The 144179-nt window shown below is 32.5% G+C and overlaps 9 protein-coding genes across 14 annotated transcripts; 4 read left to right on the forward strand and 5 right to left on the reverse strand.

The window, feature by feature from the left end:
• Window positions 1-12835: 12835 nt before the first annotated feature.
• Window positions 12836-17130, reverse strand: LOC133674741 (putative pectinesterase/pectinesterase inhibitor 45). Its single transcript, XM_062095950.1, has 3 exons — window positions 14324-17130; window positions 13998-14158; window positions 12836-13720 (listed from the first exon to the last, which is right to left on the reverse strand). The coding sequence occupies exons 1-3, from the start codon at window positions 15253-15255 to the stop codon at window positions 13032-13034; spliced, it is 1782 nt and encodes a 593-aa protein (XP_061951934.1). The 5' UTR covers window positions 15256-17130; the 3' UTR covers window positions 12836-13031.
• A 46-nt stretch (window positions 17131-17176) lies between these two features.
• LOC133674742 (trimethyltridecatetraene synthase-like) lies at window positions 17177-19479 on the reverse strand. Its single transcript, XM_062095952.1, has 2 exons — window positions 18467-19479; window positions 17177-17952 (listed from the first exon to the last, which is right to left on the reverse strand). Exons 1-2 carry the CDS (start codon window positions 19370-19372, stop codon window positions 17326-17328), a joined length of 1533 nt encoding a protein of 510 aa, XP_061951936.1. The 5' UTR covers window positions 19373-19479; the 3' UTR covers window positions 17177-17325.
• A 26931-nt stretch (window positions 19480-46410) lies between these two features.
• Window positions 46411-57763, forward strand: LOC133674260 (pectinesterase-like). The gene is made up of 3 exons (XM_062095289.1): window positions 46411-47067; window positions 47156-47612; window positions 56918-57763. Exons 1-3 carry the CDS (start codon window positions 46495-46497, stop codon window positions 57607-57609), a joined length of 1722 nt encoding a protein of 573 aa, XP_061951273.1. The 5' UTR covers window positions 46411-46494; the 3' UTR covers window positions 57610-57763.
• Window positions 57764-65616: 7853 nt separating this feature from the next.
• On the reverse strand, window positions 65617-70031 carry LOC133673738 (uncharacterized). The gene is made up of 9 exons (XM_062094614.1): window positions 69820-70031; window positions 69380-69606; window positions 69132-69216; window positions 68950-68991; window positions 68045-68213; window positions 67110-67162; window positions 66768-66989; window positions 66485-66531; window positions 65617-66265 (listed from the first exon to the last, which is right to left on the reverse strand). The coding sequence occupies exons 1-9, from the start codon at window positions 69820-69822 to the stop codon at window positions 66211-66213; spliced, it is 903 nt and encodes a 300-aa protein (XP_061950598.1). The 5' UTR covers window positions 69823-70031; the 3' UTR covers window positions 65617-66210.
• A 7919-nt stretch (window positions 70032-77950) lies between these two features.
• On the forward strand, window positions 77951-80441 carry LOC133674737 (transcription termination factor MTERF15, mitochondrial). Of its 3 annotated transcripts, none has more exons than XM_062095944.1 (3): window positions 77951-79814; window positions 79904-80014; window positions 80128-80441. In XM_062095944.1, the coding sequence occupies exon 1, from the start codon at window positions 78108-78110 to the stop codon at window positions 79431-79433; it is 1326 nt and encodes a 441-aa protein (XP_061951928.1). In that variant the 5' UTR covers window positions 77951-78107; the 3' UTR covers window positions 79434-79814; window positions 79904-80014; window positions 80128-80441. The 3 variants fall into 3 exon arrangements, with proteins under 3 accessions (XP_061951928.1, XP_061951929.1, XP_061951927.1); XM_062095945.1 differs by having other exon boundaries at window positions 77951-79748; window positions 79886-80014; XM_062095943.1 differs by having other exon boundaries at window positions 77951-80014.
• A 370-nt stretch (window positions 80442-80811) lies between these two features.
• Window positions 80812-85858, reverse strand: LOC133674736 (ABC transporter B family member 25-like). Its single transcript, XM_062095942.1, has 16 exons — window positions 85664-85858; window positions 85146-85217; window positions 85016-85050; window positions 84851-84926; window positions 84614-84738; window positions 84200-84300; window positions 83894-84064; window positions 83675-83793; window positions 83146-83290; window positions 82872-83002; window positions 82296-82364; window positions 82141-82206; window positions 81866-81973; window positions 81564-81671; window positions 81282-81479; window positions 80812-81166 (listed from the first exon to the last, which is right to left on the reverse strand). Exons 1-15 carry the CDS (start codon window positions 85736-85738, stop codon window positions 81381-81383), a joined length of 1500 nt encoding a protein of 499 aa, XP_061951926.1. The 5' UTR covers window positions 85739-85858; the 3' UTR covers window positions 80812-81166; window positions 81282-81380.
• A 14640-nt stretch (window positions 85859-100498) lies between these two features.
• LOC133674600 (flocculation protein FLO11-like) lies at window positions 100499-106535 on the forward strand. 4 transcript variants are annotated; one of them, XR_009835260.1, is made up of 6 exons: window positions 100500-100719; window positions 101050-102039; window positions 102750-102980; window positions 103202-104406; window positions 105271-105566; window positions 106259-106535. XR_009835260.1 is itself a non-coding variant. In XM_062095804.1 (5 exons), the coding sequence occupies exons 2-5, from the start codon at window positions 101079-101081 to the stop codon at window positions 105298-105300; spliced, it is 2427 nt and encodes an 808-aa protein (XP_061951788.1). In that variant the 5' UTR covers window positions 100499-100719; window positions 101033-101078; the 3' UTR covers window positions 105301-105769. The 4 variants fall into 4 exon arrangements, 3 of the variants coding, with proteins under 3 accessions (XP_061951788.1, XP_061951787.1, XP_061951789.1); XM_062095804.1 differs by lacking the exon at window positions 106259-106535 and having other exon boundaries at window positions 100499-100719; window positions 101033-102039; window positions 105271-105769; XM_062095803.1 differs by lacking the exon at window positions 106259-106535 and having other exon boundaries at window positions 105271-105769.
• Window positions 106536-108856: 2321 nt separating this feature from the next.
• LOC133674680 (uncharacterized mitochondrial protein AtMg00810-like) lies at window positions 108857-109330 on the reverse strand. Its single transcript, XM_062095892.1, has one exon. It carries the CDS (start codon window positions 109328-109330, stop codon window positions 108857-108859), a length of 474 nt encoding a protein of 157 aa, XP_061951876.1.
• Window positions 109331-132220: 22890 nt separating this feature from the next.
• On the forward strand, window positions 132221-135548 carry LOC133674312 (protein indeterminate-domain 7-like). Its single transcript, XM_062095358.1, has 3 exons — window positions 132221-133334; window positions 133467-133863; window positions 134323-135548. The coding sequence occupies exons 1-3, from the start codon at window positions 133178-133180 to the stop codon at window positions 135326-135328; spliced, it is 1560 nt and encodes a 519-aa protein (XP_061951342.1). The 5' UTR covers window positions 132221-133177; the 3' UTR covers window positions 135329-135548.
• The last annotated feature ends 8631 nt before the right edge of the window (window positions 135549-144179 follow it).

Raw genomic sequence — 144179 nt, forward strand, 5'->3', positions numbered from 1 at the left:
TTTCCATTAATAAAAGACAAGAATTCCTTGTCTCTCCAATATTTGCCACATTATACAATTATGAAAGTGGATGTTTTTCGCCGCAATGCCGCACACGTGCAACAATATGGCTGAAAAACCCGATTCATCACATCCATGAAAAGTGTTGGGGCATTTGTCAACCCAAACAATAACACCAAAAATTTATAATGTCTGTATCAAGTTCTAAAAGTAGTTTTTAGCACATCCTATTTTTTAATCTTTATCTAGTAATACCCTGACCTTAGATCAATATTCGAGAACACCTTGGCCCCCTTTAGTTGATTGAATAAGTTATCTATCTGCGACAATGAATACTTATTTTTCATTACATTAATTAGTTGGCGATACTCTATACAAAACCTAAAAGTATCATTTTTATTTTTCACAAACAGAACCAGTGCTTCCCATGGTGAACTGTTGAGTTGTATAAATCCCTTATCCAATAACTTTTGTAGCTAGATTTTTAATTCATTCAGTTCTACCAAAGCCATTTTATATGGTGGTTGTGCTACCTTGGGCACTTCTAGGAAGATATTGATGGAAACTTTGACTTCTCGGTTCGGAGGTAGCCTATATAGTTCTTCAGGTAGCCCAAATAACTTTATTTCATCATTATTGGAATTTAACACATACACAAGGTATCCCATACATCCCTTCCTTAATAACTTTCTGGCAGGCACAACTGAAATCAGGTTGGTCGAGATAGTAGTCTTTTCTCCCCTAAATATCATTCTTTTATTCTCTAATTCTTGAAAGATTATAATTTTTGTGTAACAATCTATTGAAGCTCTGTGTTTACTCAGCGAACCCATGCCTAAGATTACATCAAAGTCATTTAATTCTAAGAGTATCAAATCTACTTATGACTCATATTCGTCTAGGCCAATATTTACATCCACATAAATACCATTAGTTTCTACCACATCACCTAAATGTGTCCTAATTATAAACCCATTTTCTAATCTTTTTGCTTCTTTCCCTGGGTTAGCTTTAATTTTACTAGTATAAATGAGTGAGTGGTAACCAGATCAAACAAAACATGTATTTTTAAATTATTTATTTGTAGCATACCTGCCTTTACATCAAATGTTGCTCTAATGTCTTTCTGTGTCATATGGAAGACCCTTCCCTAAGTCCAGTCATTTTGTGTCCTCGACTAGAATTAGCCCCTAATTGTGTGGATCTCACTATGGTTACTGTGATGGATTGTTGATGACTCTGACTTGCTTGCTTCATATTTTGTGCTTACTCGGTGTTCATATGAGGACACTCTCTTTTAAAATGTCCTATTTAACCACAGTAATGACATACAAAACATCGCCCTAAGGAGACTGAACAATCACTAGGGTGTCTCTATTCACAACATACATAAGAAGGGTATATAACATTTTTCCGGTCACTAGATCCCCCCAATAGGTTAGTTCTTGTGTGTGTCTACCCCCCATCACTCTTGCACCTGTTTGTTGGTGGGAACCCACTGATGTCCCCCCTTTCTTCTTAAATTGATTAAATGGTCAACTTTTCTTCTTTCTCAAAAGCAGCAGCCTCTTGGTAGAATAGTCAATATCCCTTCTTTTACCAACTCCACACTAGCTTTAATAGCTTTCCCCAATGCATGCTTCCAATGCTTTTGCTACCTCAATTAACTCCCTCACTGTTTTGAATTATAAGACAATTAATCCTTACCTCAATTCCTGACTGAACCTATCATTAAGTTTTCTATTAAATATTCTTTCGTTGGGACATAATATGGGGCAAATAATGAGAGGTCATGAAATTTCCTTTGACACTCCAACACCTACATCTCTCCCTACTTTAATGCCAAAAATCCTTGTTCCTTCACCTTATGATGATACTTGAGGTAGAATTGGTTTGCAAATTCAAACTTGAAGTCATTTCAGGTCAATTCTTTGGTAACATGTCTTTGTTAGATGGTTTCTCACCATGTCATGGCCCAGTCAGATAATAATTATGTAACATAATTTACCTGTAAGTTTTCGGGTATTTTAATCTGAACCATAGTCTTCTCCACCTTTCTAATCCATCTTCTAGCTATTTCAGCATCCTACTCTCCTATATAGGGTTCACAACCCATTTCTCTCATGCTTTTAACTAGTCGTACTAGGAGCACCACAATATCGATTATTGCAGAAACCCCTACGGTTGCTAGTAGGGCTGGTATTGGTGCTATTGGGGTTGCATAACCTATAATACTTGCCATACCTTCTATCACTGCCTTGCTTATCTGCACTAGAAGCCCTAGGTCTATATAATTTGTGGATATTTCTGCTAGAGTCATCAAAGGGGGTATCTTTGTTCTTCCTTGTTGTTCTAACCATTTCGAATGTATCCTTTCTGTTTGTTTTGGGACATGCTCTTTCTAAACTCCCACTAATTCTCCTTGCTTAGACTGGGATGATGTTATTGGCACATGAGAAGTAGTATCATTCAATGAGTCTTCTTCTTGTCAATTATCAAAATTTTTGCCTTTGCTCCTTCTTTATATGGAGGGTGGTTTAGTGTGCATTCCCTGTCGAGTGTGTACCATCCTAAAATAGATAATGATTATAGTCACTCTTTTCAATTTTTCCAGGACCAAAACTAGGAGCTCTGATATCAACTACAATAACCCATAAAATTCAATAAATTTATGATACACTACTTATTCATGTTACATAAGTGAAGATGGGGTGATTTTTTTTTTCATGTTTCATCGATGCAATGTATGATACCATTTATTGTTTTAATAATTAGACATTATTAAGTGATTCAGTATGTCACACATACATATAATATATGATAGCATCATAAATAAGGATACATATTCATTGCATACATAACATGAAGTGTTGATACACATTATAATTTACAACTATGACTTTAAAAGTCGACATCATAAGTTTTTTACAAAACACAAGTTGTCTATTCGTACTACTACATAGTTTATTACAAAATGCAAGTCGTGTATTCATACTACTACATAGTTTATTACAAAATACTTATTAAGAAATTGCTAATCATCATGGTCATGAGGTGTCCTTATTACAAACCAAACTCACTGTAAGTGTATAAATAATTTTTTATGATATAATTGGGCAATAGGCATATAATTGTAATAATGTTAACATTTAAATAGGTAGATTCTCATTAATAACTTCCTACTGAGTTTATCCATAATATTTGCTTCACATCTTTGTACGACATTTCACTGTGTTATTTTCTTTAAACTATATTTAACATCAATCGATAACATATATTATGGTCTTAAAATCCTTGCGCGTTTGACATCTTTCCATAAATGACTATTCTCTCTTAACTATGGTCAAATTGTCTATAGTTCTTTAAACATTAATCCCAATTGTAATTGACACATTATTATTCTTCACTTTAGTGTATCAACAAATTCTTTCAAATATGAATATTATTTGAAAGGTGAAATCCTGGCTTCGGCTTTACAAGGGTATGACCATCATTAGTAGTGCTGTTTGGGGCCTTAATATCAGGGCGGAAAACGTTGTTGCTAGGATGAAAAGGGTCTCCCTCAGCATTGTTGTGTACTTGATATAGGAAGAAAGGAATCAAAGAGTTTTTGAAAACTCCTGCACACTGGTTGAATATGTTTTTCAGAGATTTCAGGTTTTATTCTACATGATATTGCACTTTCATGAGCGCAATCATCCTCAAATTTCTGTGAGCTGACCATCTTGGTGGTTGTTTTGGATGTTCTCTCTTATGGGATGATGTCTTCTCTTCGGTTTGCAGTCCATATAGTCTCTTCATTTGATCTAATTGTATTGGTTGTTGCTGCTTCTCTTGAAGTTTTGTTGTGCTACATAATGCTCATGTCTGTCACTCCTTGTAATTTATGGTGCCCAAGGCATCTTCTTTGTGTTTCTTATTTCAATTGGTGCCCAAGGCGTCTTCTTGCCTACTTGTCTTGGCTTTTACTTTATGTTAGGTTAGGAACCTTGTAATTTATGGTTCCTCACATAACCATTGTCTGTTAATTTTAGCTTGTTAGCTATGACTTTGATTTATAGTTTTTTTCAGGGAGTCTGTTCCCTGCTTCTGTAAATCACTGTATATGAACTTGCTGGTTCTCCAACACTGTATAATTTTGATCTATTAATATGCTTACATTTTGATAATAAAAAAAACATGAATACTATTATTATCAGCCAAGGTTAATCTCATCATCTATTCCCAGTTATCCAACGTGGATACCATTAGCCAAAGCTAATCTCATCACTGATTCTTAGCTATCCAATATGGATATCATTAACCAAAGTTAATCTCGTCAGTCATTCTTGGTTATTCAACATGAATATCATTAGAAGAAGTTAGTCTCATCATTCTTTCCCAGTTATCAAACATGGATACCATTAGCCGAAAGTAATCTCATTATTCATTGCAAATCATGAATAATTTAACCAATTTAATTTAGGTAGCAACATTACGTAATAATACTTTGAAAATTTAATAAAATCAAATGAAGGTGGGGATCACCTACCTGCTGCTCTTGTAGCATGTTCTTGCCTGATCAAAGATTTGATTCTGGTTACACCTGACCATTACTTAGTAGTATGTTCTAACACATAATGACCATGAATATCTTGTAGTATGTTCTAACACACAATGACCATTACTTAGTATATTGTTATCTAGGCATCGTCAAAGATCATTTTCACACACATCCATACACACACATACATTCATACATATACACACATACATTCATATAAACATCTCTTGTGTTCGTGCATTTGCATAGTGATAATGTTATAATAAGACAATCATTCCTAACTTTAATGAAGTTCATCTACCGAAATTACATTATTATGACATTGCAAATTATCAATGAAAACTGAGTCACTCTGACACTGAAAATCATGAGCGAAAACTAATTCGCTTTGACACTAAAAATTGTCACTGAAAACTAATTCGCTTTGACACTGAAAATTAAATCACTTTGACATTGAAAACATTAATGAAAACTAAGTCATTCTAACCATGAAAATATCATTGAAAACGAAGTCATTCTGACACAAAATCATTATCGAAAACTAAGTCATTTTTATATTGAAAGTTGTCAACAAAAACTATCATCAAAGAAAACTGAGTCACTTTAACACTGAAAATCATCAACGAAAACTGATTCACTTTGATTCTTTTCCCCAAGTTCATGAATATAGTTAATACCAAGTTTTCTTTCTAAAGATTATACTTTAACCTACTTATGGATATAGACCACAACTCAATTCACCTTTAAGAGTTTATGAAGTAAGGGTAACATGTAATGTCTCCATTCCATTATAATCTCACCCATTCATCAAACATTGTTTAGGAGGATCTATTAATCACTATTATCTTCATGAAGGTCTTTCTTTTTTATTTTCTTTTAAGATGGTCAAAGCCTATGACACTTCCATAACAAGCATACTTTGTGTTCTTCATTTAGTATCATCAAATTCTCATCTATTATAGCATGACATAAGGTGTTCTACACATTCTAATTTATAACGTTCTATTAAACATGTTCAAGAGTCATATTCATTTCCATTATCTCATCAAGTTCATAACAATATTGTCAAGTGGTATACAATTAAGTTCAAACCTGTATATTTTCAAGGATGCTCCTATCTAAGTATCCATGGGGCCGAAACATGGGGCATTGACATCAAGTGTTTATTTTTTTATTCTCAATCGTATCATTCCAAATCATAAAACACAAGCTAATAGATATTTTCACATTACACATGTGTTCAATTTCTACCATTTAGTTTGTTTCTCTAAGGATGCTCATCACACAAAGAACTTCCTTCATTGTTCTTCCTCTTAGCCGAAACATAACATTTTCTTCCTTTCTAGTTTACTCATGTAAATTATCATTTCCATTACAAACATGTTTATGTTATCATGCATTAATCATATATCAATTTTGTAAGTTCACAATCAAGTAAGTTCTACAAATCATGATGGAAAACAAAGGTATTAGCATTTGTTAAAATTTTGTTTCAACCTAAGCATTTTCTTAATTGTTTATCAAGGTCACATTTAACATATTGTATCATCCCATTCCATCCTCCTTTCATCCTTTCAATACGTTGGTCTTAGCTAGGGTTTGTTCTTGAACATGCATCAATTTCTTTTGTTATAGAATTTGAAATTGCATCCTTCCTATCCTGATTTTCCAATCTCTTCATTTAATTTTTTGCAATCAAAGGTATAAGTATATCACCTTATTTAGGGTTTTTTTATTATTTTGCTTCAAAATCTCAAAATAACAAATATAAGCGTAGGGTTACCTTTAGCACATGATTTTAGACAAGATTTGAGGGAGGTTTTCTTCTCTTTCCTCTTGGTTTTCTCCCCTTCCTCTCTATCATTCTAGCTGGCCCTTTATTCCCTTTCTCTATTTAATGTTTTCATTTTCTTTTCACTCTTCAGCTCTCCTCTCACTCAAGTATTCAAGGAAGGTGATATACAAGGGTGGTTTGGATGAAAATTTTACAAGGGAGGGGTTGCTGCTAGGGTTGTCCTGCCGGGGTATAAGGAGAGGAAAAGTCACCTCTTTTTTCCTCTCAATGTATTTATACCCCATCTTAAACGAGGGTAGGTTATGTTTGAATGTTGGATACTCTTATCCTAGTATCCTTTTAAGTTATTCTTTGACTAGTTCTCTCATGTTTCCTCTCGGTTAACTAGTTTAATTTTTTTAAATGGGGTTTTACATAATGATTGCCTCCTCTATCCATTGGCACACATTGGTGAGTTCATTCATATTAATCATATGATAAGTGTTGTAAAACCAATTGAGAAACTCACATTCTATTTGCTCCTAACTATCAATTGTGCCAAACTCTAAGTCAATATATCAGTCAAAGCATTGCCTTTTAAGGAATGAATGAGCTATTTTAGTATGAGATCACCATCAATTCTAGTATTGTTTTAAGTCTCCATAAAGTGAGCCACATGTTCATTGGATTCCATTTATAATTGATAGTTTAAAGGCATCCTTAGTAGGTCGATCCTTTAGGTGCATGGCTTCAGATAAGAATATAAAGGTTGAATTGAAATCTTTACTTGATACATGATGTTCTTTTGATGAGCTTTTTTAAATTATATATATTAATTATGGCTTTGGTTGTGGAATCATCAAAAATATACAATTGATCCTTTTGTAAAACCTTGTTAGCTAATGTTTGGCCTTCCTAATCCATGCTCTCAAGTTTGTTTATCATCTTTGTTATCTCGTGATTCTTTGCCTTTAGTGAAGCTAAAAGCCTCTCAATGAGTGTTGTCAAGTTAGCCATTTGATCATTCAAAGAGACTCCACACATCATCACTAATATAATGCCAAAACTTGAAGCCTTATTAGGTGATGTTAGTTGTCATAAAAAAGTCTCCATATTCAAATTGCTGAAGTAATCACCTTAAGTGTCAATGAAAAGTCCATGTGCCCCATTTGACTTTTATGGTGGAGTTACTTGTAGTTTCAACCTTAAAGTAAAGAGTCCATTTGCCCTCTGTGCATTCAATATTGCCATTCACTCGAGAATCAACTTAGTTTGCACATACAAATTGACAATAGATTTTGTTTTTAGTGGTACGGTTAAAGAATCTTCAATGGAGTGTCATCGACTTGACTCAACATTCTTGTTGTTTTCAGGAGCAACAACAATGATCATATTCTTCCTAGTTGTTGTTGAGAGGTTGTTGAAAACTTTTTCTTGAAGTGAAGAGATGAGAGGTAGAGATGTCCATGGTATAGTCGTTAAAAATTTATGGACACAAACTTGAGTACATGAAAAATAAGCAAGCACGCATGTACAAATATTTAATTTTATTAAGATTTATGACCAAGTACAATCAATATTTAAAATATGCTTACAAAAGAATAAATAATCCTCTTATTTTTCATTTGAATTTAATTTATGGTGACATAATTTATTTGTGAAGTAAAGCCAAGATTTGTGCTTTGCAAGAACAAGAATTTAGGCGTGTATTGCAGAATAAGATTTGGTGATTTGATGCTTTGAAGAGTACCTTTGATTCATATTTAATTTATTGTTGAAGAACTATTATAGGATGTTTAGGCTTGATCCAATAGAGTTTCATTCTTTGTAGACTTCAAATATAGATGAAGGAGGCTTAAGAGCTTTTGAGACAACTTTTTTGCCTAAAGAGCTTATCTTGAAAGAAATTTATATCTCCAAGAAGAAGTTTTTTGTAGGTTGAAGCCTTTTATTTATAGAGATTTGTAAAGGCACTCAAGCCTTTTGCCAATGTTACATAACATTATTTTATTGATTAATTTTTTATTTATAGGATCTTGTATCTATAAAGAAAATACCTTAACGATCTTATCCCATGTGTCAACCTTTCATTTACCAAGAAATATATAAAAACACATTTAATTTTTATGTTATTTATTTTAATTTTACTATATTGTTTTATATAAAAATAAAATAAAGATAACACATGCTAAATTTTGAGTGGTAGAAAATTTTTATTTCTACAATCATACTTTGGGAACAACACTTAATCGATATAGTAGATGATGATGTTTTTCTATTCTTGAGTCAGGTGGTATTTGATATTGTGGTAAAAAATGTTTTTTAAAGTGTTTTTTGCTTAGAAATACATTAAAATAGATTTTTTGTAATTTTTGTAATTTATTTTTAACATCAATACATCAAAACGATTCAAAAAACATAAAATTATTAATTTGAAAAAAAATTCAAATTTTTTAAAAAGTGCAACTAAGCCACAAAAATAAACGATGCCTCAAAAGCAGAAGAGTGTTGTCAAAAGAAATTTTCTTGTACATGATTTTAAAAAAAAAATTAACATTTTTTATTTAATTTCTAGAACCCAAAGGATAGTATACTGGAATTAGGATGTCTGGAAGGCTAATATGTCACTCTTTAAAAGAACTAGCTCATTCATAAAGAAGGGCTCTCCGTTTGGACAAATTGGTAAACGACGTAGTTTTCATATTAAGTAGTGAGCAATTTATAGTTTAAATCAAACGGTTTGTTCGAAACCAAACTGAACTGCAAAATCAGTTCTATTTATTTTTGTCAAAAGAAATATAAGAAAGGGAAGAATTTAACTAAATAACCGGTGAACCGTTTAACTAATAAGGGAAGAATATAAGACAGTGCCCATGTCATTCACTCTTCCACAGTCCAACGCTCTCCGCCACCTCCCTCACTCCGATCACCTCCACTCGAGTCTCAATCCCTTCCTTGCTTTGCAGTTGAAAATCACTCATGTGAAAATGGGTATGGCAGTACTGATCTGTTGAGTAGTGGCTGTTCATTGTACGTTGCATTAATTTATGTAAATAACCGGTGAACCGTTTAGACAGTGCCCATGTCATTCAGTCTTTTCTTTGAACTTCACTCGGTGAACCTGTCATTCGGGCAAGTCGATAACTTTAGACAGTGCCAATGTCATTCACTCTTTTTTTAAAGGATCTGTGTAAAAATTTATAATGGATATAATAAAATAAATCATAAAATAAAGTTTAAGAAATAATTTAGATAATTAATGGCATGCATATAATAAATCTAGAAAAAAATACATAGTTAAGGTAATTTTTCTTTGAAAATAATAAAATAAGAATGATGTTTATTTTCACTTAAACATAACCAACCTCTTACTTAGATTTTTATAATCAATGTATATTTTATAATTTTTAATTTATATTAATTACCAGGTTATGATTCTATTTTTTTTATATATTCTATTTTTTTTATCTTAGAGGGACTCATTTATGTCCAAGTGTGACAGGGTTTCACCAAAATACCTTCTTATATAAAACTCTTTAAAAAATGATTTATAAATAACATAATACTAATACTGTTATTATTGTACTAAACGTTAGTAGAGGTTTGAATAAAATTTTTGTTCACATCATGCACCTATCTATTAATTAATACTATATAAATTGAATTCATTTGAATTAACGACCATTTTAGATAAAAGAATCGAATATCACAACCAAAATAATAGTAATTATATAAAATAATAATTTAAAATTTAGTGTTACAGATATAAATAAAAGTGTATAACATCCAATAATTTATGAAAAAAGTTTTTTCCTCAAAGTCCAGACCTTTCGAATTCAGATATCTGCTAAATGTCTATCATCAAAATTAAAATATTAAATTATTAAATTATTTATTATTATATTTATATTTTGATATCTCATTTTTTTTAGAAACTCGGAAACATACTACCAAACTAATTTAATTTCAACTTTAGTTATTGAGGCATTAAAAAAAATAATCCATAAAAGAAATTATATAGGAGTAATATTTATTGTTGTTATAATCATTTAGGATGCGAGAGCAAGATAATGTTAACATATTTATAGTTTAGATTAAATTGAAAATTAAAGAATATTTTTTTGGTTTTATTAATTAAATTAACTTCCCACATTCATTTTAATAAAAAATAGAAATCTTTTCTCTTTTTTTATATAGATTTTATGTATGAAAAAGGGATATGGAACTTTTTTATAATAACAAGATATAAAAAATTATAATTTCAAATTTTTATTATACTTATAAATAATTTAATGGAAATGTTTTAACAAAAATATTGAAACATAATGGATTTTTCTCCAGTTAAATCACTGTAGAAATATGGCATGTGTTGTAAATTTTTAAACTTCTTTGGCTGCTTTCATGTGGCATTTTTTTTTACTTTTCTATTTTATTGGCTTGAAAGTTTTGATTTTTTAATTTTATTTTCAACCTTTTTTTTGTTTCAGAAATTTCTTCCATTTTTCATTTTCTAGCATGTTTATAGTTTTGGATACCATTCCATTGTTTAATGGGCATCAATTTTCCAAATTTGAACTAATATTTTTTGTCGGTCCAGCTTATGATTAGTATAGTAAATTAATGATTTATTAAATTTATAAGATAATACATTAAAAAAAACACATAAGTCCTACTTGATATATAAATTAATAATCTCTTTATACATCGTAATTTTATATATACACACACGACTTAATTAAAAGATATTTGTAAATTATAACTCTAATATTACTTGTTTTAACTTAAAATTAATTGATGTATCATTTAATCTCATCTTTAACATTTCTGAGTGTATTAAGAAGCTTTGATATAGTGTTTTTGTATTACAATAAAAAATTATGCAAAATAATTATTATTTTGAGTGTATCTTTGCCCGAGACAAACTCTAAGTACATAATTATTACCTTTAGCTCATCTTCTATGTTATTTTCCATGATGTTTTCAATTTCTTTACGCTTTTGAGATAAAAAGCTATTGTATTTAGTTTTATCATTAGTGATTCTATATGTTTTTTTTAATTGATCTTACCATGAAGTATATTAATTAAATATAATATAAAACAAATATAATTTTAGTTTGTTATAAAAATGGATAAATCTATGACTGACTTCTATTTAATAAGATTAATTATATTCCTAAACTTATTTTGGTTAAACAAATATGTAAAATAACAATAATAATTCATAATTCAGTAATTAGGTCTACAGTATTTGTATGATTACAAGATATGATACATGTATTAATTTCAATGACTTGGGAAAAAATACATTTATTTTCTTATTAATTAATGTATAATTTATTAATTTATCCATTAAATAATATCTTAATTCATAAATAAATTTTTATGGTTATAGAGATATTAATTTATAAAGGTTCTATCGTATGGGAGGACATGATCAACTTAGGCAAAGAAGGAAGTTTTGTGAGCTCATTAAGCGAAACATGGAGAGCCAACAATAATAACGTTTTAAGTTCTGGGTTTGGATTGATATCATTAGAGGAGGCTTTTAAGAGATGAAGACATGCTTGGAAAGCATGAATCAGAGTACCTTGTCACGTTACACGTGGTTCTGATGGACTGAGCTGAGCTAGTTTTAGATGAGGGATTTTTGTCGTTGTATTGCCACCTTATGTATATTTTAATTAATTTTATGAGTTTTAAAACTAATAATTATTTAAACTTTTAATGATCAGAACTAGAATTCGTAACTATTAAAGAATAAATTTAAAGTTTAACTAATTGAATTACCATGATTTGTCGTTGCATTTATTGTTTATTGTTGCTGAAGTACCTACCAATGCACTGATAATGGTTGCGACCAAAACCACGGCAGAGGCAGCGATGATTATGAGACGTTTCCGGGACTTCCTGCTTGCTCATCTACTTAGCTATAGCTTGTGAAAGAGTTACCTTTATATATATATATATATATATATATATATATATATATATATATATATTCTTTGTAGCTCATGATTTTATTGTGTAAGTCAACCAAATAATGCAAATTTTGGAGCATGTGAATATATATTTTCCATGCATATCCCTTATGGGGTTGGCATTGGGAATTACTGTTCATTTTTTAATGAGAGAGCTAGCAACCAAGTTTTTTTTTATCTTTTTCCCCTCTCCATTTGCTTACTTTGGCTCGGTTACATGGCATGAGTAACGGAGACAAGAAGACCTAGGACTTGGTCCCTAGTTAGATGCAGCGTCCATTTGCCTGAATTTGAAAATTTCAAAGGCAGCTTGATCCAAGTCAACGTACAATCTACACACAATCTTACCATGAATTACTAATGTATGAATATAGTTCCTTTATATTACACACACACACACACACACATCTTGTATTGTAACTTCTGTCGCAGAAGTAGAGTAAGAAGATATCATGAAATTTCTCTAAGATTGTTTATCCTGTTTGAAATTTACAACATCACATTGAGATGGAAAATGCAGTCATCACATAAGTCTGTGCTTGTCGCAAAAGGTTGAGCTCTCCTCTCAAGTTGATTAGAATAGAAATAATGACCTAAGTAATCTCTCTTAAATATGTGTTATATCAAATTCTGTAATATAATTTAAGAGATTGAGGAAATGAGATGACAAAAACAAAATAATGACATAGCAACATTCTTCTCCACATCAAATCTTCAGTTTTGACCACTCCTCAATTAAAACAAGCCAAGGTGAATAGGAGAGCCGGTAGCACTAATCCAATCCCCTTGATAGAAAGGCTCAGCAGTAAATTTCATGGCCTCTTCATTATTAATGATATGATAGCCAGGCCACTTGATCCTTGCAGTTGTCTTTGCACCAGCCCCTTTATTGTTGTACTCTGCATAATACAGAGTTTTGAGTCCAAACTCTCCTTGCCATGGTAGCCATCCATCAGGGTGAATAAAATCACCAATCGTTGATTCCATGATAATAGTTCTTGAAAATTCTTTCCAGGGCCTTCCAAGGTAACTCCTGATCTTGGTCTTTACAGGAACCAAGTCCTTGTCTGGTTCGATGCGACAATTTTGAAGAACAATTCCAGTAGTTTCATGTCCGTCAACCCTACCCTGGGCCGTAATGAGATTTTGTTGGTTTTCCAATGGTTTCCGGACAGTAATAAGGCAGTTCTGGAAGATGGCTGTTGCATCTCCAAAGATGAAATCAACAGTGCCGGTAATGACACAGCTTCTGTAGAATTGGCGGTGTGTTTGTGCATACAAGGTATCTTGGTACCCCTCAAAACGACAGTTCAGGAATATTGCACGATCAGCTTGGACTCTGATAGCCACAGCCTGATGTTTCTCTGGACCTGCTGTGTTTCTGAATCCCATAGCTTTGCACAAAAATCCATCTCCTAACACCGCTGCAGAACGTATATTTCATGTTAAAATCCTGGTATAGGAGAAAGGAACTTGGAATGCAAGTTCTAAGGTTGCAAAATTTAGTTCCAGTTTTTTTTGTCATTTAGGCTGCTGATAAGAAGAATGAATCTAACTAGCAATTTTTTTCTACTTTGATGAGTTCAAATTGTATTTTTAGCCGGATAATCTGATAGCAATGCTATTCAGACATCATTCCGATGAACAAAAGATTTGCATAATGTAGTTGTTAGGATCAGAGTGTCAAAGCGATCAATATACCAAAAGTGGCAGTTCTGAAAGTTTGAACTCCGTCAGCAAAATTTTTGTTCCCTGTCACAATGGTCTTTTGTGATCCATCACCGTAGATAGTGATGTTCGCCATCTTCTTTGTCACTGTCACGGTCTCATCGTAAATTCCCTGTTTAACAAAGATAACATACCTGCATTACCATGAGAAAATATAAGCCATTTTTCACCCAAAATAAATATGTTGGCTAAGAGCATAAAGCATTAACCGAAATGGTCGTTTAAGATATTTTTCAAACGATGAATTATCATCAATTAACGTAATAGTTTCATATACCAATGTCGTAAAAATTGCATACCGTCCTTCATATTTTGCTGGCATGGCCGCCAATGCTTCGGAAATACTTTGGAAGTCACCACTACCATCTTTTGCCACAGTAACATTTGGTTTTGGCTTGTCTTTACTAGCACCCTTCAATATTCTGCGATCCTCATTACTCATCCATCCAGGAAGGTCATCCTTGTTCAATGCGGGTGAATTGTCTTCCTTTGCCAGAAGCCGACGGTTAAGTGTTGCTGGAAAGGGAAAACTTTTCATGAATGAAGTCAATGATGAAACCATCGCAAGGGAATTGCTGGTGAGCTCCTTAGATGCCTTAAATGTCTTTTCCATGTCAGATTTCAATTTTCCCTCAGGGAATCCATCAATGCAAGTTTGTTGGTAAGACATGACCGCACTGAGCCAATTGTTCAAGTCCGGGGCATTTTTAGCAAGCTTTCCCAGATCATCACCAACATGGGCAACAGAGTCTTTCAATTCTTCTTTAGCATTCTCAACGAGTTCTAGACAATCTTCAAATGCAGCTTTCTCCCGTGGGTCGTCGAATTTGAAGGATGAGGCTTTCTTTAAAACCTTTTTCATCTCTTCATCGGCTGCTTTGATTGCTATCTTGAGAATATTTTTGGGTTGAACCAAAGAAGGGTCCTTTTCCACTTCCTTCTCGAGGGTTTTTTGGCATGTCTCCTGGTAAGTGGTTGCATTACATACCGTTTTGATAACCCTGGAGACACGTGATATCGGTTTTGTGGATTCTACAGGCTGAGGCACAGCTGATCCTCCGTTGTTTCCTGGGCTGCTCTTGTGATTAGAGACAAGGGCGAAAACTCCAGCACCAACTATAACAAAGAAAGCAATACCAGAAACTGCAGCAATGGCAACTTTCTTTCTAAGTTTTTGTCGCCTTTCTAATCTTCTTCTCTCGGATAGGAGATCAAAATCTTGGAAAACCATTTTGACAACAATATTTTTGAGGCAGAGATCTCTCTGCCTTAGAATTCAGCTAAGGCAGAGAGAAGAAGAGATGCGAAAGATGGAGAATGTGTTTTCTGCTATTCTTTTTCTTAAGGTCGCAACAATATCGTTGGTTATGAAATTACAGATTATTGTTAAGTAAACGACAGAAGGGATCTGATCAGGAGAGTTTTAAGGTAATCTATTCAAAACTTGGTTAACTAAGGGTTTTACAAAAATAGTTGAAAGAGAATTTGTCCCTTATAACCGCAGTTCCCGCGAATTCTGTGGCCTTCAAATTTGCCAACACTGCCATATTATGTCTGCACTTCCATTTCATGTCTCTGTCTTTCTTGATTTGCAAATTGCAAGGAAATGATAATTTCAGTCTCTAACATAGCATCCAATAGTTTCGAACTCGAACATGCTGTCTCCCTCTCATGCATGGATTAAGGATCATGGAATTTGTCCCTTTCGTTCTTTTTTTTTTTAAATTGAAAATTGGCCACGCTGAGCACTCATTAAATTCCTCAAATTAGGTGCATACAAAGCTTATGTTACTTAAAATAAATGATTGAAGCTAGATTTCATCTCTAAGGAATCGCTAATTAACTCGTTAAGAAAATTATGTTAGTGATGGCCATGGAGATCATGGTGATGGTGTTAGTAATTATATGACTCTAAACATGAACAATCATATTAGATACATAATGATCTTAGAACTTCATATATAATTTTAATATTTAAAATAAATATTTAAAGAAAGTTTTAAAAGAAAGTATACTTGGATCTATAGTAAATCCATTTAGAGATTGAAATATCGGATATGATTTGTTGAACAAAATCGTGTGAATAAATTAAAGTTAAGGGTCGGGTCCTGAGTTTTATGGGTCAATCCGAGTCAACCTAAAAAAATTAAAAAATATATATTAAAGTTTTAATATTTTATATGAAAAAATTAAGAAAAAATTCATATGAATAAATAATAAAGTTTTAAAAAATATTTTAAATTTTTTTATTTCACATTAAAAAATAATATGTTATTTTTTTAATTAAAAAGAAAAAAATTTTAAAAGAAGGGCACATACAACCCTAAATTTTCCATACCTCTACCAAAAATAAAAATTAGTCGCCGCCTCCTTACTTTGGATTTTCTCTCCCAAAACTAGTAAAGCTTCTCTTTTCACTTGGCAAAGCAATTGCCACATAGACCTAGCCACAACTTCTATCATCCCTCTCTTAGTCATTTCCTTGCCCTTTTGGTCAAAACTAGAGAGCCCCTCCTTTCCCGGCTCTTCAATGGTGATTTGTTTGTTTTTGCATTATTTTTATTTTCTAATAGCATTAAAGGTCTGAAAATCAAATAGCATAAATCATTCATTTATGTGTTTTTTTTTTAAGATTGGCCTTGCGCATGACAACAAACTTCTCAACCAATTTGTCTCTATTGAGCCAGTTTTCATGGATGACTAGAGCATTTACAAATAACAGCTCATTATAGAAAAAATAAAGAAATAAAAAGAGAAGCTGAATGACATAAACCACATATGAAGAAGAGCCGGGTCTTGTTCGAGTTCTTCTAGGTCACCAGGATCATCAGGCGACCCATCAAGTTGCCCGAGTTTTACCAGGTTATTGCACCTAATGGTGTTTTAATAAACTGAAACTGGTTTAGTTATCAAGTTGATCGTATCTCATATGAACTCGTAAGGGCAGAGTGGATTTAATAACTATACTTACCAGGACTGCTGCCTGGATGATAGCCCTTCTCAGAAAAAGGACAAGAAAGCAGTATTCTTGGAAATATCCTGTCAAAATATTGATGCGACAAATCGATTGAGGTGGGGCTTTTCTTATCTTTGTGCAACAACAGACCTGCAATTAGCTTGAGAAACGCTTCCCTTCATAATACATTAACAAGTTCCATAACATTGATGAATATTTTATTGAAATAAAGTCTTGCAGCATTACCTCACAAACAGTGCCACATTGATACAGAGTGCATTTGTAGATGAAAAAACTATGGTCGCAGCCCATTACAGGAGCAAAACATGTTTACAGTATTACATGCTAATTATAAAGATGAAGTGGGAGTCGAGGCTTTGCCACTGCAACAGTTGGGTACTTTCTCTGTGTTGCCAATCCAAAAACTTCATCTCGTTTCACATCTTCTGGTTTTATTCCAGGAGGCAATTCCCAAGTAAATCCGTGCAACATGTTAGCTAAGCTGACAAGAATCATCTTTGTCCCAAGGGGATAGCCAGGGCACATTCTTCTCCCAGAACCAAATGGCAACAACTCAAAGTTATGTCCTTTAATATCAACTCCCTTACCGATGAACCTTTCTGGCCTAAAATCCTCAGGATCTTCCCACAGATCAGGGTCTCTACCCATACTCCATGTGTTAATGAAGATTCTAGTTCCTTTAGGAATGTCATAGCCCCCAACTTTACAATCTTGTAGTGCCAAATGGGGTGCAAGCATAACAGCAGATGGATGCATCCTCATCGCCTCTTTCATTATTGCTTCTATGTATGGAAGTTGAGGGATGTCTTTCTCTTCCACCCATCTTTCTCTTCCAACAACTCTGTCCAGCTCGTCGGTTACCCTTTTGAATAACTGGGGCTTTTTCAAGAGTTCAGACATTGACCAATCCCCCATTGTAGCAGCGGTATCCGTTCCTCCAGCAATCAGGTCCTAGTCATCAGAATGAACAACAGTAAATATTTTAAGCCAATGGGGACTGAAAGGGAAGCATGTTTAAGATCCAAATGTAACAACTCTTGAACTTTGAGTAAAATCATGAAACAAAATAGCAAAGGCATCCGTCTCACCCCTCTTCACTGACCAAAACTAGTGATTGACTACGCCTATTTTTACTCGCTTTTTCTTATTATCTTTTACTATTTTTAAATTTACAAAAATCAATTGTATTGAACAATATGAATTAACAAAAATCATTAATAATATATTTTTTCTTTCTAATTTTTGTTTCTCCAAACTCAGAAGCTTACGTACTAATAATGAGACTGAGAGAGTGACATGTATGTATCATCACAATCTATATTCTACTTTGGCTGTTCGGATGACAAAGTGAAGTCCTTTTTGTTTAGGAAAAAATTAAAAAGGGAAACAAAGTGATCTATGAAGGAAAATGGAAAGGAAAAATTAGGAAATAGTTGAAAGAGACAATTAAAAAAAAGGAAATTACCTGTGTCAAACCCTTGATGTTGTCTCTAGTTAACTTAACTTCAAGCTCGGGGTCATCAGCAAGCTGCAAGAGCAGATCCACCATGTCTTTCGGCTGCCAGTTTTTGGTTGTTTTTCTCCTAACGTTGTGTTCATCAATGACATGGTCATGAAACTTATCAAATCTTACCTTGAGCTTTTTCATTCTCTTCACATAACCCTGCAAGTCCAAGAAATCTAGCCACGGGATCCAGTCCCCAATGTTCAACACCCCATTAAGCAAGAACAACTCATCTAGCATTTCCTGAAATTCCTCGAGTGTAACTATTTCTTTTTCGGATTCCGATGCACTGAAGTACTTCTTGCCCAACACAATCCTGCTAATAATGCTAAGAGTGTAATGAGAGAGATAATCTTTAAGCTCAATAGACTTACCACAGTTGCGATATAGTCGTCTTGTAAATTCACGCATCTCCTCCACTCGCATGTACTCATAGGACTCCAGTCTTTTTGCACTAAACAGCTCAGTGAGGTAGATTTTACGACCTTGGCGCCAGTAAGGTCCATAGGGTGCCCAAGCAAGATCGGAATACTCATAAGTTGTGTACTTGCCAGCAGCAGTTTGAGGTCTGCTAGCAAACATGTGATCGTAAGTCTTCAAAATTTGCTTTGCCATGTCCAGTGATGAGGTAACCATAACTGGATAGGACCCAAAATGGAGCTGCATAGTTTTTCCATACTTGAGAGACAATTGGTGAAGAGATTGGTGAGGGAGAGGACCCAGAAGGTTGAAGTTGCCAATAATTGGCCACGGTTTAGGACCTGGTGGAAGTTTCAATGGGCTAAACCAGGATTTAAAAAAATTTGGGAGGTAAAGAAGGGCAAAAAGCCATGCTACTACCAAAACAATCAACGAGAAAGCATCCATTGGGGAGATGAAACTCGTGGTTGCAGTAGGTCGCAGTGTTACTGGAAATTTGGTGTGGGTTTTGCATGGTTTTATAGACAAGTTTTGCACTTACAGGGGGAATGGGGGGTCTTTGCAACTGAGACACGACAACTAATTAATTTATAGTTTTTTTTTTTAAGATGGTTTTAAAAATTGCAAACAATTAAGATCAACAGTATTAAAGTGTGTCTCCAATATTCCAAAAATTGCAAATATTGGAACACACACATGAATAATGTACCTCAAAGCATGGACCATCAGCTGCAACATTTTTGTTCAGCTTTCTTCTTGTTTGTAGCTTCTTATAAGATATCTATTTCTTGGTACATTTTGCCATTTAAAGTGTTTCAGAACAAGAAATAACCCCAATTATTAGTATGATTTCCTTCTTGTTCAAGGTGTTAGAGCATCTTGTACGTACCAGTTAATTTAATTTACAAGATTATTAAATAAGCATGTTCATGTAGCGATGAGAACATTTTATGATATACAATTACTTCTAACTTATGATATGCATTTACTTTTACATAATAAAGAAATTTGGAGTTCAAACTTTATATATATATATACATATATATATATATACATATATACATATATACATATATATATATATACATATATATATATAAACTCACTAAAAACTGCCGAAATTCTGCTCTACGGAACAAAATTGTTATTAGATTTGAGATGAACAGGAAAAACATTCAGGCCGATAATGAGTGGGTGCAAAAAGCTACAAATTCAGATCATCAACTGTGCGTACTTGGGTATATTTTTATTTTTGTTCTGGTAGTGATGCTTGAGTATCTATCGATTTTAATTTGTACTTCGGTTTTCAGTACGGACAAGCCGCTGGGACTAGTTTCAATTTGTTCATAGAAATACATGGGAGTGTGTCTGTGTGTCTGTCTGTATGTACTATGTATGTATGTATCTGACAGTGTCTGTCTGTATGTACTATGTATGTATGTATCTGACAGTGTCTGTCATCTTTTTTGCAGTCGGATTTGATTGAAAAGGGCATCCTAATCTGATTCAACAACCCTACTCGTGTCCGCACTCGCAAGAGTTTTATATGGCTGAAAAATTCATTGTTGTCCTGCTGTAATTTGATAATGTTTTAATGTCTTTTAAAGTATTATTTTAATTAAAAATATATTAAAATAATAAATTTTTATTTTTAAAATTTACTTTATATAACAATTCATTAAAATAATAAAACATTATAAAAAAATTTGATTTGAAGCTAAAACATTTTAAAAACACGACTGAATTACAATACTAATACTAAACGAAGCCTTAGCATGTTTTTATTAATAAAAATATGTTTAAATGTTTTTTTAATTATAATTTTAAAAAATTAAAAATATATGTGTTATGATAAAATTATTGTGGGATAGTTTTTACTTGCAAAACAAATTAAAAGAAGTCTTCCATAATTAAAAAAAATAAGTTATTTTATTTTTTACAAAATTAAAATTTAAAACAAACCAAATTTACTTGGGTAAGTAAACAATTTTTTTTCCTATAATTAAATAAAAACGAAATTTAGATCAGTAAGATATTGTCACAAGGGGCCATGATTTGAGAGCCGAAAGTCCACGACAACCGATAAATCATGACTGTAACAACACATAGATTACATCTCGCATCATATCAATATGCTACAAAAGAAGAAAGAAAGAAGGAAAAAATTCCCAATCATTAAGAGTAACCGAAGGTCGAAGAAGCTCGCGCAGCGACTTGTCTCCACTAGGAAGGCTCAACAAGAAGTCAGCATCAGCCATACTAGTAAAAACAAAATGGACACTCCTGCGCATCTAACCTTCAACATCGTTCAATTTTGACTGGGACATATATGATATATACCTCCCTCCAAGCCTCCATCATTCAATGCTAGAGGCTTAGAGGGAGGTAACAAACAAATAAATTGGATCCTTATCTAATTTTTAGTGGTATTTTGCAAGTAAATTCGAGGGATATAACTCATTTAGTCATGTCTTGATTTTACTATCTAGAGATCAGCGGTTTAAGTGTTACAAGTTTTAGAATTATTGAAAACTTATATGGTCATTAATTTCAGGATCTTAAGGGATTAATCAAAGCACGCGTAAGCTGACCCGAATACCCACAATTAAAAAAATATATTTTGCAAAAGCAAAAGAACTAACCGGGAAAAAAAAAAGATAAACTCCAAAATCAGTGTAATTTAAGCATGTAATTCTTCCGATCCATCTTCTTTTTCGTTGTCTTTTATGCATATTCTTACAAATGTAGTCGTCATAAGAATCTTAATATTTTTATTTGCTTCTTTCTTATGTATGGCCATGTGAAATCTTACCATACTTCATAAACTTAATAGAAATCACGTCTTATACTATAAGATTGCGTTAGAGAGAACTCAACTAGCAGTAAAGAAGGAAAGAAAAACAGGGAGAGAGGTTCAGTCTGACATGTGTGGGTGGGTGGGTGGGCAAGAAAGAAACAGAATTGCTCAAAATGTTCAATCCAATTGCATATTAATTGGTGGAAATTGATTTTCAATGTACCATTGAATTAAAAGATGTAAATTCATTATTTGTTTTAGTATGATTTGTTATAGAGATTTTAAAATCACAAAAAAATATCAAAAAATAATAATTTGATGTTCTTTTAATTGAAAAACACATACATTACAGGACAGTATCAAATGTACACTTCAAATATGATGATGATTCCTGTATGAATATTGTCCTAATAAGATAAACATATATTCTTGGTAGGAAATATTGTCTAAATCTAAACACACTCGTACAGAATCGATCACACTTGTAAATTTATAACATCTTTATAAATGGATATAGATATAACATATTTTTTTTTTTCCAAGAAGACATGGGCTGAAATTGCAGCTGGAGACCTGGACAAATTTCTAGTGCTGTCAGCGTATTTTTTGCTGGAACTGCATCGATTAGATACGCATATCATGACCCTGCATGTTGACGTGAAGGATGAGCCTAGCAGGCGACGACAAGAAATGTAAAGCAAGGCCTTATAATTAACATTACAAAACTCAAATGGACTCACCAACCAACAGTTTGGCTTCTAGTAGGTAATTGGTTTGATTCCTTTCATTCTTTTCGTTAAAGAATAAAGGCACTTGGTACAACTTCTAGAAATTTGAAGGGCTAAAGGTCGGATTTTTTTTAAAAAAAATAATTGGTTAAAAAACATAAATAGAAAAAGTTCAAGTGAAATAATATAGTTTGATTGTTAATTTAATATGTTTATATGTGACATTATTATATTCATGTAAATATATATTTATTATTAACAAAAACTTAATTTATTTTTAATATTTATATAATATTAGATAATGAATCTAATATTTGATTTAAGAATCTAGAGTAAAATAAAGTTCATGGGGCAAAAATGTTTTGCAAATGATATTATAAAATTGTTATAATTATAAGATTCTTATTGCATCAAAGCATTATTCCTAAACCACTCCTAGTCAATGCTCTTTTAAATAGTAGATATTTATTAAAACCGTAGAAGCTGATACATATTATATTATTTCGTTTATGAAAGGAAGCAAGTGTTTTCATAAGCTGAAGTATAAGAGATATTTGGTTCCCGAATATCATACACTCAGCAGAAACTATGAAACAAAATTATTCAAGAGTCCCTATGATCCCATTAGATAGATCTGAAGTTGTTTAGGGATTTACTACACGAAGATCTAATCTTTTTCGGTTTTCAATAATTCCTTAATAGGTTGTCGCAAACCACAAAATGTCTAATTGTCTGACCTCCAACGGTAATTCACATGAACTACCCATGAGAAATCTTCTAAATCTCTATTTTAGAGAGAGAGATTGCTATATCTACAATGCTAGCTCTCTATTCTGTGTGTGATTTACATAGTTTTTCTGTCTAACAAATAATCACATCTCTTAAAAATAAGAGGCATGACTTACTATTTATAGGAAATCTGAAAAACCTTATAAATTGGCAAAATACCAATTTTCCCCTTAATAATATTCATATATTAATTCAAGACAATTTTTAAAATCAACTTAATCAAGTCCTTACTTGATTTTGTTAGTTCTAGAAATATAATCCTTGTATTAATTATATTCTAGTCCTTAATTTCTAAAAGATATTTTAATCAAGTCATACTTCATTAAATCATCTCAATTTAATTTATGATTAATGGTTCTTAATGTGTGTGACCCATTGGGTTCTTAATATGTTGACCAAAATATAAATTATAATTATAATTAAATAAATTAAACAATTTAATTTATTATGAATTCAATAATTAATTAATTTATTATGAAGATCAGGTGCATTGTCTAGCAACATGTCATGATCTCCCAAATAATAGAAAAGTCATAGTGGTTTGACTTAATCTTTTAGTGATTGGTTTCTTAGTGTAATTAATATCTTTTCATCAATAATGTTTTGATTTAACATGAAAACATAGAGTATGTCTGTCATATTAAATCATGTTTATTATCTATATAACATTGATCGTTTAAATAAGATTTGAAATTCTTTTCAAATCTCATTCCATCTTAGCCAATGATTTCTCAATCAATACTATTTGAGAATAAATAAATATTTTCTCTAATTCATGTAGGATGATGAATCCTCTCTCGATCACTCAAGTACCTTCATATAGTTCATGTTATACTCAATGTCTGCCCTTTTATTACCTCAATTAAGATAACATATAACATGATCAAAGCATAAGATTCTTAATAAAAGATGACTTAGATGACATAGGTATTCTCTCCATGTGAAATTTTCATGCAGGTCAGTTTAATGTACATGTTTTATGACAAGCATCTACATATTAGTTATAGGTATCAACTTCAGTTTATGAGAATAATTGCTTCCTTTTATAAAGAAAAAAACATAATATATAGAAGTCTTTACAACTCTAATGAATGTTCATTATTTAATAGAGCATCAACTAGGAACATTTTAGGATCAATGCTTTGATGTAATAGGAATCTCATAATTATAACAACTTTATAATTTCCTTCGCAAAACATTTTTGTCCCTTGGACTTTATCTTTACAATATATTTATTAATCTAATATTATTATATGAATATTAAAGATAAATTAAGCATTTATTAATAATAAATATATATTTACAGGAATATAATAATGTCATGTGTAACTCATCAATTAGCTACAAGGCATATTAAACTAACAATCTCTCACTTGCATTAAAGTTAATCGCTCATGTATCTAATATTATATTGCTTCATGTAGCATTAATGCTTCTACATGGATAGTGACTTAGTAAGAGGGTCTTCTAGATTATTTCTGATGGGTACTCACTTTATCGTTGCATCTTTCATTTTATTGATTTATCAGATCAAATAAAATTTCTTAAGTAATTGTTTGGATTATTGATGAGATATTGGTTCGTTTGCTTATGCAATGACTCCATTGGTATCATTGTACAAGGTAATTGGATTAACAATGCTAGGAATCAACCTAATTCATTAATGAACTTCTCGATCCAAACAATCTCTTTGTTTCCAACATGGAGATGTATTGTTATTTAGTTGTAGAATCAGTTGTTCTCTCTTATTTGGGAATCTTTTAACTTAAAGCACTGTCATTTAGAGTAAAACATATATTGATTGGTGTTTGCTATTTCTCCATCATTTCATTAAAATAAAATCTTAATTCAAATAATTTTAAACTTCTAGTTTATCTTCTCCTTTGATGGATCCTATAGAAAATTGTAGGATACCATTTTCATCATATCTCTCTCAGTTTGTGTCTTAAAACACATGTTTTTGGAGGGAGGTGTTCCATACTAAGCTATTTTAGCATCAAGTCTATATGAATGGATTGAGACGATTTAAGCAAACTTATAGATTTATCTCTATAGATCTTTATATCCAATATATAGGTTGCTTCTCCCAATTTTTTTATGAAGAAATTCTTAGACAACCAAAACTTTATTGATTAAAAAAAAGATATGTCATTTCTAAATATGTCATTCATATAATAATATTTAGGAAAACAACACAATTCCCACTAATCTTTTGTAAACACAAGGTTTATTCATATTTTTTAAGAAATCAAATTTGTTGATTATACCATCAAAAATGGATATTCCTACTCTTTAAAGTTTCCATAGTACATTTTTATATTGCCTTTCATGTTAGTTTTTCTCTTAAAGACTCATTTAGATCCATAGGATTTTATCTGTTCAACTAGATCAACCAAGTTCCAAACTTGGTTCATACATGAAATCCATAGCTTCAAGTCATTTCTTGAAATAAATATCATATATTACTTCCAAGTAATTGGTATGCTCATCAATTATGAGCAATATGTCATTCACAACTTCCATGAAAGGTCTTTATCTCATTAATGCATGACATGTCTTACTAAATTTATAGAGATTTTGTATCTATTAAGGTTAAGGTTAAATATATAATGTTTTAGCCTTGAAAATATATTTCATCTAGATGTAGTGTTCTAAGAGGTGTAGAGAATCTCATTCTCTTTTAGATAATCCTTGAAATATTTGGTAAAATATTAATCACCCTGATTTGTTTGAAATTTCTTAATACTTATTTCAATCTGTATTTCAATTTTATTGCAGTTTATATTGAACTTGGGCATTTTAAATTTGGGTATATACAAACCATTCGTATAATTATCAAATCCATAAAACATTATTATTATAAAAAGGTTCTCAAAAATAAATTTATATCCATTTAATACTAAATAAAATGAAAACAATGTCTAAAATACTAGAACAAAATAACAATAATAAAGTTCTAGTATTGGCCTATTAGGCAAAATAAAATAACTAGTTTTTAAAGCTAATACAACAACTATTGCTTCATTACTGAGTTGTATGTCCACTTTACCTTCAATTAATCTTATACTTTTCTCTAGTTCTTGAAGTAGAAGTTTCATTAAGCTTTTTTGGCTTCATGGTTGCAAGGTATTCCTTGCAATTCCTCCTCCAATATCCTTCCCTGCCACAATGATGACAAGTGTCATTGTCTTTATTGATGCTTCTAGTAGGTTTGTTTACTTTAGAGACAACATCTTTATTCTTCTTATCCTCTAAAACAAAATAACTAGTTCTTACAACTAATACAACAACTATTGCTTCATTACTGAGTTGTAGGTCAACTTTACCTTTAACTAATCTTATACTTTTCTCTAGTTCCTGAAGTAGAAGTTTCATAAAGCTTCTTTGCCTTCATGGTTGCAAGGTATTCCTTGCGATTCCTCCTCCAATATCCTTCCTTGCCACAATGATGACAAGTGTCATTGTCTTTATTGATGCCTTAAGTAGGTTTGTTTACTTTAGAGACAACATCTTTATTCTTCTTATCCTTCTTCTTAGACATTTTAGAAGATTGAAATAGAAGACTTAGGTCTTTTTCTTTCTTAAAGGCCTCTTTAGCAATCTTAAGCACATTAAGCAATTTTAGCAATGTACTATCCAACTTGCTCATGTGATAATTCATAATAAATTGCGAAAAGCTTTGGGGTAATGACTACAAGACCAAGTCATCACTTAACTCTTGGTCAATAACAAAACCCAATTGGCCTAATTTCTTAATATAGCCAATTATTTTCAAAACATGGGTTTTTACTGAAGAATCCTCTATTATCTTACAGCAGAACAATTCCATAGAGGTCTCATACCTTTTTGTCCTACTGGTCTCATCAAACAATTTTTTGAGATGCATAATCATAGTATAGGCATCCATATTCTCTTGTTGCTTTTGAAGCTCAGGTGACATACTGACTAACATCACGCATGCAACTTGTTCATCGTCATCAAAATGATGCTAATGTTTATTTCTATCTTCTTATATAACATCCTCAACAAGGGCATTTGGAATTGGATTTTTAAGAACATACAACATCTTTTCTTACTTGAGAACAATTCACACATTTCGGTGTCAATCTAAAAAATTTGGTCTAGTTATTTTGTTAGCATCAAGTATGTTTTGTAAGGATATGTTACTACACATTTTGATCTATAAACTTATTTATATACAGTTAGAAAGTATTAATTTCATGCATACATAATTAAATTTCAAATTTAGATAAGGTCTTTAATCCTAATTCGGTCTACCACTATTTTCTTGCAAATTAATAGCCCTCCATATTAATTTAGAAAATCTAGCTTAGATTTTCATAGTGGTCTAGGATTCCATTTAATTTATTCGACCTTGCGTGATTTAACAAATTAAAATAAATTAAATTAGGTAGATAATATATTTTATCAATCACATCTCTATGTCATTTCTAGATTAGTTAGGTGACAACTCTTTGTCTAAACATATCATATATATTTTGTCTAACTCACACCTCTAACCTCTTATGATCATGAGTGACTCATCCAAATTATATAGGTTAGTTAAGTAGAACTCAATTTTAAAACATTAAACATATTCGATTAATGGTAAATTTGAGTAACTCAAAAAATTATCCATGAATAAAATTATGGTTTTAAGCATATAAAATTGAAGGCAGTCTCTTCATGTACTTAAAATATTAATCAGGGATTTATTATCAATTAATCTTTAAAATTATGGATGTAAAAAATCAGCTCTACCTTTTTCTCCCACTCTAAATAAGTTTCTGGATCCATCTTACCCTGAAAAGCTAGATTTTTAACTTAATACTAAAATTCCTAACCAAATCATCCACATCATCAAAATTGCCCTTGCTAACAAATTTAGCCCTAGGCTAACTACTCTCCCTCTTTAGCTGAGACTTATAGAGGCCATTCCTATGTGTACAAAACTCACTATTATGGTTCTCGACTTCCTTTTTAGAGTTTCTAGACTCACTTTTATCTGGAGGTGAAACAACCTTTCTTGAATTTTTCCTAACTTCTCTACACCTTTTGCTAAGCCCACTTTCAACCCTAGTTTCCAATTTCTCAAACCTACTCATCTTCTCCTAAAACATAAATTATATTTATTGGTGCATTTCAGAAATTCTCTTATCGTAAGTTTTAGTCTTTTTCTATTATACACTATTTGAAGATATTTTTTTTTATCTTGCATGAAAATATTAGTAATAAAAAAAAATTGTATCTCATATCACTCATGTTTCATATAATTTGTACGCTATTCTTCTAATATGCTCACTATGTTTTTTTTTTCACTCTATTACCTTACTTTAATTTTTAAAAGTAACTAGCAACCTCTTAAATAAATCAAAAAAATTTCACAGTGAGCTTATAGAATAAATTTAAGACTTAAGAATAAAATGAAACTTTCAAAATGAAACTATAATGACAAATTCATGAGTAGCAATGTAAATTTGTGCAAGTATAAAGATGATTTGAAGACACAAAATAAATTCAAAAAGAACTAACATGAATATGAATTATTAAGAACTAAAGATTTAATTCAAGAAACTAAGAAATTAATTAAACTACCCAATTTACCAAGAAAACACCATCAAGACACTTAAAGTTTCAAGACTAATGAAATTGCGCAATGATCAAAATTTAAGCAAGCAAACCTTTTCCCAAAACTAAAATTATGATTTTATCTTTGTTTTTGTAAACTTCAAAAAGAATAGGAAGGAATATATATACTGTGTTTTCTCTTCTCTTCTCTTTTCTTTTTTTAAGAATAGGAAGGAATATATATACTGTGTTTTCTCTTCTCTTCTCTTTTTTTTTGTAATATATCCGACAACAAGAAAAATCAAAGAGATTAATAGGGGTGTATGTCGATTTGCTCAAGAATGCATTAATAAGAACACAAGCTTGTGATTATGTGTTCAACAAATCAAGAGGATACAAGAACCCTAATTTTTTTTTCTTTTTTTTTCCATGGCTGAAATTTTCAAGAAGAAAAACAAGAAAAATAAAAACACAAATTGAAAGGATATAACCTAAGATTAGAGTTAGCTATAATACCAACTGATGGAACCCTAACAGAACTTAATGGAAAGGATATAACCTGAGATTAGACTTAGCTATAATACCAACTGATGGAATCCTAACAGAACTTAATGGAAAGGATATAACCTGAGATTAATGGAATTTACGAGCCTAAGATCTATCTAATTCAAGTTTGAGTATGAAATTGAGTTTATCACAATGGAAGACTTGTTTCAAGGCAACAAGACTATAAATCACTCAATCACAACACCTACACCTGGAGATAAGCAAAAGAAGTATAAACCACTAGCAAAGATTGATCAAATCTTTGAAGAGTTGAAGTTTAATCAAGAATCAAGAGAGGCAATATTTTTATTTTATAAAACAAAATCTATTTTGAAATATTCTTCACAAAGAGTACTTATACTAAAAAGCTAAGTAACCCTAGTTTTCCTAATGGGTCATACATAAATCAAATTTAAATAATACCCAAACCAAACTAAAATTAGCCCAAACTAATTAAATACAAATCTGAAACTTAAACAAGTGTTGCACCACAAAACAAAGATAGAGATTAATAGCCCAACTAATTAAAATAAGACAAGATCTATTTTTCTCATAATCTACTAGTAGCATCAAAACCCAATTTTAAATGAATGGTTCTCTCTAATGTTAATGAATTAGAAGGTGTGCCATATATCATTAGAAAGGTATGGAAGTCTAGTCTCCAGCCCATTTAGAATCGCATCAAAATTCGACTTGTAGCTCTAGTTATGATCAAAATCGTACCAAAAGACCAAACTATCTAACTTAAGTCTTCCTATCACAATCCTTGTATAATGGCCTTGGTTCCACCAATAAGCCTTTCTAGAACATGAATCAGATTAATCAAGGCTTGCTCTTCATTATTTATTACCCTCTTGAAGTCCACCTTAGCATATGCATCTTGAAGAAGTCCATTGAAAACCTCTTTGAACCTTTTAGCCCTAAACCTTGTCACTGGACCAACTAAAACCTCCAATGAATCCTCTAACAATGTATTATCCAACTTGTTCATGTGATAATTCATAATAAATTGCAAAAAGCTTTAGGGTAATCACTACAAGACGTAGTCAACATTTAACTTATGGTACATGACAAAGCTGAGTTAGCCTAATTTCTTAATATAGCCAATCATTTTCAAAACATGGGTTTTTACTGAAGAATCCTCTGTTATCTTATAGTGGAACAATTCCTTAGCGGTTGCATACCTTTTATCCTACTAACCTCATCAAACAATTCTTTGAGATGTATAATCATAGTATAGGCATCTATATTCTCTTATTGCCTTTGAAGTTTAGGTGATATACTGACTAACATCACATATGCAACCTATTGATCATTATCAATAGGATGTTGGTTTTTATTCCTAACTTCTTCTTTAGCATCCTCAACAGGGGCATTTTGAATTTGATTTTTAAGAACATACAACATCTTTTCTTGTTTGAGAACAATTTTCACATATCGGTGTCAATCCAAAAAAATTGGTCTCATCAATTTGTTAGCATCAAGCATGTTTTGTAGGGATATGCTACTACTCATTTTGATCTACAAACTTATTTATATAAATATATAGAGTATTAGTTTCATGCATACATATTTAAAATCAAATTTTAGATAAGGTCTTTAATCATAATTTGATCTCCCACTATTTTCTTGCAAATTAATAGCCCTTCTTATTAATTCAAAAAATCTCTCTTAGATTTTCCTAGTGGTCTAGAATCCCATTTAATTTATCCGATCTTACGTGACTCAAAAAATCTAAATAAATTAAATTTGGTAGATAACATAGTTTATGAATAACATATTTATGTCATTCCTAAAGCAGTTAGGTGACAACTCTTTGTCTAAACATATCATATATATATGTTTCACCTAACTCATACCTCTAATCTCAAATGATCACAAGTGACTCATCCAAATTACATAGGTTAGATAAGTAGAACCCAATTTTATAACATTAAACATATTCGATTAATGGTAACCTTGAGTAACTCAACAAATTATCCATGAATAAAACTCTGGTTTTATGCATATAAAATTGGAAGACAACTATTCATATTCTCAACATGTATTTAATATATTAATAAGGGATTTATTATCAATTAATCTTCAAAATGAATAGTTATGGTATAAAAAATCAGCTCTACCTTTTTCTCCCACTCTAAATAAGCTTCTAGATTCATCTTACCCTGAAAAACTGGAATTTTTAACTTAATACTACCCAAATTCCTATCCAAATCATCCACATCATCAAAATTGCTCTTGCTACCAAATTTAGCCTTAGGCTAACTACTCTCCCTCTTTGGCCAAGACTTATAGAGGCCATTCCTATGTGTACGAAACTCACCACTATGGTTAAAGATCTCATCCTCGGCTTCTTTTTTAAAGTTTCCAGCCTCGCTTTCATCCGGAGGTGAAACAACCCTTCTTGAATTTTTCATAACTTTTCTACCCTTTTTGCTAAGCCCATTTTCAATCCTAGTCTCTAATTTCTCAAATATACTCATCATCTCTCCAAACAAAAATTCCATATGTTGGCGTATTTCAAAAATTCTCTTATCTGAAGTTTTAATTCCTTTCTATTATACACTATTTGAAGACATTTTTTTATCATGCAAAAAAATATTAGTAATAAAAAAAATAACATCTCATATCACTCGTGTTCCACACAATTTGTAGGCTTTTCATTCTAATATGCTCTCCTTTTTTTCACTCTATTGCCTTTTATTCTTGAAACTAACTAGCAACCTATCAAATTAATCAACAAATTTTATAGTGATCTTATAGAATAAATTTAAGACTTAAGCATCAAGAAAGCTATGGAACTTTCAAAATGAAACTATGATGATAAATTTAGGTTTAAGGTAATTTTTCCCATTTTCTTCTTCTTCTTCTTTCCTGTTGTCGGTACTCTTCGCCCACTACTGCTAGTTGGTGCAACTATAGCAAATGATGTCCCTGCCAGCCAACATTGCAAGGGATAGCCTCTTGCGCTGCATCGCTACTAACACAAGGCTTCTGTTTACGCTGAAAGACTAAAGATGCAAGTAGTAGCCCATGGCTGTTGTCGAGGAGGCGCCGTGTTTGGTGGGGCAACAACCCTACTGCCTTACCAACCAGTAGGGAACTAGCCTATGAGCTAGAATAGACATGCTAGCGGCTGGCACCGATGTTAGTGGAGGCACAATGACCACAACTTTTTTTTTTCTAGTCACCGAATTTCGGGCATAAAATCCATATTTCGACTAGATTTGAAACTCTAGCCAAATCTAATTTGGCCACAACAGTAACCAATTGGTTTTTTTTAGTCTGATTTAAAAAATCATGAGAGCAAAATTACTTTTAGAAAAACCATTATGCATATAAAATTAATTCGAAATAAATATCAATAATAATTAAAACATGCAATTAACAACTCTAATTGTTTAATGATTTCTCTAATACCATGTTGGGTTCCTGAATATCATACACGCAGCGTATACTATGAAACAAAATTAATTAGGAGTCCCTAAGATCCTGTTAGATAGATCTAGAGTGTATTAGAAATTTATTACCTGAAGATATAATCTTTTTTAACTTTGAATAATTCCTTAAAGGCTAAGTTGTTGCAAATCATAAGTTATCTAATTGTTCGACCTCCAACGGTAATCCACACGAACCACCCGTGAGAAATCTCTTAAATCTCTATTTAGGAGAGAGAGATTGTTATGCCTAGAGTTTCAGCTTTAATTCTGTGTTTGTGTAGTTTTTTTTATCTAACAGACAATCACTTTTTTTTCACTTACAAAATAATAAGCTTAGCTAACTATTTATAAGAAAATCTAAAAAACTCTATAAATAGCAAAATATATATTTGCTCCTTAAATAATATCCATATATTATTTAAGGATAATTTTAAAATTTATTCAATCAAGTCCTTACTTGATTTTTCTAGGTTTAGAAATATAATCCTTGTATTAATTATATTCTACTCCTTAATTTTAAAAATATATTTTAATGTGTGTGACCTATTAGGTTACTAATATATTGGCCAAAAAATAATTATAATTGTAATTAAATAAATTAAACAATTTAATTTATTGTTAATTTAACAATTAATTAATTTATATTTAAAGATTAGTTGCATCGTCTAGTAACATGTCATGATCCCTCAAATATTAAAAAAGTCATTAGTGATTCGACTTAATCTTTTAGTAATCGTTTTTTTAGTGTAACGTTCAAATTTAACATTAAAGTATGGAATATATCTACTATGTTAAATCATGTTTATTCCCTACATAATAATAGTCAAAGGTTTTGCGCATTGTCATGGATGACAGTGCTAGGCGCGCTAGATGCTGCTGGCAACACCTTATCATGTTGTTGGTGGTGGATGTGTTAGGCATTAGGCGTTGCCATTGCTGGCATTGCAAGCCACCATGGTTGTGATGGGCAGTTGCGTGATACTGCTGCATATATTGATTGCGAGGGCTACTCCTCGTGTAAAGCCCAACAAAACATTACTATTAAACCAGCCTATGTTAGGAAAGGACTAAAGGAAACAAACTGGCTTGCTCTAGGTGGAAAGAGGGGGAGGAAATTTGGTTGCTCTAGGGAGGATTTGGGAGGGGGAAAACTGGTTCTAAAATAACTTAAAGAGGGATAAGAACAAAGTGGAATAACCCCCCAAACAACCTATCATATTTATAAGGGATATAAATACAAAGGGGATAAAAAGAGATGACTCTTCTTCTCCTCCAAAATCGGCAGCAGCTAATGCTGCAGCAAGCACCCTTCCCAAAATAAAAATAGAACCAAGACAACATGCATGAATATTCCCTTAGGTGTTGAGTGAGAAGAGAGTTAGATAAAAAAAAAAAGAAACTAAAAACATGGAAGAAGAAGAAGCATGAACCTCTCTCCAGAAATGACAGCAGCCATTGCTGCAACTAACTCTCCTTCCCAAGGAGAAAACCAAACCAGACCAGCCTACATGCAATCCCCTTTGAGTGTAGAGTGAGTAGAGAGTTAGGAAAAAGAGGAGAAAACCAAAAACATAAAAGAAGAGAGAGCCTAGAAGGCCGGCTGGAAGATGCAAAAGATGAAAAGAAGAAAAACTGAAAGGAAAAAAAAGAACAAACCACCAAAACCTCCATTAAGACTGTTAAAAATATGAGGTAAGACCAACATCTTTCCCTTGGCTAATGGTTATCTCAAATTTCAGGCAGAATAGAAGGGAACAAATTAAAAAAAATAAGAGTTTAGGGCCCATACATTATAACTCAAGATTAAGCAACTAAGTGTGATGAACCTAAGTAGAGTAATGAACAAATGAAAACAAGTGTAGACTCGTACAAAAGAAAAATGAATGAACAAAATTGATGTTGAATGTGTAGACCTAGAGGAGGCCAACCATATGAAAGGGATTATTAGATTGCGTAATGAAATGAGGAAATGTATGAATAATAACCTTGTAAACTCCTAAAAACATGTTGGAATCAAGAACATAATTTCATGTGTATGTTATTGCCTTAACGTTTACATTATGATTGAAGGAACTATGTGAAAATATGAATGAAATGATGGTATGTGCAAAATTGTATTGTTGTTAGGCCTTACTGAAGTGAAACATAAATAACACCATATTAATGCCTTAATTTTGTGTATGAAATGGATGAACTTGTTTAATTAGGAATCAAAAGGTTAAATGTATAAGCTTGACATGTTGTTGGGAATATGATTGTGTTAGACTTGATAAAATGCATACAAAAGATTGAATGAAAGGGGCATCTATATTTCGGCCAAGAAAAGGAATCATAAAGAAACCTCACATGATGATCTTTAGAATGACATGAAATAGTAAGGAAGTAGAACTTGTTATGTGTTGTTGAATTGCTACAAGTTTGTCATGACTCGATTCCCGGATCTATGACCGGCACATATGCAAGGTTCCTTTTCAAGGTTCTATACCTATGCGAACCCAAACTCACATACAAACTTATCATTTAAATAGCTTAATCAGAGTTCAACGCAACAACAACAATAACAAAACTAACTTCATATATAATTTGATTGTTTTAATACAAGTGTTAATACACATTTATAGTTGAGGAGCACTAACTAGACATAAAGGAGAAGTACAAACTTCAACAAAAAATCAGGTTCTGAAGGTCCAACAAAAGTGACCCGCTAACAAGCTATAAGCCTGGAAAATAATAATAATGAGATGGTGAGTTCAACAACTCAATGAGTAGATAACGCTCAATACACACACACGAGGTAATACAAGAATGAGGAATATATATACAATTATGGCTCTAGGTTCTTATAGGAAGGTTTCTCAAATAGGCCATAAAATGAATATCCTAAGGTAAAATTCGTTAGAAAATCAAAATGTAATGAGCATGAGGCTCCGTACTGTAGGTGATCAGTCCACACAGGTTGGTGACTCCCCTGACCAACTAGGGTTCAGATACAATGTGCACAAAGACTAACATTACCCTATTAGCATAGGTATTCTAACTGGCATGCCATAGGTTCATAATCATAATCAAATAGACATATTCATATCTCAAGGCTCAACTCATGACATCAATTAAATGAAGAGCTATCAATTCAGAAATCAATTCAAAATATATATTGGTTCATATCAAGAATTCAGATTCAATAATTAATCATGCTTTATCGTAACAAGGATAATAATCAATATATATTTATTATCAAGAAGCATGATCCAATTCATATTAACAAATCAAATATTTATAATATCTCTCATACATATGGAAAATTATCTACTCACCTAACTCGAAAGCAAACAAAACTCAAAAGCAGATACCGAAGGAAATCCTACTGATATCTCACCGGTAGAATATCAGGATTATCTGAATAAAAATGAGACATATTAAAAAAGAACTCAAAAAAAACATACAACCTATTTAATACACTTAACTAAGGGTCTATTCCATAACCTTATATGTTTTTGAACTAAACTAGTCATTTTTCCCAAAAACCCAAAATTAAACAATTTTCCCGAAATCTAGTCCATAATAAAACAAATAATAAAACTTGATAATAATTCACTAAATAACACTAAATTATTCATCAAATCAATCTAAAAAAAATCTAATATTATAGCTACGGACCAATTTAGCATTTTATCATATTTTTAGGGATTAAACTGTAATTTTGTCAAATTAGAGGACCAAAGTAAAAATATCATAAATTCATGACTATACTAGAATTTTGCCCATAATTCATCCTCAATTATGTCCAGAATATCTAATTATGCTCCACGGACCATTCTGGAATTTTATCAAATTTTTAGGGTCAAATTAGAGGACCAAACTAAAAATGTCATAAATTCATGACTATGTTGGAATTTTGCCCATAATTGATCTTTTATTCTGTCAATAATCTCGGATTATGCTTCAGGGACCAATCTATAATTTTTTTCCAAAGTTTAAGGACTAAATTGTAATTTCACAAATTGAGGGATCAAACCGAATTTTCATCATCTTCATCCTCAAACCCATAATTTCCACAGATCATCTACTTTTATATCAAGATTTTTAACTCAAATTCATCATTTAAACAAATCATAATTCAAAACCATCATCCTTACCTAAAATCTTACAAAATCAACTAAACTCATTACTCACAACAATCAACTCATAACATTCAAATCAATTCATCAATTAAACCCAAAACAAAATCTTATTTCAAATCAACAATCAAGCCTAATATTCAACAAAATAGAAATTTAAAGCTAAAAGAAAACACATTTATACACATTAAAGCATAAATCTTACCTTTTAAGCATATTTCTCTAACTCTCTTCTCCTTTCTTTATCTCTCTCTTTTCTCTTCGTCTTTCCCTCTCATGGTTTTCTCTCTTAGAACACAACTTTCTCTTTTCTTTTTTTTTTCTATTTATATTTATCAACTCTTTATTCAATTACTACAATACCCCTCATTTATTTATACCTACTTCTAAACCTCTAAGGGCTTTGTTGCCTTTTCCTATTCTCTTTCATTTTAAAAACATCACATCATTGTATTGATGAATATGGATAATACCATTGAGAACTTGAAGTGATGATTAGGGGATTCGTTGAAAGAATATACATGTTGAGATTTAGTTGTGCATTGTTGATGGTCTTATGATAAAATTTTAATGTGATAGATTTTGGTATATGCTTAAACTCGATTAGGGGTACGTTAACAAAAGGGAAAGCCTAGCGTAGACGTTATGCGTAGTCGAGGGAAAGAGTAAAAACCAAAAGTGACTCAATCGTCGCTGATGATTTCTAAATTAACAGTGACATGATTCCTTATTAATGATTTTTAGGTCAGTAGCGACTCAGATTTTGTTAACGATTCTTAAGGCAACAGTAGATTAAGTGTGCTGACAATTCCATGCGTCAGCCGTAGTATTGATTTCATTGATGATCGAGGTTGGCAGTGACTTAGTTTTGCCAAGACTTCTGAGTCAGCAGAAAACTACATTCGCTGATGATTCTGTGTTACTAATGAACCAATTTTGTTGACGATTCTATATCTCTCGTGAACTAGTTTTCGTTGATGATTCTTCGTTACCATTAGTTTTTTATGGCAATTTCATGCGTCAACCGTGAATTAGTTTTCACTAACGAATCTGTGTTACTAGTGAACCAATTTTCACTGATGATTCTGCATTACCAGCAAACTAGTTTTCACTAGCGATTCGATGCGTCAACCAGGAATTAGTTTTCGCTAACGATTTTGCATTACTAGGGAACCAATTTTCACTGACGATTCTGCGTTGCCAGGGACCAGTTTTCATTAGCAATTCCATGCGTCAACTGCGAATTAGTTTTTGTTGATGATTCTGTATTACCAGCGAACCAGTTTTCGTTGACGATTCTGTGTTATCAGCTAACCAATTTTTGCTAATGATTTTGCGTTACCACCGAACCAGTTTTTGCTGGTGATTTCATGCGTCAACCGTTAATGAGTTTTTGTTAACTGTTATATGTTACCAACAAACCAATTTTCGCGGATGATTCTGTGTTAACAACAAAAACAATTTTTGTTGACGATTCTGCGATACCAACAAACTAGTTTTTGTTGGCTATTCCATGCATCAACAGCGAACCATTTTTGCAGACAATTTTGTGTTACTAGCGAACCTGACAATTCTATAGTACCAGGAAACTAGTTTTCCCTAACGATTCTACGTTAGCAATGAACTAGTTTTCACTGACAATTTTTGTGTCATCAGCGAACCAATTTTCGCTAATGACTTTTTATGACAGCAACGACCTAGTTTCATTGAAAAATTCCATATCAGAAATGACTTAATTGTTACGATGATTTCTTCATTGGTCTAATCTAATTCACTACGAAACTTGAGAATTAAACACTAGGATGTCCATGAGTAGCCCACGTTTAAGATAAATAGAAATGTCTTGATATGGTGATGTTCATTGTATGATTGTATAATGTGTGAAACACATGAATGTGAACGTGTATATTCTTGAAATATGTATGATGATGAGTTATGTGATTACCGAATGCAAATATGTTGATTATGATCATTTGATATGTTAGGTGGTGCGATCGAAATTAAACTTTCAACCAAACAAGGACACCTCACGGGAGGAACAAGTAGGTGACTTCCATCCCCTTCTAGCATAATATTAATATTGTTATGACTTGATCCTTTATCCATAAAGGTATGTAGGCAACTTGGAATTCGTTCCAAGTATAGTTATGCGAAAAAAGATTGATAAAAAAAAAACTTCGAACTACATTGTGACTTAATCCTTTATCCACTAAGGTGCGTAGGCAACTTAGAAATTATTCTAATTATAGTCATACCATCCTTTAACACTATTCGAACCCATATGATTGTTCACGTTGAAAAAAAATGATAAATAAACCTCAAAACATTATCATAACATGGAAATACAGGTAACAAGACGCAATCGAAGGCAAATTATGGACTTTATTAATAGAAAGAAGAATTCTATTATGTGAAGTATGTATTCTCAACATGGAGTCATAAGCTAGTGTTACCAAAAAACCTAAAAAAACATAAGAAACCATTGGCATACTATGGCTTCTAGCTATGTGCTTCTAACTACTTTTCTTTATTCTCCAACAGTCCTCTTAATTTTTGAAGAACGACTGCATCCATTTCACTTATCATTAGGGAAAAAGATATTGTAGTGATCTCTACTCGAATACTGGAGGTGATGATTTTTCTATTAGAAACTCTTCATCAAGCGCCTTGAGGAATAACTTTAACTCAGTCTTCTTGCTTTGTAACTCCATCAAATTTTCTTCTAATTTTGTTATCTCAGTATGATTAGATTGCTCATATGCTAAACTAGATGAAGGATGAGAGTTTCAAATCCCAGTAGCTAAGATATTAAAAGGATTAGGGCTGACAACATAAGCAACACTCATTTCCAACCCAATATACATATCAAAGTCATTCACCAGGTCTTGTTGACCAAGCTGAAATAAAGAACAATAAAAAGAGGGTTAATATATGATAAGTAACATGAATTGAAGATCAAAAAGAGTGTCAAACGAATTCATCAACTTTGTTTGGCATGATTAATGCAATAGGAACTCTGTGAAAAAAACTCGGTCTACAAGGATTGAACACCTTCTTTGTATGTTTTAAACGTTTCCAATGATGATCATTGTCTTTATGTCCATTGTCCTCAACATTGAAAATTGCTTCAACATCATATTCCTTTTTGTGCTACTCGCATATCATTGTGAGCATCTTAGTGAAAAAAAAAGGGAGAAAGAAAAAAAAATAATTAGCGAGGCATATAAAAAAAAGACAAGTATTCATTTACCAATTATAGGGAAAAAGGATTGTGCACTCCTCTCTTTTGCTTTTGAGGAGTTAGTGGATTTTTTTTTGAAATGATCTTTTGAAGCACTCACTCCCTTCACACTAGGAATCATAAGTTGTGTCTTTTTTATATGAGCACATGTTTGGGCATTATCCTCCTTACCTAAATCAACATCAACTGCCTGTTTGTCTCTTTTATTAGTAGGAGAAATTATTTTCTTCTTTGTTAAGATAGGGTCATTCTTCTTTTCCTTTGCCCTCTGGAATACTATAGCGATATTAGCAGGACTGTTGAGAATGATTTTCTTCCATTAAGGACAAGCTTTGAACCACTTTGGAGTCCATATAGTGTTTAGTCACTGAAGGAAGTTCAGCGCTTAGGGGCAACAAAAGCTTGCATTGAGAATGAATGTTAAGTTTAGTAATATTATGCCAATTCTCCCTCCAAAGTGACGGGGAATATGTTGGCAAAATCCAAATTGTTTACTAAATTTGTTAGGATAATAGGGTTCAATAATAAAAATATCATCATAATGAAGAGTCAAATACCTGAATCGAATACACATAAAATAGTCACTCCTGAGAATAGATAAGTTGCCATCATCACGCAAGACAATAATTTTGGCCAGAGAAAGTAATGTAAGAGATATAATTTTCTTGAGATTTCTGAAAAGAGCATTAGCTTGAAATTCATTAAAATATTTTGCTAACCCCATGCCGGTATATTTCATCATCCCAACTAACTTAGCAGGGATAATGGTTATTTGATGGTGCTAAATTTTTTTACAAGCCTTTTTTGGAAACAGTAATTTGTATTAAAGAGAGAAAAAACAAAATACGAGAGGCATACCTCTCGGAATACACAGAAGAAAGAAAAAAGAAAAACAAGAAAAGAAACTAGGAATAGGAACAGTGAGAGGGTTGATTAGTTGACTGGAATGAGAGTCATTCCTAATTAATCAACTAGTCAACCATGCTAATTAAAATACAAGCTAGTAAAACAGAAAAGAAGAGGCCGAGAGTTAAGGCTCCTGAAGGCCCCAAATGCGGTGAATAGAGGCAGAGATGTTGCACATGTGATTCAAATTCACCAGTTGGGTTCGAATATACTGGAAAATGTCATCATAAGGGATTGATAAGGCTGGTATTGATGATTGAAAATATAGTGTTCCGCTCATACCACAGGAAATACACCGTGGTTGATAACAGCAAACGAGCTATTAGATGAGTGAGCTACTTCCTATTCTGGTATTTAGAGGAAGCCCATTGGAGGAGATGATGCCAGGGAGAGGTAGGCCAACGAGTTTCAGACTTGATGGTAACAGTTCTCCATACTGTGTTGGAGTAGGAACACTAAAAGAAAAGGTGATCATGAGATTCATTGTGCGTTCCACAAAGAATGCAAACAGTGTTGGTTATGGTTCCAGCAACGTGAAGTCTATCCATGGTGCGCAGACGCCCCTGAGAAGCAAGCCAAGGGATGAAAGATTGGCGTGGGATATGGCCCTGAAACCATAGCAGGTGGTGCAATGTATTTGCTGGTCTGGAGTCACGTAGCATTTCCCATGTAGAGTCAATTGTGAATTTCCCTGAGCTGTGACCTTTCCACAAATAGTGATCTTCCACGTGAGTTCTTGGCTGGAAGGAGATAGAGTTCCATATTTCTTGTAGGTCTTGGATACCCATGGGGAAATTCCAGCTGCCCTCTCTGGTGACGTCTGATACCTTGGCATTCCAGTGCAGCCCCGTAGAGGAGAGAAGTCTGAGAGGAAGCTTGTCAAAGATTCTTTTCCCATCTAGAAGCCAATAATTGAACCACAATGAGGTTGAACTGCCATCACCAATGCAGGCTAGGAACATCCCTCTGCACCATTCTCTAGTTTGAAGGATCTTCCTCCAAGACCAGGAAGGATTGTTTGGAACATTGATGTGCTAAAGAGATCTCCCACGAAGAAGGATGGTATACACCCAAGTAGCCCATATAGATTGTCTGTCTGTTAGAAGGTTCCATATGTGTTTCATGATGGCTGCTCTGTTCCATGTTTTGAGCTGTTTTATACCAAGGCCTCCTTCCTCCAAGGGGTAGCAGATTGAGGTCCAAGCGACCTTGGCACCAGTAGGGGTGAGAGAAGTTCATTTCCATAAAAAGCAGCAAGAATGCTGTCAAGCTTCCTGACAATGGAGTAAGGGAGGATGAAGATAGAGGACCAGTATACCTGAGTAGAGAAGAGCACAGATTTGATAAGTTGTACTCGTCCTGCATATGTTAGGGAGGCCGAGGTCCAGAGCTTGACTTTAGAAGTGATTCTTTCCACTAATGGGAGACAGTCCGCGTGAGTGAGTCTCTTGGAGATGAGGGGAACACCAAGGTATTTGACTGGCAGTGCCTTCTGTTGGAAGCCAAGATAATCCTTCAGGGTGTTCTAGAGCTCATCATCTATACCTGAGAGGTATAGGGAACTTTTAGAGTGGTTGATGTTTAGGCCGGATAGCTTTGAGAAGTTGTCCAAAGATGACTTCAAGATCTCCACTGAGTCTTTACTAGCATGATAGAACATCATCAAGTCATCTGCAAAACAAAGATGAGTGATTGCATTTTTCTTGCATCTCCAATGAAAGCTGAATTTGGGGTTTTGGGTGGCCTTATGAAGTATACCCCCCCCCCCCCCAGCCCTTCCATTGCAAGGACAAATAAGTAGGGTGAGAGGGGGTCTCCTTGGCGAATGCCCCTAGAGGATTTGTAGTTGTTTTAGAATAAAGAAAGAAGAAACAGAGTATTGCTGCAGTAAAGAAAAATAGAAAATGAGAGCCATATATTTTGAAGCTGGAAACTGAATACAATATTAACGTCTGAAGCATTACAATCTAAAGCTTGATTAATAACAACCCACTAACATTATGGTCCTAAGATTACGCCATGATCACAATCATGGATAACATAAGAAATAACTGAAAACAAAGAAATAGGAACAGGTTTGAAATATTTCAAACTACTAAACAATGTTTATGACTCCAACAACAGCAGTTCTAAGCACGTTTTCTAACAGGATTTAAAGAAACCATGCAGCTCCCCATTCATATTAATGGTGAAGTGAGCTGAGGTAATGCAGATGCGGATCCAGGTTATCATGCATTGGGGGATACCAATAGCGAAAAGGCTTGCAAGGATGAATGGCTAGCTAACAGTGTCGAAATCCTTGCTTAAGTCTATCTTCAGGGCACATCGGGCAGGACGTTTGCTAAAATGGTAGTTGTGCATTAACTCCTGTGTAAGAAGGATGGCATCATAGATCCGCCTACCAAGAAAAAAGGCCGATTGAGAGGGGCCAATAATGTTCGATAGGGCAGGCTTTATTCTAGCTGTAATAATTTTAGAGATGCATTTATACGTAACATTACAGCAAGAGATGGGGCGGTAGTCATTCATGCATGAGGGGTTCTCAACCTTTGGGACTAAGGCTATTCTAGTGGCATTAACACATCTAGGTAAGGTGTTGCTTGGAAAGAAGAACTTGATTGCGCTTGTAAAGTCTGCCTCAAGATTATTCCAGCAGTGTTTAAAGAAGAAGGCGGTGTATCCATCTGGGTCGGGTGATAGGTTGAGAAAGCTCTAAGATTGATGCATCTGAAATGGCATTAGGGAAGAGCTGGGTGATGTTACTTTCAATAGGAGGGGTGGGAGCTGTTAGGAGTTCTTCAAAGTAGTTTGCTGCCATGTTCCCTAAGGTTGGTGGGTCCTTAATATGGTTCCCTGCCTCATCCATTAGGCAAATAATTATGTTTCGAGCCTGTCGATGCAGCAAGGATTTATGGAAGAATTGTGTGCTCCTATCACCATGCTGGAGCCATTGTATCCTGGATTTCTGTTTGTAGAAGGCCTCCTCATCTTTGCATAGTTGCATGTATTGTTTGGCTAGGTCCCTTTTTTGGGTTTGGTTGTGCAGTTTTTGATAGTATAGAGACACTAAAGAACAGAGTAAAACCGGTAATATAGTATAGTTGTTATTGTGACTGCAAAATACATATTTTTATTGATTGAATCATTCTTTTATACAGGAGTTCTGATAACAAATTTTAGAAAAATAATGACAAGATTTTAACAGAAAAGGAGTTGATTTGCAACTAACTTCCTAACTTATTGGAGATAATCTTGACTCAATCTTCTAAACATCAAAGACTATTTTTTCAGCAACAAATGAGGTAATTTTGACACAAATTTAATTAACTTTGAACAGCAATTCGATTTTTTTTTTATTTTTTTTAGAGATGTATATTCAATACATATTTATAAATAGTTTTGTTATCTTTTTAGATCATTAAAGAATAACTCATTTCAAAATTTAAGTCAAAATTTATGAACAACGCATCTAAGACTATTCTTGAGAGTTAAATTAGGTTAACTTGAAGAAGACTTTGTAGCACATTTTTTCTTCTTTGTGAGAAGTTTCTTTCTTCTTCTTTTTTGACCCAAAACAATGTAATATTGTCCTCTCTAGCTTTTCCTCTTTGATCAATAAATTATTCAAAATAATATTATTGTTGTGTGGACTTGTATGATTATATGTTGTTTTGGACTGATTTGGGGGCTAAATTTAGGGTGTTTTGGGAGATGAATTTAGGCATCAAACAAGGAATGTATTAATTATTTGAGCTAAAATTGGCATTAAAATCTTAAATGTTTGATGGTTGGAGTTTGCACATAGCATGAACCAAGTTTGGACTTCAAATTAATGAATCATGCATTAACCTTTTTCTAGGATTGGAATGAAAATGATTTTCGAAGCGAATTTAAAGTATTTCTTTGAACCATAATTAGATTTAATTTTCAATTAAATTTCTCTTCAATTTATCATTTCAAATTCCGACCTAAAAATTTTTTAAAATAATTTATTTAAGTTCTAAAAACCTATAGAAAAAGCATTCAATCAAACTTGCACCTCAATTATTATGCAAAATCCAAACAAAAATAATAAATATATATATGTAAAATAAGAGATTTAATAGCACTTTTGTTGCACAATCAATCGACTGGAATCTATATATGCAATGAACACATCTAAGACACAAGAATACTATTATAGCTTTACAAATCAAATACATCAAACAAATTGTCAAGAAGCCATTGCTTACATTATTAACTATAACAATAAAAATCAAATACATCAAGCTAATTATCAAAAAATCATTGATTACATTATTAACATATGCAAGATGGTTGTTAAGAAACGATGGTTTCCACAAGAAGGAAAGATTGTGGTGTGTGGTGGAGAAAGATGGTTGAACAAGATACGGGGTTATATGAGCTAGTAGTGGCCAAAAATTGGGGAGAAACCTAATCCCAAACAATTAATTAAAAAAATATTTTGAAAATCATAAAACCTAAAAAGTCAATCCGAAACCTAGATCAAAAGCAAAACAATACAATAAGAACCTAAAAAAATAGACCAACCTTGAACATGCCAAAGAAAACACAATTTAACATAATAGAGAAATGGATGTTTGCATTCTTCCCTACGATTAAAAAAATACGCAGTTCTCTTATTTAATCTCTTTTCCTTAAACCTTGTAGAAGATTGGGCTCGATAAGATTGTAATGCCATCGTCTTGCACTGTGCTGAACCAATCTGTTTAAGAAAATCTAATATTTGATTTACTTGAAGTTCATTTGGGGTCTTGAGCTATATTATAGTAGTCGCTCTTGATTTTTCTCTAAATCCTCCCATTTCTTTAATGCTGGAGGAATTTACATGGCATCATGCCAAAGTGACATGAGTAGTTAATGTTAAAACCATTTGATGGACATGAATTTGAAAAACGCAATTGGTTAAGTTTTCCCTCAAAATGTTTCTCTTAATCGAAAGAAGAAACATGAAACTTTTGTAGTACCAACAAACAAACAAGCTTCAGACATCAAAAATATCTGCAATGATCATCCACTACCTTGTCTGTTCGGTCCCGTTCAGAAGGACATTGGGGCTACTAACATTTATTTCAAGGATTAGGACATGGGCCTTAGGTTGGCAGGCAACATGTGTTACCATTTACTCACCATGTTAGACAACCACTGTTATGATCGAATATGCGAGATGCTCTAGCATCAGAGCAAAGGAAAAGTCTTTACCTCACCCTTAGTTCAAGTTTTTACTTTTTAGTGCATTCTAAATAAATAAATTAAAAAAAAAACAGGCAAAATAATGTTACTTTACTTCATCTACTCAGATCGCCTCCCTATAAGAGGGGAAAAATATCTTGTTGTCCTGTCCACCACAATCTGCTCACACGCTTCCTTCATTCCTAAATAGGCAGCAGCAAGAAAATTTTTCTTGCTCTGATAATGTCGAGCTCCGACAACCACAACACATTAAAGAACAAGAAAAGGCTCTTCTTGAGCTTCTTTTCATCTATCCTACTAGTCACTGCCATTGTTAGCATAGTTGCCGGTGTAACCTCAAGTAAGAATTCCACCGAATCTAACAATGACCACCAAGTAGCTCATACCATCCTGAAATCCTCATGCAGTAGTACATTGTACCCGCACCTGTGCTTCTCAGCATTATCAGCTGTACCAGATGCTAAAAGCAAGATAAAGAGCAAAAAGGATGTAATAGATCTGTCGTTGAATCGAACCATGTCCGCTACCCAGCATAGCTATTACAAAATTCAGAAACTCACCTCTACCCGAAGGAGCTTCACAGAGCGACAAAACACTGCCCTCCATGACTGTCTAGTAATGTTAAATGAAACTCTAGATCAACTCTCCAAGGCTTATCAGGAACTCCAAGACCATCCATCTTTAAAAAAGTCCTCATCAGTACACGCTGATGACCTCAAGATTCTACTCAGTGCTGCAATGACTAACCAAGAAACTTGCCTTGACGGTTTCTCTCATGACAAAGCAGATAAAAAGGTTCAAATTATTATGTTATAGATACTTCTAGAATGAGGCAAAAAGTACTATAGATTCCCTTTTTTCATATCTGCTGTTTCCTTGATAGGTTCGTGAACTATTTATAGATGAAGAAATGCATGTTTACCACATGAGTAGCATTGCATTGGCAATAATCAAGAACGTAACTGACACGGACATGGCTAAGGAGCAAGCTCTATCGTCAGGCAGGAAGCTTGAAGAGGAAAACGGAACAGAATGGCCTGAATGGTTGTCAGCAGGGGACCGGAGGCTGCTGCAGGCAACAACTGTGACTCCTAATGTTGTTGTGGCCGCGGATGGGAGTGGAAACTACCGGACAGTGTCTGAGGCAGTGGCGGCTGCACCAGAAAGAAGTAGTAGCAGATACATTATAAGGATTAAAGCAGGGGTTTATAGAGAGAATGTGGATTTGCCAAGGAGTAAAACCAATATTATGTTCATGGGTGATGGAAGGACAACTACTATCATTACTGCTAGTAGGAATGTGGTTGATGGCAGCACCACATTCAACTCTGCAACTGTTGGTGAGTCTTCTCTATACAACTCAATTGGATTATGTTTTCCAAATATTTCCTCAGTTATTACTAGTAGTATTTAGAGCAAAAAATAGCAGCTTAATGTGCTTATATTTAGCTTTTGCCTTGTCTGTAATCACATGCTTAGATCGAAAAGCCACAATAGTCAAGAACACTATTAATAAGTACCCAAATGTGATTGTGCATTCATTAATGACTCATGATTGTTCCAATTGATGGTTATACTAAACCAAGGCTATTGTGTTATTTAGTTTTGCTCTTAAAAAATGTCGGTCACTGCTATTCTAGTGCTGGTCAAAAAGTTTAATTAGGACAACAGAACTGGACATAGCAGGACGATATTGACTTCGATTTGCAAGAGCTGATATGGATAGAACTCATAATTCGTAGGTTTTTTCTTTTTAAAAATAGCATGTGTTTTTTTTATATAAAATAACATAGTTTGTACATATCATAAATAAAAAAAATATAATATTTAAACTTGTTGTTATTAAAATTTATAATATTTTAAAATAAAATATAAAATGAGTTGCAAAGAGGAAAGAGATGACCCCACTAATATATATCATATGAAAAATATCGACAAAACGAATTCTATGATATTAATAAAGGTTACCAATAATAATTCAAGTATGTCACACTTACCTCCCAAAAGTGGTTGATGGCTCACTTGCCTTTAACAACAAGTATGACTCACTCGAATAAATGTTGGTAATTTTCTTTAATGTTGTTAGTTTTGTCTTATCATGATCTTTCTGATAGTACTGGTGGTGTTATAAATAGAACTTTTTTGTTCTTCTAGTGTCTTTTTCTTTGTTTATTTCTTTCATTTTCTCAGTTAAGAATAATAGAATGACTTGAGTTGTATCTTAGCCAACCGATCATATATATATATATATGGCAGCACACAGCAGTAACTGTAGGAATTAAAACATTAGAATAATCCTACATTAATTCCTATATACATGTTATACATTCTATAATATGCTCCCTTAAGCCGAGTGTGGAGGATCGACCTGAAGCTTATAACAAAACGTAGTAAAAGAAGCAGCAGATATGGGCTTAGTGAAGACATCTGCAAGTTGATCTTGAGAGGGAATAAAACAAATTTGAATCTCTTTCTTTGCAACTCGATCTCGTACAAAGTGATAATCCACCTCAACATGTTTAGTAAGAGCATGGAAAATAGGATTCGCTGAGAGATAGGTGGCGCCAAGGTTATCACGCCAAATGGTGGGACCAGAGACAAAAGGGAACCTGTAGATCTATTAACAAATATTGAAGTCAGATGACCTTAGTAGTACCGTCTGCTGAGGCTTTATACTCAGCCTCAATAGAAGAACGAGCAATTGTGTGTTACTTGCTGGACTTCCATGAGATTGTCGTCTGACCAAAGAAGATAAGGTAACCACCCGTACATAGATTTGCGATCATCAATACTACTAGCTCAATCTGCATCTGTAAAACCATGTAGAGCAAGGGAGGAACCTTAAGTGATATGGAAACCATAAGATGTTGTACCTTTAAGGTAGCATAGAATACGTTTAACGGCGACCCAATGAGAATCTGTAAGAGCATGCATAAACTAACAAACTCTTTAACAGCAAAGCAGATATTTGTTCGAGTAAAGGTAAGATATTGAAGAGCACCCATAATTTGATGAAACCATGTAAGATCAGAGAATATATTTGTGATGACACAACATCAAACTCATACTTGTAAACTGAACTTTAATACCTAGAAAGTAGTGAACTGCACCTAAGTCACGAAGCTTGGATTTAGAGCTCAGTAACTATATTAGGTGATAGAGCATAGCAGAGTTGCTACCCGTAAGCAGAATATCATCAACATACACCAAAAGATAAAAGATATTAGTACCATCAAACAAGATAAACAAAGAGATGTCAACCTTGGAGGCATGAAAACCAATGAAGAGCAGAAAACCACTAAGATGAGTGTACCATACCCGTGGTGCCTATTTTAAATCATACAATGACTTGTGCAATCTACACATATGAGATGGAAGAGTAGAGTCAACAAAACCTAGAGGTTGTTTCATATAGACCTCTTCAATAAAAAAAAACCATTGAGAAAGGCATTATGAATATCAAGTTGATGAATCTTCCAATTGTGTGAAACCGCAATGGAGAAGACTAACCTGATGGTGGCCTATTTAGTAACTGGACTGAAAGTTTCAGAATAATCAATGTCTTCTTGTTGGGTAAAGCCTCTAGCAACTAGGCGTGCTTTATAACGCTCAATGTTTCGTCAACATGACACTTGATTTGATACACTTATCTACTGCCAACAACATTTATCGAAGGATGAAAGGGAACTAAAGACTAAGTGTGATTAGAGCGCAAGGTCTTGATCTCATCACACATATCATTATGCTAAACCACATACCTGTCAGGATCAGAGAATACAAGAGGTTCAGAGGTGGAAGAGAGCATTACACGAGATGAAGTAATAACAGCGACATTAGAAGCAACCAGATTTATTGTCTTCGACTACCACGGCCGAAGAACCATAGGATGTCTGTTAACTAAGGGTGGTGATGCAGGAGAAGACAATGAAAATGAGGTGCCTTAATGCAATGGATAAGAAGAGAAATCAACCACCAAATTCAGGTCAGCTAAAAGGACAAAGGAAGAATCTGCTGCAAGCAAAGGACTGGCAGCAAATGTGGGACTCACAATAGAGGTAGAATCTGTAGCAGCTTTGGCGCTGGCAAAATAAGAAGAAGCAGGGGATTGTCCCAACACCAGCAGAGGTGTCATGCTAGAAACTAAAGGAGACCAATCGACAAGTTGTACCTGCATTAGAATGGTTAGACAAACATGCATGTGGTGGGGAAGGGAAGAGTTGAGGTTGTGGCGAGTGAGCAGAGAGGGGTGGTAGAGCAGTGGTGAAGGAAGGATGGTGAGGGGCTGTAGGGGTGTTAAACATTGATGAATATAGCAGATTTGGGAGGAGGGTAGTGACAGGTTGGATGGAGGGAGTAACTGAAACCTTTGCAATCTGTTCAGAATTAGTAAATGGAAACACATGTTCATGAAAACAGACATGACGAGAGATATAAATGTGTTGAGATGCAATGTTAAGACATTGATGACCAAGGTGAGAGGAGTTGTAACCAAAAAACACACATGGAGAGGAATGAAAATCTAATTTATGATTGTTATAAGGACACAAGAAAGGAAAGCAGAGACACCCAAAAGTTTGCAAAAAATAATAATCAGGAGAACGTTGAAACAGAAAATCAAATGGGGATTTATTTACAAGAACAAGAGTAGGCATGTGATTTATAAGATAAATAGAAGTTTCAAAGGCATAGTTCCAAAATCAGAATGGTGCTCTACATTGTCCTAAAAGAGTAAGTCTGGTTTCTACAATATGTCTATGACAACTTTCTACTATGTCATTTTATTCGTGAGTGTGAAGACAAATCAAACGATGATAAATACCAATGGTCTGAAAGAAAGTGGATAGTTTGTAGTATTCACCGCCCCAATCAGTTTCAACAGATTTTATTTTTAATAAAAATTGATGCTCAACGAGAGTCTTAAATTGGTGAAAGACAGAATAAACATCAGACTTGGCAACAAAAGGGTAATACCATATGTATTTTATATATACATCAACAAAGATAACAAAATAACAATAGTCATTCAAAGAAAAAAGAGTAGGACCCCATACATCACTAAAAATTAATTCAAACAGAGCAGAAGTTTTATGACCCGTAGGTCCTAAAGACAGACACGATGATTTTTCTAATGGACAACTTTGATATTGAAAATTAAAACGTTTGTTATTACAAATAATCTTATTTTTTTAGACTAATAATTGAAAAATACAATAAGTAGGATGACCTAGTTAACGATGCCATAAATCTGTAGAAGCAGAGATGCAAGGAGACCAGTAGGCTTGGGAAACTAACGTGACAAAAGACTTGGATAAAGTATGGAAACTATCTTTACTCTGACTTGAGAGGAGTACTTCATTGGTGTTGAGATTCTTGACATAAAATACAAACGAGTGAAATTCAAAAGAAACATTATTATCGAGACAGAATTTTTAAATAGAAAGCAAACGTTTCGTAATATGCAGAACATGAAGAACGTTAGACAAAGTGAGAGAACGATGTGGTGTATATATTTTAGTATGACCGCTATAGGATATGGAAAGTCTCTTATCATCACCAATATGCAAATTATCATTACAAAGATATGGTCTTGAAGCAACCAAAGTTACAAGATCAGATGTAATGTATTCATTTGCACCAGTGTCCAGAAACCAATCGGCAGTACCTGTTGAGGAGACATTTCTCAGTGCCAGATTTGCACTAGGCTGCTGTCTATAGGTATTGCATTGTCGTGGTCGAACAAATTAATTACCCTAACTTAAATAAACAAGATAGTATAGAACAAGTAAGGGGTTGATCCCACGAGGAAACTTCAAGTCATATTTTTATGCTAAATGATATGGAATTTTGGAAGGGGTTGGAGATTATCTAGGCTAAAGCAAAAGTAAACAGAAAAAAGAAATCAATGCTAAATCAAAGAAAATCAAAATTTATCAAGAAAAACAAACTTTAGTCGCAAGTAAACATCCACCTACAGAAATCAGAACTGATTATGGAAATGAAATGTCAACTTATACTCTAAATATTTATCTTTTCTTATGTTGATTAGTTAATAGATTCGTTGTATAACTAATCCTAACCATCAAACAACCACAATGTCCGCAATAGTAATTTAATTTAAACTCAGTTACTTCACAAGTTCATATACCACAACTCCGGTTTTGATATCGAACTTAGCAATAGATTATCTACAATATTAACTTAGAATTTGCTCTAGAAATTAAAATGAACAATCATAGGAAAAATAAGTATAGGAAAACAAACATATTCATCATATAAACTAAAAAGAAAAGGTAAAATAAATCTCACAGTTCTTGAAATCCGAAGGTTTTTGTGTCCTTGTAACCAAGAAAAAAAGTTTAGCTTTGCATGTATACTGAACAATTAATGAAGAAAACATGATTTCGGGTTCTGTTGGAGGAATGTGTGTTTTTTCTCGCTTGGCTAGTTGTCCCTTCTTTTCCTTTTTCTCTTTCTTTTTATATCTTAGGAAACCTTAATCCTTTTTCTACAAAATAGTCCTTTCCTAACTAGACAATTTACATTTAAGCCTTTCAACAACTATTTTCCTAAAAAAGGAGCAATAGCCTTACATAAAATCTTCAAGCTTTGACTTTTAAGAAGTACTATGGACTTGTTTCTTCACAAAACCTGTCTTCTGGCAGAATTCATATGTCATCTTAGAAAAATCATATCTCTATCATATAAGCTCTTTTTCTGCTAAAATTTGGTAAGCTGATAGGTCTTCGAGTCAGGAATCCAACAAAACTGATTTTTCATCAAATGGACTTATGTAGCTCAAGATATTCAAGTCGGCATGGTCGAAAGTCAAAACTAGCAGAATGCGAGATTTGACTTTGAAGGCTATGATTTTCATTCTCTTTCACTTTTTATTTTTCTTTCCTTATATGTGTAAAAAGGTATGGATGTTAGCTTTCTAATTACATTAGAATCACTTCTTTTCAACCTCTATAACTCAAACTCTGCATAAAATATCGACTGGAGGTCAAATTTGTCAATTATCTCCAATTTACTTCTTTTTTAATCTTTCATTTAAAAGTGCCTTCAAAACATAAAACAAAGAATATCAAGGAATTTTATATATAAAACATAAGCAAAACACTAGGTAAATGTGGGTAAAACTATCAAATAATATGGTTTCATCAATAGCCCCGGTGTTGAAATTGAGGGCAGTGAAGGGTTGTTTAGCCATATATTTGGCACAATTGGCAGCGTGTATTCTGCCCCTTGTTGCGCTGCCAATTTCCCTGTCAATTGCCTTGTTTGCCATCACTGTTGGAGGAGCTATGGAGGCTGAGGAAATCTGGTATGGACGCAGCAAACCTGTTCCCTCTGCTGCTGAACTGGTTGGGACGCCATCCTCTATGGAAACGGCCCCTGTTGCGACCAAAATTTCTAAAGGACTGTCTTTGAGAGATAAAGGCTGAAGGGGGGTTATTGGGCATGGGCAATAAATGTGCATTGATGACAGTAAACCCCATGGATAGAAGGAACATTTTGTGAAGAAATCCATGTGTTAGAAGATGACTATGAAGATCAGCATACAAGAGAGGTTCTGCCTTGGTCACTAGGCTTGTTACTGTAACAGCCCAGCCAACATGCTGTATATTTTTCGCTTTAGGCCTTACCGCCCTCACAGTTTTGTTCCTGGAGACGCGAGCCCACTTATGAGCCTGATGCCCCAAAACATGTACAACATATTAGCAACCCTTACCTGTCAATGTGGGATATTACAATTACTAAGTCCTTAAACTCTCTTTGAAGGCCATGAAACATATATAAGTTGAAATCCTCCAACAAAACAGGTCGGCCAGTAGCAACTAACTCATCAAATAATGCCTTATCTTTTTGCATAAATTAAGTTACCGACTTATCATCTTGTTGAAGATCTTAAAGGGAGCCATAAAGTTGCATAATACGAGAATTTGATGTGGAAGCTAGAGCTTGCTCAAGTGTGAGCTAGACAAAACTTGCAGTCAACAATAAGATGGAGAACTTTCATGGATAACGAAGAAATCAAAGCACTTAGAATAAGTTGGTCATGTTGTTTCTAATGAAGAAAGCACTAATTTACTTGAAGAGAGGTACTATCAACAGTAAGAACGTGTGGAGAAGGGCAAGAGTTTGAGCCATCAACAAACCCGAAAACTCCTTGGCCTAGGAGATACTGTTTCATCTGCATTCACCAATATAGATAATTGGTGTTTGTTAACTTGAGAGAGATGATTTGGTGAGTATGCGAGAGGGAGACAATGGTAGGGCAGAAGCTGCAGAAACAGCAGCAGAAGAAGGCTGCAACAGAGTATTGTTTAGGTTAAAAAGGGTGTGGCCACCATCTATAAGTTGTGGCCACGGCAGAATAGAGGTAGAGGAGGAAGCTGGAGGCTACGATGAGGAGTCCCTTGCAGAGGGGAGAGGAAGTGTTTTAATTTATTTAGGGCTCTGATACCAAGTTGAGAATAATAAAATGACTTGAGTTGTATCTTAGCCAACCTTTTCTATTTATATATATGTGGCAGTACACGACAGTAATTGTAGGAATCACAACGTTGGAATAATTCTACATTAATCCCTATACATATATATACATGATATACATTCTATAATATTTTATCTCTTTTTATGGTACGAGTATCGCACGCAGAGATTTGGTTTGCCTCCAATGTCGTTTTATTTTTTCTTTCTTTATTTTTCTCTCTCATCTTAATTACAACACCACTAGTATCATAAAAAATAGTATCGATAAGATAAATTCAACAACACCAATGAAGATCACCAACGGTGACCCAAGTGGGTCACTAGTTATCTCTAGATCATAAGTGTGGCACACTCAGGTTACCATTAGTGGCCTTTCTTGGTGTCGTTGAATTCGTCTTGCTGATTTTTTTTTTATGAAGCCAATGGTATCATAATCAAAGCTTTGTTATGCCTCCAAGGTCTCTTTTGTTATTTTTTTCTCTCTCCTCTCTCTTCTCTTCTCGTAGGCAACTCATTTCATATTTTTTAAAAAATGTTATGATTCTGAATATTACTTTCTTACAATTAAAATATATATAAACTACGTTATTTTATTATTTTTTAAAAAAAATATGTTATTTCTCTAATATTTTCTTTAAAAAAATATATGCTAATCGACAAAAATAGCCTAATGTTACGTGTACATACTTTCCTAAAACATCGAAGCCACCAAAGATGGTAGCTAGTAGATGGTGCCTCCTGCCTTAGTTATGGGGACCGGAAATGAACGGGCTTGGCCTGGAGCTTTTACTGATGCCAGCTGCCAGATGGTTAGAATTTGCATGGCGTAATAAATGCAGAAACAATTTCCAATTTGTATTTTGAGAAGTATATATAAATGTATTTTGGATCTTTCAAAATTTTAGATAAAACAACTGCATTAACAGGTCATAGTTAGATATGGGACGTTGTTTTTTTACAATTGATGTGATGTTTAGATGATTTAGGCGCGTGGTCTGATGTGGATTGGATATGATTTCAGATAAAGAAAAGTCAGCAATTACGCGAACAAAATTTAGTGGTAGTTTAGTAATGTAAATCGTGGTTGAGGGTCATCTGTAGCCATTATTTTTTTTGGTATTACCTATTATTTATTAAGGTTACGTTGCAGGTTTATTAAAGCTGTATTTTGCTATTTCTTATACGCGGAAAAATTATTAAACAATAGAGCCATGCTCCACTAAATAGTAGAGCATGGCTCTATTATTCACATGCCGGCCGAATCGAATGTGGTTCAAAGTTAAAAATGCATTGAATCGGGTCCGATCCAGTAAAATAAAAAAATTATTTGTTATTTTTAATTGTGTTTTATTTGAAAAACTGGTGTTAAACATTATTTAATGACATTACATAAATTAAACGGAGATCACTTGATGACATGGCATTTGCAGAATTTGATCATAATCCAAATTTTATTCTTGATGATATTTTACCTGATGTTGTTGCGCGCTTAAGAAACCATGAAAAATATAGTCCTTGTTGGGTAGATTTCGTACGTGATGAAATTGCATATAGTTTAATGAAACAATAAAAAATATTTGATATCAATATTATTTATTTCATGATATAATAATAGTAGTTAAATCTACAATATTTAAATTAAAAATCATTAATATATATATATATATATATTATTTTATAATCTCAATTTGAAAATCATTCTTTTAACCAAACACATTAAATTACTTTTTATTCAACCTCAATTTCAACCACAGTTTTAACCAAATATATTTTTCCAAACCAACCTTAACTAAAAGTATTTTTTATAAAACAACATTTTTCAAACTACAACAACAACAGCTATCGTGATACCAAAAACACTTTCTTCAATTTCCAATTTTGAGAAGCATATATATATAATGTGGATGTTTGAATGCTATTCACTGAGACAATAAGATAATGGAGAATTTAATGTTATTAGTAAGACACAAAGAAAATAGAAAAACTGGAAATATAACGAAGAATTAACATGCTTGGTCTTGAGTTCTTTTTGTTTTAGTTTTTTTTTTTATATTTGAGTGTATGTTTGAATTCATGATTAAGTCCAATTTCTTCTGCAAACTATTGGGTACGTTTTAAACATAGTTTAAGGAGTTTCATTGTCTTGCAGCTGCTGTTGGAGACGGATTCTTGGCCAGGGATATAACATTTCAAAATTCAGCAGGACCATCAAAACACCAAGCTGTTGCAATTCGTGTGGGATCAGACCTCTCAGCATTCTATAGGTGTGGCATGATAGCATACCAGGATACCCTCTATGTACATTCACTTCGCCAATTCTATGTTAGTTGCATCATAATTGGCTCTGTAGATTTTATATTTGGTAACGCAGCAGCTGTATTCCAAGACTGTGACATACATGCCCGTCGCCCCAATCCAGGCCAAAAGAATATGGTTACAGCACAAGGCCGCAATGACCCTAATGAAAACACAGGCATAGTAATCCAAAAATGCAGGATTGGTGCAACTCAAGATTTGCTAGCCGCGAAGAGCAGTTTCCGTTCATATTTAGGCAGACCATGGAAGCTGTACTCAAGAACTATCATAATGCAGACAGAGATAAGCGATATTATAGACCCTGCTGGTTGGTTTGAGTGGGATGGTGACTTTGCTCTCGATACATTGGTCTATAGAGAGTATCAGAATACTGGACCAGGAGCTAACACTGCCAATAGGGTGAATTGGAAAGGTTTCAAGGTGGTTTCTAGTGCGATTGAGGTACAGCCCTTTATTGCTAGAAATTTCATTGGTGGGGCTAGTTGGTTGCCTTCCACTGGTTTTCCTTACTCTCTTGATCTTTAATTTCAAAGCTCGATGTATCTATTTATCTTAAGTTGCATGTATCTTGTGCTTGTTGTACTGGAATCAAGTTCTCGATGGAAGATAAACTTTATTTCCAGAATCTAATAATGTTGCATGTATATTTTTAATTAAATCCATGCACTATCCACATAAATACTTTGTATTTGGTCTAGTGTTTGTATTAATATAGTTCATATTATTTGGTATTGAAGGAAAAAAAAGGATTTGAGTCCTATATGACAGGTCAACAACTCAATCCATATTAATATTGTCTATTTTACTAAGGAAATATAAAGAAAATTGATAAAAATTATGTCTTATTATAGTTTTGTAATCTCCACATTAACTATTGTCCATTACCCTATATATATATATATATATATATATATATATATATATATATATTTCTAAAAAAGTATCTTTATAAGAAAGATCAACAATGTATTGTTTTTTTTTCTAGAAAACATTAGATAGGTCGGAACAAATTTGTTGTTCAATCTTATTTTGTAAATCAGTGAATTTTATTTTTAAAACAGAATTTTGTAATTGTTTCTCAATGCAACAAAAAGAAACATGGTTTTTTAAATCATGCAATTGAAATTGTTTACCATGAATTAATGCGTTTATGTATGTATGGATAGAGCACACTTTGATCAAATTTAGTTGTCTCTAAATCAAAAATTTCTTTATTTCAAACTCATGTCCATTTCCTCGGCCATTATATATACCAAGGTACTGTAACACCCATAGAGAGATCTTTATCTTTTACAAATAAATTTCCTGATAAAATTACTGATAAAACTCAGTTGCAACGATTTTTAACGAGTCTTAATTATGTTTTGAATTATTATCCCAACATTAGTTATCTAGCCAAACCTTGAATTGTTTACCATGAATTAATGCGTTTATATGATATGTATGGATAGAGCACACTTTGATCAAATTTAAATTTCTAGTCTTAGATTTTTCTAGAAATGGAAAAACAAGTTTGATGTTATTGATTTTGAAAGTAATGCAGTCATGATGTGCTTTGTATGGAGTAATCATATCAATAAATGGAGTTCCAAGAATAATATATATATATATATATATATATATATATATATATATAAAAGGTTGGCTAACTAATAGATTAAACCTCCTATTATTCTCAACTTGGTATCAGAGCCCTAACAATTTAAAACTATTTTTTCCTTCTCTCCAATGGACTCTTGTTCTCAGCCACCAGTGTAGACTTCCTCTCCTCCTCAGCCACCGGTGCAAACTTCCTCCTCCCTGTCTGGTTTGGAGGCTTCCCTGCTCCTATTGTACTTCTACAGAACTTCTCTTCCTCTATTCTGCACTCTTCTCTTGCTATTGTTGGCCAAAATCTTGCCACCATGAATGTTTCAAATTTGCAGACTTCCTCTATTGTTATTGTTGTCGTCCATTTTTCTTCTGTGGATGTTATTGTTCCACTCTTCAATACTTATTAAGTTATTTCTCTAAAACTTACAAACAAAAATTACTTATATTGGCAAATACAGATGAAGTCATATCTCTTTGGACAATGTGTTTCCCACTTTGTTGATGGCTTCTTCTCGTGTCCTTCTCCTCATGTGGTTGTTGTTGATGGTATTTCTGTTCAAGATAATCATTCTTTTCTTCATTGGAAACAACTGGACCAACTTATTCTAAGTGCACTACTTTCTTCTCTTTCAATGGATGTTCTCCATTGTTGATTGTCAAACTTCTTAATATATTTGGCATACTCTTGAGCAAGCTCTTGCTTCTCCATCTAATTCTCATATTATGAAACTTCATGGTTCCTTTCAAGATCTTCAACAAGGTGATGATTCGGTCACTATGTTTATGCAAAAAGCAAAGGCATTATTTGATGAATTAGTTGTTGCTGGCCAGCCAATTTCACTAAAAGACTTTAATTTGTAAGTGTTTTATGGTCTTCGAGATGAGTTCAAAAACTTGGTAACAAGTCTCATGACCAAAGTAGAATCTCTTTCGTATGTAAATCTTCATAGCCATCTCTTAATTCATTAGTTTTATTCACAAGACCTCCCTTTAATCCATGGGTGTTGCTATTGTCAATGCTCCTTTACTACCCACGCCAAACCAACTCTCTTCAGCTCTTATTGCCCAACATCAGTCTTCTGGTTCTTTTCGTAAAGGCAGAGGACACTTTCATAAAGGGTGGTGTCCCAATTCTAGTAACGACAAAGGACAAAGGTCTGCTTCCAAGTCTGATTTTCACAGCTTCAATAAGTCTTCCAATAATGACTAGAGGTAAGGAAATTGGCATCGAGACAGGGGCATTATGGCTCTTCACAGTGGTCTAATATCTGATGCCAATTATGTCAAGTATTCGGCCACTCAGCCCCTCAATGTGCTCAACTTCAAAGTCATAGCAAGCAGCCTAGTGCAAATCTGGCGTTGAGCAATATTTTCTCAATAGGTTCAATCAATTGGTTTCCTGACACTGGTGCTAATCAACACATCACACCTAATCTTGCAAATCTGAAGGGGTTCGAACCATATCTTAATAATGATCACTTGCATGTTGGTGATGGTAAGGGACTTCTCATATCTAATATTGGTCATACTAAGTTAAATACACCGCATTATACCTTCACTTTTTCTAAAGTTCTTTATATCCCACGTATTCAAAAACCTTTGCTTTCTCTTTAGAAATTTTATCTTGATAACAATGTTTATTTTAAATTTCACCCATTTGTGTTTTATATCAAGGATCTCAACACTAAGGTATTGCTACTTCTCAGTCAGAGTAAAGATGATCTCTATGTTGTGTTCGAGTCTTCTGCCATGCCAATTCCTTAAGCTTATTGGTCTCATTACATGTCTGTTTCTGTTGATCTATGTCATTGTCGACTAGGTCATCCTATCTTCTATATTTTCAATTTTTTAGCCTCAAAAAATAAAATTGCTTGTAGCTCTAAACGCTTTAATTTTTAGTGTCAAGTTTGTCCATTAGAAAAATCAATGCATTTGTCTTTAGGACCTACGAGTCACAAAACTTATGCTCCACTTGAATTAATTTTTAGTGATGTTTGGGATCCTGCTCCTGTCTTTTCATCTAATGGTTTTTGCAATTTTGTTATTTTTGTTGATGCTTATACAAAATATATATGGTATTATCCTCTTGTTGTGAAGTCTGATGTTTTCTCTGTTTTTCATCAATTTCAAACTCTCGTTGAGCGTCAATTTTTGCTAAAAATTAAATTTGTTCAAACTAGTTTGGGTAGTTAATACTACAAGTTATCCACTTTCTTTCAGACTATTAGTATTTATTATCATTTGATTTGTCCTCATACTAATGAACAAAATGGAACAGTTGAACATCGACATAGGCATATTATGGAAACTAATCTTACTCTTTTAAGACAGTGTAAAACACCCATTACAATTTTAGAATTATGCTTTTAAAACCTTAGTTTATCTTATCAATCAAATGCCTATTGTTGTCCTAGACAATAGATCTTCTTATGATTGTCTTTTTCAAATGTCTCTTGATTATCATTTTTTGCGTACATTTGGGTGTCGTTGTTTTCTGTTTTTGCATCCCTATTATAATCATAAATTAGATTTTTCTCTCCTCTCCATATGTGTTTTTACGATATTGCTCTTCTCATCTTGGTTATCGTTCTCTTGACATCGCATCTCAACGTGTTTATATCTCTCATCATATCTGTTTTCATGAACATATTTTTTCTTTTAACAGATTTAAACAAATTGCATAATCTACCTCTCACTCTCCATTTGACCCTACTCTTCTACCCAATCTCCTCATCTGCTCACTGTTTCACTCTCCTATGATTACCTCCTCTTAGCTTATCCACTTGCATGCCCCTCCCTCTCATACACTTGTTTCTGCTCACCTACAACAACTCGATAATTTCCCTCATCCATCACTATATGCATGTTTATTTAATAATCATACTGCAGGTACAGGTTTAGCCCCCTCTACTTTACAGCATATTAGAACTATTATTGTTGGTTCTCCTGGTTGTCCTACTATTGTTTCACCATTGTTTGCAAGCTCTGCCTCTGCTACTACTGATAGGCTAAGTTTAGTTGTTGACCTGTCCTTTTATTCATTGCAGCAAGATCCTCCTTCACAATCACCTCTACCTGCATCACCACCTATGGTTAGTAGGCATCCTATGGTTCTTCATCCGCGACAGTTGAAGACAACCAATCTGACTGCTTTTATCGCCACCACTAACACTCCTACCTCTCAGGTTGTTTCGCCTCCTACCTAAAAACCACTTACCTTTTCTGATGCTGATAAGTACAATGCTTAGCGTGATGCTATGAAGGTTGAAATTCAAGTGCTACATTCCAATGACACTTGGTCCTTGATTCCTTTTCATCCTTCAATGAGCATTGAATGTTATAAGACTCGATTGGTTATTTGAGGCTTTTGTCAACTGGAAGGTATTGATTACTTTGAGACTTTCACTTCTATTATTAAGCAAGCCATTATTCAATTAATTTTCACAGTTACGGTGTCTCATGGTTGGAAAATTAATCAACTTGATATTCATAATGTCTTTCTTAATGGGACACTTGACAAAGAGGTCTATATACAACAACCTCCAAGTTTTGTTGACTCAATTCTCTCTTCTCATGTGTGTCGATTGCATAAATCCTTATATGGCTTGAAACAAGCTTCTTAAGCATGGTACACTCAACTTAATGATTATCTCATCTCTATTAGCTTTCATGCTTCGAAGGTTAACACCTTATTGTTCATGCTTCGAAGGTTGATGATATTTTTTATCTTCTAATCTATGTTGATGATATTCTATTAATCGAAAGCAACCCAATCTTACTTCACATATTGATTTAGGTGTCGAGCTTAGAGTTTAAGCTTCGGGATTTAAAAGCTATTCATTATTTTTTGGGCATTAAGGTTCATCCTACTCCTTTAGGTCTCATGCTAAGGCAAGATAAATATGTTCTTGACATTTTTCACTAAACATGTATATCCTCTTACAAGCCTATTCATACTCCTATTTCTACATCAAAGGTTACTGTCATATCAGATTGTTTGTTCTCTGATCCTACACATTTTCAACAAAGTCTATTAGTATATGCATGCTCCTGTATATTCACATTGGGCTGTCATTAAATGCATTATATGTTATCTTAAAGGTACTACCTCCTTTGGTCTTCACATCACGCATAGCTCTCTTTTTTCCTTGCATGGTTTTACAGATGCTGATTAGGCTAGTAATGTTGATAATCGTAAATCTACGGGTGGCTATCCTTTTTTTTTAGCCAATCACCAATTTCCTGAAAGTCTGGGAAACAACGTACTGTTGCTCGATCTTCTATTGAAGCTAAATATAAAGCCTTAGCTTATGGCACTTCTGAGGTCATATGGCTTCAATATTTATTGTCAGATCTGTAGATTACTCCTCTTCAGTGCCTATGATTTGGTGTGATAATTTGGGTCCTACTTACTTGTTTGTCAAACCTATCTTTCATGCTCATACTAAATATGTTGAGGTTGATTATTATTTTTTTCATGACAGAGTTGCTACAAAAGCCATTCAGATTTGCTTTATTTCTTCTAAGGATTAGCTTGCAGTGTTCTCACAAAACCTCTCTCTGCTTCCTCCTTTACTGCTCCTCAGTTTAAACTTTAAGTAAAATCTCCAGCCTCAGTTTGAGGGGGCATATTATAGTGTTGTAATCTCTACATTAACTATTTGACATTGCCAGATTACAACACTATAATATCCTCCCTCAAACATATATATATATATATATATATATATATATATAGGGAGAGAGAGAGAGAGAGAGAGAGAGAATGAATGTTGGCTAACTAATAAGTTAAGCCTCTTATTATTCTCAACTTGTCATGATAATAATGGTCAATGATTGTAACTCTTCAACGTTGTAAATACATGTATGTTAACGATAACAACAAAGAAGTAACAAAGAAGAAATTAAAAATAAATAAATGTTCTCTCTATGATTTGGTGTGATAATTTGGGTCCTACTTACTTGTTTGTCAAACCTATCTTTCATGCTCGTACTAAACATATTGAGGTTGATTATTATTATTTTCATAACAGGGTTGCTATAAAAGCCATTCAGATTCGTTTTGTTTCTTCTAAGGATTAGCTTACAGATGTTCTCACAAAACCTCTTTCTGCTTCCTCCTTTACTGCTCCTCAATTTAAACTTCAAGTAAAATCTCCAGCCTTAGTTTGAGGGGGCATATTATAGTGTTGTAATCTCTACATTAACTATTTGACATTGCCACATATATATATATATATATATATATATAGAGAGAGAGAGAGAGAGAGAGAGAGAGAGAGAGAGAGAATGTTAGCTAACTAATAAGTTAAACCTCTTATTATTCTCAACTTGTCTTGATAATAATGGTCAACGATTGTAACTCTTCAATGTTGTAAATATATGTATGTTAACAACAACAAAGAAGTAACAAAGGAGAAATTAAAAATAAAAAATAAATAAATGTTCTCTCTCAAAGCAAACTCTGTATTTATTCTTAGAAGAATTGTTTCTACAAATAAATTATACTTAGACATTGAACAAAAAGCGTAGTTCTTTTATTATTTATTATGATTATGCTTAAAGTAGTGACACGAATCTTCTAGTACATGTTTATTTTGTTTCTCTTTTATTTTTTTTATTTTATTTCTCCCTTATATTATTTTATTCAACATTAGTATTAAAGCATATTATTACTTTTCCCTAGTCTAAATAACATATCTGATATGTTTATAACATGTTTTTCAATTTAAAAAAACAAATAAAAGTTTATTGGGGTTGGAACTTAAACTTTCTGGTATATACCTAATTCTATAGATATATACTACTAGAATTTATATGCACATGTGCATCTAACTCTTTGAATTTGGTGTTTGTGAATGGTTGGTGCCAAGGTTGTCAAAAATGCTTTTTTGACATGATACGGAATATACAATATATACTCGAATAGTAAAATCGTAAGTAAAATATTTTAACTAATTATATATTAACAATTTCAATCAAGTAATAATTAACAATATAACGCAATTAAAATAAAAATAAAATAGATAATAGAAAAGTCCAAACATCTTTATTTTATTCAAATTGAAACCTCTACTTCTTGGACAAATCGACTCACTTACTTCGTCATTTACAAGAGAGTCCCTTCAAATTTCGATAGACCATTTAACATTAATTACTCCAAGAGTTAAGCATGTTAATTTACAACTTTTATTCTATATATTTACCGGCTAAAACAGAGTAATATATCAATTGATATGTTAATAGTTTACATAAAAAATTATGAATAATGAATAGGTATTTTAATTTTACAGAAATGAAATCCACAAATAACTTATATCATTAAAAAGATTATAATAATTATAGTCAAAATCAAGCCCTTGATTATCAAATTGCATAAATTTTGAAAGATACAAATTTAAAACAATAAAAATGTTAAGGTACAGATTACCAGAATGCACAATTTTATATTTTTTTCAAACTCATATAATTAATTTGATTTTACCGAGTTTGACTAATTTTATTAATTTTCGAGTTTTAATCTGATTTGACATGTTAGATACAGTTAACTTACAAATTTGTAAGATTTTAAAAGTCAATTTGTTTTTTTTTTTTTTGACAACATTGGTTGGTGAAATTCTTTTCATTAATGGTTCTGTTAAATTTTGTGCTTCAATGAAAATTAGTGTAGAGTCTAATGCTAAAAGAAAGTCTACCTGCATTGAAAATTATTTTCAATATTGTGGAGGGTTGGGAGAACTTGGAAACGTGTTTCCATGTATATCAATATTTTCAACGTGCTCTACGTAAAAAATACCAAGCAAGGATTCTACAGGACATAGGTCCACAAAATGAGAGGGCAACAATGCTTGATTTTGAAAATCATGATGAAACAAAAAATCAAACACTCCCGTCCACAAAATGAGAGTGCACAATGCTTGCTGCAGCATACATCATAAATTTCACTAACCAAACTTGAAATTATATTATTCAGGCTTGCTTCGGATCGGACCTAATCTTATATTTTGCCAAAAGATCAACACAACTTTGATATAACAGACAGCTTAGCCAATGAGCACACATATAAAAGACAACTATAATGAACATGGCAGGCAGGCGGCAGGCGGCAGGCGGCAGGCTTCTAGAATAAATAAATATACTCAACAATCTTTCTTAAAAACCATAAATTTGGTACCGATATATTCACCACATCAAGGCTGTCCTTGCCATCTATGGCCCTCTCAAAGCACTTGACTTTAGCATTCTTCTTGTAGCACAACCACCTCATGAGATCATCGCAGATGCGCCTTGGGAAGTTCCTAATAACGTGGCAACAACAGGATTAATGGGGCAGTTGATGTCTCCTTAGGTAAGTAACTATTTTCCTGCTCCTGTAGCCTGTTACCTTGGCTAAAGTTCAGCTTCATGTATTTTGCAAATCCTTGTGTGGCTGCAACAGTTGCCTTCTTAAGAGACTCAAAACTTTGGTCCAGACGGTTCAGAGGATAGGTAAATGATGTCATTTCATTATGGTTCTTTTACTAGGAAATGAGACTATGAAAGACGAACATGCATTTCCTCCTCAAGAATTGCAAACATTTCATCGACCCTACAGAAAGAATACACAACTAATTCAGATCAACACGAATAAACAATTAAACAAGTGCATTGAATATAACTATTGAAAAGATTTTCAGAGTGGCAAAATAAATTACTAATTTCTTTACTTTAGTTTTCATAAATAAAGTTACAGCTACAATAAATATCAAGGGTGATATTTGATGTTAATCCTATATTAGAAAAGGACATTTAAATAGCTTGAGCTTACCTATGGGTGTCTATGTTCAGCTCTTCAAGCCATGTTGTTAGATAAACCTGTAATGCAATGTACTTGAGCAGTTGGCATAAATCACGTAAATGGAATCATATTAGCAAATAAGTGAAATATATAACAGGACAATATCTGTTGCATGGCTAACAGTTAGGAATGAAATAATATGTTGTGTACCCTTAGGAGTTTCAATCTACTTGGTGCGGGTTATTTGATAATGCAAGTATAACATTTCAATGTACATATTAGAACATTTTATGAAAATAAATCAGCCATATACCTGCAAATTCTCATGGTTTGGTTGACTATTAAATTTTAAGGGAGGCATATCATATTTCCCTTCCATCAGTCTTGGAGGGACTGGTCCGCAAGTATCCTCGGAAAACAAGTTGCATTTTCTCAAATCATCAAATTCTCCAGGATAAAGCTCATTTAACCAACAAAACTCATTAACTTCCAGAGCTTCACAACTAATGGTGAATAACTCCACAACAAGCAAGCGCTGCGAAAGCCAAAGAATACCCAAGAAAATTGCAAATAAGAATCCCAAACAAAGAGAGATCCTTGAATCCAAAGACCAAATCACATGGTATTTCATCGTGGGAAAACAACCAACATGTACCTTTAAACTTAATTCAGATATAAACATTAGAACAAGCTCATCTGCTAACTGCTCTGAAATCATTCAAAGATTAAAATCATTAACCAATGGTGTGAAAAACTAACAGACATTTCTTTAACATTTAAAATGAAAAGACATTTCGAGATACAACCTAATGAAAAGAACTGGACAGAAATGTTGGGACAAAAAATAATAATTGACAACTAATCAATTAGCCACCCATCAATGCTTGAAATCTGAAATTTTGGAGTCTATTTAATGTGGAATTGCTCATCCAGTTTTCCACTTTTTAGACCTGTTCTCTCTCTTCAACACTCTAACACATGTTATAAAAAATATCAATCAAGTGGATGAAAAGGGTTGTTTTATATTTCAAAATAAAAAATCCCAGAAAATGGATGGCCATGGATCCACCCAAAAAATTCCTAAGCTGCATATTACAAGCTGCTGAACGGTGGGAAATGGGAAGACTGGGAGTTAAGATGGTGGGTGGGACTGGTATCAAAGGATCTAAAATCTCTTGATACTGAAGTGGATTTGGTTTATGGTGGAGTTGAATGGTGGAGAAGGATCCATATTAACTAGTTTGGGCTTTATAGTTGTTACTGTTGTTGTTGTTGTTGTTGTATTACATTCTACTCATTGATGATTGAAATTAGAACTTAATAAAATTCAAAAAAAAAAAAAAGTAGACATGGCTAAAAAATAAAGATATAAAATAGATGACACATTGTTAATGTCATATGTTGTTCATTAAAAAAGATAGTAACATCATATCATTAATAGAAATGGCCACATCAAAACTTGACAAACACTGGGCAAAGTTTTGAAGATTTTAAACAAAAATAGTAACACCATACCATTAATAGGAATGGCCAAATCAAAACTTGACAAACAATGGCCAAAGTGTTGAAGATTTGGGGATATTCACATACCAAAAGAAGAGATTGACCAAAATGCAAAAACTGGGATCCCGCCACCATCACCAGCATCATTTTTATCCTCAGAACTACATGAAAATTGTACAAGTGGACTGCTGCTTGTCCCTTTGACATAACATCTCATAGATCTACTAGTGTTGACCATGTAAGTTACAACAGCAACCTACAGAAAATCTCACAACAAATACAATAAATACAACCAAACCAAATTATTTAGAAAAAGTTCTTGAGATTTTAATCTAAGATATTTACTCAGCAAAAAATGCCCAACGTTGGGTCTTAGAAAAGATTTCAATGTTCATTCAATTGTGTAGTTGTTTGACCCTTGTTATGATGGCAACTAAATCAGATGTCATCCTTATTTCCTTTCTTAATATCAAGAGTGGAAATAAGGATCATTCTCCAAGACATTGAAGAACACATGCATACTGCGGTTGGATTCATAAAATCCTATTGTCAAATTTTAGGTCATAGTGCTATAAGAGGCCTTCATTCTGTATTTAGCTTAGCTTAGTAAAGAATAGAGAATATATCAAGAACTTACTCTATCCTACTAAATACAAAATTTTAGTAGCTTGAGTATTTTACTTGAAACATTTTAAAGGTATCAGAAATTCCTCCTCTATAATACTAAGTATGATCAGGTCTATATACAAAGGACATGCATTACTGAACATATGGAAAAGTCTTATAATGCTATAAAATATTTTTCATTATATGATTCTTCCTCACAATTTGGGGATCTACAAAATTCAAGCAGAAGGTTGGCTCCGTACCATAACTCAATATTACTGCAAAATAGTTTGTTATCAATAAAATGTTTTTTGTTTTTTTTTAGTTACATGCTAAGACACATTCACAATTACTAAAAAAAATTAAGTATACCAAAGTGTACATACCAAATCCCTGTAAGATGACAAGAGTTTGCTCCTATAAAGCTCCTATCGGGGGGAAAAGAAAAGGAGATAAGATCAAGTACAAGGCTATAAGTGCGGAGTCAAGGCAAATTCATGCTTAACATATTTGCACAAGAATTTTGTTTCAATTCAATACCAAACAAGAACTAGAGGAGAAAAATGACCAGCTGTTTAAGCAACTTTGAACTAGCTTTCTTTCGAAGATCAAGCATGTCGCTTAAAACACCAAGCTCCATTGAAGGTATGTATCTGAATACAAATTCGACCATTATATGACACTCTATAATTAATTAAAAAAAATCAAATACACACAAAAACAATTCACAGAAAAAAAAATCACCGCAACAAAAAATACCACAATAGAACCAAAAGAAAGGAACTACAAAGGACAAAGAAGATTAGCTGGCAATACCTTAGCGAGAGATAAGTGTTAACAAGAGAAGTAGCATGTGATCTTCCAGTAGAAGAGGAAGAGACCCATTGTAACCTGTAAGAGGCCAACTTTGACCATTGGTTTCTCAGGTTTCGCTGAGTAGCTGGTCTCCACAGCCGCGTTACTGATGGAGGCAGCGTTGAAGAACTCCACCCAGGGCTTTGTAATTGATAAGAAGAAGAGCTTTTATCTGGGCTTTCCATCAACTGACAACACACACACACACACACAACAATTACAGTTTAGGGGTATTGACAATATCTCCTTCGCCGGAAATACACAAACTAGGCAGTCTCCGGCAAAACAGCTACTCCCAACAACAACAACAACAATAATAATAATAAAGAAGGGAAAGGATGGAAATAAAGCAAAAAAATAGAAATGAAGATAGCAAAGAAGAGGGATGACAGAAGGTATACCATTGTAGGTTGGTATGAGCCCTGCGAGGGAGATTGGAGACGATGAAGGTTGCTGGCACCACCGTCGTGCCGTTGGCTGCTGTTGTTGCTAGTTGCTGCTGTTTTCCGGTGTCTGGAGTAACCGTTGCTGCCCCCTGCGGCCGCCTGGGAGGAGGGGCGGTTCGGGTTGGTTGGGAAGAGTGACAACAGAGAGAGGGAGAGAGTAAAGTTATATTACCGGGAAATCTCAATTTAGTCACAGACTTGTATATTCATTATCAATCAAGTCCCTGGCTTATAGAATTTATCAACCAAAATTACCAGGATAAACCTATAACCCTGGTAATAAAAGTCGAGCTAATTCAAAATATAATATCAAACCTGCAGCTTAAATTATGAGATTGAAATAATTTAATAAAAAAATTACAAAAATTTTAGAACCTATTTTAAACAATAACTATCAACTCGTGTTAATTTTTCAAACTTGTAACCCGTATTATTAGACTCAAAGCACCATATCTAAAAAAATCATGAAGCTCAACTCTTAATCAATCAAATATTAAAGGATAAAATTAAAAAAATAAATTCAATTATACAAAAGGATTTAAAATAAAAAATAACAATTAAAAAAATAAAGATCAAAATTGAAATACAAAATAAATCTTATATTTGATTGAAATGTTAAATTGAAAAGAAAATCAATTTAGTAAAAGGACCAAAAATCAAAAGAATCAGGATAAAAATTGATATTAAAAAAATAAAAATAATTTTTTTATTAAAGTGAAATTGAAAAGAAAAATATCTTTAACAAAATAAAATAAAAATAAGGATCAAATTGCCCGATAATTTGAAGTATGTATTCAATGGCGACAACAATACACTCCTTATTATCATAGCAAAAGGTCTGACAAGTGCGCAAGAGAAAAAGTTAGTGAAATTGTTACGTGATCACTAAACAATTATTGGTTGGACTTTAGCCGATATCAAGGGCATTAGTCCCTCAATGTGTATGCATCATATACCATTAGAGGACAATACGAAACCAACAAGGGAATTGCAAAAAAGGTTTAATCCACTTATGATAGAGGTAGTAAAAGCTGAAATTGTAAAACTATTAGATGCATGATTCATTTACCCCATCAAGGATAGTAAATGAGTGGCGTCAATCCATGTGGTGCCCAAAAATACATGAATCATGATGGTAAAGAGCAAAGATGATGAACTCATTCCTATTTGCATCTCAAGTGATTGGAGAATGTAATTAATTATAGAAAGCTCAATCTTGTTACATACAAAGATCATTTCTTATTACCATTCATGAATCAAATGCTTGAATGCCTAGCATGTAAGTTTTTTTATTACTTTCTTAATAGATATATCTGATATAATTATATTGTTATTAATCTTGAAGATTAAGAAAATACTACTTTACATGTTGATTTGATACATATGTATATAAGAGAATTCCCTTTGGATTGTGTAATGCATTTGCAACTTTTCAAAGATGCATGATGGATATTTTTTTCTAACTATGTTGAAAGAATAATTGAGGTTTTCATGGATGTTTTCACGGTGTATGGTGATACTTTTGATAAGTGTTTAGTAAATTTATCATTAGTCTTTAAAAGATACATTGAAACTAATCTTATCTTGAACTATGAAAATTGTTATTTTATAGTAGAACAAGTAATAGTTCTTGGGTATGCTGTGTCTTCACGTAGTTTAGAAGTTGATAAAGATAAAATAGATGTTATTTCATTAATGTCTTACCCCTTGCGTGTGGGGAGGTTCGTTCTTTTCTTGGCCATGTAGGTTTCTATCGATGTTTTATCAAAGATTTCTCAAAGATTACAACAATCTTGTGTAAATGCCCATAATGAGCTTAAGGTGTTCATTGGGAAAAGAATAGGGAAGAATTTGCATGTTATCGCATATGCTTCTTGAATATGAAAAAGAACTGTTTGCGGTGATGTTTACTCTAGAAAAATTGAGTTCCTATTTATTAGTACAAAATTTATTATTTTTACTGGCCATACAGCCTTGAGGTATCTTTTGAAGAAAAAAGAATCCAAACCAATATTGATTAAATGGATCTTTCTTTTACAACTGATCATTTGAACCGACTGTGAACTAAGGAAACACAAACCAAAATAGCAAGAGAGAGATTCCTCAATAAGCAGTTGTATTTATTACATTCCTCTACAAGACCATGATATGCTGATTTGATGAACTATTTAGTCATCAAAGAATTCCCTTTGGGTTTGTCTAAATTCCAAAAAGATAAGTTATAAGCTTATGCTAAATATTATTTTTCAAACACTCTTTATTTGTGGGAATTTTGTGCGGATGAAGTAGTTAGAAGATGTGTGCCATATAATGAATTTCATTCCATTCTCACTTGTTTTTTTCAAGCTCATTCTTGTGGTGGGCATTTTGGAGTAAATAGAACAGCCTATAAGGTACTTGAAAGTGTCTCTATTGGCCTTTTATTTTTAAAGATACATATTACTTTTGCAAATCATATGAAAAATATCATAAAACAAGTAATATCACTTATAAGAATCAAATGTCTTTAACTAATATTCTGGTAAGTGAATTTTTTAATGTTTGAGGTATTGATTTTATAGATCCATTTTCTTTTTCTTTTGATAATTTTTATATCCTTATTGTTGTTGATTATATATCCAAATGGATTGAGACAAAAGCCTTATGAATTAACGTAGTTAAGGTTATTTTAGATCTTGCCAAGACTCATATATTTGACAGGTTTGGAATCCTCGAAGTTATCATTAGTGATTGTGACACTCATATTTGCAATTGTTCAATGGAGACATTACTACGCAAGTACAATATGACTCATCGAACTTTCATAGCCTATCACCCTTAAATGAATGCCCAAGCTGAAATTTTAAATCAAGAAACTAAGTCTATTTTGGAAAAGACATTGCAATCTAATCAGCGAGATTAGAGTTGTGACTTGGTGATGCACTTTGGGCTTATATGATTGCTTATAAATCACTTATAGGAACGTCACCTTATAGGATTATTTATAGGAAAGCATGTCATCTACTAATGGAGCTTGAACACAAATCTTTTTGGGTCATTAAGCAATGCAACTTTGATTATGATGTTCATGGGGTTACAAGGAAGTTGCAATTGCTAGAGTTGGAAAAGATACAGAATGAGGCCTATAAGAATGCAAGGATTTATAAAGAAAAGACCATTAGTCTTCATGACTAAATGATTACAAGAAAGGAGTTTCATGTTGGAGACAAAATCCTTCTTTATCATTCACATTTGAAACTTTTTTCCTGGTGAGTTATGCTCTCATCGGATTTGACCCTTTGTTGTTTCTAATATTTTTTCTTATGGTGCAGTTGAGATTACAAGTGTAGAAACAAACGAAGTGCTCAAGATCAATGAGCATCAATTGAAAACTTTCTATAAAGGTTGGACGATTGAATTCACTGCTTTCATAGAGTTAGTTGAACCGATCAATGAGGCATGAACATGCGATATGTCGAGCCAATGATATAAAATAAAAGTGTTTACTAGGAGCCAACCCAACTTATATAAAAAAAAATTCAGATTTGCTTTTTTTTTTTCATTATCTTTTATTTTTCACATTTTACTTTATGTTTGTCATTCTCTCATACTCCTTTTCTTTTATTTCAACATTGAGAATAATGTTGTGTTTAAGTGTGGGGGAGAATTTTTATTTTCTTTGTTGTTTATGTGTGTTTTATTAGAAAAACTCATAAACATTTGAAAAAAAAACTATGTTTTCAAATCTTAAGTATTAAGTTTTATCTATTGAACTCCCATTAATTTATGAGAATATAAGTATTATGTATGAGAATTAGTTGAGATATATGAAAAATATAAATCAAATGAACGAGTGTGCATACAAGTTTTAAAAGTTTAATTAGTTTAGAGATTCACTTTGAAAATATATCATGTTGACTTAATAGTGTTGTACCAATGTAAGCTTTTGAGCCTTCAATAGTATATTATTTGATGTGTGCATTCTTTCAATGATATGTATCTCTAGGACTTGCTTCATATCTTGTTGAGATTACATTTACATTATATATGTACATGAAGATGATAAAGGCACTAGGAATTTTAACCACTTGAGCCAAAAAGTCAACCCAAAACTTATTATCCTTAGTGAGCCCTTTTAAGTTTGTTTGTCTTTTCTTTGCTTTACTTATATTATAAGCCTTAAATATTTATATGCTTTCCTTTTCTCATGGCCAATGATTAGTAGAGCATATACTTATTGATATTTCATGTAATTATAGTTGGAAATTATGTGAAAGAAAAAAGTGATACTTGATGAAAAGAATAGGCAAAGTTGTTAGAGGTAGACCATTTGAGGAAAAAAGAAAGAAAGAAAAGTTGTTACATTGTGTTCTTAAAGTTTTATGTTGATGGAGCTTGAAATCAAAAGAATTTAAGTATTGGTGCTTTAAGATGGTGAATTTGAGTGTTTTGATGATATATCTTGTTTCAAAATTCATTTTTATAGAATGCTTTACTTCATTTGGTTTTAACCTTTTTTCTTTTCCTTTCTTTTACCTCACCTTAACCTTAGCCCCATTATAACCGAAAGTAAAACCTTTTAATTCATGTATTACTTATAATATTTTTAGTAATGGAGATAAGATTGAAAAACAGGTTTATGGTAGAACATATTCATTGATTGAATTTGAGAGCCCTAAACACATGAGTGTTGGAGTGTATATCAATGACAGGACCTGTCACTTTGGTATGGTGTAGATTTCATTTAAATCCCAATGATTAATTAAGTTTTGAATTTCACATGTGAATGAAAATTCATGTTTTTATCTTTCTTTATTGTATTCTTGTTTATAATACATATATTTTTGGACACTGATGAGAGATTAGTTATAGTTATTGTACTAAGTCTTTTATGTTTTTTTTTACTTTAGACTTCCTTAAGTTTGACCTTATCTCTCTTTTCTCAAAGACAAGCAAGAGCTAAGTGTGAGAGTATTTGATGCAACCATATTATTTGATAGTTTTACCCACATTTACCTAGTATTTTGCTCATGTTTTATATATAAAATGCCTTGATATTTTTTGTTTCATGTTTTAAAGGTACTTTTGGATGTAAGATTTAAAAAGGAGTAATTTGGAGATAAAATTCAGATCATGTTTCAGCTCGTGTTGAATATTGACAAATTTAACCTTCGATCAATGTTTTACGAAGAACTTGAGTTATAGAGGTTGAAATCAAGTAATTCTAGTGGCATTAGAAAGATAACATCCATACCTTTTATCTATAAATAGAAAGAAAAAAAATAAAGAGCATGAAAATCGCAGCCTTCAAAGACAAGTCTTGTATTCTGTCAATTTTGACCTTCAACCAGCATGACTTGAATATCTTGAGCTAAAGAAATCCATTTGTTACAAACTCAAGTTTGTTGGATTTTTTACTTAAAGACCTATTAGCCTACCAAATTTCTGTAAAAAGGAGCTCATATGAGAGAAATATGATTTTTCTAAGACAACCTATAAATTTTGTCAGCAGAAAGGTTTTGTAAAGAAATAAGTCTAACTTACTTCCTAAGCATCCAAACCGATATGACAATTATTTATTCATATGAAAAAGATCTTTACATGGGCAAATTAACTTCATTGAGTTCAAATTCAAAGCTTGAAGATTTCATGCAAGGCTATTTTTCCCTTTTTATAGGAAAGTAGTTGTTGTATTACTTAAATATAGACTGACTACTTTGGAAAGGATTCTTTTTTTTTTTCTTTCCTGATAAAAACAAACTAGTAGGAAGGTAGGTCTTAGGGTTTTTTTTACCTGATAAAAAGAAAGGAGAGAGAGGTGAAAAAGGTAATAGCCAGAAAGATAAAAAGAAAGACTCACCTTTTTTTCTACACCTAAAATTATGTTTTCATCTTTTCTCTTCCTTAGATTTTCGATAGTCATGCAAAACTAAATTATTTTTCTTGGTTGAAAGGATACAAAAGCCTTCAGATTTCAAAAAATATGAGATTTATTTTATCTTTTATTTTTAAGTTTATATGATGAGTATGAATATTTTCCTATTTTTATTTCCTTTGATTGTTCAGTTTGATTGTTAAAGCGAACTCTAAGTTATTATTCTAACAAATCTATTGCTAAGTTTGCTATCAAAACTAGAGTTGTGATATTTAACTTGTGAAACGACTAAGTTTAATAATTATGGCTGATCTGTGTTGTTACATGTAGGAAACACATTCAATTAAATCTAATATAGACTGTAGACAATTATGTTGTCTAGATTTATCAACATATTTAGTTATTAAGGCTACCATTAAATTAAATTACTAGCGTAGACGCTGTGGTTGTTTAATAGTTAAGGATAGTTATACTATAGATCAGTTAACTAGCTAATATTAAGAAAGATAAATATTCATAATACAATTGACGTATCGTTTCAATGACCAGTTTTGATTTTCATCAGTGGATGTTTACTTCAGACTAATGTTTTTCTCTTAATAATTTCGGTTTATTTAACTTAGTTTAAGTACTTTATTTTGTTTACCTTAACATAGTTTAAATAATCTCAAAATCCCCCATCTTTGAATCATTTAACATAAAGACCTAGACTATATCTTTTTTGTAGGATCGATCACTTACTTGCTTTATACTATCTTATTTATTTAAGATAAGGTAATTAATTTGTGAGACCACGACATGCAACATCCATCAATAATATTACGAATATTCCTTGTAGCTCTAATTGTATAATCATCAATGACATCTAGTTGATCCACCTGCAAAGCCTTAATAGCCAAAATATGGCTTCCCTTGTTCATGCTCTCAAGTTTATTCATCAGCTTTACTATATCGTGGTCTTTTACCTTGAGTGAAGTTGAAAGCCCCTCTACAAATTTTGTCAAGTTAATCATTTGATCCTTCAAAAATGTAGTCTCAATTGTCATCACTGACATAATGTCAAAACTCGAAGCCTTACTTGGTGATCGACATAGAGTGGTCTTTATGGGTGAATTGTCGAAGTAGTCACCTTAAGTGCTGAACAAAAATCCATGCACCCTATTTGATTTTTTGTGGTGGAGTTACTTATAACTTCAGATTTGGAGAGAGCTCATATGCCCCCCTTTTCACATTTGATGCTGACACTAGCTCGAAATCGCTTAGTTTGTGCATATAACTCGACGATGGATTTTTTTTCAATGGCGAGGTTGGAGAATCTTCAATGGTATGTTGGCAAATTGAATTAATAGCCTTGTTGTTTTTGGAAGCGACAATGGTGATCACGTTCTTCCTAGTTTCCATCGAGAAATTGTTGAAAATTCTTTCTTGAAGGTAAGAGATGAGAAGCAGAGATGTCCCCAGTACAGTTACTAGAAAATTGTAGATACAATTTTGAGCACCTGAAATTAAATAAGCATACATGTACAAATATATGATTTTATTAAATATATGACCGAGTACAATCACTATCTAAAATATTATTTCAAAAGAATAAGACAATTTTTTCCCTTGGATTTGATATATGGTAATTTGATTTATTTGTGAAATTAAGTCAAGATTTGTGCTTTACAAGAATACAAATTTAGATGTGTATTGCGAAGCGATATTTGGTGATTTGATGCTTTGAATAGTACATTTGATTTGTCTTCAAAATATTATTAAAGAACTCTTATAGGACGTTTAGGCTTGATCCAATAGAGCTTTATTTTTTGTAGACTTTAAGCGTAGATGAAAAAGACTTCAGAGTTTTTAATAGAGTTTCTTTGCTTAAAGTGCTTGTCTTGAAAAAAAAAATTTATATCTTTAAGAATTCTTCTTCTCTTTTTGTTTAGGGCGGGGACTTCTATGTATAAATGTTTTTAAGAAATCTCAAGTTCTTTTTACATAATATTATTTTGTTGGTTAATTTTTATTTATGAGATTTTATATTTATGATAAGATATTTCAAATATCTCATCTTATATATCAATTTTTTAATAGTTAAAAATATATAAAGGTTTATTTATTTTTCTTGTTATTTATTTATTTTTATTGTATCTTTTGTTGTAAAAATAAAATTAAAATGACATGGTAAAACTTAATTGTTAGAAATTTGTTTTGTTTCTAGACATAGTTATAAGAAGTTGTGGTTTATGCCCAGGACGCCCAAGCGGCTCTAAAATTCCCAAACAACAATCGAGGCATCGCCATAAGACCGAACAGCTTTCTGCTTAGAGGTTCCTCCTCAGTTTTTCAACTGAACTTGGTCTCTCTGCACTGTAACAGACCCGAGCTTGAGGATCCTCTATCAATGGTTCGACCAACAGAAACTCTTCATCACCTCACTGCATCCGCCCCAGCACCCTTTAAACCAAAACCCCGTTTCTTGTCCTCAAATCAATCCCTCTACAGGAAGCAAATTTCCCTCTCCACTCTCCTTCAGAGGTACGGTTTCCCTCCCTCTCAGCTACAAACTTTCCTTTCTCGAAATCATTTTCTTTTGAATTCCAATTTACATGATACGGAGAAATCCCTTGGTATGCTCACATCATCCTTCAAGATTCCACATAAATCCGTTGTTTCTTTGATCATTGACTGTCCCGGGGTGTTGGACTTTGATTTCTTGAAGAGATGGGAATTTGGTTTGTCAAAATTTGCAGATTTGGGTGTTCCTCCATTGCTCATCAAAACTGTTTTGGAGCATTCTAAGAAATTCCAGATTGACCCAGATAGGTTTAATGAGACTTTGAAGGTTTTGAAGGGTTTAGGGTTTAGTGAAAGTACTACGAGGAGGGTTTTAGAGGGTTTTCCTGGAGTGATTGCTTTGAAGGAATGCGAAATACATAGGAGAATTCAATTCTTGATGCCAATTGGAATTCATAGAGATGGAGTTGACCGCGTTTTCAATTCATTTCCTGAGGTTTTAGGGTTTGGAATTGAAAATAGGCTAATGCCATTGCTCAATGAGTTTAAGGATTTGGGTTTTAGTGAAGAGTTGGTTAGGAAAGAGATTATTAGAGAGCCTCGGATTCTCGGTATGGAAGTAGGTGAACTCTCGAGGTGTTTGGACTTGATTAGGTCTTTGAAATGTCGAGAACCGATCAAATTGAAGATTTTTAGTAAGGGAGCATTTAGAGCTGGGTTTGAAGTGAAACTTAGAGTCGACTGCTTATGCAAACATCGGTTGATTCGCAGAGAAGCTTTTAAGATATTGTGGAAAGAGCCAAGGGTAATTTTATATGAAATAGATGACATTGAGAAGAAGATTGATTTTATAGTGAAAACGGTGGGATTGAATGTCGGTTGTTTGGTTGATGTTCCAGAGTATCTGGGTGTGAGTTTTGAGAAGCAGGTTGTTCCTCGATATAAGGTAATAGAGTATTTGCGTGCAAAAGGTGGACTTGGTGATGAGGTAGGATTGAAGGCCATGATCAAGCTAAGTAGGCTTAGATTCTATAATCTTTATGTTAAGCCATATCCAGAATGTGAAAAAATGTTTGGAAGGTTTTCAGGTGATGTTCAAGTTAAAAACCAACATCCGGCTGGATTATGGAAGCTTTTGAAACCCCAACAAAGGGATCCTGACTCGAAAGAAGATGTGAAGAACATGAAGTCTTTCATGGAAGGACTTGTTTAGCAAAGAAGGATGATTTGCTATATGCAGCTTAGGGTGCAGTTGAGTGGACTCTTGTTCTTGTAATTTTAGGCGATGGAAAATTTGTTCAATTGTATTTGGCCTGTTGTTCTCTGGATGCATGATGGGGGGACTTTGTTAGAAAAATATGGTTCTCAAAATCATCGGATTGGCACTTGATACCCAATTTTCAGAATGCCTGGACAGCACACAAGGAATTCCAGTTCATTAGTGGAAATATTTAGTCAAGAGAGACTCGTGCATATAAAATTTTATGTGTGGACGGGCTAGCATGTGTTTGTACTTTGGGCTCTGGAGGTTTGTTTCATTAATTATGGATTATGGCTAAGCAATTCAGCAAAATATTTGGTTGACAATTCACAGGTTGTTATAAGCTGTGAAGCACGGAAATTGTTCAAGTTATTCTTGAAGTTGATTTTCAACTGATCATGCAGATTGGTGTGCACTTGCAGCTCTCAGCCATCATGCACTGGAACTTCTTACTCAGGACTGGATTATTAAAATGTGACGCGAACAGGGCAGGCAATGACCGCCATGATATGTGAAGTACAGCTACAAGCAAGGTAAATTTCGAGAAATGGGATTATTTTGTTTAATACTGTTTGAAAATGTCAGATTCCCAGGGAAGCCTTAACAGAAACTTGCCCCTTTTTTTTATCCATCCAACCTCATGCAGGTTCGAGTATCCTAACCTCTACTTTTTTCTGAAACATCTGCCGATTTGCCTGGCTTGGTTTCGAGCTCACTGTTTGGAGACAGTAGGTCAATACCTTAACTGAGAGTGTCAATGACTCACTAATGTCTTGTATTAACTGTCACGATTGTGAGAACCTTGATACACTACTGATCCATCTATCTGTTTGTTTGTATGTTCTCTTTTTCTGGGTGCCAAATAATATTTTGTATTTGTTCAGTTTCAGCAAGGGTTATGATGTTGTACAAATTAAACTGCTTATATTTCAAAAACTATTTGTCGCCAAGTTTGCGAAACTTCGCTCTATGTTCTAAAGTTCAAGTGATAATCTCTTTCCCACCGAACTCGATAACTAGGATTGCAGCAGAAGAGCAATTCGAAGATGATGACAGCACTTTCTCGAATAATTTTTAACTGGTCAATTTGTCTCCTTGATATGCCAAGCCAAATCGTGCTGAACTCTCTCAACTTGCCTCCAGTTTCCAAAGATGATCTCAATGCCCATAGAGGCAAAAATGAGATGCATGACATCCATGGATTATCTTGGCTAAGCCGCTCCTCTGACTTTCCTCTATTCGAAAGTATCAGAAATGATCAGGACTTGATCATAAAGGTATCCTCACTAGGTTCATCAAACAGCTTGGAACTCTTCCATGAAGGATTCGATACATTAACAAGCTTTACTGATGATAGCATTGGCTTTCAGAACCACAATTCAGTGGCAAAGCATTGAATGCATTATCATGAAGGAAGATTTTATTACAGAGCTTCATGGTTTCACCAAAACGTTCGTGGTCCATATTTAAGGGTTTTAAACTATGACATCTGTTTTGGGTCCTTGTAACTGTCTCTTCACCAACGCAGTGTAGGCCCCATCCTTGCTAAGGAGCTCTCCATGAGAGCCCCTCTCCACTATCTGACCATCAGAAACAACTGCTACAGTGTCTGCACTTTGGACAGTTGATAGCCTGTGGGCTATAACTAGAACAGTCCTTCCCTTCGTTAGAGAATCCATGGCATCCTGCAAAATTTCCACCATGAGAGCATGTGAACAATTTATGTGAGAAATAAATGGTATCAAGTTTTTAGAAAAACCTTTTAAGAAACTAAAACAAAGACTTGAAATGTAAACTGACCTGCACTAGATATTCACTTTCGGCGTCCAGAGCACTTGTGGCTTCATGAAGGAGGAGAATCCTTGGATTCGTCAGTAGGGCTCTAGCAATTGCTACCCTCTATTTCTGACCTCCTGAAAGCCTTACCCCACGTTTTCCTACAAAAGTTTGATATTTATCTGGGAAGTTTGCAATGAAATCATGCGCATTGGCCATTTTCTGCAATATCACAATTATATTAGCTACTGCTGAATGTTTAATTAAGAGGGATTGTGTGGCAGTTTTCGAGAGGTAGAAACTTACTGCTGCATTTTCTATATCCATGCTGCTGACTTTACCCTCACACCCATAGGCGATGTTATCCTCTATAGAACAGTTGAAATGAACAGGCTCCTGGCTCACTATACTGATCTGTACAAGTATAATAAAAAGCTGTGAGTTTATTATGTACAGAAAAACCTCTAGACCATAAAAGCACCAAGTTATGAAACAAAAAATTAGCCAAGCAAATCTAAAATTTATACAAGCATCTTATGTCAGGGAGAAACAGATTATATCAAAAAAAAATTTGGATCATTGACATGCAAACGGAAAATGAAAATTACCTTTCTGTGTAGATGTTCATGTGATATTTCTACCAGAGGAATCCCATTTAGGAGAATCTTTCCCTTAATTGGGTCATAAAACCTTTCAATCAAGTTTGCAATTGTGGTCTGAAACAAGCAAAATAATATAAATATGACACTCTGCCTTATGTTGCAAAACTCAAACTTAGTTCGCAAGTACTTCTTCAATTAGATTGGCATGTATTATAAACTGAAGCAGCTTAGGAGCTTATATTTCTTTTTCTTAAAAAAAAATAAAAATACATAAATATTACTTTTCCTCCTCCACTAGGACCAACAAGAGCAACTTTTGAGCCAGGCTGCAGTTTCAATGTTATTCCCTGCAATTGAAAGAATGTATAGTGTTTTATCATCAGAACATTATGAACAGACAAGAACTTCTGAGAGGTAGTTAGAGGAAGCTAATAACCTTGAGAACCATGTGGTTGGGGCGGGATGGATAGGCAAACCAGACATCATCTAACTCCACATCCCCATCCTGTTCACTAGAATACAAGGAAAACCAATTATCAGTTATGAGATTCTTTCTGGTTTTGAAATCACAAAAATGCGTGGATTTTACGAGTTTTTGGTTTGATTGCGTGATAATTGTTTATCACATATAAACCTCAGCAAAAAGAGAGGTAGGTAGGGGGTGGGCAGGATGATATGGTGCTGTCATGATTGAGAAACTGTAATCATGATATGGAATTGAGAGTTTTGAAAGAATAAATTTGTTTAGACAAAGAAAAACTGCAAGCAAAGTACTGAAGTTCATAATTTCTTTCATATTCAATTGCTTCACAGAAAGCAAGAATGGTTGATGATCATAGTTTAGTCCAGACTCCACAGACATGCAACGGTAACCCAACCATAATTGTAAGTTTACTGCATATTTGTGCACCGCTGTCACCAAATTCTTTTTTTATTCCAATTATCAACAAGCATGACTAACTCATGGAATCATTCACAGGCATATTAGAAGAGTGAGAATCCCATGACTAACCCCAAAGGACACTTGTTCCCTGACTTTGGCATGGATGAGACACGATCTAGAAGCTGGAAAACCCGCCTGCTGGATCCTGCAGCTTTCTTGCCACAGTGTACAATCCTGACAATCCAGATATAGAACTCCAACTGCAAGTGAAATTAGTTGCTACAAGTCAATCAAACTGGACTTGAGAGATTTCAATATTGATAATATGATACCATCAAAAATAGATTTCCTAAATTAGATTATAATTTCATTGATGAAAAATGGTATCCCTGCATCCATTTACCTGTGAGGCTGTAGAGAATGAAGGATGTAAGAGCACCAGCAGTCATAGAACCTGTTATTGTTAAATTAGCTCCATATATCACCACTACGATCACTGAAAGGGTTGATGCTGCATTGAGACCTCCTAAGAAGAGCCCAACCACTTTCTGTACGATAAATAGCTAGATCAAAAGATCCACATAAACAAGGACAAAGAGTTTTTTTTATTATTCATTATTTTTTCCTTTTTGGTTTGGGTTTGTGTGGGGTGGGACAGGGCAGCGAGTGAGAAAGTATGTTCAGGTGACGTTGAAGAGGATATCAAACAAACAAGGGAACTTACAGCTTGCTTAAGTAGTGGGAAACCTTCTATATATATATGACCCTGTTTATACCATCTTGCTCATCATTTAGCAGTTCCTAACTAGTAACTCTTGTGAAAATTCTTCAGACTATCATTTGAAGAAATATTGACCAATGGATTATGTTATCCCTCATCAATTTTCTACATTCAACTACTGAAAATCTAAATTTTGTTGGAAATAATATACCTCAGCAATTGAAGCAGAAGCGGCAGCAGCAGCTTGAGTCTTGTGAGAAAGTTCACGAAGGAAGCGGCCAAATTGGCGTACAGCAACAGAAATAGCCGGTACAACAGCCAAAGACAACACTGAAAGTAAATGAAAAAAAAAAAACGCGCATGATGAGCACCATGGGCTCATGGAAAAAATGAGGTTCGTGTACTGCCAATCCAATGATTAAATGTTTACACGTCAACTTCCAGGATGTAGCAAACATGAAGCCAAGACCAATGAGTGCAGTTGACACATTTCTTAGGGCCTCAGAAAGATTTGTGGTTGCAGCATTTTTTATGATCTGGGTATCTTCGGATAACCTGCTCAGTAACTCTCCAGTTTTAGTTACATCAAAGAAGGCCACCTCATGCAAAATTCACCAACCACTGTTAACAACAATACATACCAAATAGATGAGAAAGTAGAAAAGAATATACCTGCTCTTTAGTAGTTGATAGAGCATAATGAGTTAGGGAAAACACTAGAAGGGACTAACTTTTACCTGGTTAATAAGGTGAGCAAATAAGTTGCTTCTCAACCGAGCCACCACCCTTTCACTAGTGGAAGAAAACAACCATGCCCTGAGTGCTGTGCAAACTGAACTAAATGAAGAAACAATCGATAAAGATTAATAAACCCCTTGAAAATCCACAAAAATCATCATGTGAATAATTTGATTAATGCTGCATTACTTTTCATGAATCTCTTCAAGTAATAGATGAAACAATTACAGCCAGACTGCCCATGCAACAAGATAGTGCTATTGTACATATTCCCTGGCAGTTTTTGCTGTGAAATATGGTAAGGAAGCAGAAAGAAGCAGGTTTTACATCTGGGAAGCAACGGGATGAAGTAAACCTTTTACTATAAAAAAAAGTAAAAGAATCTAAAGGCCAAGGGAAACACCAGTCCTACCGAGTTATGACAATCAGAAAGATCTCTAGTATGGTGTTGTTGACAGCATATAAAGCTTCAGCTTTCTGTTCAGGTGTTCCTATATCTCCCGACGCAATGTCTATTATCTTTCCACCAAACTTTGGCTGCAGCATGAGAAATCCAAATGTTATGATCATAAGGCAACAAATACACGCCTGAAAACCAGAGAAATCATTGTAAACACAACAGAGAATCTAGAATCACAAAAAGACGCACAATCAGTATACTTGATGTGGAAGCAATCAGGAGAGCTAGCGTAGCAATTATCAGCTTTACTGCATCAGGCTTTGCCTGTAATGTGACAAGACAAGCTTGGTAAAATCTAAATTTGTAGCAATAATATTATACTTTCAGCAAGAAACACCATAAGGAAACTTACCAAGTGAAAGCACTCGACCAAATCCCACATTTGCAGCCTGAAAATTTCATGAATAAAGTTGGCATCTAAACACTCAACTCAGCAACACTACAAGGACATGAAGCTGAAGCAGCTAACAGGAAATGCACTTACTGGCACTGCATCTCCATGCTCAAGGTCTGTGAACTGATTATCCTCAGATGCATCATTTCTCTTTCTTCCTCCCTTTGCAAGCACAAGAATTCAAGAAACATAGAAAGTAAATGGATAAGATAATTCCGAAATGTAAGCAAGCAATAATAATTTAAAAAAAAAATCTAAAGAAACACCTAATCATAAGAGGTCATGTGAAAACTAAGATCCAAAATAACAAACACTTGGTAAGTACAAGAAATCGACCCAAGTGCCGTTTTTGTTAATTTGATCAATTATGTATATGGAAACATGATGATGACTACGTTTAAATCTGAAAACATCTTGAACAATCCAAGCACAATCCAAGCACAATCAATTGACAATATATATAATTAATCAACCCAAACTCCAAAACTTCTCAAGAACAATGAGCAGAACATATCAGAAATGGTATCATGGACTACCTAGAGGCTGCAAACATGCATGAAATGAAACAAAAACAATATTGAATGGTCAAAAAAATAAAAGAAGCTTACTCCTCGACTAAGAAGAGCCCTCCGTTCATCACTACCACCGCTGCCAAAGCCATGCACCCCTCCAAACCTGTCCATCGATTAATGATAATTGAATTCTAACAGATTAAAGAGTACAGGCTGTAATACACACACACACACACACGCACGCACACAAAACAAACGTTAAAAGAAATTTCCACGGTGGTACTGCGATTTTGCACTTTATTGGCAAAATCATTTAGCTTTGAGGTTAAATAGTTTATTTGTATTTTTATTGTATAGTATAATTACTTTATTATTATTTATAAAAAATTATTAAAATTTGATCAAAGACTTTTTAGTTTTTATTTATTTTAAAACAGTTAAATTATATTATTATTTTTAAAATTTAAAGAGTTTTGTCTCTTGTATTTGGTTATTTGCAGCGGTGTAATCTTATAAATAAATAAAATATAAAAAAAATAAAAACACGCGAACAGTGTTTATCGGGTGTGGATGACATATGTAACACCGTCTAGTAACCAAAACCTTGCTTCTAAGGTGGCGACCGAAACAACTCGACGTCCCCCTCACATAAAAATGACATGTGTGACATAATTGTTGTGAGTTAGACGCGTATGACTTCTTTCTTTATCCCTCTCTCTTACTTGGTTTTTATATTAATTTTTAAAAAAATCAAATCAATTCTGAGATTTGTTATCTTTCAAATTTCATCTCTATTCTTTTTGTTATAATTTTTTTTTATTTAAAATAATTTATAAAATTAATATTTTTTTTAGTTTTACCCCTAATAAAAATTTTTTGGGTAACAACACATATAATATATTTTAATTATTAAGTTCTTAGATGTTTTTTTAAAAAATGATATGGCAAAAATATTTTTTTATATGGGCAAAAAATTAATCAGGTATGCAGTGTAGTCCATACCATTTATCTAGTGTTTATATATAAACAAAGAAATGTGTCTTCTATATATACTATACGATATTCTTGGTTTAGAAGCTCAGCTAGGCAGAACTAGGAGTTAGGAAGATAGTTGGGGTTGGGTTCATGGGACAAGTTCTCTAGGTCGGCGACTTGGTCCTTTCAGGGCCTTCAAAACATCATAATAAAATTTTAAGAAGCAGTTGTACCGCAATTCTAAATAGAAACTTACTAAATTAGTGGTGTATGCTATCTTGCAAGAGTCAGATTATTTTTTTTAATATAAAAAAATATTTAGATATTACATATTTTTTTAAAGAAAAAAATTAAATAATATAATAGTTGACTTCATATAACCTGGTTGACTCGATATAAACAGGTTGATTTGATGTAACCAGATTGACTTTGTGGGTCTAAAAGCAATTCATTCAACCAGTAAAAACATAATTTGAGTAAAAAAAAATTCAAGATGACGTCTTTTTTTTAATATTAAGATAATATATTGGATTGGCGTGGGTCAACTGGAGTTAACATGTCAAATTTACGACTCGAGTTATGAAATTATGATAATCTCATTGAAAAAAATCAAAATAAATTATAGAGCTTAATTCTCAATCAACCTAGAAGGATGAAATTAAAAAAAAATCAATTAAAAAATGACCTAAAAAGTAACCTAAGTTAATCTGTCAAACCTGTGGCCCGGGTTATAAAATTAAGATAACCCCATGGAAAGTAAATATAAACAAATTATAAATTTTAATCCCCAATCAACTCAATATTGAAGGGTGTGATTAAAACATCAATTAAAAAGGGAACATAAAAAACTACCCGAGTTAATCCCCTAAATTTATGACCCGAATCATCAAACCGAAATAACCTCATAGAAAAAAAATAAAAAAATGACCTAATTTAACTTGAGTTAACCTGCTAAATCTACAACTTTGATCATGAGATTGTGATAATTCCATAAAGAGTAAATCAAAATAAATTATGAAACTCAATTTCCAATCATCCTTGTCGGACCCAATGTTAAACAATGAAATTTATAAAATTTATAATTAAAGAAATTCCACAAAACAATAAGTCACATCAACTCAGGTTAACATATTAAGTATTATTATCAAGTCATGAGGATGAGATAACCGAATAAAAAGCAAATAAAAACAAATCATAAAGCATAATTTTCAATCAAACACAATATTAAATGACTTTTCAGGAAAACAATGATCTAGAAGTTTATTTAAAATGAGAGAAGAAGATAGAGTGGATTTTTTAGTATCACAATTATCTAGAGCCTAAGAAAGTCAAGCTTAGTGTGATTGCTTTTACTGATTATGTTATTTTGTAGTGGAATCAGTTAGTGACAAACTACAAGAGAAATTATAAGAGGCAAGTTGATATATGGGATAAGATGAAATCATTTATGAAGTGGATATTTATGCCTGGCCACTATTATAGAGAATTATATCAAACGTTGCATAATTTGAGTCAAGGAACAAAAAGTATTGATGAGTACTTCAAGAAGATGAAACTTTTTATGATTCGAGCTAATGTTAAGGAGGATAGGGAAACTTCTATGGCTAGATTCATGAATAAACTTAATTGTGATATAGCTCATATTGTGTAGTTGTATCATTATGTAGAGTTGGAGGAGATGGCGCATATGGTCGTGAAGGTGGAGAAACAACTTAAATGGAAGAGTATCATTTGGCAAAGCCAAATGAAGAGGGTAAGGTCAAATATCCTAGAGAAAAGAAAGACACCTCAGTCATTGTTAAATGTAATAATGTTACTCATATTTCTAGTAACTGTGACAATAAATGCTTTCGTTGTTTGAGTTTTGATCTTGTTGCTTTATAGTATTAAAAAAAAAGAGTCATAGTTATGAAAGCTAATAATAAGGTTGAGATCGATGGGAAGGATGATGAGGAGAAGATGTCATCATTGAAGGATGTTGATGATGTTTGTGTTGAGTATTGGTTGAGAAAGAGACACTTGTGGTAAGAAGAGCACTATATATTCATGTCAAGGTGAATGATTTAGAAAGTACAAGAGAGAACATATTACACACGAGATGTCATGTTCAAAATAAGGTATAGAGCTTAATCATAGATTGTGGTATTTGCACTAATGTAGCTAGTATTAAATTGGTGGAAAAGTTAAACTTGTACACTACTAAACACCCAATACCTTATAAATTATAGTGATTGAATAATATCATTTCGAATTTTCAGCTTGTGTGTGAGAGTGATTCTTGCACTCTTTGATTCTTGAAAGAACTAAACCAACTTATTAAAGATTAATTGGCTTTGTGGCTTCATTCAGTTTAATTCCAATAATGTTGGTGCCTTGAAAAAAGTTTTCATTATGTTACGCTCCTATTAGACCCTTTTCAGCTTTTCAAGATTAGATTTCAATCTTGATTGTGGATTACATTACCACATAATCACAAGGTTCGTATAAAAAAATCCCACCCATGTATGAGATTTGTGTTGGTAGGATGGAAAGACTTAGAGAAAAAAAATATTAAGAATGTATCTCAAGAAACTGTTAAGAATGTAAAAGAAGAAAAAGAAGTTAAAGGTGAAATATTAAGGATATTAGATAGCTTTTAAAAAATTATAAATTGGATATTAATAAAGATAAAATCAAATTTTAAGCTAAATATAATCATAAAAATTAAATAATATATATCTTATTATTCAAAATGAAAGTAAATGAAAAAAAGAATAAAGGAATCATTAAATTAAAAAACAGAAGTTTTAGAGAATCACAAAAGCTTCGTTTCTTTTATTAAAACTTCTTTATCCTTCACTCTATAAGTTAACATTTAACCTTAATTTTGAAGTCAAATACAATATTTTAAAACCTAACCTAACCTAACGAGTTAACTTGTGACTTATACCTGATAAAGTTTTAGTAAAAATATGGATCACGGTTAATCTGTGACTCGGTCAACCAGGAAAAAACTCAGTCAAAACCCAATAATTTTTTTTCTAAAATGATATCATTTTTAATTTTTAAAAAGTAAAAAATAGAGTTGACCTGGGTCAAATCACTTGAATCATTACCCGAGACTTGTCCTAAGTCAATCTCTAAGTCAGATTTAAAAACTATAGTTAAATCTCAACTTCTTTTAATTTTTGTTTCTCCCTTTAAAATTATTTTAAACATAAGTAAATGGAGGTGAAAAGTTACATTTTCTGGGATCAAATCTTAACCTCTAAATTCTCCTTTCTTTTTTGTGATAAAATCTTAACCCCTGTTAATTTTTTTCCTTCCTTCAAATTATTCCAAGCACAAGTAAAGGAGGAGGCATCCCCATTTTACATGGTAAATAGGGATGCACCTAATAGTTAGTTTGAAAAGGTTATCTTGTAAGATAACTAGGGTTCTAAACTTTCTAAAAGTTCATTTTAAAGATAGCCACTACAACATATCTAATTGCTTTTTTGTTACAACTTTCGATATTCTATCTCCTTTAAACAATGCAATCACATCCTTCTCATTGATAATTTATCATCCATAGTTGTTACCACTTTCTTTTTCTTTCTTTGTTTCTTGTTTTCCCAAAAGTTTTGCTTTATAATCTTTATTCTTAAACAAAACTAGATTTACCTTATTCTTGTTTAGAAACCTTGCTTTGAGTTTTTAAGATTTGAGCTTGATTCATTGTAAAGAATTTGCAAAACATGTATTTAGTTCTTTAACGAGTTGTTATATGTGTGTGTGTGTGCGCGCGTGCGCTTCACATGGTTGACTTTTTGAGTGATGATCAAATGAATTTCTAAAAATCTAATTAAATTAAGTGATTTTGAATAAATTAAGGTTACAAACAACTAAACTAATAACCCAATCTAAACTAAATTCTAAATCATTCAAGTTTTGGTTTTATTAGGTTGATTGAGCTGGTAATGATAACACTACTATTTAAATGCTTAAAAATACATGGGTGTAGTGTACTTTTTTAATGAAACAAAAAACTAATTTTTTGAATAAATTTATTCATAACTCAAATCCATATTATCATCAATTTTAAATTTTAGTGGGAGCATAAATATATGAAATTTTATTTAAAAACAAAGACTACTCAATATTTTGTTTTTCAATTATGAGCTTTTCATGCATGTGTTAAACTTGAGCACTTGAGTTTTCTAGTTTACATTAGCACAAATTAATAGAAAACAATACCAATAATAGCAATGTGTATTCACTAATCAAGTTTCTATTACATTCATACCACACTAATTATTCAATATATATAAAAAGTAGATATTTATATTTTATCTTTAGGGTTTTTATACAGGTATCCATTATCCAAGTACTATTTATTGTTCAATATATATAGCATAAATATTATACAACATAATTAATAAAGTTTGCTTTATAAATTTATAAAAAAAGTCAAATAAAGAGTATGTTTTTATACAAATAATAATGAGGCATCAAATTCAACTCTTTGCTTCTTTTTTAGAGGGTAGTTAAAGCTTACTTCACTTATCTTTCGTTAAACGTTTGTGGAGTGCAACGTAGAACTCAATATAGATCGTATTTATATTTATCAAATTTAATTTAAGATCTGACTTAATCAAAGCTTGAATTATCAATTTAACCTCTTTTTTTAATGAAAAATTAATATGATATCATTTTGACTTTTTATAAACAATAGTTAATTTGATCAGATTTAAATTAGATTAGATTAAGTTAATTAAATCAATCAAGTTTTGATTAGATTAATTAGATTTGACCAGATAAAATATCTTCTTAATTTTTTTCAAACCTAACCAAAGATTTTGCATTGTCAAGTTTTCCTATGAAACCATACATGGTTTAATAACACTCCTAACATTTATCTCTCATCTTCATATTAAAATTAAAAAAAAAAAGATAAAAAAGCTAAGAATTTTTTTATTTAACTGTGTAATTACCTTTTAACCTTTTTTCATTTAAGAAATTTAGTTGTGTTAGAAGGATATGGTTTTTTGTTTTCTTCTCTTTCTGTTAGGCAAGCAAAGACATTTTAGTTGATTTATCTTTTTTTCTCAGCATGGGTTATTTTTTTCTTTCTTTTCATGTCTACACTAGCAACACATACTCTCTTTTCTCATATTAGAAGTTGTCATTTTTTTTAATTGGTCTATATCTTTTGGTTTATGGAGAGAAGTTTTTATTTTTATTTTTACATAATGGTTGATATTTCTCTACATCTTTTTTTTCCTTAGCTTATGTTAATGGGTTATGTTCTTTTTTTTTTTTACTAGGATGATGAGAGAAATAAGAGGGCATCTTTGTTTAGCTTTTATCATGGTTGATGGTGGGGTGAGACCTAGGAGTTTGATGAGCAACATGAAATTGCAAAGCATCTTCAAACCCTAATTGAATTTAGGCCATAACTATATATTATTTATTCCTTCAATTATGGCTTTCTAATTATTTTTCCTTTTCACCTCTTTATTTCCCCTCCTTCTCTAGAGACCATATCACTATGGTTTCTATTTCTATTTCTCTTTTCTTCTTTTTTATTTTGGATTTAGTTATTTAAAAAGGAAAAGAAGTGATTTGTAAAAAGGAATCAAAGGCTTTAACTTGGACTTGCATTCCTCATTTCCTGCAAGGTCTTCTGCTTTTATAGAGTAATGATTTGTAACATATTTGTTCTTTGGTTCTCTTTGCTTTCTACCTTGGCTACTTTCTTCTCTTAGTTTAGTGTTTGGATTCATCATTGTATTACGCACCATTGACCTCTAAAACCATTAGATAATTAATACTAGCAACTAGCGGTTTCACTACATGATATGATACCATGAAAAATAATAATGCTCATATCCGTTTGTTTAGCCTATGTATTAAAAGGCATTATTGGATACCTTGAAATATATTCCATATGATTGAAAAATCAAATTTTGATTGTTCTATTAGTGTTCTCAAAAGTAAACTATTATACTTTAAAATATATTATTAATGTAAATGTTACTTTATGAGAGCTTCTCGCTTTATAAATAGTCACACTTTTAAAGCTACAACAAAGATTGTTGAGCTATTATATCCTTGAGATGACATATAATATAGTTCTGGCTATATTAGATTAAATTTTATAGATAAGATGTATCATCTCAAGAAAATAACATGACTCATACTTTAGCCTAGTCATCTTTATCTTGTGATAGTATGATAATGATGATTTAAACATCTCTATATCACAAAACTACATTAAACATGTTTTTTGTTCTTAATATTCTAGTGATAAAGGTATAAAGCTTTGCTTTATTTTCTACATTAATTTATTTAATAATATGTGATTTTAATTATTTTAATTTTATTTCTTTTATATGCTATAAATAACATCAAATCAGTTTTATAATCATAATATATATTTTAGGATAAATGCATAATATTATAGCTTTCCCCCTCAAACTCAAAGTTGTAACATTCGAGTAATTTTATGGTGCTTAGAGAGTAATTTATGACATCTTATTAGCTACTCTATTAGGCTTTCTCTAAAGAAAGAGATAAAAAAAATAGAAGAAAGAAAACATATATGGAGATATATTTGTCACTTTTGATGGGTTATGGATTTAATTTTCTCTTTCCTACATGTGTCTATTAATTTCTTTAACAAAGTGAACCCAGTGGAGTAACTAATATGATATTACTAGTTACTCTCAAGTGTGCATCATAAACCAAATTGAATTGATTTTTTTTTCTTAGTTTTGGTTTAGTTTTTAAATTTTTTTATTTACTTTTCACTTAAAAATGAAATTATAGGTTTATTTCTTAAAAACAATTAGGGATCAAAAGATATATTACCGTACAATATGGATTAGAATATATTTTAAAATGAAATTATAGGTTTACTTCTTGGTTTTTTTTAGGTTCTTTAGGGTTATTTAAGGGTTAGAATGATTTTGACATGTTGTTTGATTGAGAGAGAGTTGAGTTAAGTTGAGTTGTATTTTAATTAGTATAAGGATTGTGTCAAGGGATATTGTACAATCTAATTAGAATCTAAAGTGAATGGGATAAAGATAAAAGCTTGATAACATGATTATGCATGATTTTAAATTTTCTATAAGAAAAGTTTTTAATAAAGAACCTAAAGATAAAGTTACAAGACTAATGTGTTTAGTTATGTTTGGATATTGAGATGAAAATTTAGAATTAAAAAATTTTAATACAACAAAAAGTTGAATGATGTGAAGCTCTTAGTGACGGTCGTATATCTCTCTTTTAAATATTATTATGATTAATTTGAGAATTATACAATTGATTTTTTTTTAATTTACAAATAATAGTGTTAATCACTGGGTAAATTGATTTATAAGGGATACTTTGACAACTAGGCCATCGACTCAAGCTGGAGTGGGGACTTCGAACACAATAGGTAGGTGTATAACACCTATAACTTGTTAAATTATTGCATTTTTAACATTGTTAGAATTTACCCATTTTATCTTTGTTTCGAAATGTGAAACAAATGAACAAATGAATAATAGAGGAAAAGAAAGAATATAGATAAACAACCTGATTAACTACTCCTGTAAATAGAGGCTAATGATATCAAGAGATTTATGATATCGGTATTACCGATGGACAAATTAAAGTATCTGAAAGAACTTGATTAGCTACTCTGAATTCAAATAGCTAATGATATCGATGAATTACATTGACACTGGTATTACATTGAACTTGATTAGCTACTCTTGAAAATAGAGGCTAATGATGTCAAATGATTCTTGACATTGACATTACTGATGGATAAATTAAAGTATCTAAAAGGACTTGATTAAGGACTCCGATTTCATAACTATTGCTATTGATGGATTTCATTGATATCAACATTACTTTGATTTTGATTAGTTGAAAGTATCCTACATGAGATAAGTTATATTGCTACTTGTCTTTTATTCCTAATTGTTTGTTGTACCTAGTACCAGTGATCTATACATAGGTGAAATTATGTCTATTGTTATGAGTTAAATTCTAAATGGATAAGTGGGTTCAACTCTATCCATTCTAAAGTCGAGATCATTTTTACCACTCTTAATTGCTTAGTAAATTGACATATCGACAACCATTTGCTCTCGATTACAACTTATGACTATTAACAGTCTATCAAATCATGTCAATAAATCATTGAGTGAGCCTTTCATTAAACCTAGCCCCAGACCTAAAATGAGTTATCGCTAAATATTTTCGAAATGCAACAACAAACCTTGGATACTGACTTTTTAAAGTTCTATTTCCTATAATATAAAGGTTCACTCACATTATTTTGTAGAATGAGATTTTTAATGTCATAGTTCTAAATATCCAAACAATAACTAATATGAGTTGATCTACTTGGAGGTAGGATCTAGTAATACAAATGCTTTGGACTTACTCATCAAAATTAATACTCCTAATTGACACTTACATGCCATTAATGAATATTAGACTTAAAGGCTTGAAATTTGAAAAGAATATATGTTTTGAAAACAAGAAAAACAAAGGTGTTATCCCTCATTAACATTTGAGATAAAAACTTTATATGAATCTATCTCTCTCAAACATTACGAGTAAATAATAAAGCATTTTTTTACACGGTTTGAAAAACAAAGATTTTTTTAGGTACGAGTGTTCTTGGTTAGAAGAGAGTTTCCTAGGTTGACAGGGATGCCCCTAGATGCCACTAAGAGGTACTTTTCTAAATAAAATGGCACTGCTTACCGTGTCCTTGTTTGTTGGCGAATCAGCTAGCCCCGAAGAAGGGCTTACTTAGATTAATTAAGACTGCGGAATAAGCGTTAGCAAGAGACATTGAATCGAACTTCTTTTTCCTTGGCAGAGAAAGCTTCAAATGTTAGTCTAAAAAAGCCTTTTTTAATTTGGGTTAAACCTTAATGAATTTTATAAATAAGTTATAAAACCCAATATGTATATAATATGATGAAAACACATTCTTTAGACCTTTTTTTTTTTAGAAATATTGGAATATAAACCTTGGAATGTCTACGCATGTAAACTTTGTAAAAATTAATATAAAAAAAAGTATTTATGATTTTTTTTAAGAGTGAGCATAAAAGGTTTGGTTTATATGAAAATGATTTAAAACATAATTTAGTCATAAACATGAAGCTAAGGATAACTACAATAAGTATAGTAATAAAAATCTTAGATAACAATTTAAGCCTTAGAAAAAAGGATCTCAAGTCTTATACTATTCATTCATTAATCATCCAAGTAAGCAAAAACATATATTATAACTTTTTCTCATTCATAATCAATAAAGCATGCCACATTTAATTAACAAAAAAAATAGTCTTTTTTATGCACCATCATCTAAAAAAACAAAGCATAATTTAAAAACTAACTTTTCTCATTCCAAGTTTAGGTTACAAGTAAACCTAAAAACACAAGTTTTGGTTTTTCTTTGTGCATTTGTTTTGTTAACCAAAATCATCACATTTATTCTTCCATTTTTTTATATTTTAAAATACCTAAATAACACATAAAACAAATGTTAAAAAGCCATGCTTTAAATTTCTATCCATGTATTTCTCGTATATTAAACCATTATTTTTTTTTATATTTTTGATAAAAACATACAGTGTCTAAATTAAACCTAACTAAAGCCTAAAAACATCATTTTTAATTTGTGTTCATGCATTTTAAAGATAAAAGGACCATTTTGCAATATTTTTCACAAAAACCCTAAATTAAAAAAAAAAAAGAAAAAGAGTTGTGATTTACCTCAAAGGTGGTTCCAAAACAATGGGTAGGTGTTGTGGTGGTTTTTAATGGCTGTTATGGTGGATAATCGATGATGGAGAGATAGTTTGTTCTATTTCCTCTCTATAGGCTTGGGTTTCTTTTTTCCCTTTAGTTTGTGCCTCTTTTCTCTTCATTTTTCTTCCTTGTATTCCTTTTTTTATTCCTTTCTTTCCTTTTGAACTCTCTGGTTCGCGATGAACCAATTTAATGCCCTAAAAATTGATTTTTTTTTCATTTTTAATTTATGCAATCTCGATTGATTTTGGATTTAATTTTGATTTTCTTTTCAATTTCACGCCTAATGACCTTTAAAATCATCCCTTAATATTGTTAATGGATTTTTAATTTGTGCATTTTCAATTAAATTGATCCTAAATCTTATTTTTTTTCTTCAATCATTCTTTGATTGAATTAATAGGTCTCCAAATTCCACCACTTATTCTATTTTAGTTCTCGGTCTTTTAATTCTTTTATTTTTTTTATCAAATTGACTTTAAATTTCAATTTTGTCTTAAACTAAGTCCATAATTGAATTAATTGCAATTCCAAACTTTTTTAACTCTTTCATTTTGGTCTTTGGCTTTCATATTCAATCAATTTCGCCCTTAATTTTAATTTTCTCCTTAATTAGGCCTCTAATTTAATGAATTAGACTTCCAAACTTTGCCATATTTTCCATTTTAACCCTTGACCTTTCAATTTGTGCAATTATGACTAATTTTAACTATATTTCCAATTTTTTTCAATTAAACCTCTAAATGGCATGCCCACATGATTTTTCAACTACTGTTGTAAATTAAATTCTTGCCCAATTGCAACCTAAGCTATATTTTATTTTGAATCCTTTTTCTGTGAAGATTTGTTTACTGAAAATGATTTTTAAAAAAAAAATTAAAGAAAAGTTTTTTTCTTAAAATTTTGGAAAATTTCAAGGGGTAAAATTTGAGTTATGACATGAGTTGTGAATAAGAAAAGCCATGCACTCTTTTTAGGTGAGGAAGTTGGTTTCTTTCTACTTCTTTATTGATAAAATGCTATATTTTGGTGTATTTACCAAGATGTCTTTAAATTGATATGCGACATTTTATATGGAGGCACAAAGTTTCTCAATTTCTAAGTATATACCTTTTATTATAGTCAAGTTGTATAAAGTTATGTTCTATGTCTCATACATAAATACAAATATGTTATTTAACTTAAACCAAAAAAGAGAAAATGTTGTCTACATCCTTTTTTTTTTTTTCGTTTGATGGTGATCATGGGTAATGGGATTGCATAAAAAATCATCTAGCATTTCTATTTTTCACCAAAGTGTTGTTGTATTATATATAATCCATATGATATGACTTGTAGAGATAACACTAAGCCATATTAGTATGGACTTCTTCCATATGTTGAGGTTCATATGATCATCCTAGAGTGGAAACCTTTTTTTTTCTATATCTAAGACAAATAAAGCACCTTTTTCTTGTAGAATCTCTTTTTAGTATGAACCAAGACATTCTTCATCCTTGTTTTATAGAGCATTGTTAATGATCGACTAGTGTACATAAGTGACCCAATATGTATAGTTTTGGAAGTGGGGAAGATCTTTGTTATTTAAAGTTTAACGATGTCATTTTAAGTATTTGAAATGAAAAGTAAACTTACGGTTCTTTTGTTTTTTTAGAAATCTTTCGTATCTTATGAGAAAACCGAAGATTTAATGAAGAAGGTGAAGAGTTGGGTATTAATTAAAGAATTGATGAATTAATTTCAATTCAATTATATAGTTCTTGTAATTCTAATCATTACTCCTAAAAGCCAATAAATGTTTCGTTTTAAAATTGCTTAATTGGTTTACATGTAATATAATGAAACATAGTTAATTTTTTAGGGGAACGATGCTTGATTTTTCATGGTCAATGTTATGATTGATTTAAGGATAAATGATAGGTCGATATTCATTCATTTAGACTCAATAAAGAAAAAGGAAAGGCATTATTTATATCGAAGTCAAACTTGTTGGGTTTCCTGAAACACATACATGCCACTGAAATGATAAATTTAAAATTTTTAGGAGTCTTAAGGATCCTATTAGATAAATTTAAAGTTGTTTAGGGTTTATGTGGAGATTACCTGAAGATCATACGTTCTTTTCAGTTTTGAATATTTGCTTCAAGGCTGAGCTGTCTCAAACTATAAGTCGTTCAGGTGTTCAGCCTCTAATATTAATCCACACGAACCACTAGTGATAAATCTTCTAAAACCTTTTAGCTCTTTTCTTTTGTGTTTTAGGTGTTTACGTACTATACTTTTCTCACCTTCACTTCTTATTGGAAAATAAGAGGCATAACATTTTATTTATAGGGAAACCTAAAAACCCTATAAATGACAAATATCAACTTGCTTCTTAAATAATATCACATATATTATTTTATAATAATTTTAGAAATTTATTCAATCAAGTCCCTACTTGATTTTTCTAGGTTTAAAATTATAATTCCCTATATTAATCACATTCTAGTTCTCAATTTCTAAAATTTATTTACAATCAACTCATACTTGATTAATCATCTTATTTTAATTTTTGATCAATGATTCTTATATATGTGACTTATTAGGTTCCCTAATAAGTTGATCTAAATATAAATCATAAAATAATGTTAAATAAATTAAAATTTTTAATTTATTATCAATTTAATAATTGATTTATTTATATTTAAAGATCAAGTACAATGACTAATAACTTGTTATGATACCCAAAATATCAAGAAAGTCATAAGTGATTTGACTTAATTTTTTAGTGATTCGTTTCTTAGTGTAATTATTATCATTTCATCATGAATGTTTTGATTTATATATTATAATATAAAATATGTTTGCTTTGTTAAATCATGTTAGTTCTCAACATTATAGTAATTGATTATTTGAATAAGATTTTGATTTTTTTTTTCAAAACTTATTCCACCTTAGCCAAGGATTTCATAATCAATATTATTTGAGAACAATGAAAGTTTTTTTTTCCCCTAATTCACTTGGAGTGATGAATCTTCTCTTAATTACTCAAATACCTTCATATAGTTTATGTTATACTCAATGTCTGCTAATTTTTTACCTTTGATTAGGACAATATATGGTCAAGATCAGAACATAACACTCTCTATATAAAATAACTTAGTGATATCAAGTTTAAGGATTGTTTACATAACTATTATAAGAGTTTTTTCATAGATATAAGTGATCTGTTCATATGAAATTCTCTTGCGGGTTAGTTCAATATACATGTCGTCTAACAAACACTTACATATTAGTTCTAGGTAGGATACCTCAATTTATAAAACAACTGTTACATTTCATAAAGGAAGAAATATAATATGCATCAGTCTTAACATCTCTAATTAATGTTTAATCTTAATAGAACATTGATTAAGAATATTTACGAACAATGCTTTGATACAATAGAAATCTTATAATTATAGCAACTTTATAATTTTATTTGCAAAATATTTTTGTTTCATGAACTTTATCTTTACTCTAAATTCATTAATTAAATATTAAATTCATTAATCAAATATAAATGAATATTAAAAATAAATAAAATTTTTATTAATAATAAATATATTTCACACAAATAAAATTAATATTATATGTAACCAATCTATTGACTTCATAATATATTTACTAAAAAACTCATCCACTTATCAATTGATTAAGATAAAATTATTGTTCATTGTTAGGTTTTTAGCTGGATAGTAAGGAAAGGAAATCGATCATTCATCAGGAAATTAAGATTCACACTAATTTATTCATCAATAAAGACTACAATTAAGATTCATTGTTACTTTTTATATATTTAAAAAAATAAATCTCATATGCCATAAAAAAATTAAAAGATAAAAAAAAGACTAAAATGTCATAAACAATCTCATTTTATTTTATGTTTTAATTAATACATGTATCTTGTTAGTTTACACGTATCTCGATTAATTTTATAAGTTTTGAAATTAACAATTATATAAATCTTCAATAACCATTATATTAGTAACCACATGACTCAACCTTAAAATCACAAAAATCAAACCCCATAATTTTAAACTTTTATCACTAAACTATCACTAGTTCTCATTCCATTTTTACTTGAACGTTATCCAACTCGACATATCAAACACATCCTAAAATTACAATTTCACTATTTTCATATGAAAAATTAACTCATAGGGTCTCTTTATTCTCACGCCAAGGCCGAGTTAAAGAAAACCCAACCGAGTCCATCACAAAATTCAAATAATCTCTCAGTGTCTCCTTCTTGCTATTCCTCCATTACAAATACAATCTAAGCGACAATTCCACTTCTCTCAGCACTAACTAGGGTTCGCTATTCCTCCTTTTTTCATTCTCTCTACCCTACGATCTTCCTCATGGTAAGTCTTCCTTCTTCATTGCCGTTGTGATTTATATATTTTCTCTATTGTTTGGCTGTTGAGAAATTCGAGCGAAGAAAAGAAAAGAAACTGCTGTTGAAATTATAACCTGACTTTCCCTTTTTTTTCCTTCTTGATTTTCCTGCGTTATTGAATATTGCTTTCTTACTTCCCAATTCTGTTGAAGATGCTATTACTATGTCGTTTTGCATGTTGAGATTTAATTAAATTCCGCTTTCCTAATTAATTTACATCAAAGTTTTTTTTTTTTTATTATTCTTATTGTTTTTCTTTTCATTTTTCTCTTAATTAGTTAATTAATTCCCGCAGGCTTAGGAAAGTCGTTGAATTTCTCCAATATGTATGGTCAAGGGAGTTTTAATCCCCAGTCCGGTGGCCAAGGTTCTCAAACACCCATTGCTCCTTCATACTCTCACCGTCCGCCTCCTCTTCCTCACAATTTCCAACTAGGTCCTCCTCCTCACACTGGTCAGCCAAGTTTGCCCCCGCCCCAACATCAACTTGCACCTGCTGGGACGGCAAATGCTGCCCAGTCTTGTTTACACTCTTCTACAACTGTTCGTGGAATTGCTCCTTTCCAGCATGTTTATGCACCTGCGCAGCATTCTTCCTATTTAGCATCGGGCCCTCCTCCTCCCCCTCCCTTTGGTTTGCATCGTCTTGAAATGTTACAGGCCCCGCTGCCTCCTAGAGGTTTACCTCCTCCTCCTCCTCCTCCACCACCACCTTCTCAAGGTCAGAGGTTTTATAATTCGCTGCCACAACAGCTAGCTGGTGTGCAGGGTCTGCAGCATATCCCCCCTCCACCTCCCCCACCTCTTCTTCCAACTTCCAGTTTCTCAACATCTGCTCCCTTTGGGAGTTCTGCTGAGTCTAATGGTGCCAATCCTCAAATGCTTTCAATGGCTTCCCTACCACCACCCCCACCCCCACCACCAACCTCTTCTGCACCGCTGATTCCACCTTCTCCTCCTCAGTCTAACTCTCACATGTTGCCAGTATCTGCACCTGTCCTAGCTGGTTCCTATCCACTGCTTCACTCTGATATTGCTTCCAACTCCAGCATACCTTCTGGTGATAAATTGGGCACTACTGGTTCTGTCAATGAAGCTATCCCTCTCAATCAGGGTGGACATAGTGTTCCTATGCATGATGGCAACATATATCTGGAAGGTGGAAGTGGCACTGAGGTAGATTGTAAATTGGATGAAGCAAAGAATTTTTCACAACCCAGTCATTTGATGGTTGCCGCTGGATCCCACATGTCTGCTGATTCTGATTCCGATATGGAGATGGAAGGTTAGTGCCTTATCGGTATTTTCTCGGTCTACTTCATAAGGTGTTTGTTTGCTGATATTTGCTAAGGTAATTATGTTTCTCAGATGTCTCTATCCCTCCTTTGAAGTATGTAAATCTTATAAAACGTATCATCTATTTGTTTGATGTTAAAGAGAAAATGAGATGCCTGACTGGTTCTTGTTTGCACCGTGATTGTGAAGTGTGACCGGGATACAAAATATTTATTATTCTTGGAAATTTGTTGTTTGTATGCCAAATATTTTTACCCCTCCTAGGTCAGTTGTGCTACCCCCAAACATCCGATTGCGTTTTCTAACTGAAATGGGATATCACTAAAAAAAATATTTCCTTGGTTTTGTTTTATTGATTTATTCATTTAAATCCAATCTTAATTTCATAACTTAAGGTAATTTCGTTAGTGGAATGGCTTGCTGTTTGGTTGTCTTGTGTCAATGTGGTGCCAAGAGGCCTCTCCCCTTCTGACTTTGTCAAGAAGTGGTACTTTTGTGTTTTGGATGATGCATGTTAGTTGGTGGAAGAAAGAGTTCATGTTGAATGATCTGAACAACTGATCCAATTTGGTGAAGTTTTCTTGACTGTTTATTTTGTTTGTACATATCATTATGGATGAGTAATATTTTGTGTTTGTATTGTGGAATTATTGATTCATATCATTGTTTGCTTCTCTCTCATCACCGGGTGCTTTTCAGATGATATTACCCAGTCTGACAATGACCAGGCAGCAAATCACCCTATTGGAGATCTAACTCACTGCAATCATTTGATAGCTGGAGACTCTGATATAAGAGAGCAGTTGCGTGAACTGCAGAGTTCAGCACAATCTGATGCTGCCACTTTGGTTTTATCAGTCCCTGGTTCCTCCAGGCTGGATAATGGTCAACAAGGTCAATCTTATACCCACACACTGTTTTTCTCTACATGTACAATCTCTTCCTAATTTTCTCCCTTTTGAGATAATTATATATTTTAATGGCTTAATATTGTATGCCCGTGCTTATATCTGCACTTGTATGGTTCTCACGTAGGTTGCTTATGATGTGTAGACCTGTTGCATGTCCATTAAGTTTGGAGTTAATAATGATTTCAATTTAATGGTCGAAACTCAATTCCTGTCGTAACCAATTGACATTTGGAAAAACAGTTTCTGAAGTTCATAGCCCAGTCATTAATTCAGCTGGAGCTGATGAAAAAAGTTCATCAAGGGCCATGGCAGCTGCTGGATGTGAGAATTCTGATAAGTATTCTAGTGAAGTTTTAAAAGGAGGCAGCCCATTCAGACTTCTGCAGGATAATGCTTCTGAGGATAGCTCAGAAAATAATGACGAGCCCTATTTGAAAAATACCATTCCTAAAACTGCTTCAAAATTAGTTACAGTTGGCTCTGAAGATTTGCAGCAGCAACAGCCATCCTATTGTTTGAGTCACTTTGCTACTGATAATGTGTATGGTCTATCTGGGAAGATAGGTTCTTCATCTGTGCTCCCACCAGATATTCTGGACTCAAATCAGTTGTCTTGCCTGCCCAATTTTGCAGTATCAAAAAATTCAACTCTCCCTAATACTTATCCAGCTAGTTTTGAGCTGCCACTCAACTCCAAATTCAGTTCTGATGTTTTAAGACAAGAAAAGGTTGCATCCTATACTAGCATGTATGATCAATCTTCAAGTTGGAACTGTATTTCACATGATGGACAAGATGCCAGTGTTCGATCAAGACAGCCAATCTCTTCTCCCAGTTCTGCTAGGGATGTTGCACAAATTATTCCTAGGTCTGGTAGTGATCAGTATGATCCATTTTTGGACAGCATTGAGCCAACTTCAAACTCATTTAAGAGACTTGACCACATTCAGAAGTGGGAATCCAGTAACACTGACATTATGCCGAGGCTTAGTGTTTCAGACAAATCATTGGATGTCGAAGAAAACAATAAGAAAGAGGTTAGAGGCATTGCTCTTTCTACATCCTTTGATAATGAGGAGTTTGGTGAGACTGCAGATGCAGAAGTCGGTGACGTTGAGGATCAGAGCCAAAGTAATCCTGTTGTCGTGAATGTGAATATGGGTGATATGGAGATCGATCAGGTTAAGTCTCCAAGGAAGAGCAAAAATAGCAAGGACTCCAGATCAATGAAGCTTTTCAAGGTTGCCCTTGCAGATTTTGTGAAGGAGGTTTTAAAGCCATCATGGCAACAGGGTAACATGAGCAAGGAAGCATTTAAGACTATTGTCAAGAAGACAGTTGATAAGGTTGCAGGAGCGATGAAGAGCCACCAAATACCCAAGTCCAAGGCGAAAATAGATCATTATATTGACTCATCACAATGGAAATTGACAAAACTTGTGATGGTAAATCCTCCTTTCTTTTACCTTGAAGCTGCCTAGCTTTCAATTAATGATGCTTTCTAATTAAGTTGGCAAAAACATGATATTTATATTTAAGGCCTGTTTGTATAAAAATCAGTGGGGATGGATAATTGGTTCTTTTAGAAATATCATTTCTGATTCATGTTGTCTGGCCAGGCCATATGAATCAGTAGGACAGATAGAGGTCCCATGACCTCATTACTTAGCTTATGAGTCTACTGATTGGAACATTAATTTCTCGCTATCAGTAAAAATATGATCATGGAATTGGATATTGTCATTCTAGAACATAGAAATCATGGATGGAAAACAGGCTGTGTGTTGCAGCTAGACAACTCTTCTATAAGTATGCTTCCTCTCCAATTCTGCCCCTTTCCGCTGAAAGAAGGGAAATTAATGGACATGAATTCTTAACCATGAGTTTTTTCTATCTAGTAATTTTTTTAGTGGGACTTGGGATTTGTTGCAGTGTACTTTTTAAATTTTGAACAATGAATTGTACAGTTGTATTTCATTTATCAAGGGAAGGTAGGTTTTTAAAGTTTGGAGGTTGCGCCTACAACATTGCCACAAAAAAGGTCCAATTTCAAGAAGCTCATATGACTGAAAAATTGCATCAGTGTGGGCACAAAATATCATTCTTAGCAATTAAGACCATCATGAAGAATATTTCAAAATATGATTAGAACTTCTCTTTTGTAAATGGACATGTTTGGGGACACAAAACAGGAAAATTTGTGGGGAGTGCAACTTCAAAAAGTTTTTCTATGCATGATTAGATTCTATATGCTCTTTAATTATGTCATATTTGTTTTGGCAATACCATTTTCTTATTTTGTTCTGCAGGGTTATGTTGATAAGTATGCCAAAGGGTAAAAGTTGATACCAGGATGGTTTCTGGTTGAAGGCATTGATTTTGCTTGCTTTGTGCGACTATAGTGCCACCGGAGCTGCAAAACAACCTAGAATTGGTTGTAGAGCTGTGAGAATAGGTGGGAAAAAAGAGAGCTGGCATTAGTAGATTCCTTCATTTTGTGAAGCTTGCACCTGCCAGAAAAAGAACATATTAAGGTCTATGACCAGGGGAACTCAGTTACAGCGTATTCCAACTTCAAGGAAATTCTTAGGAGGCTCCAAAATGTGTATGTAATGTGCTGCTTCGAAAGAATGTTGCACTTTCCTTTTGATGTGGAGCTATTTTGTTAACTCTCTTGTAAATTGCCAGTTTTTATTATGATCACTGAGTACATATTTGATTGTTGACTTGTTTGTCGTGTATTCATTGGAAGGAGAGAGGATGAATTCGGAAGCATGAATATAAACAACTTCAGATTTATTAAGAGAAGATTTTTTTTTTTTGTTAATTTGCATGATATATTTTATAGTCCTGACTCATCTCAATTTGTCATTAGCAATGATATGTTTTGGTATCTGGTTTATTAATCAAAACTAGAAAAATTGAATTATCTTTCTTTTTTCCCTTCTCAAAGTACTATATCTATGCATGTTTTGGACACTGGTGTTGGATTGAGAAACAGGTGCTACAGTGTTAACTTGGACTTCTAAAGATAAGTTGGTTGTACATAATGTTAGCAGGTAACATATGTATGCTGTCTTTACATTGCGTGATCAGTACAGGATTGAGCTCTAGGTAATTATAACGAATTTGACTGCAATCATGAATTACCGAACCATGATTGAAATTTTGATTTTTTCAACAATCAAAGCATGATCACAGGTCAGATAAATCTACTTATGTACATAGCGACCATGCATCTGATTCTTGGTTGCATAGGTTTTCACTATTTTACTTCTTTTTTTTCCTTGTTTGCAGTCATACTGCAATAGAGAGGTCATTGAGCAATCCCTTTCAAGAGTTTACCTTAACAAACATGATTCCCAGTGTTGGAGCAGAACCGTTCTCCAGAGCTTACAGTCAGTCTAGTTAGCAGTAACCTCTCGGGTGAGATCTTATGGCTTGTTCATGTTTTCTGTTCTGTGAGTAGCATCTTTCAGTAGAATTGGATTGGTATGGTTACCAATGAGATTAATGAATTTATTGAGTTACAAGATTGAGATTTATTAATTTATTTTGAATGCATGAATGTCAATATGCTGTCTCTCTTTATTCCTTCCCTGGTGATGCATACATGTGAAGAATGAACTATGCTGACATAGTGTTGCTTAAATCGTAGTTGAGAAATTGGCACTAAAAAGAACAAAAGATTTAAATACATATAAAAGAGGCCTTTCCTTTTTATTTAAATTTTAGAAGGAAAGAAAAGCCTTTCTTTTGTTTTCATGACATAACGCCGATATCTTGTCAATTTTTCTTTGTGCCTAGTAGTCAATCTGATATTGTGCTGGCTTCCTTCTTTTAGTTTCTAATTCATGACATAACTAGGATGTCTTCTCTTAATACTTCTTGCTCTGCCTGTGCTATCGAATTGTATTTTCGGATGAGGAATATTCTTGAGAATTGTGAATGGTTGATTGGGCTGCAAGATGAAATCGAGTTATTTTCAGTAAGGTATTGTATTTGTGCTTCGACAATGAACTGAAATTTTTTAACCTAATCGGGTTTGTTCAATGAAGCTCAAGTAATGAATTTGTAGAATGTTTTTCAACTGTGGTGGAGCTCATCATGCGAACCACTTGTTATTACTCCTCACACAAAGGGAAAAGGAAACCCTTTGGAGTGATGTGGGGATTGGGGGAAGATTTACATTTGGCCTTTCTCTGTAAAAATATTTCAGTTGAAGTACCTGTTGGGCATGCATTTGCATCATCAGGCCTTTCTTTTCTTTTCTTCTTTTTATTGAATTGTATTATTAAGTTGTTACTAGATGGGTTCTGTCAGATTTCTTCCTTCTTATTATATTATTTGCTCTAGAATGAGAAGTGTTGCTAGAAGTGATAAGTTACGTGAAGGATTTGGTGTCTCGGGAGACAATGTTATGGTAGAGGAAATGAAAAGTCCACTCAAGGCAGCCCTTGAGAGTTGAGACAGATTATTTTGTTATTTTACGGAAAAAATCCCACTGCGTATGCTTGTTTGTAGCATCCCCTTCAAAGAGAATGGCCTGGCCAATATTTTTATCCTATTAAAAAAAAAGGGAAAAAAATTGAAATTATCAACAAAGAAAGGGTTTATTCATGGAGAGAGATGTATTAATTTTTATAGTGATTTGAACAATTATTTTTTCCATTTTTTTGAACATGATTAAAAAGGTGAGTTGAAGTGTTTAGTACATGCTTTTAAAATTACAAGATTGCTATTTAGCTAAAAATGGATATAAATTTGGTTATTTCCCCACAATGTCATACACATAACCACATTCTCCACATATTTTAAATCTTTTTCCCTTTATTCATGCATCACAATAATCTCCTTTAAATTTTCTCCCAAACATCCATCGCAAACTGCATTTATATATTTATATATTCTCCCCATTTGGCATGACTTTACACAAAATTACAAACTTCTTATATTTTCCCTTTTGGCAAAGTAGTATACACTTTCCAACACAATTATCTCATCTCCTTATATTTTCTTTTCTTTGGCGGATCAAAAAAGGAATTTAGGCACATGTAAGGAAATAATCAAATTATTACATGTCACATATAATCAATAGCTGAATACCATTAACACAATGACATAAGCAAAAAAAGGATAGGAATAATATATATATATATATATATATATATATATATATATATATATATATATATATATATATAATCTCTTCAATTCCCCCACTTCCTTCAGAAATCCTCCCTTCTACTCCCTATTCATATCTCTCAACAATCTTTCACTCTCCTGCTATCTTATGACAATTGATTATTGCACATATTGTTTTGCTTTCAAGAGAAATAATTGTATTGCAGGCTACAAATTGTACATAGATCAGTGTTCTATATATATATATATATATATACATAACTTGTAAGATCTATTCTAGGAAGGAAAGCTTAAGTTAAGGATATGTTTCCTAATGATTACAAGATTGAAAACAGAGTCAACATACACATACAACTTTCCTTGTTATTTCCTAGCTGTTACATGCTTGATTGTTGGCAGATTTGTGGCTTATGAGATCTTCAGCATGATTCAAGGAATCATCCTTTAAACGCCTCCGCAAGATGGAGTCACCATCGGTTACTCCAATCTTGGTCCTAAGAAGCTCTGTTCGTTGACGGGACAGAGGTTTTGTCAAGAGATCAGCAAGTTAATCTTGTGTATTGACATGATGAACATGTAGGGTGCCCTTCTGGACACAATATCACGAACAAAATGCAAATCAATCTGACTGTGCTTCATCCTGGAATGTTGGATCGGATTGAAGCTTAAATGTGTTGCTCCCAAATTGTCACATAGGAGCTGTGGAGGAGCTAAAGTGGAGTAGCCAAGTTTAATAAAAAGTGCTAGAAGCTATAACGTCTCGAAGGCAACGTTGGCAAGTGCACGATATTCAGCCTCAATTGATGATCGGGCTATAGCTCTTTGTTTTTTTGAACTCCAGGAAATAAGATTAGAACCAAGAAAACATATATATGCCGAAGTAGACTTTCGATCGTCACAGTTACCTGCCCAATCAACATCATAGTATGTGATGAGTTTGGAGGCTATGTTTCTTCGAATATGAATCCCATGAAAGATTGTATGCTTCAAGTATCGAAGCAATCGTTTTGCAGCTGTCCAATGTGTTGCCGTTGGCTTATGCATAAATTGGGACAACTTATTCACTGCAAAAGAAATGTCAGGACGTGTGAGAGATAAATATTGCATGGCACCAATAACACTTCTGTATTCTGTGCAATCAACCGAGGATGTGCCATCAATAAGCTTGAGCATAGTAGTTGTGGATAATAGAATGGTAACCCTTTTCGCTCCATGCATGTTCATCTTTGTTAATAAGTCTCTGATGTATTTGTGCTGAGACAAAAAAAGACTTATGGTAGTAGGAATAACCTCCATGCACAGAAAAAAAATGTAGCTGACCCATGTCTTTTAAAGAAAACGGTTGCTAAGTTGGACAATGATGGATGAGACAAAGATGGGATCATTTCCTGTAATAACCAAATCATACATGTACACCAAGAAGTAACAAGTAACAGATTTGGTGTTATAAATGAACAAGGAAGAATCGACTCTGGAGTTTACAAAGCCAAACTCTAAAATGGCACCTCTAAGAGTGGAATACTAAGTTTGAGTCCATAAATAGCTTTGTTTAGGCGACATACATGGTGAGGTGTGGTATCATCTTTGAAACCTGGATGTTGAACCATATATACATCTTCATTTAACAGACCATGCAAAAATACATTATTAACATCAAGTTGTCTCAATCGGCAGCCTTGTGTGACAGCAATGGTCAAAACAATCCAAATAGTAGTCGGTTTCGCAACCGGACTAAATGTTTCTTTGTAATCTAAACCAGGACGTTGATTGAAATCTTTTGCAACAAGTCTTGCTTTAAAGCGATCAATCGACCTATCAGCTTTTCTCTTAACTCGAAATACTTATTTACAGCCGATGGGATTACAATGTTTGGGTGGAGATACTAATGTCCATGTGTTGTGTCTCATCAGAGCCGTAAGCTCTTCAGACATGGCTTGTCTCCAGCGAGGATCACACAATGCCTGTCTCACACAACTGAGTTCAATAGCATGAGGGTGAGGATGTTTGGTAACAACATGAAATTGCTTAGGTTTGTAAATTTGATTCATGGACCTAGTGATCATGGAATGGGTTCTTTGGGGCTGGGATTCATTAGGAACAATAAACACAGTAGGTAAAATTTGGGCGGGGATGGTAACATCGGTGTTTGTCTGTGAAATATAAGGCGGTGTAAAGGGCAAAGTTTGTGAGGGAGAGAGATCCTCATTGTGAGGAAGTACATTAGGACTAAAACATGGAGAATTGAATTGCAAATGTTCCTCAACAGAAAAGGGAAGATTAGAGGCGGTACTTGAAGATGATGTAGAAATGGTGGCACGATCTAAGATCACTAATGATGGTCGCAGTGGAGTGGGTAAACCGATGTGTGGCGTAGCTGTCGAAGAGGAGGAATTAGAGGATGTGCATGCAGGGGAGAGTATCTGAAATGGGGTTTGGGTTTCATCAAACGTAATATGGTGAGAGATATAGTTTGTTTGTGGATAAATCTAAGCACTTGTAAGCATTCTGAGTTGTAGAATATCCAATAAACAGGTGCGGGGTTGCTTTTGGTTGAAGCTTATTTGTGTTATATGGTTTGGTGAGGGGAAAACAGAGGCATCCATTTTTTTTTTAATTTGAGATAATTAGAAATTTGATGAAATAAGATTTCAAATGAGGTTTTGTTTTGTAGCAGGGGAGTTGGTTGCCTATTAATAAGATATGCAGCTGTGGAGAATGCATGAGGCCAACAAGATAGTGAAAGAGAGGCATCATGTAGCAGTGTAAGACCAGTTTTTACTAAATGACGATGACGACGTTTCGAGACACCATTTTGTTGAGGTGTATGAGGGGCAGTGGTGTGGTGACTAATTCCATGTATAGAAAAATATTGTTTAAGTACAACGAATTCACCACCATTATCCGAGTAAATACTTTTGATTTTTGTGTGAAATTTATTTTCAACTAGATGTTTAAATTGAGAAAAAATGTGGCTGTAACAAGATTTATTTGTCATGGGATAAAACCATATATATTTGGTAAAATGATCAACCAAAATAAAATAAAATCATGAACCATCAAGACCAACTATGTTTGAGGGTCCCCAAACATCGATATAAATAAGATCAAGTGGTGCATGACTAACAAGACTAGTTGAACGAAATGATTGCTTATGAGCTTTATTGATCGAACAAGAGGTACAAAGAAAAGGTACTTGATCTTTGTGTTTTATTGGAAGCGAAAAAAACTTGATAGTTTGTGTAACAAGTTTTTTAGACGGATGTCCTAGATGTTTGTGCCACCCATCAAGTGACGTCCGTTCATGCACATTTGCAACCATTTTTGGAGGATACTAGTGAGTCCGGAAGTGTGTGAACACCATTTTCACATACACCTTTGAATAGAACTGCCCCCGTGATCTGATCCTTGACAAGAAAGAAGAAAGGGTGAAATTCAATGAAAACATTGTTTTGGAAAGTGAAATGATGAACAAAAATAAAATTTTTGTGTATACTCGGAACAAAAAGTGTATCAGTTATATGAAAGGTGTGAGTGGGTGAATGAAATGCTTATGAGCTAATATGTGAGACGCGCAAACCTGATCCATCACCAATGACAGCCTCATCAGTACCATCATATTCTGAATGAACATATAATTTTGCAAGATCACTGGTGATTATGAGAAGCAACAGAGTCATTAAGCCATTTAGTATCCTTGGCTTGTGAGGTGGAAGCACAATTAACTGTTACATTACAGGAATTAAACTGCGGACAATGCTTAGCAGTGTGACCTAATTGATCATATATTTGGCATTTTAATGGATACCTGCACTGACCATTGAATTGATTGGGCTTTTTATTATCATGTGGGTTTCCATTATAACGATTTAAGGCAGAATGACCATCATATTTAAAGTAGCCTCCTTTGTTTGGCTTGTTAAAGCCTCTGTAAACATTATCCCCATTTGAAGGGTTGGAGGACAATCTGCGATTGGAGAAATTGGCTGTAGCGATGAGCTATTGTGTGGTGGCATCAAGATGACACATATAACATTCATGACTCACAAGCAAATCATGAAGCTTTTTAAAAGACAGTGGACATTCCCTTGCCCAAATTGGCGTTGCAATTTCTCTAAAATCTGGTCCCAAACCATTTAGGATATAAAGAGTAAGGTCATCCTCTGAAATGGGATGATCGATGAGTGCAATCTCATCGGCAAGAGCCTTGACAATATGCATATAGTCTTGAATCGACCGATTTGCTTTCTTCATTAAGGTAAGTTCCTCCTTTAATTGTATGGCACAACTTCATGATTTGCTAGCATACATGATGTTTAATTTACACCATGCGTCTTGGGATGTTGTTGCAACAGAGATAAATGGAGTTATGATGGGTGTAGTGGAGGCTAAGATATCACTTAGGATTAGCTTGTCTTGCATGACCTAGTGGGATTTTTAAAGAGAAGAAACAGAGGAGTTATCTTGGAGGGGACATGGTTTATCACCAATAACATAGTTAATGGGATTGTAGCCAATTAAAAGGGCTTCAAACTGTGCACGCCATTGAGGGAAGGTTAAGGGTGTAAGTTTCTCATTGATTTGGGTTGCAATGTTTAGGGCAATGAGTGGAGCTTCTGTAATGGATTGCGGATTTGTGATGGGTGGGAGAAAATTATCTGGGTTGGGGATCAAGTTCTCGGTGGAGTGAAGCTCTGATACCATAATGACAATTGACTATTGCACAAATTGTTTTGCTTTCAAGAGAAATAATTGTATTGTAGGCTACAAATTGTACATAGATTAGTGTTCTATATATATACATAACTTGTAAGATTTATTCTAGGAAGGAAAGCTTAAGTTAAGGATATGTTTTCTAACTGTTACAAGATTGAAAACAGAGTCAATATACACATACAACTTTCCTTGTTATTTCCTAGCTGTTACATGCTTGATTGTTGGCAGATTTGTGGCTTATAGGATCTTCAGCATGATTCAAGGAATCATCCTTTATACTATCTCTAGCCTACTCTCTCTCCAGGTAAGCCACTCCTCTCTCCCTCTCCATTTCTAAATGTTCAACTATGTGGTTTTTTTCTTCTCAATTCTTGTATATTTGATAGTGATTTAATGGTTGTTTTATGATAGTGTTGATTGTGAGGATTTATTGATTTTTATATATGCAATATGAATGTAATTGGTTTGATAGTTGTTTTTTTCTTAATTTCTTGATAAGGGTTTTTTTTAGGCTAATTTAATAGTGTGGTGGTTGTTATATATCGTAGATGTTGTTTGAAAAGATTCGTGGAAATTGAAATGAATAGTGGGGATCTATGCTCTATACCTAAGAGGTTATTGTCCAGTTGCTAGGTGTAAAATTAATGTTCATTTGAAGTTTATCTCTTGCATGAAAGGATTTCCATTTAGAGGTTAAATCTAATTTAATTAGTTCATATTTGGCATATTTATCTTGTAAAATTTTTAGGCAACCTATTTCATAATATTATTTTTAAGTAATTTGTTTGATGTATGGATGTTCGCATTTATTTACGTTGATTTTGCATTTCTTATACTTTCTATGCTCAAAACTTTAGTAACTTATTTTTTTTCAAAACAAAAACTGCTTTGTTGTTGTTTTTCCTTATAATAACAAATCTCCATATGAAATTAGCGTAACACAATCACATACAATCATAATTTTGACACAATAAAAGAAACTAATAAATTATCATGAGTTTACATAAAAGAACTAATTGAAACAATATATAAACTTCAATACGATTATCATTTATTACATAACCCATTACAATACAAAAAGGGTTTCTGATACATTTTCATTCAAAATTAACAAGAGCAATCCTAAATATTTATCATTCATTTTGTGGTTGTGAAGTACCTGTAAATAATTTGTCACAATAAAAGATAATGTTATTTCATAAAAATTAGCAAACAAGAAGAACAACCTTAATAATACAATTAAATTGTAAACTCATCATTATTAAAAATTTCATTTTATTAATCAATAGTGTTCTGGCAAACACAACGTTGAATGACGGAGTTGCCTCCTGGATTATAAAAGGTTTTTGAGTTTAATCATGAAATTATGACTTGAGGGAATCGCCGTCTAATATAATGGTCACTAGAAAACCTAATGGTCTTCAATAATTTGAGTAAGAGGACTAGTTGTGCAAGGGAAAGACATATCACACCTAGTGTGCTCTATCTATGGTAAGCTGTGTTGTTGATTGATTATTTATCTAAGTCATGTTTATATCTGTTGGTCTCATCTAAGGTTCAAGATATATATTCCTTCGAGAGGAAGTGTCTACCTTATTAAGTTAAATCTTATTTGTTCTAAAGCTCTAATTTTAGCATCACATTTATTTCCTAGTTAGTACCTTTAATACATGAGGGTATATTTTATAATGTAATTTTATATTCTTAAATATTAAAGTCTACAACTAAATCCTAACACTCCAAAATATTAATTAAACAAAGTAATTGTTGTGGGATTTTTGGTATTTAAACCAAACCCTAATGGATAATCATAAATTGATTACGATATTCATTTTGTATTTTTAAAACATGATAGAAATATGATTTTGTATTTTAAGAAAACACGCATGAGGAAACTTTAGAATTTGGTCATAAGCATAAAAGAAAAAAACATTTTTTTTATATTTTTGAAATGAGGAAATTTTTTAATGTTTTTTTATTGTTTTTGAAATTTCAGAGAAAACTAGGTATTTTTAATATCAGGTTCGTATCTTATAGTGTAAGTCTACAATTTGATATTACTTAAAATTATTGGAAAAAACACATGAGAAACCTATAAATAATTTTAAAATGATCCCTATTTTTTTTTAAAATTTTTGAAAGCTAATTAAAGCTTGTCTGACAAAAGCATAAAAATGCATTTTAATTAAGCTATTTCAACCATAATATCATCTCCATGCAAAGCCTTTATTCAATCACTCAACAACTAAAAAAGAAGAAGCAATATCCGAAATCAAACATCGATGTCTTGTTAACTTCATGAATTATACTCAAATCGTATGCTAACTCAAATAAATCAACACAAACCCAAGCATAAATCATGAATCAAGAAATTGACATTCAATTAGTAATCATGATTCTTGGAAAATAAACTTAAAATCCACCATAAAATGATCAAATCACTTCAAAATCAAAAGACACATCAAACCATATAAATGTCAAAATAATTCAAAATTATACACAATAATAAACAATGTCTCATGTTATGAAATCTTTTGAGATGTTTAGCATTTCCAAGAGTTACTATAATGAAATTGGAGGAGCACTGGAACAATGGCGATGTGAAGTTGCTATCAATATTTGTTCAAGCTAGAGTTTTGGTGGAGATCATAGTCGGTAGTGGCAGTTGTTGAGAGAGTTCATGACAGTGAGGTGACTGGACAAAGAGAGGGGTTGTGTTTATATTTGTACTGGTCTCGATGGTGTTGTTGTTGTGCAGAGAGATAGGGAAGTTATAAAGCTGGAGCTGTCGGGTCTACCACGGGTCAGTTAAAAAAATGAAGTATGTGTGCTGTCGGCTGCTAGGTTTGGTGGAGAGTTATTATTAGCTATTTATTCACTCTTGGGTGGTGCACTGGTGCTGGCATTGATTATGACTGAAGGGGTCAGCCGTGGGTATTGTTGACAGTGGTGGAGAAGGGACTTCTTATATTGTTTTATGATGATTATGTAAGGAAAATATGGTTTTATTTAAGGTGAGAGTGGTGAACTAAAGAGAGAAGAGAGGTTGTCTATGGGTCATGGTTTTGAATTTTGATTTCTATTTTTTTAAAGATGAAAAAGATGTACGTAGTTGTATGAGGGAAAGCATTGGTTAAGGGACGGTGGTAATTTCTAATAGGTGGCTTCTTGGTTTTTTTTCTTGTGTGGTGGTAGCGGATCGTGTAGAAAAATTAGGTTATGGTTTTATTTTCCATGTGTGTGAGACTCCTTCACTATTTATAATTCTCTCTCAATTGCTTGGTGACTAAGCAAATCAAATTAACTTTAGTTCCTAATTTTTTCCTTGCAATTTTGGTTCCTTGTCCATATATTTTTAATTTTAATTTTTCTTACTTTTTTTTGTATTTTAATTTTCTTGAAAAAAACAGTATCAACGTCAATTCAATAAAAAAATAATAACCAATGATTTTGAAATGTGCGCGTTAATAATTGAACGCATTGAAAACAAATTTTTGAATTCTATTGAAAAGATGCTGAAAATGATGCAAATATAACAAGACCATATAGTTTTTTAATTTTTTTGTATTTTAAAAAGTGATTAGAAAAATAGGCAATCAAAAATTGGGTTATCCTAAATAGAACTCATTCATCTCATCAAAAGTTCGTAGTCATTATCGACCTAAAGTGACCAACCATTTTCAGCAATAACCCCTCGCCAGAAATCAAAATTTTCAAGTCCATTTTCCAAGTAATACCCTTCGCCATGTACCTTGTTCCTTTGCTCACGTTCAAACATTAGTCACATTATCGAGAATCTAATTCCATTGCCTGTTACCGGGCATTAGTTTCGTTTTCAGGAATCTAATTTCATCACCCCTTATTAGACATTAGTCCCATTTATGAGAATCTAATTCTATCATCCTTTATTGGGTATTAGTCCTATTTCTAGGAATCTAATTTCATTACCCCTTACCGGGCATTAGTCTTATTATCAAAAATCTAATTTGATTGATCTTAAAAAAAATTTACAAACATGACATATCATTTCATTTACGAAAACTATTACCATATACTAAGTAAAGAAAAATGCTAAAGTGCCTAATACCTACCTATTATCGGAGCTCTAGTAGTATCTCCCTGATGCTGCACTGCTCTAATAGTCTTTCATGTATCAATAGATATACCACATTACTTTTCATTTCATGTTTACTCCACATAAAAATATTCTAGGTTTACTTCTTTTAATTTAACATTTAATTCCAATTCAATTCTCATTAAATTTCATTTTTATGTTCTCATTTTATTCATTTTATATAGTATACTCAATAAGAAAAACTTTTATAACTAACACACAGACATGTATATTTAAATTTATTTCTTACAATCACCATCATATTAAGTCTAACATAAAAAACAACTTCTAAACAAAGTAAAAGCTGGCTAATTTCAGTCAACTTAGATTATTCATTCAAGAATACAATCTTTTGTTTTAATCATAACTCAAATTATAAAAATTCATTTTCGATCGCAAATTATCTTTTTCAAAAGCTAAAATACAAAACTATATTTTTACTAAAAGAAGATAAATTCAATTTAGCCTTTAACGCACCAAAATTTCTCGATATCACAACTTGTTAAAATTGTCTAGCACAACTCTCAACTCGACTCCTCTAAGATTTTAGCCATAACTCCAAATTACACAAGATTGGTCTAGTTAGAAAGTTAACGTCCCTGTCTATAACTTCTATTAAGAAACTTATCCCAAATTTTATTATTTTTATGTCCTAAACTTCTTTGGATGTTATGGGAAAATATTGTCTAGTTTTTGTCTATGAACTTTTAAAAAAATTTAAACACTCTATTCATCTTCTCAATATTCAAACAACCATTTGCCTTCAATATATGTTATAATATCAACAATTTTGACCTTCTTAGAACTATCGATCCAACATATGTTTTATTTAAATTAGTCAAAATTATTTCACGAAAACATATGCATTATAGAAATTCACAAATATACCACGTTGCATAACCACCAACATAATCGCATTGACTTTCAATTTATTTCCTCTTTGACTGGCATAACAATCTCTTCTCTTGCCATGATTTATTCTTAAAATTTTAAATCAAGAATTTCCCTTACATGAGAAATTAAGCACTACACAAGTATCTTTCACCTCTAAATATGCTAATATTCTTCAATTCCCAATTCTTAACAACATGACATTTTCATCACACTTTATAGATAACTAAACTCTTTTAAGAATCATTTTCCTTATTTTCATGTAATTTAGTCATCTATTGGTCGACCATTGGACCCTTAGGGACACTATGTTTTTTCTTCATTATTTCTTTCTAATTTAGCACCCAACATAACCTAATCTAACCTGATTTGTTCAATTCATAATCATTTCATATTTCCCCAAATTTCTACTATAAAACCTAATATAAATTTCATGCATTTAACCTTAATTGTTAACCATTTCATATAAGTTGGCTAAGTTAAGTTTAGAACCTCTCACTAGGTAATATTTCATACTTCGAATTCCAACCAGTCAAAAATTTCCAAGCCCTTCCCATTTTTCCCTTTTGTTGTCGTGACTCTCCCAATAAATCTCTTCTCTTTCCATTACTTCTCTCTCATATTCAAGTGTGTAAGTGTTTAGATTCACAAATCCTCACTATCTCCATTAAATTTCTTTGTTTCTTAGTGGTTTTCCTACGAGGAGTCTAGTGAAAATGGAAGTTTTCTTCTCCTCTACAATTTTTTCTTTCTAGCCAACATGGATAAGAGAGAGAGTGTTTATTTTAATTCTTTGGTTAATTATACATTAATCCATAATCTCACACAAATTCCAATTTGTCCCCACAATCTTCTAATTGTTTTTTCTCCCTTTTATTTTATGTCACAATACTTTTTATTTCATTTTAATTTCACCCTTAACTTAAAATTTTAGTTTTCTAAATCTTAATTTAACCCATTTTATCTCTAGGTTAAAATTTTATATTTCAAAAACATTTTAGTTGGGAGTTTACAACGAGGGCTACTCGCAAAATAAGTGTATTTTCAGAGCAAGATGTTATACACTAAAAAGCATATTGCTTAGTGAAAGCCTGATCACATCATACAAGTTTGTTTTCCTTTCCTGAATGATAAAAAAATAAACAACAATGGATAATTTTTTAATAATTAATTTCAATGAACGGATATAATTTTAGGTTTACAAATGTGGAGGATGCTTGCATGATAACATCGACGATGAAATCGTCGATGGAAATGCCTTTGTTACAGTGGAGTCAGGTTTTCAAAAATCCTGAATAGAAGCTTATAATTAATGCTTGGTTTGAAAAGTTCAAGTTTAGTATATACATATACAATTTTTCTAATATTTAATTCAATTAGTGTTTAAATTTTAATAAACTAATTATTTTATGAAATTGACGTGTAAGGAAGAATTTTACTGGGAGGAGGATGACAAATGTTGTTTCCAAGAGAGTGTGAGAGAATCACAGTGCTATTAAATAATATTGAATTCAAAATGTGATATTTTTTAGAAAAATGTCCCAATTTTATTTTTTCGTAATCTTAACCGATATTTTTTTTCTATGAACCAGGTTGCGTGATTTCTAGTATGAGGCAAAAAAAATCAAAGAAATATGCAAATGAAAGAGGTATTCTAGGGTAGAAAGACATGGTTGTGTGGAGAGATTTCAGTTATTTGCACGTCTCGAAGGCTAACTAGGATGCTTATATCTAGCACATGATGTGAGTGTTTCATGTAGTAGTCACAATCTAGTACATAGAATTGTACTAGGGAGATTCATGGTATTATTATCCATTCCATTTGTTTCACATACAAAGTAAATGGTAAGATTCTGTTTTATAAGATTTTTTTAATTGTTGTATTATATGAAAATATTTACTAACAATAGTTTTTTTTTGCAGGCTACAGTGCTTAGATGCGATCCAAGATCAATTGAGCTTTTTGTTAAAATCCATATGTAAAATAAGGATCGTTAAAAAGGGGTGCAACAGCTCATAGATAAATAAGCTCAAAAGTTTGTGGTAAGTTGGATTTCAACAAAACATTTTAAGTTATTATTGTTTCTTAAATTTACTAACTTGTTTTTTTATTCAGAAAACATATAATACTCGATTACAGGAGCGATACAGGGACTATCCTTCGACTCATCCAGAACTCAATCTGGATTTTATTGTTAGAGGTTGGATCTTCCAAGGGACTCAATAGAAATCAGGCTTACGATATCTCCAACACTAGGCCAAAGATATGACGGACAAACCGTAGTGTATCGACCTTTGGTTCCTCATAATCAAAATCAAGTCAACAATCCCTAATCGTCTAGGCAATTGTACAAGAATAAGTTCAAGCTTAGGCGACCCTGTTTCATGTTGAGACAACCCAACTTAGGTCCGAGATGGACGCCATGAGGGATAAAGTGAATGTGATCGAGTGATTATTGGTAACCCTCATTGGTACATGTGGTCTCCCTCGTTGCACTCCTAGTTCCAACGAAGATCTGCCTTCTTCTCCAACTTATGCCCACTATATATATTGTATTCAATAATATTTTTTAAATTAATAATAAAAATTTAGTTTTTTAGTTTGATTCTTTTTTTATTTTTTTAAATATTAAATAAAATAATGATGACATTACTGACGGAATTTATATCACTAATGGAATGTTCGATAGACTAAGTCACTCAAAAAGTTACAAAGAATTAAAAAACATTACAGGAGCTTGCCACTGCCAATTGTAGAACCACCAATGAACTAAATCCCTCAAAAAGTTACAGAGAGTTGGAAAACAATTATAGAACTTGCCACTATTAGATGTAATACGCATATGATCACCATTAGACTTACCAATGGTTTATTCTATTGGTAATATGTCAGAATCACCGATGAATTTATCGACGAAATAAATGCAGATTTTTTTTTTGTTTATTATGCTATTTCTGTCTGTAAATCCATTGATGATTACATTACTGTTGGAATGATCGACATAATATAAATCATCAATAATATATTTTTCGATGATATATTTCTATTCACGATTTTGTGAGTAATTTTTTTTTCTGACAGAATTATTGTTTAAACATTGATGAAATATTATGTCATTATTGTATAATATTTTGATTGTGAATCCCTTATTAGCAACAACCTAGTATTATATAATATTCTATCAAATTAGAAAAAATATTACGTGCTAGAAAAAGTTTAGTTATTGGAGGTCACAATAACACTTTGACATTAGAAAAAACATAGGTTGACCTGTAACGAAAAACTTCATCAAATTCATAGGTAGACATCAACTTCGCAGTGAAAATATTATCTTAAGCTCTAAGCACGCCTTCTTCTCGAATGACAATCCCCTTTTCATCTACATTGAACACTTGCTTTCATAGAAGAAAAGATCAATGCAGGACATATAATTTGTTCTCACAATTTTCTATGTCAATTCAGGTTGATTTTGACAAAATTAGTTTTGTTTAATGATTTTTTCTTAGTTTCAATCGAAAATTAATGGGGGAGAGAGCGGGGGTGAGAGTGATTTGCAAAGCGATTTGGTTTGTTATGAGTTTATATATATATAATAGGGGAAAATTCATCTTTTTACTTATAATATGATAAAAATCTTAATGTCATGGCATGTGAAATATAAAAAAAATAGAGTATGAAAGTTAAAAACGCTATACTATAATGTGTTCAAGGTAATTTTTTATTTATTTTTTAATAAAAAAATTTACTTCCTATAATATCATACATCTATAATTGAGATTTTTTCTTTCACTCTTTTAAAGTTTATCTAGATTTTTCTCAGTTTAAAGTCATGGAAATAAATTTAAAAAAAAAACTGAAAATTGACATATAATATTCTAGGAAACAACATTTTTGTTTTTTAAAATGTGTACACACCTATTTAAAATCTACTCAACTCTTATCTTGTACATAATAAATTCATTTAATTTTTTTAGCCAATTAATTTTGAGTAAGTTTATAATTTGACATTTAGGAATTTAATTTCAAAGGAATCATTTAGAGACTAAATTATTTTTATAAAAAACATGAATACAAAAAAAATTTCAAAGAAAAACTTCTATTAATTAGAATCGCCCAGCACACAAACACAATAGCCAAAACATGGGAAATTTGGGAATCTTTAATCCAAGCTTCTTAGGCCAAAATCAGATAGAAAACAAAATAAAATGGCCTTTCTTGGATTATTTAATTTTATGGTGTCCAAGAACATTGGTTTTTGGTGTAAAATTGCTTTCAAGGTAGTAAAGTAAATAGAAAAAATGGGAAAAAAGGAAGAAAAAAGAGAGGAGAGAATGTCGAGCTGTGACAATAAACAATGTAAAAGATGAAACTGACAAATTAAATGAAAGCTAATCAATCTATAATTTTTCAAATGAACAAACATATCGACAGTGTATCTCCAAAACCTTCAATTATTTGTAGGCTCTCAAGTGTACATTATATTGTGTGGGGCGAGGAGGTCACGAGGCTATTGCTTTTTGCACCCCACAATCAATGAGGGCCATATGTATATATAAAGCATAAATTAACATCGTTTTAATTTGGAGTGCTTGCACAGATATACCACAATTAAGAGGCTAAAACTCTTTTTTTGAAGTTCAGTTATTCCATATTAATCTAAAAATTTAAATTAAATAATTTTAGAAATAATTTTATATTAATTCCTTAATACACTTTCTCAATTAAACTTAAATAGTTTGTCTTCTTAAAAGATTTACGATTTCTAATATAAGTAAGAAACTAACCTTTACAAGGTTGAAAAATCAAAATACTAAGTCAAATTGAAAAAACAACGTAAAATCCAAATTAACAATTAAAAATCCAAATATAAGGATTGTAACAAAATTTGCTCAAACAACATCTTCCAAGCCTAATTTAATGATTTTTCAGTGCTTGACTAGTTATAGTCGATATATCCCTTATACAACCAGGCCTATGGAACATCCTGGCCAAATTTGAATGCAGTTTAATGTTTAGATTGAAAGAAGATTTTCTTCACTGCCAGATTTAACAGTTTTATTGATAGAAATTTCCATCGGTATTTACACTCACAATCCATCGATAAGTGTTTTACTCACGAACAGAAACAGTCTATCAGAAAAATTCTCATCGGTAATTTTTGGTCTGTCGGTGAGTTTGTCATTAATAAATTTACTAATGGATTCATAAACGGACGAAGCGTGCCAAAAACAATTATCCAATTCATTCCATCGATATTTGCCTCGGGAAATTTTCCATATAACCAATGGAATACCGTATGCAATTCTATATGTGTTTTTATTTGTCTGTTGGTATATCTGTCTGTAAATATAATATATCACTGATGAAATATCATCTATAATTCTATCGAAGAGTTAACAATAGCAATGATATTTGCAGTAATTCTTTTCCAACTCTTTGGAATATATCGACGGATGTGGTCTATCGATAACCCTGTCAGTAATATTTAAAATATTTTTTTAAAAAATATTGAATAGAAGTAGAAACATAATTAAAAGCAAATTAAAATCAAATCAAAATCAAATAAAATATATAAAAAGAAATTAAAACAATATAAAAATTAAAAATTTAAACATTTATACGTTCAAATACAATAAATCTAAAATAGAGACAACACTTAAGGAGGAGGAGGAGGTTGGTTGTTGCTAGGACCGTGGGGCCAATAAGGAGCACATGGACCACCCATGTGTGATTTGATCTTCATTACCACTCGACAGAGTTCTTCATAATCCACAATGAGTCATTCATATTTTTTATAAAGATAGGTTGTCATATCTTGTACTCGTTGGTCTAATATCGTCTTGAAATTGAAAGTTTGAGTGTTCGAAACCGATTATGAGCATGCAACAGTCAAAACACTACGGGTCGTTTACAAGTTCTCGGTCATAGTATTAGAGAGTTCATAAACTTGATTTCTATTGAACTCACTAGACAATCCTGCCTCCAACTACAAATCTGGATCAAGATCCGAATGGGTCGAAGGATCGTCCTCATATCTCTCATTCAAGTGGTTGTTATATATATCCTTAAAAGAAAAAATAAATTTATCAAGTTGAAGGAAATTATAAATTAATAAAACAATGGTTAAAAACCAACATACCATAGAGTGCTGAGCTTGGCAATCCACAAATTATTGTACCCCTTTTTGGCACTCATCACTTTGCACATGCGTTTCAACAAAAAGCTTCATTGGGCTTGGATCGCGTCCGAGAACTATAGCCTACAAGATAAAAATGTTGTCAGTTAAATATATTTATAAAAAAATACAAATAAAAAAAATGAAAGTAATAAAAATAATCTTACCATCCGCTTCGCATGCGAAATAAACAGAACGAAGCCGCCGATGTGCGTGGTAACAGGATCTTGAACATGCTGGTGCTGGTGCCGGTTCCCCGCACTGGACTATGCCCGTCAAGTGAAACATGGACATCACATGTTGAGTGTAGTCCACCCATACGGTCTCTGAGATATATGACAACCTAAAATCCTTCCAAACTATCATGTCATTCCAAGCTAGAAGCTCGTGTTCTGTCATATATTTTTTAGCTTTTCTTTTCCTCTCATACCAAAAATTACGCAACTTATATGTTACCAATAAATTATTTGTTAGTAAATGAAAAATAAAATTTTAATATTTGAAATAAAAAAAAATTATCTTGATTTTGATCTTACCTAGTTGCAGCATGATTCTCTTAAATCCTCCTCGTAACATTATCATCAACTCTCTCCCATTCAAATTTTCTCTTGCAATAAAAATTTATAAAAAGAAAATTTCAGTAATTTTAATAAACTAACTAAATTAACATAATAAAAAAATATTTAAGTTAATATTAACTTTAAACCTTGAAAACCATGCACAAGACCTGTTATAACCCAATTTTGGCTGAATGAATTTTAATTTAATTTTGCAGAGTTAAAATATAAAATTAAAATATTAGGGATTTATTTCGATGAAAAGTGTGATTTGTCAACTTGCGTGAAAACTAGAAACTACAATATACTTTTGTCATTCTATTTTTATCAAGATAAGGATAGTTATCAGCTTAATTTAATTTTTAATCAAATTTAAATTTCAAAAAAAGAATAAGTTTGTTGAAATTTTATTTCTCATATATGATAAAATTCTTATATTATAAATATAGATATCACAACACATAGGGAGACCATTATAAGAAAATATGGGGAGACATAAAAAAAAAAAAAAATGAACCCTATTTTCAGTAACTAAGCCACCAGAACCATTCGATCCCCAGCGAAAGCTTCACGAGGCTTCTCATCCTTCATCTCTTCACTCCCAATCTTCACGTTACCACACCATCCAAGCAATACTGCGAGCAGTAGCAGGCAGCAAAGTCTCAGCCAGTGACAGAGAGCAAGGTAGAACCCTTGCGCGCTGTTGTTTTTCCTCAAAGTCTCCTTGATAAAAGCCCGGATGCAAAGCGCCATATTCACCCCCTGCCGGTAAGCTTCACCTCTGCCCAGCATCCATCGTCTCCTCAGCCGTGGGCAGCAGTGGTTGCGTTCCTCAGCCACTCTAACAAACTCCAACCGTAGGCAGCTGCAGCGTATAGAAGGACCTTCCAGGCAACTCCGCTCCAGCGCAGCAACGTCCTCTCTCGTGCGCCAGCTACTCGTCCTGCACCGGCAGTGGAACAGCAGCAAGTTGCACCTCCAACGACCGATCGACCTTCTCTATACTGCACCATGAGCAAGCAACAGCAGGAGCAGCAACTCTTTCCTCACTCGTAGCCTTCAGCAGCCCTCCACAGTCCATAGTAGCGTGCTCCTCCGCGTCAGCAATACCAACTGAAACCAGTAGAGAGAGGGACGACAAAGAGACAGAGAGCTAGAGAGATAATAGAGAAGAAACAAACACCAGCTAGAAGAGAAAAACAGGAGAGAAAAGGAAAGAAAAAGAACAAAAAGGGGAGACGAAAAAGCAGAGAAAAAAAACGCAGAGAGAAGACGAGAGAGATAGCAGGAGAAGGAAAACTCAAAAAGGAGAGAAGACTAAAACAGCAGAGGAGAGGGGAAGCCAAGAGCAGAAAAGCAAATCCTAGCCTTCTCCCAGAAGCCCAACACGAGCTTCGTCCCCAGGTAAGTTCTTCTCCTTTCCCTCGTCTTGCCATTTTTAATTAACCATCTACTGTGCAGAGCATGCGTGAATTAATTCACTGGTGCTCGCTGCAGCACGGTTTTGGTTGCTTGTGTTAGTGACTAAATTGGGCCGGTTGGTTCCAGCAACTCGGCTTGATCTAACTAAAAATAATAAATTAAAAATATATAGATTTTTTTAATTTAAATTTCACAGATTTATTTATTTACATTAAAGAATTAGGAATATCATACTTTTTAGGTTAAATAATATTTACCAACGTTAGAGTTGAAAATATTCGTAGGAGAATATTTAGTGATGCTAGAGTTAAGAATATTATAGGAAAACCATAAGAATGGAATAAAAACAAACCATTACCAATTTAAGACAAAACCAACAATGCAGCCAGCTTTAGGTATGATGCTTAAGAGGTGATAAAATCTTCTATTTCGCATAACTAGTCCCGTATCATAGAATCTTTGTTGACCAGTTAGAGTTTCTAGTGACCATAATACTAGGCGGCTTGAACCAAGACTGTTTCCCCCAAGAATAAGATGCCAGATATTTGTTTTTTTTCTAGAAAATTTTTAATTTGTCGTCGCGATGTCCGGGTATGACAAGACATGTGGTTTCGATTCAGGATGTTTGAAAACTTAACTCCATTGAAATTATAGAATTTACATTGATGATTTAAAGGCTGATGTTATTGTTCTTGTAGCCTCAATGTTTGTAAACCTGAAATTGCATACGTTAAATAAAATTATTTTTTAAAAATTATTAAACATGTCATTGTGAAAGCAAATCAAACTTCTATTAAAAGGTCCTCCTTCCACTAGACCTCTTACTTGCGGGTAAATGAATCTCATTATGAAGGAACCCACCTAACATTACAACATCACACTCGACAACCCCACATCGTTAGTCGATGCCTGTCCCTCAGGTGCCTGTTCTTGGTTGGCACCTAATAACTCATAGTTATCAGCATCGCTACTAAAAGAACTAGCAGTGATCTTGTACTCTCAATGTGCAATAAAAATTTCTCCTAGGCTTCTACAAAAATTAACAAAACAAAATTAGAATAATTCAATTTAACATAAAATTATCATTTCTAAGTGGTAATTTATTTAATCTTAAATTTACAAAACTTATTCTAAATTAAAAAAAATCAAAATAATAATTAAAATTAATCCTACATATTTAATTGAAATTGAAGAATAAAATTGGAATTAATAACTAAAATTCTTCAAAATATTGAAAAAATTATTTAAAAATACAACTACAATTCAACAAAAAATTGAACAAAAATAAGGACTAAAACGCCAAAATAATGCAAAAAAAGATAAGAAAAAGAAGGATAAAAATGATGAGAGCCAACATTCCTTAGGATGAGAAAAGAAGATGATGCTTGATTTCGGCTCGGGCAATGAACAAAAATAATAGAATGAAAAAGAAGAGAGAGAAAAGGAGAGGATAAAAGAAGAAGAATGAAAAAGATGAAGGCCCATCTACTATGCCCGTGGTCTTTTATATTAGGTTTTTATGATGAAATATTAAATATTAATATCTTTAAAATTCTCATCGGTGATTCTGTCTATAAAGTCAAGTTAAAATTTTTAATTTGCATGAAAAATTTCATAAACCCCCTCCAAATATTACCAATGGCTTTTCATTATGTCGGTGATTTCATCAGTAAAAGAGTAAATAATCAACAATCAAAAAGAGAATTAATTACCAACACCTTGGAATTCCCATTCCGTTAGTGATTTTGTTGGGGAATGTGTACCACTGTAAAAAAGAGCATTAACTATCAGCATGTTAAAATTTTTCTTCCGTCGGTGATTCTGTAAGTAAGAAAAACATTAATTATTAGTGCCTTGAGAAGTTAATAGTTCTCATTTCCACTAGAATATATCGACGAAAATATTTCATCAGTATATCTGTGTGTAATTAATACCATGAACAGTGTTAGGGAGAAGGGGAACAATACCTATCGCCACTCGAATATACCGACAAACACATTCCATTGATATTTCCATCGGTGTGAAACAATGTCTGATGCCAGATTGTATCTATATTCTTTATTTATCCATCCTCAAATACTGAAATTCTCAGTTTCACACACAACACAATAATACCAGTTCACATCACAATAATAAAATAAATATTTCATTATCATTCAATAATATATTAACATCATTGTCATTACATTGAAGTGAATTTCATCCATAAATATTACATTATAATTTATGGCATTACAAATTAATCAGAATTATCTTTTTCTTCATCAATAGAGTCATCTTCATCTCCATCACAATCTTTTACGTTGATTTCATTGCTACCATTATCTCCAATGACTTATGTATATCTGCTAGAACTTAAAACATCATTCAATTTCTCAGCGTCAACATTAACAAAAATATTATCAGTGATGCGAAAATTTGAATTTTCTTCTAGGTCATTAGACCGAGCAACTCTATATGGATCAACTAACTCATCAAATTGAAAGATCATCTCCTATAGTTAATTCATCGTTCCCATCTTGGACAACTTTGACACAACCCCTGGGTTTGGTTTTTACTACAGATAACCAATCAACTCTTGAATGATCATTTCTAAAGGAAGAAGTGTATGTGTAATATATCTGCTGACATTTCTTTGTGAAAACAAAGACATCGTTGACATTGTGGAGTCTAGAATTTGAATTAATTTCGACTAAATCATGATGGAGATCTACTCTGATGCCTTTGTCAGTGGTGTCATACTAATAGTATTTGAATAAAAAAAATTATATTATGTTCTCTATGATATTTCAATTCAATTATCTCTTTTAACTTCCTATAATAGTTAACTTCAAACGCATTTGAAGTTGATCCCTTGACACAAACCTCATTGTTATATGTCTTTCTACCATGCTCATATTCTTCAGTATGAAACACATGTCCATTAACGAAATACCCATTGTAGCACTTCATATTTTTTTTAGGACCCAGACTTAATGAAGAAAAAGTAACACTAGCATTCCTTCCTAATTTATAAACCTAGTACATGAAGTACAACCATGAAAAGTTAACAAGAAACATGTAATGAAATTAAGTATCCTGAGAGATAAGAAAACTTAAACAATACTTACATGTGTTCTGAACCATGTAAAAAATTATTCATCTAGTAATCGAAAGATTTAAGATTCAGTCAATTGTGATGCTCGAGACAGTAAATATTAATGATGTTGTTTATAAGGAATTCAACAATGTATCAATTTATGATATTATAAGAGATAAATTGTTCAAAAATAATGACATGTTAAGTAATATACTTACTGAATAAAAGGTTTAAATTCATCACATTCATAATTATATTCCTATAAGGATTACTATTGTCATCTACAATTTCATGCACTTTGTTAGCACTAGAAGTTGACTCAACCATCCTCTTTATCATGATATCATGAGGAACATATGATTTTTCGTTTGCATAACAACACATATATTTCTTCATAAACCCTTTTTGTAGAAGATGCATCATTACAACACCTTGATAGATAAATTTTTTATTCTTACACCTCTTGCATGAATATCTAATACAGCCTCTACTAATATATCTCATATTAGATAATGCATAATTAACAAAACCTTGAACCCGATTACAATAATTCATCTTCTACAACCCCTAGAGTGAATCTCGATACATCCATGAACAATTATTCATTACTTATATAAAATCTATTTAAATAATAATGACAACATGTATTAATTAACAACGTTAACTAAATAAATTTGCAAAAATATTGATTTAACTTAATCTTATTCAATCTATTTTAATAATTCTCTTAATTTATTATCAATTATATATCTACATAAATTCAAATTTCTACACATTTATCAAAAATTACAACTCGACAATAAAATTAAAAAAATATAAATCGAACCCGTTAAATAATTAAGCCATTATTCATTTCATTTCAAAATATCAAAGTAAAACATTTGACATAAGTTTCATCAATTTACAAACAAATATAATTTTTACAAAATCTAAAACAAACCATAACATATACAAATCATAAATCCATATAACAAAATTGTATGAGAAAAAAATTTATAAAATAAGTAAACACCCAAACAAAATACATATATTAAAAAACTATACAAAAAAATTAACATTTAAAAATTGTGTTCAAATAAATTTTTTTTTTTGCTTACTTAAGGTGGAGAATCGTCAATAAAATTTGAATTAGAACATGAATGGTGACAAATAAAGTGTTGTGGTGGCCTGATTTATTGTGGGAGGTTGAATTGTGTTGAGATTAGGGGGGTGTTGCAGAAAAAATACATAAGGAAGAAAGATAAATAGGAGAGGGGAAGAGGAGGGTTCATCGTCAGGTCATAAATTAAATATTACCGATGGATTTACCAATGTAATTATTTCATCGAGCATTCTATTGATTATTCTACTAGTAAAAAGTGTCACATCATCGTATGATTTATCTTTTTGAATCTCACTGTAATACCATCTGTTGCAGAAAAAATACATAAGGAAGAAAGATAAATAGGAGAGGGGAAGAGGAGGGTTCATCGTCAGGTCATAAATTAAATATTACCGATGGATTTACCAATGTAATTATTTCATCGAGCATTCTATTGATTATTCTACTAGTAAAAAGTGTCACATCACCGTATGATTTATCTTTTTGAATCTCACTGTAATACCATCTGTAATTCTATTGATATATACAAAAGGATTATTTTCGTCGGTATATTTACAGAAAAACTTTATCATCGAGTTAATTTTGTCGATAAAACCGTTAGAAAAAGTTACACGTCATCATACTTTTTAGTTTTTTTATTTATTATTTTTCCAATGTAATTTCTTGGTATATATAAACTGATATAATTATAGAAAAATTTATCGGTAAAATTTATCATAATTTATTGATGAAAAAATTTCATTAATATTTCCATTTATATTTATTAAATTTCTGATAATATTTATCAAGTTGATTGTATGTTCCATCTTAGAGTTAACTTTATCCTATTAATCCATAAACAAGTCTCCTATACTTTTTGGATATTTCAAATATGGCAGACTCATAAGTTCAGAACTATTAGATTTTTCAGTCTTGTCTACATCAATCTTTCTTTCTGGCGAGATTTTTAGTCTACCAAAATTAGGTACGTGATTTGCCATGAGAAATACACGACTCGGAAATGAAATATATGGTGAGTATATATTTATTATCACATGTAAAACATGTGGTCAATTTTTACGAGTATTTGACTTATAATATTTATCCAAACGATATATTAGAAATTTAACATATATTTAAAAATAAAATTGGTTAAATTAAAGATATAAAAGCATATTATAAAAATATCCTATTATATAAAAATAAAAGATAGATTAAGCTATTAACCTTTAAACGACATTTTAGAACTTAGCACCCTTACTAGAGAAATAAAATCAAACAAAGTTATATAACAAAAATAATGAATTTATTTGTTACTGTGACAATGATTGTTTTTCAAAATGTATTTTTTTACTTGGAATCACATTGAAATAGTGATTTTTTATTTTTTAAAATTTATTTTTAATATTAATACATTAAAACGATCTAAAAATATCAAAAATAAATTAATTTAAAACAAAAATAAATAAATTATTTTTTAAAAAAATACTTTTAAAAAACAAAAATAAATATATTAATAGTCAACTACTGCAACAGCTCATTTGTCACTGTATTTTCAAATGATGTGTGTACTAAGTACCAAGTACTAACCTCATACTTGCATTCAGTGCATCAAATGTTGAGAAAGATATGGCATGCGGTAGCGTCCAAGTTTGCATTATTTTTTTTAAAAAAAAAAAAAGAGGAAAAAGAAAATCCAAGTTATAGGCATGCGTTGATGAGGGTTTTTTTGTACGATTATTAGAGAGAAGAAAAATCAAAATGGTATTTTCCAGACCGACATCCTCTTTTCCTCAAATGAACAGCAGATCCCGACCCACTCTGCCATAAACAGTAAACAGGAGTATTTAATTTTAATGTGTATATTAAACAAGTACGTACAGTAAAAGAGAATGACAGCATGTTCTTATATATTATTATATGTAAGTATTTCCCGTGAGCATGTCTGATGGAATTCAATCACAGTGCTAATCATGCTATGGCCGGTGTGAGGAAAGAGAGGAAACAGCTTTTGCTTTTTTAACTCTTTTACCTACCGAATGCTAAAAGCCTGTGATTATCAAACTTCATATGATGACTCTCTTCTCTATCTAGCAGCTGTATTGCGATTACAGTCTTTTTGAGACTCTCCTTTTTACTTGGATTGCTTTATATCTGCTGTTCTTTTTCTAGGATGGGATCGGAAAGGTGGCAGTGAGTAAAACAAGGTGGAAATTATTTGGCAATACAATTATTACAAAATAAATAGATAGAGAGAGTGCGTGTATTTTCTAGCTAGGACTTGAAAGGGAACAGGGGAAAAGACAGAAAGCGCACGTCAGATTAAACAGGACTGTTGCTTTGGATCTTGATTTTGGTTGTGTGGAGGGCTTCAAAGGAGAATCCTTTCTCATCCTCATCTCTGATCTCTCTCTCTCTCTCTCTCTCTCCCCCCCCACACACACACCAGACAGTCATAGTCATGTTTACATATATATTTCATCCCAGCATGGTACGGTTTAGATTCAATTAATTCACAGATGTTTTGTGCTGTTGGTTTTGTTTAATCTTCTTGAACTTGGCAAATAGCCGAGCTAGCTAGCTAGCTAAGAAGCAAAGGCTTTGTTCTGGTCTTGAAGGAGTTAAGCTAATCCACCTAGGAACTTGTTTTATTTTTTACTTGTCCATTTTTTGTTCTTTTGTATTGTACTTATTTTCTTTCTTCCTAGGACTCTTGTTAGTTTTCAAGGAAAGAGAAGTGAGATCATCATCAAGAAGGCTACAGAGAGAATGAAAGGATATTTATTACATACTGAATATATTCTCAGAAAATAAGGCAAGCTGAGATCAGCTTCTGTGCACATGGTCTAGTTTATTGCTTTCCACTTTTATTAGCCTTACTAGCTTAGGGTTTCCGCACAGATCCTAGGACATTCTGTCACACATGTAAAAAGGTTAATCTGTGGCTCATGGGTGCGCATCTTGTAGCTTGTGTCATCATTCACGAAGTCATGTAATTATTTCTTCAATATAGAGAGAAGATATTGAAAGGCCTGGTAATGGATGAGAATATGTCCAATTTAACTTCAGCATCTGGTGAAGTAAGTGCTTCTTCAGGCAGCAGAATTGAAACTGGTGCTATATACCCTCAACACTCCTTTGATTCAACAAATCAACCGCCACCAAAGAAGAAAAAAAGTTTTCCAGGCAACCCAGGTTTCAAGTCATCAAGACCATCAGATATATCTTGGTTGCAAACTAAAGTAGCTATATATATACATATATAGTTGTTCCATTATTATCTTTTTATTTGTATCTTAATATTGGTTTCATTTAATTTTTCATCAGACCCAGATGCGGAAGTGATAGCTTTGTCTCCCAACAGTCTGCAGGCAACAAACAGATTTATATGTGAGATCTGTAACAAAGGATTTAAAAGAGATCAGAATCTTCAACTTCATAGAAGAGGGCATAACCTGCCATGGAAGCTAAAGCAAAGAACAAACAAAGAGGTGAAAAAGAAGGTATATGTGTGTCCAGAGGTTACTTGTGTGCACCATGACCCATCAAGGGCTCTTGGGGACCTTACAGGGATCAAGAAGCACTTTAGCAGAAAGCATGGTGAGAAGAAGTGGAAGTGTGAAAAGTGCTCAAAACGTTATGCAGTTCAATCAGACTGGAAAGCTCACTCTAAAATTTGTGGCACAAGAGAGTATAGATGTAATTGTGGCACTCTTTTCTCTAGGCAAGTACTATATACAATTCAGTTTTGCACTCCATTCCATTCCATGATCAAAGTTTAGATTCATTTCTTTTAGTCTTTAGTGATCTATAATTAAGCTTACTAGCTCTCCTTAATGATGATGTAGTATGGACATGCCTCCTCCTAGTGTGAGTTAAAAGTATCTTGAGTTCTTGACTTCATATTCTTATGGTTTCAAAAAATGCTTCAAGTTCAGAGAGCAAGAGAGAGAGACTGTATTAAGTTAAATTATTATCGCTATCTTTAAAGTTGCTAAGGTTAAGAAACTTTAATGGTTAGATCTACTATATAATTGTCCTTGGTTAAGAAAAAGAACGAAAATACAAAAAGTAGCTAGACACGAGAGAGCGATAAAGAAAAGAAGTGGTACTTCACTACTGTTTGCTTCATTTTAATGGTATACCTTTTTGTTTTCTTCTGCTTGTTTTTTTGTGCTTACAGGAGGGACAGTTTCATCACCCACAGAGCCTTCTGTGATGCTTTAGCAGAAGAGAGTGTTCGAGCGATCACTGTAAACCCTATTCTCTCCTCTCAGCAACCTGGCTCCTCTGCTTCACACCTGATCAATTTACAAGCCCTGTCGGTCAAAAGAGAGCATGATCAAAACCAGCATCATTTTAACCCTAGACCAGAATATAGTATCCCACCATGGTTAGTTTTTCCACCAATCGGAGATGCTGGTACAGGTCCACCACAAATCAATCTCTCCTCACAGCTATTCCCCGAAAATTTTAACCAGTCATTTTTGCAACATGGAAACCCTAGCACTAACCCTACTGTACTTCCTCCATTCCAGTCCGCATCAACAGTTTCCCCTCACATGTCTGCCACTGCATTGCTGCAAAAAGCAGCACAAATGGGGGTGACGATGAGCAAACCTTCTCCGCCAGCTGCTGCTGCTGCCATACTTAGACCCCACCAAGGTCACATGTCTAATCTGAACCCTGGTTTCAGTTCCACGTTACCAGCTGTCACATCTGGTTTATATTTGTCATCACGTGAAGAGATGGGAAGTGGGTTTGGCCATGGGCTGGTATCTTTAGAGAATAAAGCTGCTGCTGTCACATCTGGTATCATGGAACATCTTGCTGCGAGTGATGCAGGAGGGCCTTCTTTAGTCCATGATATGATGAGTTCTTTATCTTCTGCGAGTGGGTTTGATGGTTCATCCTTTGATAATGAGGATTTCAATGGAATGTTGAATCCAAAAAGAGACAGTGGTAATTTTCAGGAAATACTCTCAAAGTCAACAGAATCTCAATTTAGGAGGAGTGATCATGACGTTAGAACTTCTGCTGTTGGTAGTCCTCATGGAGGTGGCAATGATGACTTGACAAGAGATTTCTTGGGTCTCAAAGCATTTCCTCACAAAGACTGGCTCGATCACATTAACCCTTCAACATATGGGCGAAGGAACCAAAATCTGCCACCACCTTGGCAAGGTTAGCAATTTACGGGTCGATATGTCATATCACCTGCTCCTTTTTTTCTCCTTCTTAGAGAGATAGAGAATGTCCAAAGCCAAATATTTGATCTGTGGCATCCATAAATTTGTATGAACAGTACTAAATAGTGCTCCACAGTTTTACCTCGGGTTTTGAACCTTTTTTTCTGTTTAAGTTTAAGTTGTTTATTTTATTATACAATAAACTAGATTATCGGTCAAATGCTGTGTTGTGTTTTGTTGTGAGTGAAATCAGATAAAAAAATATACAAGTATTGTTAAAATAATTTTTAATAAAAAAATTAATTATGAATTTAAAATGTAATATATATTAGATGAATTTTTTTATTAAATATTTTTAATTCATTTATTTTATTATATTATAAACTAGATTACTAATCAATATTGTGTTGTGGGTGGGATAAATTTTTTTATATAAAAAACATTCACGTATTGCTAAAGTGATTTCTAATAAAAAAATTAATTATGAACTCAAAAAATAATTCATATTAGACCAATTTTTTTTATTAAATATTGATAAAGTGATATATTAAATAACATATATTTTTAAATATTGAGACAATGATATATTGAATCATCCTGGTTAATCTGTTAAATCTTTGATCCTGGTAATGAAACCGTAATAACCTTATAGAAAGTAAATTAAAATAAAATTTAAAGACCTATTCCTAATCAATCTAATGTTGAATGTTAAAATTAAAAAATAAGATTAAAAAAGAACAAAAAAAACTATTTAAGTTAACCAGGGTTATGAGATCAAGATAACCCCATAAAAAATAAATTAAAAAGATACAGAGCTCAATTTCCAACCAACCTAATATTGAAAGATAAAATAAAAAAATAAATTAAAAATAGAAAAAAAAAACAATCTAAGTCAACTCAGACTAACCTATTAAACCTATAAACTGAGTTATAAGACTGAGATAACATTATAAAAAATAAATTAAAATATTACAATGCTTCATTTCTAACAAGTCCAATGTTATATATATGTCGAAATCGAGAAAAAAAAATCCACGAGACCAAGATAATTCCACATAAAACAAATTGAAAAAAAATATGAATCCTAATTTTCAAATAACCTAATATTAAAGGATGAGATTAAAATAAAAAAAACTAAATGAAAAACGATGATTGAGTTTTTGAAGGGTGAAATTGAAAAAAACAATTCCCAAACAACATAATACAAAAGGATGAGATTTAGATAAAAAAAACTAAATAAAAAAAATTAAGTTGTTGGTGGTGAAATTAATAAAAAAAATCAATAAAAAAGGGATAAAATATGAAACCTGCCAAAACCATTACTTGAGTCATAAGATCGAGATAACTCTATATAAAGAAAATTGAAAATAATTATTAAGCTCAATTCTCAAGCAACCTAATAATGAAGGATGAGATTAAGATTAAAAAAACTAAATGAAAAAAAAAAGATTGAATTGTTTAAGTGTGAAATTGAAAAAAAAAATCAATTAAAAAAAAATGAAACCTGCCAAAACCACGACTTAAATCATGAAATTGGATAACCCAATAGAAAAACAAATCAAAGAAAATTATGATGCCTAGTTTTTTTTAAAAAAAACTTTCAATTAAAAAGGGATAAAAAACAAATATAATTAACTCAGGTTAAACTCGTGATTCAGGTCATGACATCAAGATAAACTCACAGAAAGAAAATTAAAAACAAATCATGAAGTTTAATCCTCAACCAATTTAAAATTCAAGGATAAAATAAAAATCAATTAGAAAAGCGATTCAAAAAAATAATTCGAGATCAATTATTCGAGTCAACCCGGGATAACCTATTAAACCTACAAATTAGGTTATGAGATCAGAATAAATTTATAAAAAGCAATAGAAAATAAATCTAAATCCCCTCTTCTAATAAATCTAATGGTGAAAGCTAAAATGGAAAAACAAAAACTAAATCTATGAGACTGGTATATAGTCCAACAAAAAATAAAATGAAAAAAATTATAAAGTATAATTTCTAAAATAATCTAATATTGACGGATGAAATCGAAAAAAAAACTTAAAAAAAAAGAAGAAGAATATTGGATTGGTGAAGAGTGAAATTGAAAAACAAAACTAAAAATAAGTTAAAAAAAAATACTATTCCAATTAATAATATATTGTGCATACAGCTTTAATGATTTAACAACACCTTTAACAACACCTTGTATTTGGTTAATAATATTACATTTGTTGTAATTGATCAGAATTTGCTCGCTTTTTTTTTGTTAATAATTGAGAGGATTTATTGAGTATACCATAATACTACTAAGTGTATGATATTAAAGCTAAAAGGAATTACAAAGTCTATCTAATTCTGAGAACTAAAGCCTGATGAAAAAAAGTAGCAAATAAGAAATAATCCTGTAAAAGGATACTAGCACGTTATTAATCTAACAAGTAAAAAATATAGCCAGGCCTTAATCAAATCAAACTCTAATTTTTTAACTTCCATATCATTTATTTTTTTATTTTAAAAATATTTTTTAAAAAATAATTTTTATTTTATTTTTTTCTTTACTTCAAATTAATTAAAAAAATAGTGTTTTTCAGATCATTTTAATGTACTAATATGAAAAATAATTTCTAAAAAATAAAAATATATATTATTTTAATATATTTCAAAAATAAAATACTTTAAAAAACAATCAGCACTACACTCTCAAACACCCTCCCTTAGACTAAAAGGCAAAGTATTGCAGTATAACTTCGAACAAAGTATTCCAATTTGGCACCTTATCCTGAAAAATAAGCTTATTTCTTACATTTCAAATACCCTCACAATATATTCATGAACGCTCTTCCCTGTAAATTACCCTTAACCATTACACTCCACTGCAAAACAACTTGATCTATTGTTTTCGGGATACACAAAATAATACCAGTCCAGTACATAAAATGTTGCCAGATCTTTCATGATTCAAAACATTGAAAAAAAAAACTGATTAAAATACTAATTTATCTCAGTATAGAAAGGACATGCATCTTGGCTCCATTTGATTAAATTTCTTCGAGCTAAAAATTCCCTTGTACAAGAACATTTTAACCTTTGGTGTCACAATTCCTTTCCATAACAGTGATGCAAAAGAAAATATCCCAGAAAATTCAATTCCATCCAATATATTGGTGCAAGACTTGACTGTATAAATACCTAGACTTTCTGCTACCCAGTGCTTTCTATCATCTTTATTTGAACTCAAACTAAACTCATTTATCAGTTTTGGGAGTTATTGGCATGAGACAGTTCTGATGGCATTATGCTTCTTCTCCAGTTTAACTTCCAATGCCAAGTTTCCATCGCATACTCTCCCATGTCAGCCAAACAACAAGGTGGTGCAGCAAACAAAGCATAAAGCCGTGGAAATTTATCCCTTCAAATCCCACATTGCAACCAATTATCTACCCAAAAATGAATTGCCCTCCCATTGCTAACCTTGAAACAACATTCACTCTTCAAAACTGATGAAGTTTCAGAATTAGAGTTTATAAATGAATAAATAAATACCTGTCCATGTTTTTTAAAGTGGGACTTTAAAATATGGAGGACCATTTACACAAGAAGGCTGATATTTTCTACTAATAAAGTCTTGTCACCCCTATGGATTACAATCCCCTAGTCTTCAAAGCCATCTAAATAACAGCGCCTTATTTTTAAGATATACCGAGCCAACACCCAAACCACTGCTTTTTTCTTCTTTAACAATTGCATTCCATGCCACCTTTCACATCTTTCTATTATTAGAAACACTAACCTATCAAAATCTTTTTTGGTATGAAAGATATAACTTCTGCAACTCCTTTTTGGACATGCAAGATAAAGGCAAAGATGATAGTACAAACTTTGGTAGACATACTTTTCCCACCATAATTAGTAATCTTCCCTTCCACATTCCTAACCTTGTGCATCTTTTGTTTATCACAGGCTTCCAAGTAGAGAGTCTTTTTGGATTTGCACCCAAAGGAAGGCCTACGTATTTGACCGATCCATTTATAGTAAACTTTGCTTGTCATTCCTAATGTGAAGTCTTCATCTAGGTTGATTCGTACCAAAGAGCTTCGATGTAAACACCTACAAAAAAAAAAATATTTAGTATTATGAGATTATAGTTAATGATGATTTAGAATGAAATGAAAATTCACATGTTTAAGTTTAAAAGAAATTTGAGTATGTGATGTTTATGAACTCTAAGAATATAGTAAGAGTTAAGAAAAAATGATTTTCTTTTATGTATTGATTTTAGAGAAATTATGTCTTTGACAATAAAGTTATTAGTTTGCAATTTATTATTCATATTAAAGTATGTAGAAAAGATAAGATTTATAGATAGAAGTTTATGGAAATCTGATTGATTGGTATGTGAAGAAATAATTAAGACTTGTTTGAAATATTCAATAATGAGTTTGATGATTTATACAACTTTTACATAAGTCAGGGATTAGGGATTATGAGGTAAAAGTAATTAATGAATAAAATTATAAATGGTTAAATTAGTGTAGATATAAGATGATGAATTATACAAAATCATGTTTATTTAGGAAGTGTAAACATGTTGATGGTATGTTGTTATTAACTAGAATTCATAATTGAAGTGGAAGATATTGACTTATAATGAAATGTTTTTTTTTAATATATTGATGCATGATGAGTTAAGTTTGAATGGAATATTTGGTATGATAATTCTACTAAAATTTAATGTGTTTTAAAATAAGGCCCGTTGGAATTATAGATAAGGTTTTAATGAAAATAATTTTATTGTTATAGGAGAGGTTGTTGGGATAGAATCTCAATTAGATGGAGCGGGACTATCATGAATAAAAAGTAGGTATTACATATTACACTTGAGTATTATTTTTTTTGTATTTGATGTAATTTTTTATTTGCAGTATTTTATTTACGTGTTGAGTAAAAATAAAATGAATAATAATAAGAAATGTTTGTAACAAAAGATGTTACCAGATTTGTTGACATCCATGAAGGCATTGTTAGAATAATAACATTTAAAACGATTGTTGGATTTGTTAGCATCTATGAAGAGATTGCCAGATTATAGAAAATATAAAAAATTATTATTGAGGTTAGTAGTATCTGTGAGGGAATTGCTAGATTTATAATATTTAAAAACATTATCGAAGATGATAGTAATCATTGAAGGATAATCAAAATAATACTGAAATAATATGTTATTCAATTAAAGATGATTATAGAGAATTGTCAATGAGATTAAAAAAATGATATTTAATAGTATGTGATATAAAGGTTAATTGAATGAATTTACATTATCATTTGACATTAAATATAGTTCTGGAATAGTTTATGAATAATAAATTTCATGGGTTAAATAATTACCAAATTCTGATAACTTATTGCTATGTCAAGTATAAAGAATAAAAGAGCAATCCACGCACCACCGCACCACAGCACCACATCATAGCAAAATCAAATTCTGTGTGAAATCCACTTTCATTATAAACTCATGATTTTCCCTTTTTAATCAATTCAAATTTTGTTTTTTATAAATAAAAGTTGTTTGAGTAACACTGATTATACCAAGCATAACAACTTTTAATCCTGTGGGCCTATAAGTTTACTAGAGCCATGAGACCCATAATAACTTTTTATCTATTAACTCTCTAGTGTTTGGTGTTTAGTATTGTATTCTAAACAAAGGTTGAGCATTTGTTTTTATATATTTTTAAATTATTTTAATGTATAAATATTAAAAATAATTTTTTTAAAATAAAAATATATATATTATTTAGATATATTTTTAAATAAAAAATACTTTAAAAAACAACTAATACCACACTTCATACACGGGTTAACTAAAAGCAGGGGATCCTCTAGTAAATTACAGGAGTTAATAAAATTCCTGAAACCCCTAGACAATCATATGCCCAATCCGCAGCTATTCCAGAAAGAATCCTTCGTATGTAAATTCATTAAAACCTTACCATGTCCAGCGTCAATCTGCAATTATTGAGCTGCAGTCCAATCCTCAATCTCCCTATCCACCTGTCTTTGTATTTCCACCGCCAAAGTTGTCAAATCTTGAACATCTCCAAAACAGAGAATTTGATCTTGAATAGTGTGCAGTTGCTACTAAGTTGTAATTATGAATGTAACGAAAACTTCCATGCTTAATTTCAGAGTCAAGAGAATTCGGTGATCATCATTCAGCTGCTGGACGCTGCCGTCGGGAGCCGAGAACCATTTGTTTCCTTCCTCCTTCGGATGTAAGCGCGCTTGATTATTAATATTAGAATCAGTTTGTTGGCTCCATGTTAGCAAGAAACACTGATCCTCGGTAGGTCCTATATTTTTTTGGGCCTTCACCACAACAACATCCGATGGGCTTGGCTTCCCTTTTCCAGTTGCTGAGAGCTCGATCCTTTCTGTGATTTGAACTAACAGCTGCTTGAGAAATTTTGAATCTCAATATAACGTCTGGAATAGCTGCATCTCTTGATTGCATATCCCATATGTTTATCCAGCAATCAATCACCTCCTCTGTCATAGCCTTTCTGTTACTTGTAACGGCTGTCTCTCTTTCCATCACTACTGGACTCTGATCATCATCTTCTTCCCCTCTCATTAGATTGAAGGCCTTCATATCATATTTTATAGCTTCAAAAACTGGAAAATGAAGTGTACTGAGTTCCTGTCTAATAACAAGATAATCAGTTCCATTCAATCGAAGACTGCTTTATCACAGATTGATTTGATCAAATCCAATGATTCTGCCATAAACCAGGAGAAGCCTGTCGATGCTAGTAACATTCCAGGCAATGACTGGTAAGCCAGTGACTTCAATCCAAGCAAAGCGGTCTAAAGGACCATCTATCACAATGCAAGGTCTTAACTCATCAAAACAAATACCCCATGGTGCTATATTCAATTCAAAAGCTCCCATCATATCATCGTAAGAATAAAAAAAAGATCAAGACTTGTGTAGCACCCACAAACCGAAACCTTGACGCTTGCTCCCCATTATCAATCAAAGCTTGCTTTATCTCTTGATAATCGATTCCTTCACTCAATACTCCCAGTAGGCTATTTTTCATCCACGCAACATCCTCCTCAGTGGGGTCATGAATGATCAATTGCACAGATAGAGATGGACTATTACTGACCTCTTTGAACTCCTCAACTGCAGAAGAAGGGTTATTTCTATTTCCTGCTTGCACTACCATTGCATAACTTCTTGAGTCTCGTTGTTTAATTTGTACAGGAACACGTTCAACTGATTTGTTGCTCTGAATATTTGGCTTTGGTCCTGCCGATGATTCCTGTATTCGCCTCAAATTTGCTCGCAACAAACCATATATTGTTGAGTTGAAGAACATGGTTTTTTTTATTGTAGTAGTCAATTTCATTGAAACAAAACTGAATCTCCAATTTCTTTTATTATTCCTACGGTATTTGAACAGTGCAGTCACCTCACCAAACTTATTGGAAGTTCTTCTCAGCGTCTGGTAATCCAGCCATGGTTGAAATCCCTCGAAGTATAACTGGTTACTGATCAGGCTGTAGTGTTTTGGGGCAGGGAAGGGTTTTGGTGAAGGGTATGTGATCTTGAATCGGTAGTAGACGGGCAACGATCTCTAGATGTTGTTTTTGGGTTCTTTAGTGTGTGGTTTGTGGACGAGTGGCTTCAGTGATGTGGGCACGATGTTTGTGGTTTAGGTGGAGTTCATGGTTATGGGAAGATTTGGATTGTGGGAGAAAGATAGAGGCCATGGAACTGTAAACTTCAGAATTACCTTAAATTATATTTTTTTCTACAATAGCTTGAGTTCCAGAATTTGCTCCTCTCTATATAGTATTCAGCAACCACAATGGAAAGCATTAGTCACTCCTCTAATCCTCTTACACGATAATATTATTAGTGTAAATAATCTTCTTTCTGACCTTGGTAGATTGATGATCACTCTTACAAAAAAAAGAAAAAAAAAACTTTTAAGAGAAAATTACATAAAACACCAAATACTTCCAAATTAAGATTAACATCTATAGTTTTAAAAATTCCAACAAGGGTTATGACTAGGTTTTTTTAGTCATTAAATAAAAATAATAAGAATTTTATAAATAATTAAATATTTTTTATTGGTTTTTCTAGGAGGATGTTAAATATTAATACAAGTATAAATGTCAGGATGAAAGTGTAATTTTTCAAATCATAGTTTTTTGGAGCTTAATTTTGTAGGCACTTTCTCTTACCATGTTAAGAACTTTGAAAATACCGTTAGCCTATGGCTTTCATTTCCCATGTTGACCGCAAGGAAAACATTTCTTTCGAAGATGAATCCAAACCACATCTCCTTTTTTAAAAGTTGCTGGTTTTATATGTTTGCTAGCTTGAGATCTATACGTCTTATTCTATTTGATGATTTGATCACACACTTGTTCATGCATCTTTTTTATATTCTAAACTTGAACTTCCTCATCCCTAATAAATTGATAGTCAATAAGAATTGGAGCTAAATCTAAAGGTCTACTTGAATTTCTTTCATAGACCATTTTAAAAGGGCCAAGTCTTGTGGATTGGCTTGTAAAGAAATTGTAAGCAAATTCAACTTGATCCAAAGTGATATACTATTGGAAAATCTTTGTACCTATCAAGAGTCTTTAAAAGTTACCCAAACTCTAATTTACATTGGGACAATAATAAGATAATAAAATTAGGATAATACAAATTCATCATATGTTCTAAAAAAATTTATTTCTAGAATGACTTCTGCAAAATACAACACCAAGTCTTTTATATCAAACTTATTAGTTAATATTTTCTTAGTAGAGTTAATCATGTGATTTTTGCTACCTAAA

The sequence above is a fragment of the Populus nigra genome, chromosome 15 (genome assembly GCF_951802175.1).
Source record: "Populus nigra chromosome 15, ddPopNigr1.1, whole genome shotgun sequence".
Lineage (NCBI taxonomy): Eukaryota > Viridiplantae > Streptophyta > Magnoliopsida > Malpighiales > Salicaceae > Populus > Populus nigra.

Excerpts from the sequence above, each read along its gene's own strand:
- LOC133674600 (XM_062095804.1), top strand. The coding sequence starts at position 101,079 with ATGTATGGTCAAGGGAGTTTTAATCCCCAGTCCGGTGGCCAAGGTTCT. Across the intron at positions 102,040-102,749 it reads TTCCGATATGGAGATGGAAG|ATGATATTACCCAGTCTGAC; the intron begins GTTAGTGCCTTA and ends GGTGCTTTTCAG. Across the intron at positions 102,981-103,201 it reads CACACTGTTTTTCTCTACAT|TTTCTGAAGTTCATAGCCCA; the intron begins GTACAATCTCTT and ends TTGGAAAAACAG.
- LOC133674680 (XM_062095892.1), bottom strand. The coding sequence starts at position 109,330 with ATGAACATGCATGGAGCGAAAAGGGTTACCATTCTATTATCCACAACT.
- LOC133674736 (XM_062095942.1), bottom strand. The coding sequence starts at position 85,738 with ATGGACAGGTTTGGAGGGGTGCATGGCTTTGGCAGCGGTGGTAGTGAT. Across the intron at positions 81,974-82,140 it reads GTCCTAGTGGAGGAGGAAAA|ACCACAATTGCAAACTTGAT; the intron begins GTAATATTTATG and ends TGCTTGTTTCAG. Across the intron at positions 81,672-81,865 it reads ATGAACATCTACACAGAAAG|ATCAGTATAGTGAGCCAGGA; the intron begins GTAATTTTCATT and ends ATACTTGTACAG.
- LOC133674312 (XM_062095358.1), top strand. The coding sequence starts at position 133,178 with ATGGATGAGAATATGTCCAATTTAACTTCAGCATCTGGTGAAGTAAGT. Across the intron at positions 133,335-133,466 it reads AAGTTTTCCAGGCAACCCAG|ACCCAGATGCGGAAGTGATA; the intron begins GTTTCAAGTCAT and ends ATTTTTCATCAG. Across the intron at positions 133,864-134,322 it reads TGTGGCACTCTTTTCTCTAG|GAGGGACAGTTTCATCACCC; the intron begins GCAAGTACTATA and ends TTGTGCTTACAG.
- LOC133674737 (XM_062095943.1), top strand. The coding sequence starts at position 78,108 with ATGGTTCGACCAACAGAAACTCTTCATCACCTCACTGCATCCGCCCCA.
- LOC133673738 (XM_062094614.1), bottom strand. Across the intron at positions 66,990-67,109 it reads TATCTGAATTAAGTTTAAAG|CGCTTGCTTGTTGTGGAGTT; the intron begins GTACATGTTGGT and ends TGGCTTTCGCAG. Across the intron at positions 66,266-66,484 it reads CTGAACATAGACACCCATAG|GGTCGATGAAATGTTTGCAA; the intron begins GTAAGCTCAAGC and ends TTCTTTCTGTAG.
- LOC133674741 (XM_062095950.1), bottom strand. The coding sequence starts at position 15,255 with ATGGTTTTCCAAGATTTTGATCTCCTATCCGAGAGAAGAAGATTAGAA. Across the intron at positions 14,159-14,323 it reads CCAGCAAAATATGAAGGACG|GTATGTTATCTTTGTTAAAC; the intron begins GTATGCAATTTT and ends ATGGTAATGCAG. Across the intron at positions 13,721-13,997 it reads TTTCAGAACTGCCACTTTTG|CGGTGTTAGGAGATGGATTT; the intron begins GTATATTGATCG and ends TACGTTCTGCAG.
- LOC133674260 (XM_062095289.1), top strand. The coding sequence starts at position 46,495 with ATGTCGAGCTCCGACAACCACAACACATTAAAGAACAAGAAAAGGCTC. Across the intron at positions 47,068-47,155 it reads ATGACAAAGCAGATAAAAAG|GTTCGTGAACTATTTATAGA; the intron begins GTTCAAATTATT and ends TTTCCTTGATAG. Across the intron at positions 47,613-56,917 it reads ATTCAACTCTGCAACTGTTG|CTGCTGTTGGAGACGGATTC; the intron begins GTGAGTCTTCTC and ends ATTGTCTTGCAG.
- LOC133674742 (XM_062095952.1), bottom strand. The coding sequence starts at position 19,372 with ATGGATGCTTTCTCGTTGATTGTTTTGGTAGTAGCATGGCTTTTTGCC. Across the intron at positions 17,953-18,466 it reads ACATCAAGGGTTTGACACAG|GACCTGATTGCTGGAGGAAC; the intron begins GTAATTTCCTTT and ends TCTGATGACTAG.